General features: G+C 33.3%; 12 protein-coding genes and 7 long non-coding RNA genes across 25 annotated transcripts; 11 read left to right on the top strand and 8 right to left on the bottom strand.

Moving 5' to 3' along the window:
* Positions 1-496: 496 nt before the first annotated feature.
* Positions 497-9,787, top strand: LOC146942938 (uncharacterized). Of its 2 annotated transcripts, XR_015032899.1 has the most exons (13): positions 497-1,675; positions 2,089-2,178; positions 2,292-2,392; positions 2,467-2,580; positions 2,676-2,757; positions 2,873-2,940; positions 3,087-3,152; positions 3,246-3,370; positions 3,478-3,790; positions 4,890-7,667; positions 8,278-8,585; positions 8,899-9,274; positions 9,536-9,787. XR_015032899.1 is itself a non-coding variant. In XM_085757055.1 (12 exons), the coding sequence occupies exons 1-12, from the start codon at positions 1,468-1,470 to the stop codon at positions 9,215-9,217; spliced, it is 4,572 nt and encodes a 1,523-aa protein (XP_085613181.1). In that variant the 5' UTR covers positions 497-1,467; the 3' UTR covers positions 9,218-9,393. The 2 variants fall into 2 exon arrangements, 1 of the variants encoding a protein (XP_085613181.1); XM_085757055.1 differs by lacking the exon at positions 9,536-9,787 and having other exon boundaries at positions 8,899-9,393.
* A 4,547-nt stretch (positions 9,788-14,334) lies between these two features.
* On the top strand, positions 14,335-18,124 carry LOC146942939 (uncharacterized). The gene has a single exon (XM_085757044.1). It carries the CDS (start codon positions 14,531-14,533, stop codon positions 17,996-17,998), a length of 3,468 nt encoding a protein of 1,155 aa, XP_085613170.1. The 5' UTR covers positions 14,335-14,530; the 3' UTR covers positions 17,999-18,124.
* Positions 18,125-23,403: 5,279 nt separating this feature from the next.
* On the bottom strand, positions 23,404-27,493 carry LOC146942940 (putative 1-acylglycerol-3-phosphate O-acyltransferase). Its single transcript, XM_085757056.1, has 9 exons — positions 27,264-27,493; positions 26,945-27,181; positions 26,811-26,857; positions 26,603-26,721; positions 26,338-26,498; positions 25,060-25,169; positions 24,875-24,974; positions 23,784-23,907; positions 23,404-23,700 (listed from the first exon to the last, which is right to left on the bottom strand). The coding sequence occupies exons 1-9, from the start codon at positions 27,401-27,403 to the stop codon at positions 23,575-23,577; spliced, it is 1,164 nt and encodes a 387-aa protein (XP_085613182.1). The 5' UTR covers positions 27,404-27,493; the 3' UTR covers positions 23,404-23,574.
* Positions 27,494-31,153: 3,660 nt separating this feature from the next.
* Positions 31,154-40,497, bottom strand: LOC146942941 (lysine-specific histone demethylase 1 homolog 3-like). Its single transcript, XM_085757057.1, has 8 exons — positions 38,067-40,497; positions 37,344-37,485; positions 35,013-37,178; positions 34,772-34,865; positions 33,766-34,247; positions 32,241-32,957; positions 31,999-32,073; positions 31,154-31,872 (listed from the first exon to the last, which is right to left on the bottom strand). Exons 1-8 carry the CDS (start codon positions 40,115-40,117, stop codon positions 31,807-31,809), a joined length of 5,793 nt encoding a protein of 1,930 aa, XP_085613183.1. The 5' UTR covers positions 40,118-40,497; the 3' UTR covers positions 31,154-31,806.
* A 2,080-nt stretch (positions 40,498-42,577) lies between these two features.
* Positions 42,578-43,687, bottom strand: LOC146942942 (uncharacterized). The gene is made up of 3 exons (XR_015032900.1): positions 43,550-43,687; positions 43,383-43,428; positions 42,578-42,954 (listed from the first exon to the last, which is right to left on the bottom strand). It is a non-coding gene; the product is annotated as an uncharacterized LOC146942942 (long non-coding RNA).
* A 1,436-nt stretch (positions 43,688-45,123) lies between these two features.
* LOC146942943 (uncharacterized) lies at positions 45,124-47,270 on the bottom strand. 2 transcript variants are annotated; one of them, XR_015032902.1, is made up of 3 exons: positions 46,821-47,124; positions 46,480-46,567; positions 45,124-45,258 (listed from the first exon to the last, which is right to left on the bottom strand). It is a non-coding gene; the product is annotated as an uncharacterized LOC146942943 (long non-coding RNA). The 2 variants fall into 2 exon arrangements; XR_015032901.1 differs by lacking the exon at positions 45,124-45,258 and adding an exon at positions 45,445-45,644 and having other exon boundaries at positions 46,821-47,270.
* EMB2757 (Transducin/WD40 repeat-like superfamily protein) lies at positions 45,669-54,024 on the top strand. Its single transcript, XM_085757058.1, has 13 exons — positions 45,669-47,065; positions 47,153-47,215; positions 47,313-47,384; positions 47,482-47,538; positions 47,886-48,043; positions 48,767-48,807; positions 48,891-48,978; positions 49,353-49,419; positions 52,113-52,195; positions 52,278-52,369; positions 53,112-53,218; positions 53,583-53,646; positions 53,779-54,024. Exons 1-13 carry the CDS (start codon positions 46,962-46,964, stop codon positions 53,875-53,877), a joined length of 1,095 nt encoding a protein of 364 aa, XP_085613184.1. The 5' UTR covers positions 45,669-46,961; the 3' UTR covers positions 53,878-54,024.
* Positions 54,025-57,045: 3,021 nt separating this feature from the next.
* Positions 57,046-57,820, bottom strand: LOC146942945 (uncharacterized). Its single transcript, XM_085750070.1, has 2 exons — positions 57,758-57,820; positions 57,046-57,519 (listed from the first exon to the last, which is right to left on the bottom strand). The coding sequence occupies exons 1-2, from the start codon at positions 57,818-57,820 to the stop codon at positions 57,046-57,048; spliced, it is 537 nt and encodes a 178-aa protein (XP_085606196.1).
* Positions 57,821-72,304: 14,484 nt separating this feature from the next.
* Positions 72,305-74,499, top strand: LOC146942946 (aldehyde oxidase GLOX-like). Its single transcript, XM_085757045.1, has 2 exons — positions 72,305-72,897; positions 73,122-74,499. Exons 1-2 carry the CDS (start codon positions 72,413-72,415, stop codon positions 74,302-74,304), a joined length of 1,668 nt encoding a protein of 555 aa, XP_085613171.1. The 5' UTR covers positions 72,305-72,412; the 3' UTR covers positions 74,305-74,499.
* A 2,478-nt stretch (positions 74,500-76,977) lies between these two features.
* On the top strand, positions 76,978-79,484 carry LOC146942947 (uncharacterized). The gene is made up of 2 exons (XR_015032903.1): positions 76,978-77,129; positions 79,166-79,484. It is a non-coding gene; the product is annotated as an uncharacterized LOC146942947 (long non-coding RNA).
* Positions 79,485-84,131: 4,647 nt separating this feature from the next.
* LOC146942948 (Regulator of chromosome condensation (RCC1) family protein) lies at positions 84,132-91,372 on the top strand. Of its 2 annotated transcripts, none has more exons than XM_085757060.1 (16): positions 84,132-84,579; positions 84,720-84,781; positions 84,901-84,968; positions 85,151-85,272; positions 85,533-85,638; positions 85,763-85,814; positions 86,571-86,688; positions 86,766-86,796; positions 86,884-86,907; positions 87,041-87,165; positions 87,799-87,880; positions 88,006-88,128; positions 88,203-88,256; positions 88,887-88,956; positions 90,197-90,230; positions 90,695-91,372. In XM_085757060.1, exons 1-16 carry the CDS (start codon positions 84,384-84,386, stop codon positions 91,057-91,059), a joined length of 1,632 nt encoding a protein of 543 aa, XP_085613186.1. In that variant the 5' UTR covers positions 84,132-84,383; the 3' UTR covers positions 91,060-91,372. The 2 variants fall into 2 exon arrangements, with proteins under 2 accessions (XP_085613186.1, XP_085613187.1); XM_085757061.1 differs by lacking the exon at positions 90,695-91,372 and adding an exon at positions 90,361-90,466 and having other exon boundaries at positions 90,197-90,312.
* Positions 91,373-93,843: 2,471 nt separating this feature from the next.
* On the top strand, positions 93,844-97,561 carry LOC146942949 (uncharacterized). Of its 3 annotated transcripts, none has more exons than XM_085757063.1 (3): positions 93,862-94,342; positions 95,795-96,019; positions 97,261-97,561. In XM_085757063.1, the coding sequence occupies exons 1-2, from the start codon at positions 93,986-93,988 to the stop codon at positions 96,011-96,013; spliced, it is 576 nt and encodes a 191-aa protein (XP_085613189.1). In that variant the 5' UTR covers positions 93,862-93,985; the 3' UTR covers positions 96,014-96,019; positions 97,261-97,561. The 3 variants fall into 3 exon arrangements, with proteins under 3 accessions (XP_085613191.1, XP_085613189.1, XP_085613190.1); XM_085757064.1 differs by having other exon boundaries at positions 93,863-94,342; positions 95,801-96,019; XM_085757065.1 differs by lacking the exon at positions 95,795-96,019 and having other exon boundaries at positions 93,844-94,342.
* Positions 97,562-98,567: 1,006 nt separating this feature from the next.
* LOC146942950 (putative methyltransferase At1g29790) lies at positions 98,568-100,266 on the top strand. Its single transcript, XM_085757062.1, has one exon. The coding sequence runs from the start codon at positions 98,812-98,814 to the stop codon at positions 100,075-100,077; it is 1,266 nt and encodes a 421-aa protein (XP_085613188.1). The 5' UTR covers positions 98,568-98,811; the 3' UTR covers positions 100,078-100,266.
* A 14,342-nt stretch (positions 100,267-114,608) lies between these two features.
* LOC146942951 (uncharacterized) lies at positions 114,609-117,344 on the bottom strand. Its single transcript, XR_015032904.1, has 3 exons — positions 116,858-117,344; positions 115,203-115,284; positions 114,609-115,110 (listed from the first exon to the last, which is right to left on the bottom strand). It is a non-coding gene; the product is annotated as an uncharacterized LOC146942951 (long non-coding RNA).
* Positions 115,280-116,350, top strand: LOC146942952 (uncharacterized). Its single transcript, XR_015032905.1, has 2 exons — positions 115,280-115,645; positions 116,111-116,350. It is a non-coding gene; the product is annotated as an uncharacterized LOC146942952 (long non-coding RNA).
* A 51-nt stretch (positions 117,345-117,395) lies between the features above and the next one.
* On the top strand, positions 117,396-118,833 carry LOC146942953 (uncharacterized). Its single transcript, XR_015032907.1, has 4 exons — positions 117,396-117,532; positions 117,917-117,974; positions 118,056-118,128; positions 118,594-118,833. It is a non-coding gene; the product is annotated as an uncharacterized LOC146942953 (long non-coding RNA).
* On the bottom strand, positions 117,534-119,482 carry LOC146942954 (uncharacterized). The gene is made up of 3 exons (XR_015032906.1): positions 119,341-119,482; positions 117,686-117,767; positions 117,534-117,593 (listed from the first exon to the last, which is right to left on the bottom strand). It is a non-coding gene; the product is annotated as an uncharacterized LOC146942954 (long non-coding RNA).
* Positions 119,483-124,214: 4,732 nt separating this feature from the next.
* On the top strand, positions 124,215-129,503 carry LOC146942955 (filament-like plant protein 4). 2 transcript variants are annotated; one of them, XM_085757046.1, is made up of 6 exons: positions 124,215-124,438; positions 125,283-125,393; positions 125,599-125,881; positions 125,978-128,420; positions 128,639-128,681; positions 128,805-129,503. In XM_085757046.1, exons 2-6 carry the CDS (start codon positions 125,295-125,297, stop codon positions 129,234-129,236), a joined length of 3,300 nt encoding a protein of 1,099 aa, XP_085613172.1. In that variant the 5' UTR covers positions 124,215-124,438; positions 125,283-125,294; the 3' UTR covers positions 129,237-129,503. The 2 variants fall into 2 exon arrangements, with proteins under 2 accessions (XP_085613172.1, XP_085613173.1); XM_085757047.1 differs by lacking the exon at positions 124,215-124,438 and adding an exon at positions 124,859-125,040.
* A 5,901-nt stretch (positions 129,504-135,404) lies between these two features.
* LOC146942956 (protein SMALL AUXIN UP-REGULATED RNA 51-like) lies at positions 135,405-136,237 on the bottom strand. The gene has a single exon (XM_085757048.1). It carries the CDS (start codon positions 136,014-136,016, stop codon positions 135,696-135,698), a length of 321 nt encoding a protein of 106 aa, XP_085613174.1. The 5' UTR covers positions 136,017-136,237; the 3' UTR covers positions 135,405-135,695.
* Positions 136,238-142,694: the final 6,457 nt, after the last annotated feature.

The following is a 142,694-nucleotide window of genomic DNA, read 5'->3' on the forward strand; positions in this document are numbered from 1 at the left end:
TTACCTACACAAATTTTACTGTGAGGTCCTTTCGTAGTTCATGATAATATTGATATTTTTGTAGGATTGTTAAATCTTTATTTAAGTTCTGTTTTTTTATACATTTTGAAATACAACATCTTTTATTAAATTAGTGTCCTAGATTTTTTTTTTGACAAAAGTGTACTAGATCTTGTTTGGTATTACTTTTAAAATTAATAATAATAATAATAAAATCAACTGATTTAATCTTTCATAAGATAATATTAATTTTTTTATTTATTTTAAATTTAGAAATAATGACCAAGATATTTTTTATTAAATAAAAATTTATATTTTTAAAATCCCAAGACCATTGTCTTGGAGATTTTACCAGTAGGCCGGCCATGTATGAATTTGCAAGGCCAATATTATAAAGATTAATTATATTTTTTGCTTTAAAAATGTTAAAGGGCCATAGTAAGTGGGAGAGAAATTGATTATGAAAATCAAACTTTTTTACTCAAATGAGGGGGGTGGGGTGGGGGGAGGGGGTGTGTCAAGCTTTTTATACATGTTTTTTTTAAGGTTTTTCTTATACATGTCGAAGTTTAAGAGATCAATTATAACCATGATATATATTTTTAAATAATTTAGAATTTAAATTAAAATTGATCCCCTTAAGCTTCAATACACTTTTTTTTTTATTATATTACATTTTTAACTATAATAAAAATTAGATTTGTCCTTTCAAAAAAAAATATTAATTACATTTGTTTTTAAACATAAAAAAATAGATTTTTGATAATGCAATTCTAGATACTATTTCATCAAGAAAAAGATAATGCAAGACTAAGGTTGATATAATTTAGGATGAATTTGTTTATCAATGTTATATCAAACGATGAAATTCAACATGTATTGACAACGACATGACATATGAATATTGAACTTAATAATTGTGGAAAAACAATAAACAGAGTGGAATAAATGAAATTGTAAAAAAACTGAAAACTACCCTTCCCTAAAATAAAAAAAAATAAAAAAAAACTGAAAACAACTCATTGGAATTTTATGTAAAAATTATGTTAACTACAAGGGGCATTCTAGGGGGTAATTAGTAATAGTATGGGTGACAACGTGAAGAATAACTATAAAAGTTAGGGGTAAAATAGAGAATCAATTAAATATTAGTTTTAACGGGCGAAACGGTTTCGTATTTACGCGGTGGTTGCGGAATCTATAGGCTATACCCCATAACCCGCTTCATTTGATTTTCAACTCCGTTTTCTCCTTCTCCGGTCACCCACCGGCGGCCATATAGATAGAGACAACGGTATCGCCGATTATCCTTTTTAAGCAACACCGTTGCTTTGCTTTGTCAGAGAAATTATTTTGAGTAATGTGAAAAATAAGATAACGAAACGTTGAAGAAACGAAATGGATAAAAGAGGCGGTGTTGTTGCTGCAATGATTACGAAATTGGCATTCTAATTGTGATTCGTGAAGATGAGTGAGGAACAAGGAGGAAACAATGTTCCTCATTCAAATGGCAAAGAAGAGAGAATTTATGTTGCAATTAGAGTAAGGCCTTTGAATGAAAGAGAAAAAACGAGGCAGGATGTTTCAGAATGGGAATGTGTTTCTCATAACACGATCAAATTCAAGAACAATGGCCATGCAGAACAACGATCATCGCCGGATACATATACATTTGGTAGTAAGCTTGTTCATTATGTTGATTTGTTTGTTGTAGTTATAATTTATGAAACTTTTCAATACATAAATGTTGTTGTTTTTATTGTTGTTGTTGTTGTTGTTGTTGTTGTTGTTGTTGTTGTTGTTGTATATATTATTATTATTATTATTATTTGTGTTAACCCTCTAGTTCTCAAAGGTCAGCATCCATGTAATCCTGTGTTCGACGGATAGTAAGTAAAACATGACCGAATATTTTTCAACTCAAGAATCAAACTTCGAATCCATGAACAATTTCATTGTTTGGTGAATTTCATTAACTACTTGAGTCAAATCACATGGTTACATGAATATTAATATGATTGATAGATTTTGAAGCATTTTGTTTTTTGAATTCCTACTCATATTTTATCGATGATTTGTTGGAAGCAGATAGGGTATTTGGAGAAAAATGTCCCACTAAGCTGGTTTATGAGCAAGGGATTAAGGAAGTTGCCCTTTCAATAATTAGGGGTATCAACTGTGAGTAATATTCTTCCCGTTCTTGTTATATGCTTGGTGATTTCATTTATCTATTGTTATGGTGGCTTGTCGAAATTTCATTTTTGTTTTTCATCGATGAATTTTAATCTCAGCTAGCATTTTCGCGTATGGGCAAACAAGCAGTGGAAAGACATATACCATGACTGGAATTACTGAACTTGCAGTTAAGGATATCTATGAATACATAGAAAAGGTATAAAACAATTTGAATAGACAGTATTGTTTGATTTTTGGCAAAAAAAATGACATTTTTTTCTTGTGTCTCAGCATAAAGAAAGAGAGTTTATTGTGAAGTTCTCTGCCTTAGAAATATATAATGAAGCTGTTAGAGACCTTCTTAATTCAAATGCTACCACACTAAGACTCCTAGATGATCCAGAGGTAAACTTAATAGGATATTTTCCTTATTTTGTAATGGTCAAGACTTTCTGGCTTTAGTTCTTTTGAATGGTTGAGAATCTATGCCCCTTGAACAGAAAGGGACTGTTGTTGAGAAACTTACTGAGGAGACTCTGACAGAGAAGAGTCAATTGCAGCAACTTATTTCAAAATGTGCAGGTACTAGGTCCAGTTATTTTTCTAGAGATATAGCATTTGCTCTTTTCTTATAATGCTTTTGATATTTTCTGATGCTCCGTCTCAAGCCATATCATTATTTGTGTATATCTTGTAGCTGAAAGGACAACAGAAGAGACTGCCATGAATGAAACAAGCTCCAGATCTCATCAAATTCTTCGACTGGTATTCACTTTATCACTAAATTACATAGCAATTGAGATTAAAATATTGTATTTTACTCCTGAATTTTTCCAACATAGTAATTGAGATTAAAGTAACGTATTTTACTCCTGAATTTACCAAAATGATGAGTTTATGGTTTTATACAGACACTTGAAAGCAATCCTAGTGATTTTGTAGGCACTGCAAGATCTGGTGCACTTTTTGCCAGTGTGGTAAGATCCTTACCCCTTTCGTGTGTGTGTGTGTGAGTGTGTGTTTAAATTGTTTGGTTGATGAAATGAAGAAGAGTTAGTTTCTTTGCACAGAATTTTGTTGATCTAGCAGGAAGTGAGCGTGCTTCTCAAGCATTATCAGCAGGCACAAGATTGAGAGAAGGTAGTCACATAAATCGCAGTTTACTGACCCTCGGAACTGTAATCCGAAAACTAAGGTAGAACTTCCTTTTTCTTGTTTTTTTTTTTTTTTTGCTTCTTATTCTTCTTAAGCTTGCTTGTCAAGCAATATCAGAGACTAATAAATCACAATCATTGATTGCAGCAAGGAAAGAAATGGGCACATACCTTACAGAGACTCTAAGCTTACTCGCATTCTGCATAACTCCTTAGGAGGCAATGCCAGAACAGCCATCATTTGTACAATTAGTCCTGCACGCAGCCAGATTGAGCAATCAAAAAATACTCTATTTTTTGCTAGTTGCGCAAAGCAGGTGACTACTAATGCTCGGGTCAACGTCGTCATGTCAGACAAGGTTTTGGTAAAGCAGCTACAAAATGAATTGGCTAGAATGGAGAATGAGTTAAAGAGCTTAAGTACCATCATACTTAAGGAAAGGGAACATCAGATTGAACAGGTGAGGAAGACGCAATAAATTCAGTGTTTTGCAGGGTAATTATGCTATACAGTAATATCTGCATTGCATCAAATATTATGACAATTACTTTAAACAATCTTATACTCCCTCCGTCTCACAATAATTGTCTCTTTAGCATTTTATTTTTTCTCAAAATAATTGTCACGTTACAATACCAATGCAGTATTTTTTTTCATTATTATACCCTTATTTAATGAATTTCATTCAACTTAACTACTCCATTAACTACAATTAATGATGATATTTTAGTAAATGATATTAATTTTACCATTGAAATCAACACACATAATCATTTCCTTAATAATCGTGCACAAACCTTAAACGACTATAATAATTTAGAGACGGAGGGAGTCATTTTGGTTCACTTAAAAAAAATATTGCATAAATGATCAAAAATTATTAACTAACTGCTTCAAATGAAAATAATCGGCATTTATTCAATATGATGCTCATTTTTCCTTCAAACTAGTGAAGAAATATACGATTAGCAAGTTTCATACCCAAACAAGGTTAAGTTTGCTTCTAAAATATAATACAACCCATTACATTGTATGCCCTTTATTTATTTATTTATTTTCTTCTAATTTCCTCGGTACGAAGCTTAGGAACAATGGAACAGGAGGAAATTGTCTATTTTCTGTTTTCATAAAATGTTCTTATTCCTTGTGAACAATCACACTTTAGTTTCTTAAATCTCAAATGATGTTAAAAAATTAGTATAAATTTTAAAATTATTGTTTCCCTATTATAGTCTGTCCAAAGAGATATCCTTACTCTGACTTTTACAACCAAAATCAAATTCATTTAGTATATATGTTAAAATGGTAATCAGGTAATGCCATAATAAAATGTTGACTTGGTTGGTAGAGTTGAAATATGGACGGTAAATCTTGATGAGATTATTGAAGATCAACCATTTCTATAATTTGTTGCCAAAAATAAAATAAACACTCATATAACACAATTACAAAAAGAACATATTGAAAAGATACAAAATTTAGATGTGTTTTTATTTTCTTTATCTATTGATGGTTTTGATTCACTTAGTCGTTTTCCTCCTTAATTTGAAAATTCGCAGAAGGATAAGGAGATCAAAGAATTAACTCGACAACGTGATCTCTTTCAAAATTTACTCCAGTCAGTTGGGAAAGATCAAGTTTTAAAAGTAGATCAAGATTGGGACTCAGAATGGTCAGGTGTTTCTAATGATCCTAGTCCGGTTACAGACGTCATTCCTGAGAATCTTGACAGAACAACATCTGGTTCGTCTATTTCTAATGAGAACCTTTTCAAGCAACCTGAGTATTCTGAAGACAACTTTCTCTTGGATGGTTGTCCTCCCACATTTGTTGGGCCCGATCCTTGTCAAGGTTGGGAGGAGATGGCTAGCAGATCTGAATTTGAAGATAGCTTCAAGGAATTACCATGCGTTGAAATAAAAGAAGTGGAAAAAGAGCACAAAACAGATATTAATATGTTTATTCCTACTTTTGAAGAAAGTGAAAGAAATTCCACTCATGCTTTTGAAGAAAGTGAAGGAAATTCACCCATGATTCAATTTGTCGAAGTAGATGGTAAATCACCCATAGGGAGTGGGCATAGTGATCAAGATGCTCCTCACCAAAAAACTGAGGACATTAAAAGGACCAACAACCATCATGTAAACAAGACAGAGAAATTTAATGACTCATTTGAATCTGAAACCTGTTGTATGGCCATCATACCTCTTCCTCAGGTAGAATGTAAATCATCTATATGGAATGGGCATAGTGATCAAGATGCTCCTCAGAAAAAAATTGAGGACATTAAAAGAACCAACAACCATCTTGCAAACCATATAGAGAAATCTAATGACTCATTTGTATTTGAAACGTGTTGCATGGCTCCCATGTCTCCTCCTCAGGTAGAACGTAAATCATCTACAGAGAATGGGCATAGTGATGAAGATGCTCCTAAGCAAAAAATTGAGGACATTAAAAGGACCAACAATCATATTGTGAACCTCAAAGAGAAATCTAATGATTCATTTGAATCTAAACCATGTTGCATGGATGCAATGTCTCTTCCTCAGTTAGAATGTAAACCATCTATATGGAATGGGCATAGTGATCAAGATGCTCCTCAGAAAAAAATTGAGGACGTTAAAATTAACAACCGCCATCTTGTGAACATATCAGAGAAATCTAATGACTCATATGAATCAGTATCCTTTTGCATGACTGCCCTGTCTCATCCTCTGGTAGAATGTAAATCATCTAAAGGGGATGAGCATAATGATCAAGATGTTCCTCAACTAAAAATTGAGGAAATTAAAAGGACCAATGACCTTGTGAACATCACACATGAATATAATGATTCATTTGAGTCTGAACCCTGTTGCATAGTTGTCATGTCTCCTCCTCAGGCAGAACCTAAATCATCTACATGGAACGAGTGTGATGATCAAAATGCTCCTCGGCAAAAAATCGAGGACATTGAAAGGACCAACGACCGTCTTGTGAACCTCAAAGAGAAATCTAACGAATCGTTTCAATCTGAACCATGTTGCATGGCTGCCATGTCTCCGCAACATGTAGAACCTAACTCATCTATAACGAACGGGCATAGTGATCAAAATACTCCTCGACAAAAAATTGAAGACATTGAAATGACCAACGCCCATCTTGTGAACCTCACAGAGAAATCTAATGACTCATTTCAATATGAACCCTGTTACATGGCTGCCATGTCTCTTTCTCGATCAGAACCTAAATCATATAGAAGAAACGGAGATAGTGATCAAAATGCTCCTCACGAAAAAATTGAGGACATTGAAAGGACCAACGACCATCTTGTGAACCTCCCAAAGAAATCTAATGACCCATCAGAACATGAATCATGTTCCATGGTTGCCGTGTCTCCTTCTCGGGTAGATTGTAAATCATCTACAGGGAATGGACATAGTGATCAATATGTTCCTCAACAAAAAACTGAGGAAATTAAAAGGACCAACGACCATCTTGTGAACCTATCAGAGAAATCTATTGACTCATTTGAATCAGAACCCTGTTGCATGGCTGCCATATCTCTTCCTTTTGTAGATGGCAAGTCATTTATAGGGAATGGGCATAGTGATCAAGATACTCCTCAGCAAAAAACTGAGGATATTAAAAGGACCAAAGACCATCTTGTTAACATCTCAACTAAATTTAACGATTCATTAGAATCTGAACCCCGTTGCATGACGGCCATGTCTCTTCCTCAGGTAGATGGTAAATCTTCTATAGGGCATGGACATAGTGATCACGATGCTCCTCAGCGAAAAGTTGAGGACATTAAAAGGTCCAGTGACCATCTTGTGAACCTCTCAGAGAAATCTAATGACTCATTTAAATCCAAATCGCGTTGTATGGCTGCCATGTCTCCTCCTCAGGTAGATAAGGCGGATCAGGAAAATTCATCACATCCTCAGTTCCTTAAGTTGGAGCAGAATATGTCACCTTCTTCGTCCAATAAGCTAGACCAGGAACCCACATCACCTCATAAGTTTGATCAGGAAGACCTTAAAACTATATCACCTCCTCAACTTGATGATCTGGAACAAGTATCATTCAAAGCATCAGCTGGTGCTGAAAAGGAATACTTTACTAGTTTGGAATGCTTTCCTAAGAAGTTATCTGAACCGAAGTTACGTGCTAAAAGAAGAAAAACTTCAAAAAAATCTTCTATAATTCACAAGATGAATGATTCAGTGGAAGATGCAGAATCTGTTATGGATTCTGATACGGAGGAAACTTCCAGCGTCCTTAGTTTTGTTGTAAGAATGGATGAAAGTCTAAAACCAAAACCAGCGGTCAAAGACATTGATAATCTTATGGTAAGTAACTAAGCACAAACACAAATTCTGATGTTGTCCGTCTTTCTTGGGGTATACCTATTCATGATTATTTCATTTTAATTATTTGTTACATGGCTAGGCATAAACTTGAATAAAAAGAGACTATTGGTGCAAAGACCAAACTTGGGAAATAAAAATATAGTGCATGAACCTTATCGTTATGCTAAATATGATCTGAATAGTGTGTAAAATTATCGTATGAGATGCAATAAGCATATAAATTTTTCCATTTGGCTAGGAGTCATTCATGTTGTTTAACAATAGTGTAAGCACCAAGCAGCAGGCTCGGTTATATCAAGTCAGAATAATTACACAAACAAGAGCACCAAGTCAGAGTAGAAATTTTATAGCATGAATTCAAAGATAACATTTGGTGTTCTTGCATTTGTAATTACTCCGGTGCTCTTGTATATAACTTATATTTAAATAGAAAATAGGAAGTGTTGTCTAATAATATCTCTCACCCTTGGATCTTTTGTGATTATAACTTAAACTAAATGTCACGAGATTAAAAGTTCTATGCTCTTACCTAAGTTCATGAGTTCCTTCATGAAGACTTCACCAATATGTATGTTTTAATGTATGATAGGTACCTGTGAGAACACCTCCAGTCGATAAAAATGTGAACAGAGTAAGAGGTCTCAGTTTCCCCGGAGTTTGGGGGACTTTAATACCCTCTAAATTTGAGATGCAACAGAGAGATATAGTCGAACTTTGGGATGCATGCAATGTGCCACTCGTACATAGGTCCTATTTTTTCCTTCTCATCAAAGGTGAACTTTCAGATTCTGTGTACTTGGATGTAGAGCTAAGACGTTTGTCCTTTTTAAAGGACACTTTTTCTAGTGGAAATCAAATTACAGGAGTAGAAGGTCATGATGTCACACCCAATTCCAGGTAAAATATTTTGCTGCTTCTCGAGTAGATTTTGAAATGCAATTCACATTTACATTTGTAAACATGATCAACCATGTTGATTGATCTCTCAAAAAAAAAAAAAAAAAAAAAACCATGTTGATTGATTTTCACTGGACAAGTTAGTCCATTTTGTACGTGCCATATTTTTGTTATATATGATGCAAGACATAATGGCTAGCTGTTTCAATTATGAATACTTTTACATCAAACACTTGCATAAAGTCACAATTACGCTATTTTTATGTCATATATCAAGTTTTCACACTATTTTCATGTCACAATTACTGAACAGCCTGTTGTCTCTAACTCGTGAGAGGAAAATGCTCAGTAAGCAAGTGCATAAGAAGTTTTCGAGAAAGGGAAGAGAGGAACTATACCTGAAATGGGGTATTGATTTGAAGACAAAACACAGAAGTATACAATTGGCATGGCTCATATGGACGGATACAAGAGATTTGAACCACATAAGAGAAAGTGCTGCGCTTGTTGCGAAGTTGGTTGGTTTTATTAACACGGGCGAAACCTCAAAGAAAACTTTTGGATTTGGCTTCTTGACTCGACGTAAGAGCAAGAATTCGCTTAGTTGGAAGGACACAATGTCTACCCTTTAATAGAGCTAACTTGAGGGAAGAAAAAAAAAATGGGACATTTCAGCAGTTTAAATCCAGGTCGGTTGAATTAGTGTTGCAGTTTGCTTCTGCTTTTAACTTCTAGGTTCTGTTATGGTGTACATTGAAAATAAATGTAAGATGATAGTGATTAAATTAAATTAAATGCTTCCTACCTATATTCATCTTCATCATCTATTCATTTCTTCTAAAAAAATTCTTCATCGTTTATTCATGAACAAAAGATGTCATGATTAGTTGATTATTTGTTCTAACGTACTTGGTTATATTTTTTTAACAACTTGATAATTTTTGGTGCAGGCTTATTTTTTCTGCTTGCTGTGTCGTATGACAATGAGGAAAACCCTTTGTCGCACATCATGCTTGATACCCAAGCCAACATTAGTAATAAAACATTGGGCAAAACAAACAATAGAAAGAAAGAAAGAAAGAAAATTCTTCTGCAAATAAATCTGTTATGGAGTTGTTAATATTGTGTATTAAATTGTGATTTAGTTAAATTCTATATTTGGTCCCCTGAAGAATTTATGAATTTTGTTTTGGCCCCCCTAATTATTAAAAGTTTTAAGGCTTTATCCGTAGTTAATAAATGATATATGATCGGATCTCTGTTGATTTACACGTAGTTAATAAACCCATGATGCATCGCTTGGGTACGAATTCATACCGCAATTTATCGCTTTCGAGTTACACGTAGTTAATTTACCCCTGAAGATTATGTTTTGTTGGTGTTTTTGAGTTGATGAATTTGTAAACTAAAGATTAAGTAATTTAGAGATTTATGGGTTTTAGGAGAAGAAGAGATGAAGATTGAAAAATGAATTTCAGTTCTTAATTTTCTTTTTCTTGGGTTTGAATGTGTATAAAGATTGATGAAGGTGATGGTTTGAATGTGTATAAAGATTGATGAAGGTGATGAAGATGAAGAAGAAATAGAAGGAAGAAAACGAAGAAAAGAAAAGGAAAATCATGTGTTTGTGATTCGCTATTAAATTCAATGGTATTACATGATACAAGGGTCTATTTTGTTTCAAAATGATCGAAAGTTTAAATTTAAATAAATTAATAAGAACTGCGTAGTGTCGCCGACGCCTATAATTTTGATCAACTTTAGACATTTTGAGTTAAAATTAATATGGACTATATTGACTCACGAAAGCATATTTGAGAGACCAAAACGTAATTTTTAATAATTAGAAACTAAATTGAAACTCATAAATTATTTAGAGGAGGAAATGTGCAATTTAGCCTTACTATTTTAAGGATGCATGATCAGTGAGGTAAACTTTGATTTGTTCGTTGTTTTTATAGAAATTATAATGTTCTATTTATTTAAGGTCAATTATATGTTTGCCCAAATGAAAGAGTGTTTGCATTATGGATAAGTTAGCTGTTAGTATTGGATTAATAAATTCCCTAAGAAAAAGTATTGGAATAATAAATCTCATCATTAAATTAAATAATATACGATGTGATTTATTGATCTAATAGTGAAAAAGACATTTATGCATAATGCAAAACCATTTATTTATGTGTGTAAGACAATGTCTTATTTAATATAACAAATATATCTTCTGATCACTATTATAAATAAAAAAATCATTTTTTAGATTCATTCAATAAATAATATGAGGTGTGTAATATATATCACATACTAAAAAGTCAATTTTTGTTTATAATAGTTACCGGATGATATAATAGTTAAAATGAAGTGTACTCCTCTAACTACATGGGTCGGCTTAATGATGTTGGTTTAAGACCTGGAGTGTATTTTTTTTTTTTTTTTGAGAGAACTGGAGTGTATGTCTTCTATTTAAGGTTTCAATTCAATTATTGTAGATGTCAATTTGGTTAAAGCCAATTTAGCATCTTCATTAAAAAAATAGTTAGAGGAAGCGAAAACTTTGGGGTGTATTGGATTGAGATTTTGAAAGGCTGTTTTCATAGAAAAAATCTTGAAGATTTTAAAAGACTTTGTTGAATTGTAGTGATTTTGTGGGATTTTAAAAGATTTTTTACAATCAAGATTCCTGATACAAGATTTTAATGGATTTATAATAGCGTTAAATATGTTTTTGATTCCTATAAATATACCAACTTTTCGTTTTAGTCCCTCTAAAATTTTCCTTCAACTTTTAGTCCCTCCAAAATTTTCCATCTTCACTTTTGGTCCCTCCTTTAAAGTAAAATCATATGTAGAATTCATATTTTTGAATAAAATTTCGCAGAAAAATTCATAATATTATAAGAATCTCTCCCAAAAAAAACTAGAATTTTTAACGAAACATGAATTTAATATGAATTTTTAAATTTTTTTTGGTTAAAAATTCATATTAAATTTATGTTTTGTTAAAAAAAAAATTAATTTTTTTTGGGAAATATTTTATAATATTCTACACATTTCTGCTCAATTTCATTAAAAAAATACTAAAATTAACTTGAAAATAGGGACCAAAAGTAGTGATTGGAAATTTTATAGGGACTAAAAGTTGAAGGAAAATTTTAGAGGGACTAAAACGAAAAGTTGATATATTTATAGGGACCAAACACATATTTAACCCTTTATAATATGGATTTTTAAGATTTTAAAGGACTTTATGGATTTTCAAGGGGTCAATGAATTTAAAAATATAGTACATCATACTGTATAGTACTATTAGACATATACATCAAGGTGGGGTTTAGCATGGGAGAAGAAAATTTTTTCCCATCATGGAAAAGTTGAATCACAACCATAGATTTAATAATTTTGTATTTGGATGACTAAGATTTGTGACCTGTTAATGGTTGTAACGTATTGCTTGGTATTGTGAACCACATATGTGGACCCCACCGATTGATTAAAGACACAATTATTTTATAACTATTTTTCATTTACTTCAGCTGATTTTTTTTTGGGGAATTAGTCACTTTAGTCCCTGAATGGGGAACGATTCGTTAATTTAGTCCCTGAATGCAGATAAATTGCAAAATAGTCCCTGAATGTAGACTTTGTTAGTCAATTTAGTCCCTGAATGCAGACTCCGTTAGTCAATTTAGTCCCTGAATGTAGACTTCGTTAGTCACTTTAGTCCCTGAAATTGACCATGCAGGGACTGTTTTGCATATTATCTGCATTCAGGGACTAAATTGACGAATCGTTTCCCATTCAGGGACTAAAGTGACTAATTCCCCTTCAGCTGATTTTTTATTAAGCAACGATTATCTTAAAAAAAAAAAAACAATTACATTTTAATAAATAGTTATATCATCCCTACCAACATCATTTTCATCCTTCAAACCTTTATACTCAAACCCATATCCTTCAAACCTTCAACCCAAATCTTCTTCTAAACCCTTTATCGTCATCAATTCTTTCCAATTCCAAAACTAACTCAAACACCAAATCATTCATTCCTTTCCGATTGAAACCTATTTAGCATCTACAACCCAAAAAACTTGGATTAAACTAATTGAGTTTTAGATCTTTCAAGAGCATTTCAATATTTCACAGTAAATTACAGCCATATGTAAAATATTTTGCAAAATAATTTGATTTCATTTTCGTATTCCTCTTTTTGTTAATTCTGAAAGTGTAAAGCTTTTCAACAATTCACAAGAAGTTGATGATGGAATTTGATTTCACTGTTTTTATTAGTACCAATAACATACCTACTTTATTGAAGGAATTTGATTTCATTGTTTTCATTAGGATTATCAAGATGAAATTTGATTGCTGGGAACACCAGGAATCAAATTCTAAAACTCAACAAAAAAAAAAAAAAACAAGGGTCATGTTAACTTGTGTCCTAAGGCACAAGTTAAGGAGTTTAAAATAGAAATAAAAAATAAGTTTTATATTAAAAATATAATTTTTGAGATTTTTAAGACATTGAATGCACAATTTTCAAGCAAAAATATTTACATTTGGTTTCTTAACTTATGCCTCAAGGGCACAAGTTAACATTTCCAAAAAACAATTGTAAAAATAAAGTACACTGGTTATAAATCAATCAATGTCTGTCTTCTTCAATTGCCGGTTCTTTGTGTGTGGAACTATTGCTACCTCGTTATTTACTCAAAAACATGCCACACGTTCATTTCAGCAATTGAAGACTGTGAACCAAAAAACATTGAATCAATGAAGGTATTGACTATTAAAGGTATAGTGCTACTAGCAAGTTGACCGATTTTAAAAGTTCTGGGAATATGATTGATTATAATAATTTGATAGCTAATAAGTAGACAGATAAGCTCTGTTAAAAAAAAAAATGCAAGTTACATGTATGAAGATTTCGACGATCATGTTTGGCAAACAAGAAATAACATGGACCTGTCATGGCAGAACATAAAAGAGTTTGGGACAAGATTCAAAAAATAAATTAAAAAAAATAAAAGAGTTTGGGAGAGAGTATCACAAAATCTCAAGAGTTTGTGTAAGATTGTTTGATGAGTCTATTTTAACTAAATAGTTTCACATAATCCATTCCATGAATGAATCCATTAAAATCTCTATAATTTTCAATACCAAGAGACAATTTATAAGTTCCTTGAAATCTCAATTGAATACCAACGGATTTTGTTGTCTTAAAAAAAAGTCTTGATTGAATACCACAAAATTTATTTAGATTTTATAAAAGTTTTGATTGAATACAACCAAACTTTTTTATCATAAAAAAGTCTATTAAAATCCTTTGAAATCACAATCCAATACACCCTTATATTCCAAAAAAAAAATAAAAAATAGAATCACAATGGTATGGTATCACAACAAAAATACTTGTGAGAATATTTGAGTGATGTCAGCAAGAGCGACATGAAGAGAAAAAAAGGCCGCCAATGAGAAAGGTAACATCCATCTCCATTGCTTCTTCCATTATTGTGGGGTAAAACTGTAAAACCCGTATCCATTGGTAGATATCCAAATGATCCGATCCGTATGTAATGTAATGAATGGAGTCATTAATAATAATGTCCATGTTCTAAAAGTTGAGGCTTTTATCCGTATTTTCTTTCTTTTTTTAATACTACTATTATATTACTCTTCCACATCATCTACGCAACATAAAATAAGAAAGAGATCACACATACAAATACAACAACTGACTCTTGTTGTGGGGAACAGCAGCGTTTGCAGTGACCAAACCAAAGCAGCAGAGTTGAGCAAACGCTCCTGTGATTGTGAATAACTAGCTAGTACCAATAGCAAATACAAACAAACATCATTCCCAGAATCCACCCACCAAACCAAACATTATTATTACTATGTAGTACATCTCTTCTTCTTCTTCTTCTTCCTTCAACTCACAAACACAAATGGCAACAACGGCTATATTTCTCACCTTCATTGCATACTTCACCACCTTAACCTTAACACATGCAGCAGCACCAACACAAATCAACTCATCTCATTCCGAAATCCAAGCCTTAACAATCTTCAAACTAAACCTTCTTGACCCACTCAATGCCTTAACTACTTGGGATCCATCAACCCCTTCAGCACCATGTGACTGGCATGGCATTCTCTGTTACAACAACAACAACAACAACAGAGTTCACACAATACGCTTACCTCGTCTTCAACTCACTGGTTCAATATCTTCATCACTCTCTAATCTCTCACAGCTTCGTAAACTTAGTCTTCATTCCAACAACCTTAACTCATCAATACCTTCTTCTCTTTCTCATTGTCTCTTCCTACGTGCTGTTTATCTTCACAACAACTCTCTCTCTGGTTATCTCCCTCCTTCACTTCTCAGTCTCACTAACCTTCAAATTCTCAACCTTGCTCGCAACTTTCTCTCTGGGACAATACCAAATAATCTCTCCAACTCCCTAAGGTTCCTTGACTTGTCGTCTAACTCGTTCTCCGGTGACATTCCGGGGAACTTTTCCTCTAAATCTCAGCTTCAACTTATCAATCTTTCACATAATGACTTCACCGGTGGAATACCGGTTACTGTCGGAGCATTACAGCATTTGGAGTATCTGTGGTTAGACAACAACCATCTTCATGGAACGTTACCTTCTGCTGTTGCAAACTGTTCTTCTATGGTGCACCTTAGTGCTGAGGATAATTTCATTGGTGGGTTGGTTCCTTCCACGGTAGGGACTATGCCAAAGCTTCAAGTGCTGTCACTTTCAATGAATCAATTTTCTGGTTTTGTCCCCACAACACTGTTTTGCAATGAAGACAACAACAATAATAACAATGCTACTAATCTTCGTATTGTTCAGCTTGGGTTTAATAGGATCACGGGTATTTCAAACCCTCAAAATGGAAAATGTGTTGATTATTTTTTGGAGATTTTAGACCTTAAAGAGAATCACATTATTCACGCTTTGTTTCCTTCTTGGTTGACCAATGTGAAATCTTTGAAGGGTCTTGATCTCTCTGGAAACTCATTTTCAGGTTCTCTGCCTCAAGATATTGGAGATCTTTTTTTGTTAGAAGAGTTAAGGCTTTCCGATAATTTGTTATCCGGTGTTGTTCCAAGTAGCATTGTGAAATGTAGGTTGTTGAAGGTTCTTGATCTTCAAAGAAATCGATTATCAGGTCTCATTCCTTATTTTCTTGGAGAATTGAAAAGTTTGAAGGAGTTATCCCTTGGTGGTAACTTTTTTACCGGTTCAATTCCAAAGAGTTATGGAATGCTTAATGAGTTAGAGATTTTGGATTTAAGCAACAATAAATTGAATGGGATTTTGCCTTTGGAGATCATGCAGTTAGGTAACATGAGTGTTTTAAATCTCAGCAATAATAGATTCTCCGGTCAAGTTTCGTCTCAAATTGGAGACTTGATGGCTTTGCAGGTTCTTAATTTGAGTCACTGTGGTTTTTCTGGTAGTGTTCCAGCTACACTAGGGGATTTGATGAAACTGAGAGTGTTGGATTTAAGCAAACAAAATCTTTCAGGTGAGTTACCTGTCGAGGTTTTCGGATTACCAAGTTTGGAAGTTGTGGCACTTGATGAGAATCATTTGAGTGGTGCTGTTCCTGAGGGTTTCAGCAGCATTGTTAGTCTAAAGTATCTTAATCTCAGTTCCAATGATTTTGTTGGCAACATTCCAACAACCTATGGTTTTCTAAGTTCCTTAGTTGTTCTTTCGTTGTCTCACAATTTCATTTCTGGTTCAATACCTAATGAGATTGGTGGTTGTTCTCAACTTGAAGTGCTTGAGCTTCAGTCAAATCGTTTAGCAGGTAACATTGTTCCAAGTGTTATCTCTAAACTTTCACGTTTAAAGGAGCTAAATTTGGGATACAATGGATTCAAAGGTGAGATCCCAGATGAGATATCAAAGTGTTCTGCTTTGAATTCACTTGATTTGGATGATAATCACTTAACTGGTCACATACCACAATCCTTGTCCAAATTATCAAATTTGAAGACTTTGAACCTCTCTTCAAATCAATTGACAGGAGTCATTCCGGTTGGTCTTTCGCGCATTTCGGGTTTGAAGTATTTAAATGTTTCCAACAACAACCTCGATGGTGAGATTCCACCAATGCTGAGTTCTAGATTCAATGACCCGTCTGCATATGCAATGAACAAGAAGTTATGTGGGAAACCATTGCATAGAGAATGTGGAAAATCGAAAAGACGAAAGAGAAAAAGACTAATCATCATCATAGGTGTTGCAGCTGCAGGACTATGTCTTTTAGCATTGTGTTGTTGTGGCTATGTTTATAGTCTCTTAAGGTGGCGAAGAAAGCTTCGAGAAGGCGTAACAGGTGAGAAGAAACGCAGTCCAAGTGCAGGCTCAAATGGGGAAAGAAACAGTAGAGGAAGTGGTGAAAATGGAGGACCAAAACTCATAGTATTCAACAACAAAATCACATATGCTGAAACATTAGAAGCAACAAGAAACTTTGATGAAGAAAACGTTTTAAGCAGAGGAAAACATGGACTTGTTTTCAAAGCCTCATATCAAGACGGAATGGTTCTATCAATTCGTAGACTTCCAAACGGATCAACATTGATGGATGAAGCTACATTCCGCAAAGAAGCAGAATCATTAGGCAAAGTTAAGCATAGAAACTTAACAGTTGTACGTGGATATTATGCAGGACCACCACCTGATGTAAGACTATTAGTTTATGATTACATGCCAAACGGAAATTTAGGTACATTGCTTCAAGAAGCTTCACAACAAGATGGTCATGTTTTGAATTGGCCAATGCGTCATTTGATTGCATTAGGTATTGCTCGTGGCTTGGGTTATTTACACTCGGTGGAAATTGTTCATGGCGATGTTAAGCCACAAAATGTTCTTTTTGATGCTGATTTTGAAGCCCATTTATCTGAATTTGGGCTTGACCGGTTAACAATGGTTAATAGTCCAATAGAAGCAACTGCGTCGTCCTCAACAACGACGCCAGTTGGTTCTTTGGGGTACGTGGCACCGGAAGCAGTGTTATCAGGACAAGTAACAAAGGAAGGAGATATTTACAGTTTTGGGATAGTTTTATTGGAGATATTGACAGGGAGAAAGGCAGTGATGTTTACACAAGATGAAGATATAGTGAAGTGGGTGAAGAAGCAGTTACAAAGAGGTTTGATTTCGGAGTTGTTGGAACCTGGTTTGCTTGAGATTGATCAAGAATCATCAGAATGGGAAGAGTTTTTGTTAGGTGTTAAAGTTGCACTACTTTGCACAGCACATGATCCTCTTGATAGACCTTCAATTAATGATATTGTTTTCATGCTTGAAGGTTGTCGTGTTGGACCTGATATCCCTTCCTCTGCTGATCCCACCACACTACCTTCCCCTGCTTCTTGATTTTTCATTGGAAAATTTCATCCCTTCATGGCCATTATTGTTCAATTTTTGTTTCATGTATTGTAATGACAATTTGTTGTGTGATTAGTAGTTTTGAATCAAATTAAAATTGTCTGGGTTGCGTAATTGATCATTTAGTCTTGTACAAAGTGAAGCTACATGAAGTGACTATCATTTGCCAATTCAAATTTTGATTAGAATAATTGATAACTTAACTCATATTTCTAGAACTCTTTCACAGATAGAAAAGTAAAACTATAAAGTAAGTACAATAGAGGTGAAGTGGGATACCCCAAAATATGACAACCAATTAAATTAATTGAGCTCCACGTTCATATGTATCACTAATAAAGAAGCTAATAAGCAGAAGCAAGCACATATGGTCTCACTCTTTAGCTAAATGCAACCCTTCAGAGTTCAAAGCACCCTAAAGCTTTGACTATTGTAGTAGTAGTATAAATAAGACTCGTGATGATGATACGCACTATCAATTCACTCCTTCATTAATTCAGTGTTAATTGATCCTTAATTGCTGCGTGAAGACATTATTATGCTGCTAATGTAGTAGCTTTGACTAAACGGCGCCGTTTTCAAATGGTCAAACAAATTTCACTTCCGGAATTCCTTGCACGAAACAAGTTTGTTGACCGTGGTCATAGAAAAGGATGTGTCCACGTGTCAAGTTAGGAACATAAACAAAAGTAGCCGTTAAGGTATGATGACATGGAATGGAACCAGACAAGAACATCGAAAAGGGGCGAATGGGTTGTGCGCTCCATCGAAAGTTGTTGCTTTTCCTAATAGAAAACAAAACAAAAATGGTTAGTCGATAAAAAAGTTTGGGTTAATTAAGTTTTTAGTCCCTATAAATATTCACAGTTTTGTTTTTAGTCCCTACAAAATAAAATTACACTTTTTAGTCCCTGTGACATTTTCCTTAAGCATTTTAGGGACAAAACATGTTTATCGAATTTTTTTACAGGGACTAAAATGCTGATGGAAAAATTTTATAGGGACTAAAAATGTTGATGAAAAATTTTATAGGGACTAAAAAGTGCGATTTTATTTTGTAGGGACTAAAAACAAAATTCTGAATATTTATAGGGACCAAAAACTTAATTAACCCAAAAAGTTTTAGAGTATCATGTTACAACACCACGTGCTTCCATTTGTGATCATTTTATTTTATTTTCCTAAGTTTTTTAATTTATGCTAACCAGTACCACAAACAATTACAATAAGTAGCGGTGGACAACAGGCGGGTTCGGACGGGTTTCGGGCTCAAAACCCTCAACCAGGACAAACCGCGGGTGGTATAACTAGGCCCATTTCCGTCCATTGATTTTCTCGGTTTTTCGGTTTACGGGTTCGTCGGTTTACAGGTTCGCCGGTTCGGTTTCTCGGTTTTGAGTTTCTCAGAATAGTAGATCCAAACTGAATTCAACGAAATAAAAATAGATGGCAAGAAAAAGCTCAACAATGGTTGAGACTTGAGGCAATGGATATCTAATAAAAAAGATGATAGATCAAACAATATTTGATGGAAGATTTGTTGTGTGGATCTCGATTATGTGCTCAACTTTGGAAAATAGTTCATGGAAGTGTTGCTGAAGAATACACCACGAAATGATGATGAAGATTAACACACTGTAAAATGAGAGAGTGAGAACATTTGGTAGTAAGAGATAAGTGAGAGAGAAAGAGAAAACCAAAATAAAAAAGAATTGTAGTATTAGCTGTAAAGCATTCTAAATTGAGAGAGAAATAACAATTAATATATTAAATGAGTAACAAAAGTAACACCATCTAGTAGCTACTACATGATATTTTTTATTTTTCAAAAGGTTCAGCAGCAGTCTAGGCAATAACATGTGCGTTTTACCAATAAAGCAGTATCTGTGCGGACGGATACGGGTTTCGTTGGGCCTATCCACCCCATCCGAAACCGCCCACACTAAACCACACCAACCCATTTCTTTTGCCCCACCTTACCCGGTTGACCCGCTTAACCCGAACCGACGCATTTCGGACTCAACGGGCCGGGCGGTTTGGGTCGATATCCCAATTCTTGTCCAGCCCTAACAATAAGCATTTTCGATATTGGCCAAGTTTTATATACACACTACCTTTTCTTTCATAATCATATACACACACTAGTTCATAGTGCATCCATCAACGCATTATCTTTTTAAATTACTTTTTTTTTTTTTTTTGAGGGAAAAGGGTTGACGCAAGGATTCGAACAAAATGACTTTTAAATTACTTTTTTAATTTTCACTTTATTTCATTATTAATCATTTAATGTTTTTTTGTCAAATACTTTTTTGGTCAAGTAAGGTACTTTCTTTCTTTTTCAATGAGCAAAGATTATGCTCATTACAACTAAGATGTATGTTTGTGTGTGTCTGTTTTACCCCTTTGAAAAAAGGGTTAATTAAGTTTTTGGTCCTATAAATATCTGCAATTTTGTTTTTAATCCCTATAAAAATAAATCACACTTTTTAGTCCTTACAAAGTTTTCCGTTAGTGTTTTTAGTCCCTGTTAAATTAAAATTTGTTTAATTATGTTTAAAATTTTAAATTTTTTAATGATTTTTTACATACTTGTTTAAAACATTATAAAACATTACGCCGCAATAAGTAAGATCTTCCATTATAGTTAAGTTATTAGTTGGGTGATCGGTTATCTATTAACCGTTATAACTCTCAACTATTACTACTGCGCCAAACCAAGAATACTAGGGGCGTATGTACTGGGAATTTTGAGCAGAACCTGGACCCCAAGTGCGCTCGTGTGACGGACTCTTGTCACACACGCACTAATATGGTGGAGACATAGTTGCATAGTACGAAAATACTACTCGTATATAATATTATTATGTATTCATATCATAGGTCCCACCAGAGTTTTATTGACTGACGATATAAAAGAATCCAATTCTAGACACTGACAAAGTTGAGTTGGAAAAGACATGAAGAAGAAGTTGTATTATTATCATTGCTTGTGTTGTGTGTGATAAATTTAGTAGTAGTAGGCAAAGATGTAGGGGTGCATTGCATTGCATGGCCTAAAGTCTGAAACAAATAAAAGCCTGACCTGCGTTAATGTATTCCTGTGAATTTCGTTTTACAGTATTTGTGAATTGTGAGGAAATTTAATAATGGCCCCACAACGTGAAACCCGGAATTCAATTGCTCACGACAATTTGCAGACTCACTCACTCAATCAGCGTTTTTATGCAGAAATGATAGGTCGTTTTCCATTTTAACTTCAATGGAGAGAGAGATACAGTTGAAGATGCAAGAAAGCAAGGGTTGTCACTGTTTTTGACCTTTTTAATTGAACTCAGCTCATGCTTTTGATGTGAGTAAAAAACATACACACATTTGTTCAAAGTTCAAATCAAATATGGGGAGGGTTTTGAAGTGAATCTTCTAAATATGGTGGGAGTAGATTAGACTGCCCAACGTGGCTTATGATCTAATTTATTTAAACACCGTGTGCAACCTCACTCGTTTAGTGAACTCATACTCTTTTTAAAAGTCTCAACATAAAATAACTTTTAAACAAACTAATAAATCTCGACTAAAAAAATAAAACTAATAGATCAAACGGATTTTAAAAAGGTCGTGCCACACTTAAAATAATTTTTTTGACATGTGATAGGTCAGACTTAGGTTTAACCAGAATAAACCTATTTAAGCAAAGTATTGTCCGACTCAACCTATTCTCATCCGTACTTCTAAATAATTTTTGCCATAAACTTCTTAAATTTTACCATAAATCCACTTATTGAATGTTTCTAAAAAGTAATTCGATTCTTGTGATAAATGATAAAGACAACTTTTTTGTTGAACAAAAGTAATCGTTAGCAAATACAAAGAATAATTTTTTGAGACATCTATAATTTGTTTACATGATTGTTCCCAAACACATATTTTTCAATACGCACCCATAATATATAAACTCTAAACCAAAAAGTTAAGACTAAAAAATATAGTTAAGACTCAAATATCTATCACTATTGTCGTTCCATCTTAGTGACAAACAATTTTCACTCATCTAAAATTACATAAAAAAAAAAAGGCTTAAATATGTCTTTAGTCCCTGCACTTTCATCAGATTTTGGCGTTGGTCCCTGCACTTTTTTTTGTTTGGAATTGGTCCCTGCACTTTGTAAAAATATTGGTATTGGTCCCTCTGTTAACTTTCCGTTAAAAAAAAAACATAAAACTATTGGTATTGGTCCCTGCACTTTGTAAAAATATTGGTATTGGTCCCTGCACTTTGTAAAAATATTGGTATTGGTGCCACGTGGCATGAAATGATTGGGCCACGTGGCACTCCGTTAGTTTTATGTTTTTTTTTGGTTTAAATGTGTAATTGGTCCATGCACTTTCAACAGATTTTGGCATTGGTCCCTGCACTTTTTTTTGTTTGGCATTGGTCCCTGCACTTTGTAAAAATATTGGCATTGGTCCCTGTACTTTATTTTGTTTGGCATTGGTCCCTGCACTTTGTAAAAATATTGGTATTGGTCCCTGCACTTTGGAAAAATATTGGTATTGGTCCCAATCATTTCATGCCACGTGGCACCAATACCAATATTTTTTCAAAGTGCAGGGACCAATACCAATATTTTTACCAAGTGCAGGGACCAATGCCAAACAAAAAAAAGTACAGGGACCAATGCCAATATTTTTACAAAGTGCAGGGACCAATGCCAAACAAAAAAATGTGCAGGGACCAATGCCAAAATCTGTTAAAAGTGCAGGGACCAATTACACATTTAAACCTTTTTTTTTTAACTGAAAGTTAACAGAGGGACCAATGCCAATATTTTTACAAAGTGCAGGGACCAATGCCAAACAAAAAAAAGTGCAGGGACCAATGCCAAAATCTGATGCAAGTGCAGGGACCAATGACACATTTAAACCAAAAGAAAATTGTGCATGTTTGATATCATAGAGAATTTGTCATAACCTCGGCGAGACACCCGTAATTTTCTAAAAACTACAGATGAGGACTCTGTAATCTTAACAAATTCATGGTACTACCAAACATACACAAACAAATATCCATTCACCTGCCGTTGAACACAAGTGGCTACTTGTTTACCCCTTAAATCAATGGAGTAGTACACTCCTTTTTTAACTCCTCACTTTTTCTTCGTTCGAGCAAGTCTCCAAAGCAAACACAGCAGGGAGAATATTGGTAAAAAGCACCGGTAAGTAGTAACTTACTAACCAGGACAAATTCCGCAGGAGTTCTGATTGTGTAGGGCCTTACATAAATCAGTAGATCTCGTTCTCGTGAAAAATATTTGATCTTATGTTATAAATGACACTTTTGCATTTCACAGCATATGTTTGTATCATGTGCAACAAAATTGTACCAGAATATGTTTTTGTGCTGAAAGTTCCCCAACAAGTCAATATTATTGATATTACAATTACATATATTTCCAGTATATTCCACTTTACTGAGAAACAAGACACGGCTTCATTCAGTTATGAAGTAAAAAAAATAAATAATAACAATATTAATATACACGGGATTGATGCAAAATTATATCCTAAGCAGACGATAGCCCTTCGGGAAGAGATTCATTTTCCGAATTTGGGGTAAGAAACCTTCGACAAGCATAAAACACAGCTGAATGGAAGCCACTTGGGTTGTCAATGAACACAAAATGTCCGGCCTGCGATAGAAGTAATTAATTTTATTAGTTCTAATATTGCAAAAAATGTTTCATTGTTTTAGGTACTGATTAAAAAATTATACCTGAGGGACCCTGATAATTTCACATGGAACCTTCATATGCTTGCGAGCTTCTTGGGCACCTTCGTAATTCATCCAATCTTCGTAACCATATATGAATGTGGTGGGCACTTTCCACTCTGGAGCACTGCAAGAAAGTGATGTAGAGAGGTGAGGCCTTAACAAGACATTGGCTAAAAACCATGGGATATTAATCCTAATAATCAAGATATTTATCTAAAATTTGCAAACAAAAAAATGATTGATTCAGCTTTTCTCATGATTCCTGAATTTTTTTCCCCTTAAGTTCATGTTTTAATTTTCTTCCTGAATGCTTGGTTAGACATTTCCATTCTTACCCAAGAGGCACAGATATTCATCAGTCAGTAATATGCCACACCACAAATTCAAGGTCAACTCCCTGGCCAAGCTTTTTTCTTTTTTGATGATAAAAATATAGGGTGAAAGGATAATGCTCCACTGCAATGTAGGGAAGACCTTAGGGCTTAAAGAGCCCTTACAAATGATACAAGGCGCAACAGTTATCTTGATTGTGTTGGTAAAAAATTGGATATTTATTTGCTTCCTATTTACTGCTCCCTTTACTCCCCCTCCCCACAGTCCCCACCATTCCCCTCAGAAATCAGGATGCACATGTGCTCCTGGTGATACAGGATAGATATGTGCAAATCATCAGATGCTGAGTTTTGAATCACCATCAGCAGCTACTAACCTATTCTATTTTTCCCAAACATGTAGTTGCCTAGTCGGTATATGTTGTTCTTATCTAAAAGTTTTAAACTATGTCAATAGATTAGTATGTTACTACACCAAAACAAGAACAATTAAGTCAATAGGAGTGGGCAAGTGGTGCTACAATTTTTATAAGGTTATAGAGTTAAATCTCTAAACGATTGTTCATCCCAAAAATGAAAACAAAAAAGAATCGCATCTCAAAAAAGCAGGCTCGATTGACTTCGGATCAATAATAGTATATAATATCTCTATGTATGACATGATTGGAAAGTCTTCAAGACAATATTATTCATTCATCAGAAATCAGAATACATTTACTTAAAACAGCTAATCAGATGGGAAGAGAATGATTGCCAAACCTTTGAAGAAGGGGCATCCTAGCAAATGCTCCAAATGCAAAAATATATTTTAAACACAGCTCCCCACTAGCTTTGGCCGCCAATGTATGATAAACATAATCTTCAATAGGTAGAAAAACAAATTAGAATTAGAATATGTTACATTTAAATTTCAAACCATATATCAATTTAATATCTTGCCATACCAGTTAGCAGACTTGATTCCTCTTCAATCAGTTTTTGCCCGGTTGAATGTGTACCAAACCTAGCGCTTGTATATTTGCGGACCATGTTAGGACCCCAAGGACCTAAACCTCTGCCACAAATGCATCAGAAAAACTGTTAATAAAATCAACAAAATAATATAACAATGTTGGTATGCAGAATAGTGATTCCATTTTATACTTTATTCTATGGAGTGACTATTCTCATGTTTGTTGGCCAAAAAACATGTAAGGGTGATTCCTTTCCATGGCTAATTCCACAGAAACAGAAATGAAAATTCCTTCCCGATACCAGGGATTGGTGATTCCATGCTTCGTGGAATGATATTTAATTCCATTTTTTCTAGCTTTCCCTCATTTATTGAAACCTGATACTTAGAAGTAGCATAAAGAGAATGCAAACTTGTTCCTACAAGTAGAAGAATGACTCTGTCCCCTCTAATCCCATATTTGATTTGAGTAATAACAATAAAAAGTGATTGGCAACCCAGGAACAAGCTCCTTCTGCTTGTAACCATAATAAGAGAAAAAAAAAAAACACCGTGCTCATATACAATAAAGCTCTTGCCACGGAAGAATCCTTTCCCAGGCAGTCTTACCACTTGTGACCTCTTAGTCACATGAAGGCAACTCCAAGTCCTCAACCATTAATTAAGCCAAGGGTCATAAAAATTCATCCAAAATGATTACATCCATGACTTAAGAGTTAGTAATAATAACCCAACAGTGACAAAGAGAACCTAAGTCAATATGTCGGTCTACTTCAGTGATAACGAAATTACCAAATAGTTATTAAGTAGAACTCATTAGTAATCTTAAGTCAATATGCCGGTCAACTTCAGTTATAACAAAATTACAAATACATATTAAAGGAAGGGAGTCCAGCATTATTGACCTGAACTCGTGCGAAATGCATTACAATATCATGAAAACCAACACTTCATTTCAAAGACAACTTATTTTAAATTTTAAGATTAGGTGAGAATGAGCATCTACACAGTATCAACAATCTTTCAGATGAAATAATCAAACATTCTTTTAGAACCCTGATATATAGTAGAAGACTCTACAGTATCAACAAACTGAGGTGAGGCGCAACGTACCAGAACCAATATAATAACAGAAAATTGTATACACAAGCCTCTTCATAAATAAAAGTATACACAGGCATCACAAATCATCTTAAACTGTCAATTGATTAAAAAATGTGTGCTAACTTATCATAGGATGATAAAAATGGGACACAATAGTCCTTTTTACCTGACAATTTTTTGAGGTGTAAAATTAGATTCCCATAGATGGTTCAGAACGGCTCCCTTCCATGTTGCTCGAAACTTAGTAACAAACTCAGTCTTTGGATCTGTTTCTTCTGTAAACCCGGCAGGTCCCACCAAAATTAAGTGTTGTACATGCTCAGGGTGCTATATGAAAATGAATAAAATATGCATCAGGCCGTTTGGTAAAAGAAAGTTAAGAAGTCGGTATTATTTATCATTTTAATGCAATGCAGCAATGGAATACTGACCTTGAGCGCGTATTTGGAAGCAACATAACCACCAAAAGAATGTCCAAGCAGTATGAAATTGGTCAGATTTTTGGCTTTTCTCCATTCCTCAAAAGAATCAATGAACCATGCCTCAGTTTCTGCAAGATCAACAACGAAATTTAAATAAATAGGTAAACGGTGACCTTAAAGTCGAGCAACAAAGTATATCTCTTAATTTTGAACTAACCTTCAGTACTTCTACATGTGAAATCAGGTCTGCTTGATCCGCCCCAACTGTGAAAATATATAGAAATGAAAGATAAGAGCAGTTAAAGCAGATGATATTAGCAGCATATATTATATTATAACTCAGTAACTCACCCAAGTTGATCAACAGCAATGATTCTGAAACGAGAGGCAAGAGCATCAAAATTGCGAAAGAAGAAACCCTGAGAAGCAGCGTATCCATGAACCATAACAAGCGTAGGAGAATCAGGTTTACTGTCAAATGTAACAGTGTTGAGAAAACGTGGTTCATTACTGGTTGAACGGAACCATCTAACTTTAGAGCCAGGAGGACCAGAACCTATATTAACACGCTCTTGAACATACCCAGTCCTACCAAACAAATTGAAGTTTATTAATTAAAAGCGTAAATAAACGTAAAAGAAAGAATTGAAACGAAATTAGTACTACTTACTTGATAATGGAAAGAAGGCGTTTCTCAGCGGCGATGATATGATCGGTTGAAGTGGGAATCCAACGGAGTGAAGACCAGAAGCTTTTAGATTTCGATGATGATGAACCGACGTCGTCGTTTTGTCTAATTTCTTCCGCCATTTTTCAGATTCTCTAGATTGCGAACCACGCTATCCTATTCCTATGATCAAATTAATTATTAGTTTAATCAGTGCGTAGCTTTGAATTTCTGACTAAAATGTTACTCCATTCATTATATATATGTTTTGTTTTGAACAGGTAAAAGGAACTATGAGCGAAGCCAACCAACGCTGACAATCCAAACTGCTTGCGCAAGGAGTGACGCACACCAATATTATTATTATTTCATTATTATTCATCTTTTGAATTAATAATAATAATAATAATAATAATAATAATAATAATAATAATAATAATAATAATTCATTTTTTATTTTCTGCCCTTGCAAATAACGAAAAATATGTGTACATGAGTTAAAACAAGCATTTTGTTTTCGAGTTAACATGTTATGATATACTCCCTCCGTTTCAAAATGAGTGTCGCTTTAGCCAATTGCACACAGATTAAGGAATGGAATAAAGTAGTCAAATATCATAGCAATTTTACCAAATTATCCTAATCAACTATTAGTTTGTTTTTCATTAAAGAAAAAATAATACTTTATAAGTAGTGTAACATAGTATTAATTGAAGGGTACAATTGAAAAGAAAAAGTTATTATTGCATTTAAAACCGAAAACGACATTCATTTTGAAACAATTTTTTTTTGCTAAAGCGACACTCATTTTGAAACGGATGGAGTATGTTATAGGTAAGTAATTTCTACCAGCCTTTAGATTAATCGATCATTATGTCAAATATCTAGTTATCATAAAAAATAAATATAATGCATTTATCAATGATTAATCTTCGTCAAACAATATGTGTGACACACAAGATAGTCGAGAAACTGACTACTTGTTCAAGGAGTCAAGGTCCTTTATCACATGTATTTGTTGACGATAAAAATGATTTTTTATTACTTTGATAAGCGTTTGATTTTCTAATTAAATGTTTTTTTTTTGGTACAAAAGAGGGCAAAAGCCCTGATTTTCTAATTAAATGTTATACCTTACTCGCGCTATAGTCAAGGAAAGCTCAAACGTTATTTGTGTTGAGACATGATTATTGTTATAGGTTCCTTAAACAATGTACTTAAACATTTGTTACATGATGAGGGACCGATTTGATAGTTTACCCTAAGTAATTTATAGCTACTGCAGACAATTTTTTATGAGAAGACTTTCGACTCAAAAACACTTATAAATATATTTACATTCACTTTAAAGATACTAAAAACATTTTTAACCCAAAATATTTCAACTCTAAATAAAATATATTATCAAGACTCCTTTTCCTAAGAAATGAAGAGTTAACACAAAAAATAATAATTTGAATATACATTTTCTCATCATTTTCTAATATATTTTATAAGCACTAAAAATATAGTCAATCAAAAATATTATATATAGACTAAAAATAATTTAACTTTTAATAAACACAAATACCGATGGCTATATTATTAGAAAATAAAAAGAATGACATCTATAAAAAATGATTATTTGTTAAATTTATGTATGTGTGCCTAATCTTTTTATATTTTTAGTCATAATATAAAAATGATTAGGCACACATACATAAATTTAAAAAATTAAAAGAAAAAACAATTGAATGATGTGACTAAATTTTTTTCTCATTTATTTTTCTCCTTTTATGTTAGTGTTCCCAATCATTTTTCATTTGTATTTGTGTTTATGCAAGACTTGCTCCACAATTAAGACTTAAAGGTGGAAATGAATGGCTACTATTTATTTGTTGGATTCGCATGCTTTAGCATTTTTCATCTTATTATTATAGAATTTGGCAAACAAAACTCTTATTATAGGAATAATAATTATTATTTTTTGCCCGATCAATTTTTTTTTGAAGGAAAATAGTAGGATTTAATTGATATATAATATCAACATAAAATTAATATCTATCCATAAAAAAATTAATATATACACACATCCTGGTAACAAATAAATATACACATACATTCCTTAAAAAAATATACAATTACATGTCTACAACATTTTACACAAATAATTTATGCTACTAATAAAACTCGAAACAATAACAAAAAATTTGCTCGATCTTTGATATAACCCATTTTACGTTTGCATTTGTTTGTTTCAAATGAGTGAAGAGAGATTTTAATAGAGAAGGAATTTAAAATGTGTTTATTTAATTTCTCAAGGAAAAGATGAAAATTTTAACTAGGAGGATAATAAACTTACTTTTATATATATGTAATGCAAAATATTACATATAAGATTTTAACAATTAAGTCTTTATTCTAACAAGATATTACAGTACCGTATCTTTCTCTTTTTAAGGAATGTTACGGTGCCCTCTAAACCACCAATTTGGAAGGGAGCCAGAAAAAGTTGATAATAGTTAAAAAATTTAAACTTTATTTTATTTCTAAGATCATTTTTCAAAAAAAATTATGAAGTGTTCAAAACTTTATTCCTTCCTTCAAAAAAAAAAAAAAACTTTATGCCTTTTGCACAAAAAATAGTTACATATGATGTTCAAAATTGTAAAGAAATAAAAAATAGTATTAAAGTCATTCAATTCAAAGGCATTATTTATATTATACATGCCTTCAAAAAAATTATAATATACATGACCGTGATGTCATATTATCATATCACAATATAGATTGAGTTGTTCTTCCAATACCATTAAAATGTTTGACAAGCTTTATTGATAAAAACAAATAATTATTTGACACGCTTCATTTACGATTGAAGTGGCAAATTGCTGTATTTATCGAGTTCAACCACAACAAATAATAAAAGTAACTACTTTTATTATGGGAGACTCCATATTTATATTTCTATAAAGCACTTCACTGGCGTATCTATTCCATTAAAGAATAAAAAATTCCACAAGTTTTCCTCGCAATAATAATTACTAACACAGTGATATAGATACCACATCGAATCTATGACATGCACATACTTTGCCAGGTAACTAAATCATTACCTTTCCTATCATGCACATACACAACTGTGTCAAATGGTAAGAAGCATACCAGAAATGCATAAAAAAATATAGTTTGGGTGTAATTTTTTATCAAGATCAGCATGTAATTGGAAACAGCTACAATAAAAATAGAACATTGTCCTAGCAAATAAAAATTTAAATTGGATAACCATCATAAAGAATTTTCCAGCAATAAGTTTGACTAAATGGTTGAGAGAAAATAAATTGCTCGAGGACAAGAAAGTACTCACCCTAACCACATTAAGATCCTACTGGAATTTATTTTCACAGGTAGCACCATTTTTTTAGTACAAGATCACATTTGCTTTGTTATGAAAACAGTCTGCAAAAGAAACAAAAGCAATGGTATCATAACAAGGCCATCAGCCTCCGCGACAAGAGGCAATAAAATAAGGTGTAGCATAAAAATAAAAACAAATGAACCTGAAAACTAGTTGTGAAGGTAAGAGCTGCAATAAATATCAAATCAAAGGTAAAGGAGGGAATGCATCTATTACCTCCCATCGGTGATTGGCATATAATCTTTATCAGTCTACCAACAAACAGAGAGAGATATTAGTATAATCACAGAGAATGTTGGATTAAACACAATACGATCCAAAAGACAGGCATCTCGTGTTGCAATCCTTTAAACAGTAATTAGAGCTGAATTGATTTCATAGTTCTGTTAATGAGGCAATCACAATTCTACTATTCTAGATTTTTCATAGCACACTTGACATACAAACAAACACACACAAAAGAGAGGTCACGAAACTAAACAAACAAACAAAAAAATGGTAAATCAAAGATCTCATAGAGCTGGTATAGTTCTTTCCCCATTCTGGAGAATGAAATAAAGTTTGTAATTCATTTTGAACTCAAAAAATCTGAACAATACTGTGTTCTAACAGGCCACAGTGAAATGGATATGTATACTTGTCAGCGCTAAAACAACCCTAAGCTGTACAGATAGAGGGAATTCGTAAGGTCAATTAATGTCTTTGTCCATCAAAAGAAAACCCCTTCAAAAAAATGGGGTATTAGGTTTTCAACCTTCAAGAGCAGTCTTTACAAAAGATGAAGGTGAAAAGATGGGACTAATGGAGTCTATTGTCATCTTCAAACTTCCAGAAGCCTGGCATCCAAAGGATTCAACTAGCAATTGCATTGAGCTTTCACTATAAAATAGTAAAGCCGGTTTGCAGAGTACTCTGGTATTCTGTTGAACTGCAAGAATGCTGAGAGAAAGTTGCATTTTGCATAGAGCGCACTTGATTTGAGCTGAACAGAATGTATTATCTGTTTATCTACTAAAACCTCCTGTAGTGCATACATTGGAAGATTGAAGTGCTTATGTGAGAGCAAGCACGTGGCCACCAAAACCGTGAGTGCGGAGACCGTAAGAATAAACAGATTCCAAAAATCCTTCAACAGAGCTGCAAATAACACTAAGATTTCACATCTGGTTTCATTTCCATGTGTCTCTCAATCAATTTGTCCACAAAAGGTCGAATCTGCATGTTTTAAGCATCCAACCCAAACTCAGTGACAATGGAAAGAATTAATGGTCAAAAGCAAGAAGGGAATCATGCCAAAAATAGGATTAATGCACAAAATTACAGTAATTAAAGGCAAAGTACCTTATTCTTCCGCTTGAAATCTAGAAAATCGTGAACAGTCAAGGCTTTATCTGCATCTGTGGATTGCTCCATGACCTGAAACTTATTCCCAATAACATAAGAAATTGACAAAAGCTATACTCTATTGAGATTATATACCAGATCGGTTATTCCTCATAACTATCAATTATCAAGCCATAGAGTAGCATTTTTCAATTAAACAAATAAAAAGGAGAATCAAAGAATTGACGGGAAAAAATTACCTTGGCTGTACTTTTCTTCATTATAGCCTTGTATGCATCCCTGTCTAGTGTTCTTGCCTTATAAAGAGGCATAAGTAAAGACGCAACATAATCTGCTACAGCCTTTTTGATACAATCTGCTCCTCGAGAATGACTTTTTGAGTTCTCCTTATTCACAGTAACCTGTGAAATAGAGCTGTCATTTGCCACTCCATCATGGTTCCGGCTGGGTAACCTTGAACAGGCATTTGAACCCTCTTCATCTTTCAAATGTATGGCTGGATTGGAAAAATCAGAACCTGCTGCAGCTGCTTGAGATTGCCATCTCTCTATGGCCTGATAGTCTTTTATTCCCTCACCATCAGCTGAGTCAATCCAAGCTTTGGTGTATAAACTGCTTTCCACAGCAACACTTTCTCCTGAGTGCTCTCTGAAATTCAAATGGGTTGCAATCTCATTTGAATGACTCCGCTGCGAGAGATTATCAGCTGACATTCTGGAATTATCGAGGTTAACACAAGCAGCAGAGAAATCAGCAGACCAGTCCCTAACTCTGCAATTTCTAGAATCAATCTCTGAAATACAATCTTGCCTTCCCAAGACACCACCAGACCATTTTTTCCTACTATCACTCTCATCATTTTGTGAATAATGTTCCCGCCTCTTAAATTTGTGGAATGAGGGTATCTTTGGAAGCTGGAGTTGCGCATTGTTCCTAACTTCTGCAGAGGTGTATGCCTGCAATCAACAAAAACTACTGAATCTTTCGGGGAAATGTAGCACCTGTCAAGAGACAGTTAATGATCTTCGGATTCTTAATCAGTCCGTCATGCACTATAATGCATGGATACTAGTACTATCTGATATAATACAAAAATTTGATGAATTCAAAAGAAAAAACTAACAAATATAGACACAACAATATATATGACATAAAAGATTATATTTATATAATAAAAAATACAATTTACTGTGATTATTGAGTCTGAGTCCTATCCATTCTCCACCTTCCCTGTTTGCTATATGAAGGTGAAGGTTTGTTGTTTTCTGCGATGATTTTAAACTCTGAGAAGGGAAAGATCGCAAGAGTACGAATAACTTTTGAGGGAGGTGATTGGTGAGGAGGGAACAACTTCATATGACAAAGCCCCACACACCTAGCTCCACCTGATCTTAGAATAAGATTGTCCCATATCAAATTTGAGACTTGGGCCAAACTCTACCACACAAAACCAACTTCCAAGGTAAGGACTACCCAAGTCTTATAAGATCTACATAGACCGTATCTCTCGTCGATGAAGTACTCTCCCCACACCCTCTCACTCAAAAAAATGGACATTGAAAGTTTGGACTAAGGTAAGTGAAACAGGTTTAGGATTGGATTTATTACCATCTTAGAATCTTGTTTAGAGCCCAGCTCAATACCACAGTACTTTAGCACATGCCTCTTTAAGTATTAATTGACTTAAAGAAGCACCATATACATACCAACAGATTATTAGCATTAGAACTAAAGCACCATATACATAACATCAGAGAAGCAAACCTCAGCAGCAACAAGTGCTTTTGCACGAGCAGCTTCTGCAGCAGCAATAGCAGCCTTTTCTTCCTCAGACAGACAGTGGGTATCCTTCATCTCGATGTCTGTTTTTCCTGTTGAACCTTGGGATCTAGAAGAACTGACATCATGCCATAAGTCATTTGCCGCTTGCTGACTTCCTTGTTTGCTGTGGGATTTTTTCATTTGTGCAATGAAAGCTGAATCCATTGCAGGAGTTAAGATACCTCCTTTATTCTCAAAAGTACTATGATACGTACTCAGAGGCGGTTTTCCTGATGCTGGATCTTTAATACATTTTCTCTTTGATATATCTACGGCATTTGCATGTCTTGACAGCTTTCGTCCTCCATTAGATGTCTTTTCCTTGCGAAAGACTTCAAGCCATACACTAACCAACTGGCTTGCTATAGCACGAATATCACGGCTAGTATGTACACAAACTTTTTCCTTCACTGTTTTCCCAATGCCTACACCAATAATTGAAAAGATAAGCCAAAACAGTGGAGAAACTGTGGATAACATATTAACAAGGCGTTTGGAAGAGCTCATTTGGGTTTATCTTATGATATGAATAATTGTGTGAGTCTTTAGAATGTCTTAAAAATACTTCATATACCCATAAGGTGTATTCAACCAACTTTCATAAGTTTCCCAGCAGAGCTTACAGAGCTTATCCTCATTCTCTATTTAAATGTAAAAATAGTTTATACACAAGCCTTTATATGATAAGCGCTTACTGAATAAGCGCTTCATTAACTATTTATCCAACTCTTCCTAACACATATGACCCCTCAGAACAGAATAATCTACTGAAGCATAAACATATCTACCACTTGATAATTCACTATTTCACTTTGCTGATCACCAGACAGTAATGGATGGTCATAAGAAAGACACAAACAAAGCTGATGTCAATCTACAATTATTATTTTTTAAAACATGTACACATTTTCATGCAAATCATGTCCCCGAAAAAAACAAACATTGATACCTGATAAGCGCACAGCAAGCAAATCAGTTGAAACAAGCACAAGAAGACGCACACAATGTCGCAAGAGTTGGGTGCCATCCTTCCCCATTGAGTCCTGTTTCAAACATTATCAAGCACAAAATTTAAGAAATTATCTCAACATAAGATAAAGATGTTTTACTTTTTCATGACAAAGGAGGTAGTCATTATATATAGAAGGTTAACAAATTTGAAAATTATACAGCCAATGAGACAGCAGTACCAGTATCCATGAGTTGAGAATGCTTAGCCCCTTTTTACTCCCAGCAAAGGATTTCAAGTTTGCAACAGGAAGACTTAGCAACTGTTTGGCCACATGCAAGCGCCCAGCATTGGTTTTTGCATTAAGGAACAAGTCCCTTAATAAAGCTTCCCGGCTTAAGATTCGAGCACCGTCTAAAGACTTCTTGTACAATAAGTTGGAAAGCTCTGCTGCATCAAGTCTCTTTATAATATCCCTAACTTCATCTCTTTCTGTATCTGACTGTTTCTGTATAGCCTCCACTGCCTCCACCTCTGCCGTATAATCATTTCCAGTGTTCAATAAGTCAATTATGCGCACAGCCTCTCGGAGTCCACTCATCATTGCACCACCAACGGTATCAGGGTGCTCTTTGCAGGTTGCTTCACCAGCAAAAAACAAACACTTATCAACTGGCCTCCCTAATATATCATAGTCTTCTCCCGATGCTCCAATAGCAACATAGGAGTAAGCACCATAGCTAAAAGGATCCCTCCCCCAATCAGTCACAACATATGCAACAGGATCAGGTACTGAAGCCTCCCCAAAAAGTTTCCGAAGAACCAATAATGCATGGTTGACGTGATCAGAAGAGCTTAAATTCTGACCATCTATGGCCGCTTTCCCAACTACTAATGCTATGAGGACCGGAGCCCCCACTGTTTTCTTGACATTCCAGAACATAAAGCAGTGGCCTCTTCTGCTTGTCTCCTCAGCTGTTGCTCCGAAGTAGTCCACAGCATCATCCCAAAACACACTAGGAAATTCCAAGACCACTTTATTGAGAACTCCAAATCCAAGACGCTGAATAGAAGAATATTTCCACGGGGGCAAAGGTGGAGAGAATTTTATAGTTTCAGCCTTCAAGCAGCCCAATGGAACAGTAACCAGAACAGCATCTCCAAAGAACTCATTGCCATTTGATGTAGAAACTTTGACTTTATTACCCAGGCTTGATTCCTTGCCGTCATAAGACACGTTTGTTACAACATGGTTCAAATGGATGACAAGCCCTTTACCTAATGACTCAACAACAGTGCTGTAACCTCCTTTAATCATACAATGTGCTCCTCCATATCCTCCATACACATCATCTTGATTCCAGTAGGGAAGAGAAACCTCCTTAAGCAGAGCAGCACACCCATACTCCAAATTAGCAAAGTGCCAATCCATAATCCTTCTTTCTTGAGGACTCAAGACCTCTTCCATTTCTTTGCCACTTCTTTGTCCGTTACTTCTTCGAGAGCGTTCCAAACGGCGCCTCTTAAGGGCATACTCTAAACCATCTTCAAGGGACATTCGCATAGCCTGGTCACCCTTCTGGGCAACAAGCAATACCATGTCATCAAGAAGACTATTGTATTCAGCTTCCAGTGCTTCATCCATATCTACAGGAACTTTTTGTCCTGTCACTATGTCATATAGAGGACAGTCGCTGTTTAAAACGGTCAATTCAAGACCCAACTGAGCACAAACCAACGCGGAAGGATCTGGTCTTCGTTCAGTAGCCACATCAGCCTCAACACCAGTGATAATACTAGCACCAAGATCCACAGGGACAGAAAGAGATGAGCGATCTGTAAATACTCGACCCCCTATCCTACTCCTTGCCTCTAGTACAGTTACAGTAAATCCCAGACGTTGCAAGTGGCGAGCAGCAGTTAGACCAGCAGGACCGGCTCCAATGACAATCACTCTCTTTCTAATCTTTGAATCAAAATTCAGAACATCACCTATCAGATCACCTGAGGCAGATTTAAGACAGGTAGATTCATTGCTTTGCTCAGTCCCGTGTACAATTCCACTTAATCCATCCTGAATCCCAGCTTTTTCCTCGCAATCATAACACCTTCTTTTTTCATGTTGTGTAATGTTTGATATATCCATTGCCACCACATTAAAACTCATCCTGTCTTCTTTAGCTTCAGTTGTCAGGTCTTCATTACCTACTATAAGACTGCTCATAATTTCTACAGGGGCATCTGACTTTTTAGTCTGACCAACAATAAAGGAAACTCCATCTTCAGAATCAGCAACAGAGGCTGCATAACTTTCTTCATATCCTTTTTCTCCTATAAGTGTATAATTATGCCTTGCACTATTTTCAACATTGTCTTTTAGAGCGGCAATTCCAACATTTATATAACCCTGAAAAAAATTATGATACAAAGTTCCAGTGATATCAACAATGACACAATATGTTGTTCCCGAAAAGAAAATCATTATTCTATGTTAATAATGACAAAAGGTATACATTTAAATGAGCAAAGGAAATGACAATTGATAGCTGAATAATATGATGAACAGACTTACACATTGATCAAGAAATGTATAGACCTCCCTAATAAGAGAAGAGCGAGGAGGTTCATCCTCAGAAGGAGTATCACGAACCCCACAGTCAGCAAGAGGCAATATACGTGTGATATCGCAGCCCCAGAGAGCTAGGATCTGATTTCTGCAGTATATAAATTAAAAGATGAAGAATTTATTTTTTTGAATAATATCAATGTATACAACAACAACCAATCCTTCTCCCACGAAGTGGGGTTGGCTACATGGATCAAATTACGCCATAATTTATAACAAAAGCCTTTCCATCTTTTAGCAAAAATTTAATACAAAAAAAAAAAAAAAAAAAAAAAAGTTACTTGGTTGAGAACATCTACTATTGTATCATAATGACTGGCCATAAATTGTTTTGTAGGCCTAGAAAAGAACATTTACCTATCTATATAAGATTGCATTGTAGGCCATAAACTGGGAGAAAATTCACCTACTCCAAACTTACAAAAGCACGCCAAAAATGATGATAGATCTTGTCATTAATGTTAATTTCAATGTAATTTCAAGAAATTAAAATCTTTTTATGTTTAAGTAACCAAGACAAATAATAAATTCAATCAACATTCAAAAAGGATGTAAAACAGTTATGGGCTTTTGAAGCACAAGACACCGTGAAAACCAAAATACTGATGAATGTAATCTTTCTGTTGCAGAGGGGAAACTGCAACTTGTCTGAACACTAAATATACTGACCTGCAATCTAAATACTCCTGGAGACCCCCTTTCCGCTTTAAGATCTCCTGAAATCTGATTTTTTCAACTGGACCAGCTTCATGGGCTTTCAGCCCAGCTGATACTGCTACTGCATCACTTTCAGACTCTTCAACAACATTCAAAGAAGAATCAAGCTTCCCTCTTGGTTTAAGAATGCGCTCACCGTCAACAACACTTTGGCTTTCAAGAAAAGGTTGGTCGTTTATTAAAACCTCCCAATCAACATCCCCTTCATATGCCATGTCCCCTTGCCGACGCTTTTTACCCTTGCGGCGCATAACAGCTGATGTCTTATCATCAAAGTGGGCTACCTCAGACACAGAAGCAGCATATTCTGCAGAATTCTCAGTTTTCTCTGGAATTGAACTCTGAGGAGAGGCATCTTCAGTTTCTCTCTTGGCATAGAAACAATCACCATTTGCAAGAGAAGCCTTTTCAAATGTATTCTTGGAAGGTTGAGTCGGATCTAATACTGAACTGCATTTTGGAATATAGTCAACAGAGTCCTTTGGAATATTGTGTGTTTCTAAAGGTACTATCTCTAGGTGATTTAGCTGAGCAGCCAATTCAGATTTAACTGTTTCATCGGACACTGTAGGATATAAACAACCACCGGAAGCTGCATAATTTTTTTCAAGCAAATTACCAGAAACAAAAATCCTTGCTTCATCCTTTGTATCTAAAATTTTCTGATCGCAGAAATTTCTACCATAGACAAACTTACTTTCAGAATGCACACCTTCATCTAATTTTGGGTTGCATCCAGAGAATGCCATAGCTCCATTTCTTGAGGATCCCTGGAATACATTTTCAGAAACCAGGTGATTAATTTTATCCCGTATATTTTCAGATGATTTAGTCAGGGGCCCAGAATCACAAGGGGAGAACTTTTCTTTGTCCTTGGAAGTAAAATCACTGCATTTTAAAGGAATATTACACAGTTCTGCTTGGTCATCAGTCAAGTTATTCTTGAGCTCGCCCTCAATAATTGGAGACGCCCCCAATTTCGGGAGAGAGACGGTGTCAATGATTTCTTCAACATCATGCAATGTTGCAGAACACTTCTTTAAACCATCATTGAGAATTCTTTCTTCTAATGCATCCTTTGGGTCAGAAGGAGGACAAGTGTCTTCAGATTGTACACAAGACAATTGCTGGCTATCTCCATGGCTGACGTTGGCTAAAAAACAGGGATCGGCTAATGGTCCATCGTGAATGTTTGAATCATGTACACCCACAGCAGTTTTTCTGGCACTTTTGGAGTTAAGGCTCAACCCATCATTCACATTCTGGCTCCCACATTTCTGCTCTGAACTTACAGCAGCACAAGACTTACTAACAAAACTAGATTGTGCCGATCGTAAATTTCCTGACAAAGAATCTCCCATTGTTTCATCAGAAGAGTGTGGCAGACCAGCATCAAGCAAAACATCAACCCCTTTTTCATCTTTTGGAGTATTTCTAGATCCCTCTGCGACCAAACCCCCTTCAGACACATCAAGATCCTCAATTCCCTTCCGTGCCAAATCCACATTAGGCCCCTCTACATTCAATTGACAGCTACCCGCTGTCTTCATATCCATATCCAAATCAGATCCATTTTCTCCAGCACCCTGCCCTTCATAAGCACTGTCCTTATTCAACAAAGATTTTTCATCCAAACCTTCATATTGGCAAGAAACACCCAAAGACCCATCAGAAGACTCCACCGCAACATTCACATTAGAATCTTTCTCATTAGCACCTCTAGAACCCCGATCTCTCTTCGGACCCTTCAATCTCTTCCTAAAACAAGCTAGCGTATCATCCATACCCCCCAAATCCTCTTGTGCTACTACATCAACGAATTTCCCAACAGAGTCAACAGCATTCCCATCAGTCCCCTCTGACACCAAGCAAAGCTTCTTCTTAACACAGCGTGGCTTCCTTAGTTTAAATATAGGTTCATTATCATCACAATCCAAACCATTTTCTACCAGTTTAATCCTCTTATCATCATTTCCAGAAACCATATCTTCATTATTATCCATATTTTCTGTATAACCCTAGGTTTTCAACAAAACCTGAATCCCTATTTCAATGTTGCAATACGAAAATACCTAATGCAAGCCATAGTTTTCCACTTCACAATTGTGATAAAGTTGAAAAACGTGCTTCAATGGCGATTCTAATTGGAACATAATATATAAAAAAAAAAGTGTAGTGAATTCGTTAATGAATGTTGAAGAGTAAAACTTACACAACACAGTAGAGACTGTATTGCAGCGGTGAGTAGGTAGAAAGAAGGCGTGTACGTCGAAGCTTGAGTCTCCTCCTCCGGAGACGGTGGCGACGGTGGAGACTGATGGTTTTGATAGAATAGAAAAAAGGGGAAAGCCCGCTTTCTTATAAACTGCGCCGACCAGGAACTGGACTCTTGGGTGGGGAAATTAATTATAATAAAATTAAATTATCTACTAACAGTCTATGCAGTTGCGCGCGCAGAAGTATTTGATTCGCGCCAAAATTCGATCATGTATTTTTTACTTATCTTTATTTGATTTAGATGGAAATGGCACAAGATCTAGCATGTGAGTTGAATAATTAATTTATGTTTAGTAAAATTGATTTGATTTAAAGACGAATCTAATGTGAGATTATTTATGTTTAAAAATATATTTGTGTAAAGATAAGTTGCCTAATCCGTAAGGCTTAGCAGTGATACCAACATAGTTAGACCGGATAACTAAATTAATAATAAATTAAATTATCTTCTAATTGTCTTTGCAGTTGCACGCACATATATATGATTCGCGTCAAAATTCAATGGTGTATTTTATACCTATCTTTATTTGATTAGATGGGACAAAATCTAGCATGTGAATTGAATAATTAATTTATGTTTACTAAAATCAATTTGATTTAAAGGTGAATCTAATGTGATATTTATGTAAAGATAAGTTGCCTAATTCATAAAGCTTAGCACTAGTTTCAAGTTATATTCGTGGATTCCTGGGAATAAAAAGATAGAAATATGCATGCCTATGTTTGTTACAAGTTTACTAAATTTTATTCCCGGTATGAAACGTTCCTGGGAATAGAAAATTTTTCCCAAAGAAAAGCGTGGGAATAAAGTTCCCATGAAGATGAGAATAATTTCATATGTAATTACCTATTATAATCCCTATTTTTATGGTTCCCAAAAATATTATAATGTTAAACAAACATCTTTTTTCTATGGGTCATGTTAACCAGTGCCCCGGGGCACTGGTTAAGGAAGCTACAAGAAGAAATTATAAATAAAAAAAGACACTTTTTAGACTTTTAATGCAGTGATTACACAACTATCAATGCAAATAATACTATATTTGCTTCCTTAACCAGTGTCCCGGGGGCACTGGTTAACATTTCCCTTTTTTCTATATACCTTGGAATAAAATTCCCATCTTTATATTCTAAGGAAAGGTATTCCTAAAAATAAATTTGGTAAACTTGAAACAAACACACCCTAGGATTACCTTTGATTTTGAAGTCTAAAACTATGAATTTTAAGAATTTATTTCAAAGTGAGGCTTTGACATTTTTTATTTGTCAGGAGCGGCTTTCAACCAATGTAGCATTTGACTTCCTTATCTCTAAAACAGAAAGTCTAACCGTTTCATGTTTATTTGTTGGGATAGGCAAATTACCGGGATTTTATATTAAACGTCTTCTTTGCTCAAGGATTTAACACATTATAAATTGTAATTAATTGTTTCAACATTTTTCTTGACCTTCTTTAGAATGCAAACATTGGCTATGCAATGGCACACGTAATAAGCCAAACAAGAAGAGTAACTTTCTACATAAAATCACGCCTTCCTCTTCGATTGCATGTGAGATTTTTTTTTTTTTTTAGAAAAAAAATCTTGTGTTAAGTATTCAAGGGAGATTTCTTCAAAAAAAAAAAAAGTATTCAAGGGAGATATTTTTTAGAATACAAAGGACTTTAAATCTTCTAAAAGAAAACATCCTTCTTTGAAATGACGTGCAATTTACACAAGGCTATAAATTAATATTATGAAATTCCCTATAAACAAGAACCTAGAACTTAGATGTTTATCTTCAGTATTGATTATGTTAATCGTCATCTGAGTACTGCTGTAGAAGTAATTGCTCCAGCTCCTGTTCATATTCGTCAGTCTCTCCTAATCCTGTTTGTTTATAAAATGTTTGTTTATGGATTTGCCAATCATCAGAAATCTACTATCAATTCCTTGTCTTCTGATATGTGCTTTATGTTTTGGACATCCAATATACTGCTTCCTTCTTTAATTAAAAAAAAAAAAAAGACAAGGACCGCCAATTGATGTATCATGAACGGGACAAATTGTAACAACTAGACAGAACATTCAAAATACTCCTAGGCCTCAAAGAAAAGTTCAGGAGTTCTAAATCTAAGAGATTAACATTAACATATTGTCATTTATTAAAGAGAAAAAAATTGCACCAACTCGATTTGGAGAACCGCGAACCTCAATAAACATGACTTGCCAGTCTTCAAATAAAAAACAAGACGTTCAAAATACATATTCTTTCACTTACATTTAGTAGATAATTTATTTTTGTTCCATTGTTGTATAGGTTCATATTAGTTTAGTAAGTCAGAAAAATCAACATTAGTTTGGACTTGAACAAATTAAGAAAAACACTCATTTGCAGTGAATGACAGGGAAAACACAGACTGGGCTTCACAAAAAGCAAACACTTCCAAGATATAGAAAATGTTCCTTTTTCAAGTGCCTGTGATATAGTATACAAAAGGAATAAATACTTTAATAGCTACATTCTTTGCCTCGGCATATTCAGCTGACATTTTCTTCAGCAAACTGAGGTCTATTTCCATTACCTGGTATGTAAATAGGAGAAAGGAAGTTACGAGAAAATAAATCACAAACAAATATAAAGACAATTTATAGTATGAGATTAACGATATACATTTACCGGCTGATTGGTTTCTAAAAAGATAGATATCAAAATCTACCCAGACTGATTAGTATGCTAAAATCATGGACTTGAAACCCATCAAGCTCAGTTACCAACAAATAAACCTTCAACACCCCCTCAAGCTCTCATGATAAGTTCTTATTGAATAGTGCACAATTAAGTTGTTAATCTAAACACTCCTATTGAATAGTGCTCATAAATGGTAATATATATTACCGGACTTCTGTTTTTGTTCCATCCTCCTAATGTCAAGCTGACTGTATAATACCATAGTTGAAAATGACTTAACAAATAAATCATTTTGCAAGTCACAAAGAACCGGAAACTTACAAGGTCCATGCGGACATAGTTTTCAATTGGCGTGTGATCAAACAACCTGTCATCCAAATGGAACACGTTCAAACAAATAAGTTGTTGGCTTAAAATACTAACATGACAATACGACAAAGAAAGAAGGATATTGAATATAAGTTCAAAGGTTCAATATGGTGATGTACTTTTCATATGCCACTTGAATATAGGCCTTCTCTAATTGTTGGAGTTGCTTTACTGTTTCTGTGACAGAACTTTCAGCTAAGTCGACAGCACCAAAAAGGAATGTGTTTCTTTCCAGCATTCTTTTGACTAAAGCAGGCACCACTACAATATCATTTGCCTTTGCATCAATAACAAGGATACTAAGATTCTTTAACTCTCCTGTAGAAACATGCAAATTTCTTAATGATTAAAACTCACGAAATCATCTCATTCTCATAAAACCACATCATCTTTATGTTATGGCGCATTCAAAGTTTTCATATTAAATTAAATAATATTACCCCACTATTACCCTCCGATGGGAGGTACTCCCAATTGCAATCCTCATCACCCCATAAACTATAACATAAAGTTGGAGTAATCACCTTCATCTCTGTCTCTTGGATAGCCAAAAACTCCACCTTATGACGACGCATCATCTCCTTTTACTCCTTTCACCTTACTAACGTGACTACCAACAGTTAAATCATTTAAATGAGGAACCTGTGGGCCACCTACATCCTCCCGTTGACTCTCCCCTTCACCTGTCCCCAGCTGCTTATTTCTCTCCTCTGACCCCTCCACAGTCTCCACGTGCCCCTCCCCTATTTCAGACCCCTTCTCTGCTAAAGCCTCATCCTGATCCACTCTCCCAAACGTCACGTCATCCATTGTCCCCCCCCCCCCCCCCCTCTCTTCGCCACATGTCTTCTACCCATTAGATCATTTGAAAAACTTCCCCCCAATGGGGTCTCTATATTCTGACATTCTCCAAAAGCTTCACCTTGTATCTCCTTTTGTCTCTTCAGCATTAACTCCACCTCTAGCCTAGTATTACCACATGCCACCCCTAGCCGAATAGAGTCCACTCTAGGACTTTCGTCACCCCCATCCTCCGAAAACACCTTGTCATCTCGAAACATATCTCCACCGTGAGAAGAGGCCGACGACGCCTCTTCTCATCCCGGTCCCAACCAACGCCGTCGTTAAATTAATCTTCGGCGCCACCCCTTTCCTCCACCACCCATAGGCCAAAAACTGCCCCCGTCACATTTATTCTGAGAAATTCATTGATAATCCCCAACTTTGCCATGCGAACCAGCATCCTTGCGACATCCAGCCGCGCAACGTAACCGTATCCTCGTCAAAGTCCATAAACTCCCCAAAAAAAGATCCTATCTGCTTGAAGAAGCTTTCCTCCCCCACATGCATAGAAATCCCATACACTTTCAGCCAAACCCTTCTTCTACTGGCCACCAATCGTGGAGACCATCTCCTAATATCCTTAAGCACAACTGACCACCACTGCCCATGTTCCTTCCTATCTAGTTCGAAATGCACCGGATCCTCCACTTGCAGTAGCACCAGATTATCACCCATAGTTGTCACCTTAACATTCTTAATACCTTCCATCACTAAGCTATTTTGCACTGACTTTGCCTCCCTTTGACATGAAAGCTCAGCCACAAAGCACTTCTCCAGCACCTTCAATCTTGCTTCCGTCAGAACCACCTCCACACACCTTCAATCTTGCACTGACTTGTGATTATGATTCAAGATTTCAAAAATCCCATACCAAGGGATATATAGACCTTAAAAGGTGGTTTGAACGGTTGAGTCTCGTAAAGACAGTAGAGGCAATACAGGCCGCCCAATCTGTGTGATAAAGAGCCATTGCTAACAATATAATCTGCATAGGAATATAAAGGAGTTTCTACATTGAAGTAAAACCTCTACAATATGACAGAATTGTCGAATACTGCTGAACTTTCACCAATACATTGTGATTTTTTAATTTGTTTGTGTTAATGCCTTTTACTTTTACAAATGCTTTTCAGCACAAAATAAAGCAATTCAGGGGGGGGGGATTCAGAGCTCAAGCTTGCATTTACTATTTTTAGATATAAAAATAGTTAAGATCAGAACTGCATATCCCAGGTAAACATGTACCTATACAACGAGCATACAGAGATTGCATAAAGAAGGCCACTTTGGTAGAAGGCAAGCTTCATAAATGTAGGAAAACTTCTTACAAATCCATACTCTCTTCATATCAGCCAAAAAATTTGACTCATCCTATCATTAAGCAAAATTGAACAACAAAAATTGATTGTTAACAACCAAATAATAGGAAACAAGTAGGACTGGTTGAAAAATGGTTTTGAATCAAACCAAACCAAACTGGAACACCTAAAAGAACAGAAAGTTAATTATGTTACTGAAACAAGCTGTTTCCGTTTAACCAGTTTTTAAAATAGCTTTACCAAATCAACCAAACAGTTTCCTTTCAAACTTTCAAGATTAGAACCTTCTCTCACAAGCCCTAATGTTCTTTTACCCTTCTTTCGGATATAGTACAAAAGGATGAAGTATTATCTCTCGATCGTATACTTTTTGTGACGACTTCATAAATCCATGGTAACAAACAAGTTTAGTGGTTTTCAAAAAACAGTATTTTACTAACAAGTATCTGTATTATTACAGCCTCAGAATATTGAGAGGGAACAAGGGCACAGCTGGCCCACGAAGGCATTATGAGAATGGTGATCAAGGAATGAATTTCATAGTCCTTCTGATTGTAATATTTGAAATACAAGCTTTTCCCGGATTACTTTACCAGCAGGTATTGTTATTTTAGGCTATTTTGAGAGTTTAATGTGTGATGCTGTGAATAACATCTTGGCCAGAATGAGCATTCATATATTTTCAATGCAGATGTTGTTATTTTTGAATGAGTTTTTAACTCACGATAAATTAGTGAATAGTTTTGATTATTGTTATAGAACCCAATAATAATTATTACTTGGTAACTAATACAATGCAATCTAGGTAAACACGAAACAATGTCATTATATTCACACAAAAATGAACACAATGAGGAAAGCACACGGGTGATAAATTTGAACAATACCTGAGTGAATTGAGCTATGAGTTCGTCAATGTCCTTCTTGAAACAATCCATATTCATGGTGAAGAACCCAAACTTGCAGCAGAGAAATCTGTAGCAGCAAGTTGTCAAAAAGGTCAAAACTTGCATTATAATGAAAAGAAACAAACTACATACATAAACATTCATTTAATCAAACAGTTTATGTGCAACCGAAGAAGAAGGTGAAATTACTAGCAGTTAGGTGAGAATTGAGCGAAAAAATCATAGAATTTGAGGAAGAAAGAATATAAACAGAGAAGGCATATTAATGACGTGGCAGAATCTTAAAATTTGATTGGTTGGCAGTGTAATGTTTGACTTACACTGTCTGTCAGTGCGCTACGTTTAAAAGGACGAGGGAGCGAGTTACTATCAATTAACCCGCCACTCCGCTCTCTGTCCCTACCACCAATCGAACCACCGCTAGCAGATAAGCTGCAACATATACGGCGTCGGTGAGAAGAATGAGCAAAAGAGCGGCACCTGATCCAGTGGCAGTTCTTCGTGGCCACCGTGCTTCCGTCACCGATGTTTGTTTTCATCCCTCTAAGCCTATCTTATTCTCCGGGTGGGTTGGTATTTACTTCTTCTCAATTTTATTTTTTCAATCATCATAATACCTTCCTTGCTTCATGCTCTTCTTTTCTGCCTGCAGTTCAGCTGACGGTGAACTGCGAATTTGGGATACATTTCGCCGTCAAACTCTTTCATCAGCATGGTACTATTTACCACCTCTACTACTCTTACCCTTTCTTAATTCTATATACATACATACATAACATACATTAAGTATTGCTATTATATTTCAACTCAAGGTTACATAGTGCTGCACATGGGATTGTTGCTCTTGCCAGTAGTTCTTCACTTGGGACTAATAAATTTGTCAGGTACGTAATCTATTTTTTCTTCCTAATCTCCCTTCTTTCTTTCTGCATGAAATTTTAGCTCTATTCAAATTTAATTTTATCCTGTATGCATTTATAGCCAGGGTAGAGATGGAACCGTGAAAGTTTGGGATTTTGATGATACTGGTTTGTCCAGGTATGTCCCTGTATTTGTTTCTTCAACTTTATGAATATGGGCCCATTTCGATTGACTTGTTTTTGAGCTTATGAAAAATTGTTTATGCAAATAAATAAGCTTTTATGTTAATTCATCATAAATTCTCACTAACGAAAATTGTAACTTCAGAAGTTGTTTTTTCATAAATTTCCTTGACAAACTTATGAATAATACATAAAAGTTTGTTTATTTGCATTAGCTAAAAAATAAGCCCTAAATCTCATGCTCTTTTAGATTTAAAAGGACAGTGTATTCTGTGATACAACAAGCTACTGAGATATTAATTATCATCTTACTCTCTTCTGATCTACATCCGCCATTGCCAGGATTCCATCAGTTACAATCAAGACAAACAGTTATCACTTTTGTAAATTTTCCATGGCTAAGAATCAGAGTACGGGGTCAAAAGCAGGGGAGGCATCAAAAGATTGCCTTGAAACAGAAGAGGCTCATATTAATCAAAATTGTTCTGAAAGCTCTGAAGGTTTGTGAGTTCTAGTCAACAATTGGTGTTTTAAGAACTTGTGAAACTTGTCACGGTGGTTTTGCCATCCATGAACCTGATATTTGAATTCAGAGTTCCTGCTACTTTTTACCATATTAGAGTAACATGACATTCATTGAATTGTGAGGATTTCAGTACTAACATTAAAATAGCAAATTTGATAGCGTTGCATTGGCTGCAAAATTTGTGGAACAATAGAACTTTATGGTCTAATTAGTGTTCTTTTTACAATTCACAACCACAGTTGCTTTCTGAGTATAAGCATGTCTATTTCTTTAAAATTTATTGCTAAGAGTACCAGCAGTAAATCAGTAAATTTAAGGATTAGCTGTATTTGAGCTTGTAAGGAAGAATTTTGAACAATGCTGCCACTGTTGTCGTTTTTCTTTTACACATCAAAGAATATGGGTTGATATAATAACAAAATTTTTAGACTTGGTACACTTTTGCCAAGTCTGGATTGATATATGTTGATATTTTTTGTTTAATTTATTTTTGAACAAGACTCTCTCTGAGTCTTCTCGCTTATTTTTGGAGGCCCTGCTATTGCACTTTGGAGATGGTACCAAAATGGACCAAATTCCTAATCTTGCCTTTCTATGTTGCTTCCTTTTATATTCTTCAAATGTTTTTACATACTTTGTTTTACAAGAGATTTTGACAAAACCACCTTTTTTGTTAACAATATTATGTACAATTAAGGGCTATCATATGTGGCTTTGTCGGGGGAGAACTCTTCTGAGGTAGGTATGTTTTTTTATTGATACATTTTCTTCATCTTTGTAAACTGTGGACCCCAAGCTCACCAGTTCTATCATTGTTAAAGGTTGAAATTTGGGATCTCAAGTCAGCTGAAAGATTTACACGTCTCCCTTCAAATATTGGTAGTAACTCTTCAAGTGTTAGCAGCAAAGGTAGAGTCTTGTTTCTAAATGATTTGTTATTCAACTTTCTGCCATCATTTTTTTGAAATTCTCATTCCTCAGGTTCCACAGTGTTGTCACACTCCCATGTATGCATGTATGTATGCGCATGTGCATCTCTGTGTGCGAGAGATACTGACTCTATCTTTTAAGTTGACTGTCCATCTCACTTTAATTGTTGCTTGAGAAACTAACAGAACAACATCAAACCTTAAATTGATGTTTGCATTCTTTTTATGTTGCAGCACTTTTTACATCTTTTTTCTGCTTCTAAACATTATAATTAATAGCTAAACCTTGACTGGATTTCCCATTCTTTGGTTATATTTTCTCTCTATAAAACTAATGCAATCATTTTTTGTCAGGCATGTGCATGGCACTTCAATTGTGTGTACCATCTGAATCTCAAGGATTTTTAAATGTCATGGCTGGGTATAGTTTTGATCTCTCCATCTCTTTGTCACTCACCCGCAAATACACATTGAAGACGTGCTGCATTATGAGTGAGAGGAGTAAATCTTGATCATTGGGTTAAGTATGAAGTGTCAGTTTGTTTTCTGACACGTGTAAACTTCTAATGTAGATGATCCAAGTGATATAGATTGGTCAAGATATGTCTCCTCATCTCACATTTAGGCATACCAATATTGGAAGTTACTTAGGGGGTTGCATGATCGCTTAAAAAGTCCTAAACTCGGGTCAATATCCTCTCCATTTCTCAAAAGAAATGAAGGGCTCCATTGGAGATAGTGACACATATGATATTGGTGGGACCCATATTTGATACCCAGTCCCCAAACTCTCCTATATGGCTCCCTCTCCATTTCTTTCAAGATCCCAAAGCCCCAAACTCGGCATTCCAATCTTTAACATGATCTTGTGGCCGTCTCACTGTGTGTATTTGTGCGAGCGTGTGCGGTAGAGCAATATGGCGTCATTAAATTCATGTAGATTGGTGTTTTTATTGTTTATGTTATTTGTCCTGTTGTTAGGGAGTTGCGATTGTGCTAATAATACTAATATTTTACCTAGTTACCAAAATAAATAGAAGTATTGAGTTAGTGTAGTATATTAATTGATATTACATTTTCTTTTCTCATTTTTTCACCAGCTTGGACACTTGCTAAACACGGTTTGGTGTTTGGTCACTTAGTTTAAACTCAAATATGGCATGACACTTAAAATACACTATTCAATAAACAAAAACCATTGTATTTTATAACTTTCAGAAGAGTCAAATTAGAGCATAGAACAATGAATATTATTTAAAAATTGAAAATAGTGAGAGAAGTCTCGAACATACTTCATTTAGGAATGCTGCTATACATGTATATAGAGAGCTTTCAAAGTGAGAATATGGGAAGTGATAGAAGCTAATCATAACTACACGACCTTGTATGGATAGTCAAGATTCATGCCTCTCTTCGTCTCAACTTATACTCTCGCTCTCCATACCTACATATGTATTAGATTTATGTATGTCATGTCCTGGTGGTCTATGGTGTATTAGAATTTGATATACTGAAAAAGTGTGCAAACATGACAGAAAATGGAAGAAAACTGAACAGAGAACGTCACAGAATCTGGTGTTTGATACTGCTGAGTTTTGAAGAGTAGCCTTGGAACTGATTATTACATGACTCTGGTTATATATTGGGCAGGTTACAATTAAATTTGTAACTGCCAATTTAATACCATATTCGTCCCTAAATACAGAATTTCGTTGTCTAAATCACGAGAATTAAGAAAGTTGGCCATAGTATAAAATTTATTGAATATTGTTTTACAACTGCACTCTTCAAGAGATGATTGGTTTATGTTCCCATCATAGTATTTGTTACAGGTTGTAGAAAAATATGCATAGTTAGAGGTATGCAGGTAATGGAATAATTAGTGCAGTTAAAATTTTAAAAAGAATCTTATAAAAAGGGACAAGAAAAAATCTCAAGAGGGTCTTTATATATAGGGACGAAGTAGTAAGTAATAACTGTCGGATTCCATTAGTAACAAAATTTGAACCTACAGATGAAATACACTGCAGCTGCTATAAATCAAACTTTTGAAACAATAGGTCCAAGCCACATTCTGTCATTTTTTATTTCTTCTATTATAAACCTTCCAAATTCTGGGCCTGGTTTGGACCATTCATTAGTCAGCTAACTCTGAGCTTCCGCTGTAGCTTGTTTTCTCATAAAACTGAGCCTAAAATTGGATTTGAAAGGATAGTACGGTGTGTGGGCATTGCATTTCTAGTATTGTGCACTGTGAATTTGGTACTACGTTTGTGGGCTTTGGAAGATTAAGGCATTGATTTGGTCCATATGGATTATTTTGATGTGGTCTGTCTGGAAGTATCTACTGTGGGTGCTGAAAAAATTGGTTAGAGTTTGTGGTCTGAGTTACCCGTGGGCTGAAAATTTAGCATGTCTTTGTGACTTGGACTAGTAAGGTTTTGCTTAGCTTAAATATTTTTTATGGAAATCTGGGTCCTGTTTTGTGTTAATGGTACAGCATAAAGGTTTTTCCATTTCCAGGGAGTCTGAGGCTTCGGTGTGCTCTACTTTGGTGCATTCTATGGCCATGAGCTAATCATGGCTATTAAATATAGCGTTAAAGCTATTCTTCCCTCCTTTATTTCTATGACAATTGCCACGTTGTGGCTATCAATTCTGGTATTCAAGCTATTCGTCCATCCTTTCTTATTCATGTCAAAGGGTGTTATGGGCTGTGTTTGCTCATTCTTTCCTCCTCTTATATGCATAGTGATGGCTGTTTTGAACAAGTGTGTTTCTAGCAACTAGGAGTGCCATGGCCAACTAGAAAGGTGTAACCAAGGGTGTTGCAGGTCCAGGAAGCACGAGTCATTCTAGTTTCTCATGGTTTCAACAAGCCAGAAAGGTGTGACCTGTGATGTCGTGTCGCTGATTTGGGATCAAACACACTCCCACATTAAAAATATCTTTAAGTTATTTTAGATTATCTTTATTAATTAATGTTGTCAGGTAGGGTATTTGGTTCGAGCTTGTACTAATAATAGTAGCTCTTGACCTGATTTGTAATATAAATATGTGTATTAGATTGAATTATTGACTATCTTCTCATATCCTTTTTTCTAAGTGTTGTAGATATGAAGATGGTACCATGCTTTGGTGGGATGTACGGAATCCTGGAGTTCCAGTAAGTTCTGTGAAATTCCATTCTGAGCCAGGTATCGACATCAGTCATCATCATCCTTAGATTACTCATTATTTTCAAAATAATTATTTAGTGAATAGCTGATGATTTTGTAGTTCTGAGCATTGGTATTGACGGATCTTGCAAAGGGGGCATCTCGGGAGCTGCAGATGAGAGGATTGTGATGTACAGCTTGGATCATTCTTCGGTAACATCATTTATTCTTACTCTCTTCTTCTAATTGAACATCTGATCCTATAATTTTTATCTGTATTCCTTCTTAGAATAAAACTATGATGCTTCTAGTAATGGATAGAATCTTCGTTGTCCTTATTTCAATAGTCAAACTTAGTTTATCTATCTTTATATGACTCTCTCAGTCTCTCTTTCTCTCTCTGGTTATCTTATTTATATGGTATTTGATTCTTAGATGGATTAAAATGGTATACCTCTAAAAAGATAATATATTCATCAATATAAAATATATTGTGTAATTACAGTTGAAGGGTTGATGTAATTGGAGTCAAACCAACTGGTCGTTGACTTCACACTTGAGGTGAAAGCCATTAATCTGAATAGCAAAAGGAAGCTTTCACTGGAGTTTTTACCCATAATGATAACAGGCTGTTGGTTGTTTTCTCCGTTCAAATGTTCAAAATTTGGTAAATAAACAGAGATCAAGATTTATTAAGTAAACTAAGGTATTATAAACACATCTTGAATTATGTATTGATTTGCCATTGCAGTAGCGAGTTTGTATGTCTAATACCAGAGTAGCTACTAAGTGCCAGGTCGCGTAACAAGAAATGAAAGCTTGCTTAATTGTATCTTAGAGTCTTGATTATTTTCTAATTTATGATGATTTTTCAGTCTGCTACTCAATACTTGCTACGTTTTTTTAAACTGCTTATTTATACCTTTTTCATATCTGTGTATCTTTTTTACCTTAGGGTACATGTGTGGTCAATAAAGAAATCACATTGGAGCGACCTGGCATCTCAGGCATCTCAATTCGGCCTGATGGCAAAATTGCTGCAACTGCTGGCTGGGACCACAGGTTTTTAAACAATTTAACACTAACAGTTTAACCACCACCACCACATTTCTTGATGATCCATAATTAGTTGTTGTTAATGTTCTTGGCATGAACCTCAGTATTATTGACATGAATCATCCAATTTATGACAAACAACTAATGTATGAGCTGCTATCTTTTGAAGAACTTCCTTTAGTTTTAACTGCATTAGATACATTAAAAACGACTTTTCCATCCTCTGCCCCACTTCGCACAAGGCTGGATATACCCTTTTTTTTTCTCCTGCATTATGTAATATGTGTTTTATCTTTTAAATGCAATACCTTGATTATTTTCGTTGGTACAAATCCCGCTGTTTAATACCTGTCCGTCACCTTATTGGCAGAATAAGGATATATAATTACCGCAAAGGAAACGCCTTAGCTGTACTTAAGTATCATCATGCCACGGTAAGTCGATGTTTTCAATAATATCTGATGTAGTTTGAATGTTTGAAACAATACATCATTATTGGCATGAACTCGACATTCTTATCCGATAATTTATTAATTTAATTGATATGTTTTTTGTCTATCTTGTAGTGCAATGCAGTAACTTTTTCGTCTGATTGTAAACTTATGGCCTCTGCATCAGCCGACACAACGGTGGCGCTGTGGGAATTGTATCCTCCAAGAACATGATATTAGTATGATGTATTAGGGTGTGTATGTTTATTTACAAATTATTTGAAATCTAAGCACTTGTTTAAGTCTTTGAAATGGTTTATGAGTAAAATTTGACATGTTCATAAGTAACATTCTACTTATTTAATAAGCCCTCTTATTTCTTTTCTTTTTTTGGATAACAAGAGGGCCGAAGCCCGAAAGAGAGCAACTACCGCTTCACAAGACGCGGAGTTGAAATGCCAACAAAGTCTGCTAAATAAAGAGATCTAATCTGAGCGGGACATTGCTCATACAAAATCAAAGAAAAACCACTATCACAAGCCATATTCGCCATCGCATCTGCACAAGCGTTGGCTTCTCTAAATGAGTGACTAACTTGAACTTCCCAATCTTGGTCAATCAACCGTCGAATATTATGCAGAAGAGTCCGACCAACTACAGTACCATCTTGATCACGGGATATGGAAGAGAGCACACTCGAAGAATCTATGTGAAAGCTCCACTTTACGATAACCATGAGAACGAGCCAACTTCAAACCTTCAAACACACCCCACAACTCTGCCACATAAGCACTACAAGAGCCCAACCCTTTTGAAAACCCACAAATCCATTCTCCCTTATCACCTCTGAACACCCCTCCACAACCTGCATTTTGGCCACCTTTAGAAGCACCATCCGTATTAAGTCGAATCCAGCCAAAATCCGGAGGCCACCACCGAATTTCTTCCAAAACTCTACTACCTGTTAACATTGCGGCATTTATACTAGAATGAGCACTATAATTCAGGACTCTTTGATTAATCACCTGCCAAGGAGAAGCAGGCATCACAAATTCATCATCATGAACTAGCTTGTTCCTCCAATACCAAAGAGTGTGACACGCCGTCGCCTAAAATTCTGTCCACCTCTTCCGGTTCAGATTCTGCTCTATCCAATCTCTCAAATCTGTCGTATAGAAATTGGTACGGAATTGTAATCCAACATAATTTAACCACACCGCATCAGCCAAAGGACAATCCCTTAGGACGTGCAAGGTTGTCTCTATGGCATCCCCACAATGATGACAGTAAGGATTCCATATGTGCATATGGTTGAGCCTGCTGCATGTCATTAGCCTATCATGTTTGATAAGCCAAACGAAACTTCGAACTCTTTCCGAAACATGAAGCTTCCACGATCGATCCCAACGATCTACAGCGTCACTCGTGTCAAAATTACATAACACATTATAACCATGAGCAACAGAAAAGTCCCTTATATTCCCTCCTGTACAAGCACCATTATCATTCCCTTGCTCAACCTGAGGAGGAGGAATGGCACGAATTTTGTGTAGAATTTCCACTCGCATCCATGTTTGAAGATCACGAAAATTCCACTCTCCATAATCATCAGCAAGCTCTCCAACCTTGGCATTTCTCAAAGAAGGAGGAATGACAATATCCAAATCACTAATTTTCAACCCTGCCTCTATCCAACAATGATCCCACGCGTGGATAGCATCACCATTTCCTACTAACCATAACACCAAACTCTCGAGTTTGGGCCATAATTGAACCAAATTCTTCCACAAACTAGAATCATTCGGTTTAGACACCACCTCATCCATCTACAAATTAACCCGATCATATTTTCCTTTAAGAACACTACACCAAAGAGCATTATCACCACTCTTTAATTTCCAAACCAACTTTAACAAACAAGCCTGATTCATTTCTTCTAACCGTCTGATGCCGAGACCCCAAGATGTTTAGGTTTCGCTACATCATCCCACTTAACAGCATGAATATGTTTCCTAACCTCATTGTCCCCCCAAATAAAAGCCCGCTGCACTTTTTGGATCTCTTGCAAACAGGCTTTAGGAACAACACTATTCATCATTGGATAAATAGGTATGGCTTCAATGACGGATTTAGCTAGCGTCACTCTCCCTGCAAAAGATAATTGATTACTCTTCCATGCTATCAACTTGTTCCTCACTTGATTAACTAAATAATGAAAATCTTTTCTCCTTGGAGCTTTTCCTGTAAGCGGCACACCTAGATACTTACCCAACTCTGTAGTCTCTCTAAAACCAGATATATTTACTAGTAATCTTCTGGTAATTCTGTCAACATTTCTAGAGAAGAAAATGGTAGTCTTCTCAATACTTATAATTTGACCTGATAAATGACAAAATTTATTAAGAACTTCCATCACTCCTCTCATTTGACTGTCAGTTGCTTGAGCGAATAACAATAAGTCATCAGCAAACATCAAATGAGAAATCATAGGACCTGTTCTACCAGCTTTCAAAGCCAACCAATCACCTTTATCCACTGCCTCACTAATAAGATGGGACAATTTATCCATGCATATAACGAATAGATAAGGTGAAATAGGGTCACCTTGCCTCAAACCTTTCTTCGGAGAGAAAAAATCTGCACAGTTACCATTCCAACGAACATTCGTTCTCACTGTCGTCACAAAATGCATAATAACATTAATCATTTCCTTAGGGAGACCAACTTCAAGAAGCGTCATATGAATAAAATTCCAGCTTAAATTATCATAAGCTTTGGCGAGATCCACCTTAATAGCAAAATACCCCATTTTACTCTTCAAACGATTCATACAATTAATCATTTCCTGAGCAACAACTATATTCTCATGAATACTCCGTCCAGGAATAAAACCTGTCTGAAAAGGTGACACAATATGAGCAACAAAATTTTTAAGTCTATTGACAATCACTTTGCTCAAAACTTTATAAACCGTATTGCACAAAGAAATAGGTCTGAATTGATTGACAAATTGAGGGTCTTGCACTTTTGGTATCAAGCAAATATCTGTACTATTGATTTCTGCCAATTGCTCCGGACTACACCACAGCTTCTTGATAAAATCACAAGTATTTTTACCAATAATCGACCAAGATTTTTAATAAAAACCAGCCGGAAAACCATCTGGACCAGACGCTTTCCACGGTGTCATGCTAAAAACCGCACTACGAATTTCCTCGTCAGCAAGAGGATGATTCAATATTTCTAAAGTTTCCAAATCAAGCCGGGGAAAAGTAAGACTTGTTTGAAACCATTCACTGGTGTCAACATTAGTAGTAAAGAGTTCATAATAGTACTTATTAACCATAGCTTTCACCTCTTCAACACTCTCCACCCAATGACCATCAGCATTCCTAAGCATAATTATTTTGTTTCTTCTCCTTCGCTGCACCGTTTTCGCTGCACCGTTTTTAAATGATGATACCTAGTGTTCCTATCTCCATCCACCAACCACTTGGCTCTTGATCGTTGAAACCACATGAGTTCTTCTTGTTGTAGAATTCGAGACATTTCTTTTTGAAGCTTCCTCTCCAACCTCATCAATCCACTATGACCCCTTCCATTCTGAATTTGTTTCTGAATACCATTAAGTCTCGCCATTAGTTCCTTCTTTTTTTTCTTGACACTATCAATAGAGTGCAGTTTCCATAATGGCACATGACTGCAGAAATTATCAAGATTAGTCACCATATGCTCATTCGGATTCCACGCCTTGGATAACATCTCCTTATAAGAATCTTCAAGAATCCAAGCACTCTCAAATCTAAAATTTGTTTCCACCCTCCGGTCCACATCTCCATACGGCACAATGAGAATCGGATGATGATCAGAAAAAATCTAGACGTGGCAAAGTTTTAACGTAGGCATTAGGGAAAGCCAACCTCCATTGCTCATTACACAAAGCACGATCAAGTCTCTCAAAAATACGGCATCCTCCATGATACATAGGGGTAATTTGATCACATTTTATTGTAAAAATAGATTATACATAAATGCTTAATTAAACTATTTGCCCAAGTGATTAATTAAACTTCTCTATTTCTACCAAACAAAATATCTAAATAAAGCTACTCACTCTCCTCTCGTTCTTAAAATCTTCTCCTTTTCCTTTCCATCTCTTTGATTTACACACTGTCATAGTTAATGGGAAAGTATTGACTGTGACTTATTTATTTGATGACAAAAGAACTCATTTGTTGAAAAGCTTGATGTGAGATTAGCCTTTTAATTTATTTTATATTTCCATGACGTCAGAGATATTTTTAATTCTAAACTATATATCTTGGCAATTAATGCGCAAATACAGATTACCAATATAAAAATTTAGGACCACTACTTTATCCTGATAAAGACTACACTACTCACTGACTAATACCTCAATTTCGTCCTTGAATTATCAAAAATCGGTCAAATTCGTCCCTGAATTTTTCGAAATATCAATTTAGTCCCTGAATTTATAAAATGTCAATCAAATCAGTCCCTCCGTTAAGTTGGTCTGTTAACGGAGGTGACGTGTAACGTTAACCTCTTACAAGGCTTACCACGTCAGATGCCACGCAAGCAGGGACCAAATTGATTGATTTACAGAAAATTTCGAAGGACCAAATTGATGGATTTTCAGAAAATTGGCAACGACTCTTTCTCCTTGTACTCATTAGCGGCTCTTTCTCCTCTTTCAAATTAACGACTCTTTCTTCCCCAAATATATAAATTTGGAACCCTAATGTTATAATTTGTCAAAAACAACTACAACAGCCGGTCTTCATCTTCAAGCTCTATGTACAATGATGATGTGAGAGAGCTTCATTGTTGGTGTCCTAGAATTTGTGTTGTAAGAAAAGCAAACACTGTCAGTAACCCAGAAAGGTCTTTCTATGTCTGCCCTCTGCCTAAGGTTTGTTTAACAATGGTTATGTGATGTGTGATTGGTTTGTTTAAATAGTACTGATTTTGTTTTTTGATTGTATATGATGATGATGAAAAAATTTTGTGTGGGTTGATGAAGCTGAAGAACTAGGCTATTTTAAAAACAATGGTGCTGGTCATGGAAGAAATGTAAGGTTGATAGAGAAGCCAAATGATATGGGAAGAGAAGAGGTTTGGAAGGCAAGGTTGATGGATAAAGTTGATTGTGTTGGAAGTGAGCTTAGGTTGATTAAGATATTGATAGGAGTATTATGTTTGATTGAGTTGTTTAAAATGCTATTGTATTGTGCCAAGTCCATGTAATGTTGTAATGTTGTGATGAAAAGAGGTTGTCAATGAATGAATCAAACTCTTTTGTCAAAAAAATTCAATCAAATTGGTCCTTGAATTATATGCATATACATCATATCGATCCTCAAATTAGTGAAAATACAATCAAATAGGTCCTTGAATTTTCACAACAGATATCACTTTGAACCTTGGTGCATACATTTGCTGAACAAAGTAAAAAGTAATAGACAGACACTTTGATTATAAAAAGACAGACATTTGCATACCATCATAAGTCATATATTTGATGTTCATAAGTCATTACATAGCCAAAAAAATAACATTACATAGCCATCAAATCATCAAATCATTTGATGTTCTTAAGTGATTACATATCCAAAAAAGCATAAACTAAACAAGTCCAAAACGCAATAATTAAACTTGTCCAAAAGCATAATTTAAACAAGCATCAATGCTTTGGAAATCCTGGAGTTGGGATAAACTCCATGTATTGGGGTTGAGTAGAAGCGGATGACCCGTAATTTGGATTTAGAACTTTAATAACTCCAGGAGCAGTTGGATTTTGTGGAGCATGACCCCTTAGTGGTGTTTGTTTATGCCTGTCATTTGAAATCACTGGCCATCTCATGCCATATTTCCTTGTACTCATTCCCTGAAATAAAATCAATCAAATCAGACCTTAAATTATAACAATATCCATCAAATCAGTCCTTAAATTATCACAATAAGTATCAAATCGATCATTATCATAGAGGGGTATAATTGGAAACACAAAAAAAATGACACTGAAAAGTTAAATCTCGAATTTTTACCATTTCCATCAATTTAGTCCTTGTACACGTGGCTGCCTTGTTGACACGTGTACAGAACAGCACAGCATGCAAGAGGACATGTCATCACCACTAACGGAGCTTTTGGACGGAGGGACCATTTTGATGGACGTCTGTAAAATTCAGGGACTAATTTGATATTTCGAAAAATTCAAGGACAAATTTGACCGATTTTTGATAATTCAAGGACGAAATTGAGGTATTAGTCCTTCTCACTTGTTATTGTTGGGCTGTTCATTAATAAATTGTGCTTTGGTAAATTCATAGTTTTCACAGGAGAAAGAAGGGAGGGGGAGGGGACTGCGAGAGGTCATGAGGAAGGGTGGGGGAGGGTCTAATGGAGGTAGAGGTGCTTTACCGGTTTATACAACATGTGATTGTGAAGTGATGCGTGTCACACTGGTTAGTGGTGTAAAGTTGGTCTTTGATAGTCATCTTCAGGATACACTACAAACCTCGATTTTACGGTGGACGGCTTTAGACAACTAGATTAATTATAGGGTTTGGGTTAATTATGTTTTTGGTCCCTACAAAATTGCGACCTTGTAAGTTTAGTCCTTACTTAATTTTAATAGCATTTTTAATCCCTACAAAAAATTTCTGCACTCAATATTAGTCCTTACTCAATCCAAATTTGTTTAATTTATGCTTAAACTCTTAAGTTTTTCAACAATTTTTTACAGGCGTGTTACGAACATTATTAAAAGGTCCTCCGAAAAAAATATCGCAAAAATTTGATTTCTACGTCCATATTTTTGTTACTTATATCTTAAACTTTTGTCGTTTTAAAAAATTCATATTTAATTTATTTCATGTTAAAAAATTATAGATTTTAGTAAATGAACCTTTCATAGTGTTCTAAACTTGTATAAAAAGAATCGTTAAAAAATTTAAGAGTTTAATGATAATTAAACAAAATTTATTTTAGCAGGACTAAAATTATAAGTAAATTTTTTTTTGTAGGGATTAAAAATGCTATTAAAATTAAGTAAGGACTAAACTTACACGGTCGCAATTTTGTAGGGACCAAAAACATAATTAACCCTTAATTATATAAGAGATAAACTTTTTCTCTTAATCCAACGTTTTACAATTGACGCTAGCGTAAAAGGTTGTAGAAGATCTGAGTTTTGAGGGAAGATCAAGAGACACGAATTGGTATGAAATATTTTTACATGACTAAAATTGAAATTAATTATAGAATTTAAAATATTATATTTGTTCCCTAACCACACCAAATTATATAAAAGTATTACTCAAGCCTGATTGAAGAACACTTGGGTTTATTTTTTTAAAGCTCAAAACCAATCAAGTTTAGATGAAAATTTACATATATGTAGACATAAACTGTTGTTTTTGTACCCTGTAATTTCTAGGACAAAGGAGTGATGATGATTCCGAGTTCGACTGGAGTAATATTTGGTTAAAAATTGTTTCGGTCAAAATTCAAATTCTCAAAGAACATATATAAGACTAAGACATGCGTTTATGAGATCATAGCCAATGTTTGTTTTTAACAATGAGATCATAGCCAATGTTGTTGTTACATTTTATTTATTTATCATGCTTTTTTTTAAGGATTTATATTTATAATTTTATAAAAAGGATGTTTCTTTTTCTCTAAAAAAAATGTTTCCTTGTTTAGTTTTTAGTATCAGCATGTGTAATATTTGAAAGTTTACATTTCAATTAAGAAAGATTATAATGGATAATTACACTTGAAATGTTAGTTCGGTAGTAAAAGTATAACTTTCTACCTCAATTTACTGAATAAAATCACTATTATTGCCATTTTAATTAATTAAGAAAAACTCTTCTCTAAATTTTTTAACAAAATGGGTAATCATGAAATATATGGGATTATCATCTAGAAATGGCCTTACACCCTCTCAAAAAAATGGTCTTACTCCTAAAAAAATTTCTTGCTCAATGCAAAATTATGGGATTATCATCATTTGACGAAAACAGGTCCCTGTAAAAAAAATATATCCCTGTCGGTTGGAATACGTGTGCACTCTAAAATGGGAAGGAAACCTTGCTAAAACAAAAGAGAAGAAAATCATTCACAAATCGACCAAGAATGGGTAAATATAGAGCAATCAACAGAACATACAACAATGCTTTGTTTGTTAACGGTAGAAATATAAAGATGTTAGAAAACACAAAGGAAAATATTCGGTGAACACTTCATTGCGTATTTTTTCTAGAAGATGACGCCTTGTTATGTGTATATACTTTTTTTGGTGAAAGAAACAAGATAGTGTAATGTGAAAGATGTGAGAGAAATAGACAAATAGAGATAATAAGATATTGAATGAGTGTAAAAAAATATAAAATATAGTTGAAAAAAAAAATCAGCAAAACATCCATTGATTATATTTTGCTTCTCTTATTTATGTATTTGATTTGACATTACAAAAAAAATGATCTTAAGTAAAAAGTTATTTTAACATTAAATTAAAAATGAATTAGTTATAATTAATAAAAATTATTTTAACATATAGCTAAAGAAAAATGTTTTAATTAATTAAAATTGTTGCAACACACTATTATTTTGTTGTTTATAAGCTAAAAGTTATTTTTTTTATTGAATAAACAATCGATTTAGTCGTCGACTTATCAATCTATCAACAATTTAATCTCTAAATTATACAAATATAATAAATAATCCCTAAAATATATGAAATTCGTCAATTTAAATCCTAAATTACAAAACAATATTTGTCATTTAATGTCTATCAACTTAATAGTATGGTATGCATTGACGAATTTCATATATTTTAAGGACCATTTATTATATTTTACATAATTTAGGGATAATTTATGATCTAAATTGATTATTTATTTTAGATTATGCTAACAAGTGCTCTAAGGTTAAGGCAATTGTTAAGAAGACAAAAATAGAAATAAGTGATGAGTTTTATGAAATCCAAGCCAATTTTTAAAGTTTCAATGTAATGAATGTACAATTTTTAAGATAAAGTTTCCTCATTTAGACTTCTTAATTATCAAGTTTCATGGATGCTTGGATAAAAAGAAAAGAAATGCAACAATTACAAGTGGTAAAAATGACCAAAAAGTCGTGATGTTTTTGCGGGGAAGATTTTCGCGAAAAGTATCATTTCCATTACTTTTTATGAATTTCAACACATACAAAAGCGAAAGAGTGTGTTCATGTGCTAGTTCTTTTTTTGACAAACTCATGTGCTAGTTCTTAAAAACCAAGTTGGATCTAAATTCAACCCTTACAAAATTGACTTGTAAGATGATGATTGTCCTCACATTTTATTTTATCTAACGCAGGACTCCTAACACACCACTTTACAACGATGATTGGACATCTAGAGTGTGACTCAAGTGACCCAATAACATGTAGCCAAAGAGATCTTGAATATGCTCTAATAACATTTTAAAAGCAAAATTACTCCAAATGTCTTTTATCTTATTTATTTGTGACATTTGAGTCCTTTTTGTTTGTCCCGTTCAAATTCTTTTATCTCCTGAAATATTTGCATGTTAGTCCTTTATTCATTTTCATTAAAAAAAATGATGATGTGGCTTGCCACATATGATTATTAGGGTCGATTTTTTCTAGGTTTTGATTTGAGACACTAAGACTTGGTGTTTTGATTTGACTTTTACGAGTTTAATGAAAAAGACGACGACGAAGATTAAAGATGATGAACATATGAAGAAGTTGGATAATTGTTTTTTTTTCTAAATTTTTTAATGATAAAAATTATTTATAATTAAAACTATTACTAATAATCATGGCAAGCCACCTCAACGCTTTTTTAATAAATAAAAAATGAAGAAAGGACTAACTTGTACAAGTTTTACAAGATAAAGGATTTGAATGAGAAAAAAAAAAGATAAATGACCGAGTGTTACAAATGAATAAGATAAATGATTTGAATGGAACAAAAAAAAAATAAAGAACTCAAGTGTTACAAATAAATAAGATAAAAAGAACATTGGAGTTCAACTAAAAAAAAATATTTTAAAATCTAAGTTCAACTCAACTCTTTTAAAAGCGGTTTATAATGTGATGACCGCTCTTACTTATAAATACATCGTCGAACCTTTTTTAATTCAATTAGAAACTCCTAATACACACTCGTTACAATCAGGGCTAGACATATCGAACATGCTTGACAACATGAGGCAAAATAGATCTTAGACAACTCTAACATCATCTTAAAATTTAGATCAAATTTAACTAAATTCTTATTAAACCAACCTATAAGGTGATGACTATTCTCACTTATAAACTTTATGTTTATGTTTCTTCTCTTCTAATGAGGGATTAACACTCTATTTTAATTTTGTATAAAGATGATTTTGTTTCTAAAATCATTGAGCATATTGTTTGCACGTCTCACGTATCAAACATTCTGCATGTGGCCAGGCTGATATAGTTGCTGACGGTGAACTTGGCCAATGTATTTATGCAGGAAAGAACAATGCACATTATTATTTTTATAAATAAATTATTATATTGATTTGGATCCAAAAACATTTTTCGTTCCAAAGTCATATTATGTTGCACTACTACATTACATATCTGAGTGCGGCTGATTCCATAAAGAAATAATGAAAACTTCTGATTAACAAAAGAAATGCTTATTAAAATAAACAAAGACGAAATGCGTTTTCTTTTTCGGGAAAACGAGTAAGAAAAAAGCACATATCTAAAATAATATGCTCAACTACTTTGCTTTTCATGCATAAAAAAAAAAATAAGAGAGTCACATTTCATTTCAGACTGGTTGCATTCATATTCCGAAAATAAGATGCTTTGACCAAATTAGGGAAGAAAGCAGCGAGTTATTTTCCTTTATATTGTGGCTATCTTTGAAAGAGAGAGACCTAAGGCAGACTTTTGTAATGCCAAATGCACTTCACAAACACAAGAATATATGAGAGTGCATTTTTGATTACTTTATTTGTTAGACAACATTTATGTCTAAAAAAAACAAGCCTATCCGCTTCTGCTATCCTAAGCTTTCTGTCTATCTCGCCGTTTGCTGGCCCCTTATTACTTTAGTAAATGGATCCCTTTTTTGCTACTTATGAAAACACTTTGACTATAAAAAGGACTACTGGTAAGAGCATCCACAATGGAGACACCCATTTTTGGGTACTTAAATGGGTCCCACACGTACACATCACTCTTTTATTATTTTTTAATAGTAGTACCTAATAAGCACTCAATCCCTCCAACTCAGATCTCACACAAAGTTCTTAAATGGGACCCACTAATCAACTATCAATAACTTTATATCACTACATTTCAATTTTTTAATATTAAAAGCGTGCGAGTCCCGTTTAAAGTTGGGGGTCTTAAATAAGACCCCGGGTCTTAAGAGACCCCCAAAAAAAAATTCCCCAATGGGGGTACCTATTAGGTACGGTGTCTTAATTGGTAAGGTAAAGACACCACCATTGGGGATGGTCTAAGTACTCTAACCAAGCAGTAAAAAGAGGTTAAGAACTAAAAAGCTGTCCTATCCAATGCAATCTCATATCCGAAACAAACGAAAGGAGCCCGCTTTCCCTCTCTCCTTTCCCAGCTTCTGCCTCCTGCTTTACTTTCTGACTGCGCCGCTTTAATAGAATGCCAATGCTTTTCCCCTATTAGAGAAGGCCGGAGAAAGCCCTATGTTAAGAGAGTCTGGTATTCGTAAGTCAGCCGGCTACTAGTCAAGGTCTTCGTTTTTCAAGAGATTTGTCATTACAGCTAATATCATAAGAAAGATAAGAACTCAAATTGCATTGAATCCTTCGTGCGGGTCTTGAATGAGAGGAAAAGCGTTGATTTGGTCTCTCTATTTACAATGCCCAAACAAATAGGATCGTACCCCTTCACCGTACGGGGTGAACCTGAAACGAAAACTGTCGCTAGGTGCTCTTATTTCCACATAGGATAGGCACGTCGCTAGGTCAATTCATGCTTCGACGCACTCCCGCCTCGTGTTTTCGACAGAGTGTTGTGCCATACTTCGAGAATGACACGGTTCGGAGGAACTCTAACTCATTTGGGTGAAAACTCCAAATTAAAGTCATTCCAAAGTGTTAAGAGTGGAGGTGTTCAAAACCGAACTAATCCAACAGAAAAACCGCAAACCGAACCAGTCCAAATCGAAACCGCAAAAAACCGCATATGGTTCAGATGTATTCGGATCATTTTTTTACTCAACCGCATGGTTTGGTTCGGTTTGCGGTTTCGATTTTACCAACCAAACCAAACCAAACCAAACCAAACCAAACTGCAATATAAGAAAAACATTATTTAAATATAAATCACCTAGACCAATACTCATAGAAATTCAATGGAAACTTCAATAAAATGACATGTTTTTTCTCTTGTTAAGCTTCTTCTTTGCTTTTTCTATCAAAAATGTATTTATGTGCTACTTGAACTCTTGTATTTCTTACAAAATAGGATTACTTTTTTTTGCACGTTTTAATTTGGTCTACATAGTTCGGAACATTGTTGGATGAAATTTAAAACATTGCTGAAAATATGTTGTATTTTAGCTTTTTAATTTGATTTTAATGTTGGAAACAAAAATAAATTATTGTCTAAAAGAAACCGCACCAACCGATCCAATCCAAACCGCATTGGTTTGGTTTGGTTCGGATTTTATTTTAAAAGTCAACCGAACCAAACCAAACCGCATTTTTATTTATCTTGCGATTCGGATGACTTTTAACCTCAAAACCGAACCAAACCGCACCGCGAACACCCCTGGTTAAGAGTTAGCGCTTAACAATTCAAATTAAGATTATCATGACACAACTAACTATATTTCAATCCCACGTTTGCATGACCAGAGCCATCAATGAGTGAAAATTGCTCAACAAACACCTCAATTTTGTTTCCGATCAAATCATAACTTTCAATCGGTTGTTTTCGTAACTATTGATCATTTTTTTTAATCAAGTTAACAATTTTAAAACGTTTATTAAACAACAAATCTCAATGAGTTGTGACTTTTGAGCTAGCTCGATCCAAAACGGTTTGTAGATGAATTTGATTTGCAAAACATCACATCTCATCAAGACTCAATCATTGTCCCTTAAAAAAAAAAGACTCAATCATTGTGAACCTACCAACTTAAAACCCACATATTGATTTGGGATACCTTTGTTACAATTTGGTCAACCAATAATTAAATAGACAATACTATTATTTTCATGAATTATCTTAAGTTTTAGTTATGTACTGTATTTTTTTATTATTTATATATATTTTATTCTTCATTGCACAAACCATTTTTCAATTTGTTTATTTTATATCAAAAAAAATTAGTCACCTAATTTAACATTATTTAATTCTTTATTTGTATTTGTTTGTTCAATTTTATTTTATTTTTTGAGTTGAGACTTTGTCTAACTAAGTTGCCTACTTTATTTACTTCATAGTTTAGTTACTCTTTTATTTGTTTGGATGGAAGTCAGCTATGTCGCATACTTTATTTACTCCTTTCATGGTTTATCATGACTTCGTGTGGTTGATTTGGAAGTCGTGAAATGATGTTATTTTCTGTGATAAAGAAGTGGTTTTGGGATTGAATTAAGTTCTCTGTTCGTAGTTATTTTCTTTTATTTTCGTTTTCGAGATCCTAGTTTTCTTTTATTATTGTTTTTTTGTTATTTGTTTTTTTCTTTCTTATTTATCGTTTAACCTTTTAATGGATTGAATTACACTTGTACTCAATCTCTATCTATATAATAGACTTTCATTCAAAATAATATTAGGGTTACATGTTTCTTTATCCATGATGTCGATTCAGTGATAATCTATATTTATTTTTGTTAAGTAACTTAGTGGCCTATGATTCACCTTTTAAACTAAACAATTGGTCTACGTGGTTAACAAGCTCCACTAAAAACGAATTGTTCAGAAGAAATTTTTTTTTTATTGTTCAGAAGAATTTGAGTTTGATTCTTGAGTTGAACAATTTTTTTTTCAAGACTTTACTTACCTCTCGGTCGAACTCCATATTATCAGGACCCCTTTCCCTTGAGAATTCTAACTTCAAACTCCGATCTCTGCATATATAATGTAATGTTTATATGAACTAAGCTAAGCTAGACGTGATATTCTATTATTTTTACTACATAAACCTGAGTTCATGTGACTGAACTAGAAGCAGAGAGGGCTGATTAATAGATTTATTTTTCTCCATTTTTTTAAGGAGAATATTAACCAGTTCCCCGGGGCACTGGTTAAGCAACTAAAAGAGGTAAGATTTTATTAAAAAGTGGTGTAATAATTAGTTAGTCAAAAGTAACAGTTTATATTTGCAAGACAATTTTTCTACTTTTGGATTCTTTAACCAGTGCCCCGGGGGCACTTGTTAACAAGACATTTTTTTAAATGCACTTGTTTTCTTTTTGTTGTTAAATGTGCAACTAACAATTTTATAAATATATTCAAAAGATGTAACCAAAAGGAAATGGTGAGGCATTCTAACAAACAAAGCTATAATATATATCACGTTGTCAATCCTCGTTGCTTAAGTTTTCAAAAGGTTAACACGGACATAATAGTATATATCAAAGTTTGGGCTTGGATCTTTTCTTTCTTTTTAAACCTTTTGATGTCATGCCACTCTCAATACAGTAGGAAGATAACATTTCTCACAAGTAAAACTACTCAATGAATCAAAGCATACACGAGCACTCGTGAACTTCACAATTCTTACACTAGTGCTTTAGAATACGTTTCTATATGTCATAAATTATTTAAAAAGAACTCAAGTAATTAACATGATTTTATAGAGATAGATGAATGCGATCCACATATATCTTCGTTAATTAACTACTTTTTAATGGATTTGATAAAAACTTATATTTTCTAATGGCTCAGTAATTAAATATTATTGTTACTTCTGATTTTTTAAAATCTCTGAATTGAGTCAAAAAAAATGATGAGTACTGCAAAGTTTTTACTGAAGGTTCAGAAAAAATGCCTCAACTCAACCAAACCATTTATTCTCACACCTATCAACCAAGACCGTAATTTCAACATTAATGTCGGCTATCCCATGTCATTTGACCCGACAGTGATGAACAATCAAGCATGTTGAAATTGTATGAGTACCATTTTTTTTTTTCCTTTTTCAATGGGAACAACATGAAGGCAGAATGGACAAAGAAACACAACATTTGAAGTGAGAAAGTGAAGAAAGAAAAGAAAGAAAGGCAATTTCAACTATAATATGATTGAACTTTGTCTCTTCTCACGGCCATGTCTTTCATGCATGTGTTCTTGTCAAAACTATCGGGCCCACGCGCTGTTTTGGGTACATGGGACCAATCAAGTCCTTCACCCATGTGGAAGCAAAACTATCGGTATCGGGTAAACTTATGAAGATAATCTCAACCTATGTCAATTTGTAATTTCTAAGTTTAAAGTTTGATTTACCAAGCAACTGATAAAAATTTCTAAAAGTGGAGTCTAAAAGTGACAATTCATTCACAAAGTACTCGTATATAGACTGTTATTGCCATATCCAAGATGGAATGGGGAAAGCTACAAACATAAACTCATGCATGTGTGCTATGTAATGCTTGCTAAAGCTATTCCGGTAAGGCTTAATGATGTGTTTCGTCCTTGCAAGTAGGGGTCATTTAAAAATTGGTCCCTGTAATCGTTAATCCTGGCAAATTACCCTTGCATTGTTTAATCATTTAAAATTTCGTCCTTTGACCAACTTAATCACGGCCACGTCATCAAATTAACAAAAGGGCATGGGAATGGACAAAAATACCCTCGTCATTCATTCGTGAAATGACATTTTTATCCCTGTCTTCATCTTCTCCACTTCTTCCTCCTCACATAAACCTTCTTCATCTATTCAGTCCCATAACAACTTGAACAGCAACAAACACCACCACCAACATGAATAACAACAAAAACATAACTTTGGTGAATGTTCATCAATGCAAAACAACAACAACAACACAAACACAAAACAAAACATGTGGGGAGGCACATCCTATCTCCAATCACAGATTCCGGCGATTTCGGCGGCGGTGGATCTAGCTCAAAGGGAGTCGTTGCAGGTTGGGTGAATTCCGGCGATTACAGCGGCGGTGTTGAGCTATTCGCTGCTACGCGGATCTCACCGTCCACCATCCACAAATTATCGTCCAAAGCTTTCTGCTTTTTCAATCGGATCTGTGACACCCAAACATTATAATTTGTTGAAATTGTGAACATTGTAAGTTACTTGGATTTTTTGTTCTTTCTGGGTGTTGAAATTGTGAACAAAGTTTTGATTTTTATTGGTTGATGAACAATGGGTTCGTTTATAATTTGAAGCTTATAATGTTTTACTCATAGAAAATTCATGTTTGTTTATATTTAATCCTAGGTTATTAATTCATGGATGTTCAATGGAAAATACTTCCATGACATAGCTTGTGTGCCATTGGTGCCATTGGAAAAATCCTGGCCATTGATGTATGTGGATGTGTGTGGGGATGTGTGTGTGGTGGAGATGCAAGCTATGACACCAATGGCACACAAGTTATGGCACCAAAGTGGAGTCCATGTTGAATATGCTCATGGGAGAAGAAGAGTTGCAAATCAAACAACAGAAGGGGAAATGAACAATTGGATTGGAGGAAGAAGCATTCACATGGGACGAGGGTATTTTTGTCCATTCCCATGCCATTTTGCTAATTTGATGACGTGGCAGTGATTAAGTTGGTCAAAGGACGAAATTTTAAATGATTAAACAATGCAAGGGTAAATTGCTAGGATTAGCAATTACAGGGACTAATTTTTAAATGACGCCTAATTGCAAGGACGAAACACATCATTAAGCCTTCCGGTAATGTTATGGATGCATGCGTGTTTATAGTTAGAGAAATGATATTTTGACAACCACTTTTTGACAACTTTTGGACAACTTTCTCTCTCATACTCACATGATGTTGTTATCCTCTCTCTTCCTTTTTCTCTCTCCATTGTTTTTGACCAATAAGAAGTGAGAAAAACAAGGTTGTCAACAAAGTTGTCATCAAATGGATGTCAAAATATCATTACTCTTATAGTTAAGTAGGCCATTAATTCATACAATACTTTTTTTTGAAGTAATTCAAACAATACTTAAACGCACACTCTAGCTATTTAAATTAAATTTGAGTAGAAAAAGCCATTTCTTTTAAGTTGAAATTCTAAATTGATCTGGCATACATACTTATAAGTTTAATTTTTAGCCATATTGATGTAAAAGAAATTAACATTGGCATTCCATTACAACCAATTGTATGTGTGACTAGGAATTCATCTTTAATCTTTAAGATGAATAAGAGACGTGTCCGATGTTTGAACATCGTCCCTGCATATACTATACAATGTTTTATCAACTGAGTTAAGTTCATGGAAATTGTGTGGCTTTAAATATAATTTAAAAAATCAAACGTTTTTAATGAACAAATGGTTAATTATGATTAATTGATGGTGTAAAACATTTCATACCGTCGGTGCATTTGAATCAGATCATATGATTATTTTGATCGAAAATATGTCCCTCTTTAAATATAGTTTACGTATCTTGGAATTTTATTTAAAGCCTATTTTATAATAGTAAATAAGCAACATGGTAGCAACTAAGTCTTCCTGAATAAATTAAGGAGCAAATTTTTTTTAGGTATAAGGAATATGAGCTAAACATTTAATAAGTACGTACAAGTTCAAAATACTAGATAGAAACATTAACAAAATAATAGTAACAAGGAGAATATTAATTATATTATTTGTAGATATTAAAATATCTGGTATGATATATTCCAACATACAGTTGGTATATATCACCCGTAATAAAAAATGGGAGTTTGGATTAGAGACTTCCATTTGGAAGGTAGTTTAACTTTGTGTTGATAAGTTGAATCAATGTCTTGTTAACAAATGGAGGACTCATTCTAACTCTATAGCGGACAAAAGATTTAGGCTTTGGCCTTTGAGAATACTTTGATGTGTGTATTGGGTCTCCTTATTTAATAAATCTAGTAGTTTAGAAGAAACAATTTCTTCAATTAATCACATTATTTTAAGAAGTGTTTAAAACCCAAAAGAAACAACTAGTAAAATAAAGTAGAGGGATTGAGACAGCTTCAACAGCCTATAATATATTGAGATACTTACCCCTGAGCTTCACATCATCACAACGTGGAAATTGCATTAGTTTTTAAAACTTAAATAGTAGACTATTACTCCCTCCTTCCCTATATGTAACCACACATTTTCAAAAGGGTGTTTACATATAAGGACGGAGGGAGTATAAAGGGAAAAGAAAAAAAAAACTTAAACGTGTAGGGGAAAAAAACCAATTTAAAAACAAAAGAATAAGACTATAATACTATATACAAGCTGCTGCATCAACCAATCATTTGTCTGATTGTTTTCAAACAACAACAAAAACATCACCTTCTCTAAGAGGAGAAGATTGTCCAACGCGTGCATGCACTTGCGTGTGAGAGAAGTATTTCTCCGTCACCCAATAGATATCCTCACCTCACCTCACCTCACCTGTATTTAAAGCCTAGCTAGATGCACCCAACGCCATTTCACAGTTCTGTGACAAACTCATAAAGAAAAGAAGCAAATCCACACATAAAGGAAAGCTATACTTATTTGATTCCTAAACCCACCACCAAATTAAATGACTCATTCACTTTTCCCCATTCATCTTCTTATCCCTCTCATTATTATAATATCTACCACCGTGACGCTTCCATCTCCGGCTATAGCCGCTGGTGGACAATGGCAGCTCTTACAAAACAACATTGGCATTGTAGCCATGCATATGCAATTACTACACAACGACCGTGTCATCATTTTTGACCGTACAGATTTTGGATTCTCAAACTTATCCTTATCCAACGGTAGATGTCGTGTTAATCCACAAGAACAAGTTGTGAAAAATGATTGCACTGCTCACTCCCTTGAATATGACGTAGTTTCTAATACATTCCGACCACTCTTCATCCAAACCAACATATGGTGTTCCTCCGGTTCCGTCTCCCCCAACGGAACTCTTATCCAAACCGGTGGTTTCAACGACGGAGACCGTACCGTTAGGACCTTCAATCCATGTCCAAACTGTGATTGGCAAGAATTCAACGCCGGCCTCTCAGCCAGAAGATGGTAAGTGCATGTTTAGATTAACGGCCAGCTTTGAAAGAATCATTTCTTAGTATTTTTTTGGTACAATTTTATCAATTTTCTTTAATCAATTTTTACGCATTGTTCTTAGCTAAGCCCACGGGACTTATATTTCTTATTTTGAAATAATTACGAGTTACCTTAGTTTGATAGTAAATAATATTTCATTAGTAAGTTTTCTTATGAAGTAACTATATCTCTAATAGGTATGCGACCAATCACATGCTACCAGATGGAAGACAAATTATCATTGGAGGAAGAAGACAATTCAACTATGAATTTTATCCAAAGAAAGATGCTACAGCAAAGAACACATACAGTTTACCATTTCTTGTACAAACAAATGATGCAAGCGCTGAGAACAATCTTTACCCGTTTGTTTTTCTCAATGTAGATGGAAATCTTTTCATCTTTGCAAATAACCGTGCTATTTTGTTTGATTATAACAGCAACAAGGTTGTTAAAACATACCCTACAATACCAGGTGGAGATCCTAGAAGTTATCCTAGTTCAGGTTCTGCTGTTTTGCTTCCTCTGAGAAACTTACAAAAGCCTTTAGTTGAAGCTGAGGTAATGGTTTGTGGTGGAGCTCCAAAAGGTTCTTATGAAAAAACATTACAAGGTAGTTTTATCGGAGCTTTGAATACATGTGGTCGGATTAAAATAACCGACCAGAATCCGAGTTGGGTTATGGAAACTATGCCAGGTGGAAGAGTTATGAGTGACATGATTTTACTTCCTAACGGCGACGTTTTGTTGATTAATGGTGGAGCTGTGGGGTCCGCTGGTTGGGAATCAGGTCGTAATCCGGTTTTGAATCCGTTTCTTTATAAACCAAATAGTTTAGTTGGGTCAAGATTTCAGTTACAAAAACCTTCTAGTATTCCACGAATGTATCACTCAACTGCTGTTTTGCTAAGAGACGGTAGGGTCCTTGTTGCCGGTAGCAACCCTCATGTAAATTACAATTTTACCCGTTTGTTTCCAACGGAACTTCGGTTAGAAGCGTTTTCACCTTCATATTTAGAGATAGGATTCAATGATGTGCGTCCTATAATGGTGTTTCCTGCACCCCAATCACAAACGAAATTGAAATACGCTCAAAAATTGAAGGTTCGGTTTCAGGTGAAGGCAACATTGGTGAAAAACATGGTGTCCGTGACAATGTATGCACCGCCTTTTAACACACATTCTTTCTCAATGAATCAAAGGTTGTTGGTGCTTGATGAATTGAGTAGTAGTAAAAATGTTGTTGGAGAATCGACATCAACATACCAAGTTGAAGTGGCAATACCAAATTCACCCATTCTTGCACCTCCGGGGTATTATTTACTATTTGTGGTCCATCAAGGAGTTCCAAGTCAGGGTGTTTGGGTCCAACTACTCTAATTTTCAACTACATTATATATTATAGTTTATATCCTTGTTCTTCTTTCTCTAAAATATTTATTGGTGTAATTTAAATGTAAGTGAACATATTTCTATTGTAGATGAGCATTGAATTCAGTTGGAAAAATAAAACAATAATGCTACTTGTAGCGAAATAATACACCACGAGAGCCTCACGACGTGTATTCCATCAAATACTCACTGTTGACTTTCATCTTTTTTCAACCAACATACCATGAATTCCGCTAAACTATAGTTTTCCATTGGTTAATTTTTCTTTCGTGATCCTTTTGCTATATTTTCTTTCGCTTGATTTAGCATTGCTCAAAATAAAATTCAGGAAGTAATGTATAGGGTTTGTAATTTTACAAGAAGAGATTGATTACTACTATGGCACTTTTTTAATAAAACAAAATAATGTGGCTATTATTTGCTATTCAACAAATATACTCCATCATTCCTTTAAAAAAAACAAATATACTACATCATGTTATAATTATAAGAAGAAAAAAAATGTTTTGGTCGTTATTTTAAGCAAAACTTAACATATTTTGATATATTTAATGCCATCATTATTTTATTAATACACTCTTCTTTTAATTCAAAAACATTTCATGTAGATTGTAGATAGTTTTGAGTGGATTTTTCACTACATATCGAAAAGGACAATTTATAGTTGTGGGAGTAATTTTATTTTCTTATAACCGTGATTGGAGGTTACTTATACTTGTATTTTATTTTGGCAAATCTTATGTTATTTTATTCAATAAAAACTCTTATTATTGTTTTTCCACCGCTATTACTAACTTGTTGCCACATTATTTTAATTGTCTCTTCGTAGGCAAGTCATGATAGGCTTCAAATGAATGGGTGGAATTAATTTTTGTCATGAAGTGTCCCTTTCTTTGTGTGTAATGAGAAATTACCATGATCATACTCTTTAGTCTTTAATCATCGTCAGGTTTATAACTAATCTTGCTCAAATACTTGGACCACCTATTAAAGCTTTAAAACTTTCAATATTTCTTAGTCAAGAAAGTTATTACTAGAGGAAAAATCATAGGAATAATTTTTTAGGTGTTTTTCTTAAGGTTCTTAACTAAATTTGCCACGGTTTCCTTAAATCTATAATTTTTTCAAAGTTTGTGATATCTAAAAAATGTGTGTTTTTAATTAAGAATGATACAAAAAGCACCTAACGAAATATACCTAAGTTTTGTCCATTCCTCCTTAAAAAAAAAAAAAGTTTTGTCCATTCCTATAATCAAATGAGTCATCCATTTCGGATTAAGTTTTTTTAAGAAGTCAAAGCAGCGTTCCAGATTTTATTAAAAAAAAAAAAAACTAGCTTTTCTGATTAAGTATTCTTCATTATTTTTTTCAAAAAATCATTTTCATTATAAAAACTATTTGTTTGGACAAACAAACTGAATTTTTCCCTTTCAAACTCCTGGTTACTTGTTTGAAGTGATCAAGTCTCTTGTCATATAAATCAATTCATTGTTTGTTTCATTATAAAAAATATATCCAACAATTATGATACATTGACGTTTAAAATTATCTTATTGTTTTTTTAAAATTGCATTCTCTCTAAAAGTTTTTATATGTATTAACTTGAGACATTTTAGCTAAATATACTCTACAGACAACTTTGATTTCATCTTGTCTATTTAAAAATATATTGTCCGACACCATTATTTTTATTCAATCTTACAAAGAAGTCTCACGGGTAACGAATTTTTTTGTCAAGAATGTTTTATTATATAAGTTCAACCTTTTATTTGTGTATAAATTTTTAGTTTTTTATTTAGAAATTTGTATAAGAATAATACATGACAAGTTTATATGTCCCCGTGAGCTTAGCTCAGTTGAATGACAAGTTATATATATATATATATATATATATATATATATATATATATATATATATATATATATACACTTTCTAAAATATACACACACGTGTGCGCGCGCGTGTAAAAACTCGATTTGATCCTTCACAGTTTTTTTTTGGATCAAGTTTAGTTCCCGACAAAAAAACAAACTCAAACTAGTCCTAGCATTCTTATATTGAAGGCAAATCATTCCCTCTTTTATAAGTAATTGATGACTATTTTGTCCTCCTTATAAAAACGTCAGGGAATAATGTGATTTTTTACATGGAACTAACACTTAAAAAAAAAGGCGTTAATAACGACGACTAAATTTCGCTTGTTACGACGGTTTTAACCGCCACTGTAACAGCCCGATTTTCGTTAGATTTATTTTTAATCATTTTTATGTGTGTTTCTATGTGCTCGTATGTGATTAATTGCCTCTGTATGTATTTTGGTTGGGACTATTAGAATTCGGTGTTAGAAGAGTATTTTAGTCATTTTGGACTCAGGGGTATTTTGGCCATTTTGTGAGTAAGGGTAATTTAGTAATTTTGGTGAGGATTATTTTAATGCTTAAATGAGAGCCATTATTATTTTATTAAGTTACTAATGGGTTGTAGTAATTTATTTTATAATCGGTAAGTGATCGTTATTATTATTTTACCGTTAAGTGAGTAGAAACATTTTGAGTTGGTTAATGAGTGAGTTGAGCCCATTAAAACTTTTAAGGGTTAAGCCCATTAGTGTGAACACTATTTAAGCTCTGGTCTTTGTAGAAAAATAGGGTTCACAATCATTTTGCAAAATTTGAGAGAGGTAGAGAGATAAGGTGCTAGAAGAGAAGAAAAGGGTTTTGAAGAGGGAAAAGCTAGGAGAGCTAGAGGAGGGTAGAGATTCAAGAGATTGGAGCTAAAGTGAAGCACTAGCTTAGATTTGTGAAGAATTAAGGTAAGGGGGTTAGATTTCATTCATAATCTATTAGTTGTAATCTCTTCTCTAATTCTATGCAAAAGTGCTTATTTGAAATAAGTGATTATTGTGATTTTAATTGGTGAAATTCGTGCTTATGTTTTGATGCAATGTTTGGGTATATGAATTTGATCATAATTAAGTTGTTGTTGATGAAATTACATGCTCAAGTTATATATATATATATATGTGTGTGTGTGTGTGTGTGTGTGCGCGCGCGCGCGCGCTTGTGTTTTTGCTCAAAATTGGTGGAAAATAATATTGTTGTTGATGGATTGTTGAAGATTTTGTGATTAATTGTTGTTGTTGTTGTTGTTGTTGTTATGAGATGTTGTTGTTGATGATTCATACCTTTTGGGTGTTCATGAATACGAATTTGTAGTATGAATTGGGTTGGTGTTGGAGGTTTTTGTAAAAACGGGTTGATTTTATGAATTGTGTTGAAATGATATTTGATTTCATGTTTGATGTGTTTTTGAAAGCCCTTTTGAGTGTATGAACCTGTAAACAACCTTTGGAAACAAATTTGGGTGTTGGGAGATCAAAATTTGGGTTTTTGGGTGAAAAATGGTTTGAACCCGTGAAAAATTGTGCAGAACTGATGCACGGTCGCTTAAGCGAGCTGTAAGCGACCAGTCACTGTAAGTTGGTCGCTTAAGCGAACAATCCTTCGCTTAAGCGAGCTGCTCTATGACAGCATCCCCTGCTTCGCGTTCTTGCGTCTGTTTCACACATTTCTGTTTTGAATTGGCCTTTGGTATAAACATGAAAGTTTTGGATAATTGTGTTAGCTTTCCAGTGGCTTTGGTTTGACTTGAAAATGATTTTTAGATTTTGAGTTATGATTAAAATACTCCAAGGAGGTCTCTGTAAAATTTTATGAAAATTTCGCATAATTATTTCTAAGTCAACCCAAAACTTATGGTTTGTTTCCAAACTTGAAAACTTGAGTATTAGGAGTTAAATTAAGGTGTTTAAGATTATTTAACCTGTGATGTGATGGATCTAACTTGGTTTTGTTTTGAAAGTGAATTGGTTTTTCAAAATGTTACCATGGGACAAACTTGGTGAATTTTATGATTCTATTGTATTTAACCGGTGAAACGCACGTGTATACTCTACTGCACTCCTATGTGGTCTAGGTGTATACATAGTTGAGGCATTGGATCTTGGTTGCTTGGTTTTGGTTGAATTGCTTCAATTGTTTTTTAAAGTTGTAAAATGATAGACGAACTTTGTCAAAAATAATCTTTAAGACCAAATACTTGGAAAATCTTTTGTGGATAGTTTGATATGATTATATGAGGATATGTGAATGATTGCTAGGTGTTGAATATGATATTTATCATAATGTGTTGTATTTTCCCCTTTACTTGAATTGTGAGAAATTGTATGAAGTTGTGGTGATGTTGGTTGATAGTTGTGATGATGATTATGTTAAATATAATGTGGCGATGACTCTTATTTGAATTGTGACTTGTTGATTGTGTGGACGTAAATACTTGATAATGCAATTGTTGTTGAAGTTGATCAATATAAATGGAGGCTATCATTTATATTGTTGTTGAATATATATATATATATGAGGTGATTTTGCATTGTCGAGTCTTTGCTTGTATGTCCATGCATCATAGTCATGTTGAGTCTTGATGTTGTAAAAGAGGGTTACTCTTTTACTTCGGTGATAATGTAAGACGGGTGTGAAATCTTACATATGATGTTTTTGTTGCATCATGGGTGACGACCTTGAGGTGATTTGGTACCACATGCATATATGTGTCGTGATTAGGTGCATAGCATAAGTGACATGAGTCTTAATTGTTGCATGTGAATGATGATTGTTGATGATAAGCGTGTTTGATGAATTCATCCTTGTGACATTTGGAATTGTCATATTAGAGTTAAATGCCCATGTTAATTAATTGAAACTTGATTTATTTGATTTATGTCCAAACTGTTTATGTTGATTATGATTGATGTGAAGCTAACCCCAAGTGGTTTTGACTGCCTACCAGTTTGTATGAATGGGTAGACGGAGTGCAGGAGTTGTTTGCTTGATGAGTGCTTGGATAGCGGGAGTTATCTCCGTTATCGTTTCTGTTGAGTCTTAGAGTAGGCTCTGATCTAGGATGTCTATCTGTATGATTATTCTAGATTGATTATTCTGGATTGTTTATGTTATTGAGATTTGCCCATATGTCGGATTTTGGTGATTTTTTTTTATGACGATGTATATTGATCTTATGACATGTATATTTTGGAGATGTATGACTTTTATTCGCTGCGACTCTTGAGAAATTTTATATATGCATGTTGTCTGAATTTTGATGTGAAGACGTAGCGTCTATTTCTTGAATATTATATTATTCGCGTGTATTATCGCTTTAATGGAAATAGGGCGTTACATCCACTATTAACGACAGTTTGACACAAACCACCATAAAAACTGTCATAATACGCGTTGTATAAAACAACGATTTCAACTGTCATAATGTACACCATTCTGATTCAACAAAACAAATTGTGCATAGTGGCAATTTCAATCGTCGTGAGGTTCATTTATTAAAAAATAAATTATGCATAGTGGCAATTTTAACCGCGGTAATGTTCCTCTTATTTAACAAAAATTTGAAAATTGCACCGAAATAACAATTACTAATACTGATATAAACTATTTTTCATACATACATGGTAATATTACACAATGTAACATACATAGCCCAACGAATTATACTAGCTAGTATGTGTTGTAAGTGATGCTACCCGCCCCTAGTTTTTGTGTTCATCAAGCCCTGTAACCTCACATAGAACTAAAATATTGCATAATCAGAAAAAATTAGCCCCCACCAAATATTATAACAAAGACAGAAAAAACGTATTATAAATAATCTCTTCTCTGACTCGCCAATTAGTTATTATCGCCATCTCTCCTTCTTCGGCTTGTATTTGTCCTTCAAGCCTCTCAACTTTGGCCTCCAATTTTTATATGTCAAATAACAGTCTATGGCATAAAAAAAACACAATTTATGACATCAAAATGACAACACTTGCAGTTCGACATATCAAAAATCATATTGCAGACAAACAATAACCTAATGTCATTCTAAACTTCAAATAGTTCACTTTTTGAATAATATGGGAGTTTGAGCTTTTGAGTAAGATGGTAATTTTTTTTTTTTTGTAAGTGTAAGATGGTATTTTGAAATAACACAAGAGTCTAACTCGTAAAAAATATACATATTCATATTTGACTATGGAAAAGAAAGTAAGGTTTCAATTAACATTTGGGGTTTATGGTTTCCTACTAAAATTAAAATAAAGACCAATCTAAGCAGTTTTAGAAACCAAAAAACAATCCAATTAGAGGCCAAAATATGATTATTTTTATAAAAAAAAAGGAAAAAAAAACAGAGTTTCAAAAAAATATGGGGTTTGTGAAATTTGAAGCACTACCGAACAATTTAAGAAAGAATGAGACTTTACCCTTGAAACTTAAGATGAACATTGTTGATGTATGATCTTCGGCATAGTGGATCTGTTCCTAATAGTGTCCATTTGGCGTACAGATTTGAAGTGGATGGATATTTTGATGACTTTATTGATGTTGTATTATTCATAAAATGGTGTAATATAATGATCCACGTTATTGATTGTTTTATGTTAGTTAAACTAAACTATGTAATTTCTCTTTGATTTTTGAATTGGATTTTAGTCAAGATAGACGATTCTTGTTGTTGGTTACTTGTTAATGTCTTGAAATTGAATTATGTAACGCCTTTACTGATTTTGAATTAATTTTTTAGTCAATTTTAATTTTATTCAGAATTTTACTGAATTATGGTGCATGAAGATGAAAAATTTGTAATATTAATTATCCTATTATCAACGTAACATTTCAAAACAATATTAAATTATTATTTTTGTATCGGAGTGTTAAGTAACGTGATAAGAATAAATACTAAAAGGATGGAATATGGCATTCAAAGTACCACTTTGAAAATAGATTTCAAAATTCTTTCCTTGGTGCATCAAATTGAGGTTTATGTTGCAACAATTATAGTAATTAATAATAATTTTTATGAATAAAATATGTTTTTAGTCTCTATAAATATACCGACTTTCAATTTAGCCCCTTCAATGTAGTCTATGTGATTTTACAAAATTATAAATTACATAAGTTACTATTTTAAATCTAAAGGAATGGCATCCCTTCAAGTGAATGGTTTGATCGTCGTTACAAAATATTGATCCCACAAGGACTTTTGAACCTCGATGTTGCCTTTTTCTCCTAATTATGCAATTGAAAAAACATTGTACTCAATCTTTAAGCTTGTCAAATGTAATCTATATTTAATATATGAATTGAATTTGATTACTTATTTAATAAGTCATATCCAAAGATACTCAGTTTAATTTGATTTATTTGTCCCTAATTTTGAGTTATAGCAGTAAGAATGCTTTAAAAGGTGTAGAGGAATGATAGAAAATGAAGTTTAATACAATAAATGTTTTGGTATGCTAAAATTTTGGGTTGTCAATATGTCAAAGTTATGTCCATAATTTTGAGTTACAACAATAGGCTTCTACATCACCCAGCGTGACATAATAGATTCAAACTCTTAAACCCATACCCATCGTGTTCCCATGACGTGTCTTTGCTATTATGGATCTCCATTAATTCGACTCCAACTATCATCACACAGTGCCCAACTTCAGTTGGTAGCGTATAGAATGTTGGTGGCTAAGAAAAAAAATAGTATAGTGAGGTGTTGAGAGAATGACCTAATAATAATGACATATTTGGATATACTTGCAGAAAAAATAGTTGTTCACAACTTTATACTTTTCCATCGTATCATCGTCACAGACAAATATACCAACGAGGCATCCCTGTCTTTTCATGACGATTTTGGTTTCCTCTGCATAACAAATTGTGAATTTCTCCAATATTTCATATTTAAAGCTTAGCATAAATTTATCAGTTGAAAAATAACATACATTTGATTTTAGTGATTGATAATTGGCGCACTTATCAGAAGAACACTCTGTCGTGTTGGAATCGTCCAGCATACGGGTATGCCTTCTCTGATGTGATACCTCTCTTTTCAATGAATTTCAGTAAAAATACGTTGATGACTTGTATAATTATTCATTTACAAATATACCACGCTTGCGCTTCCAACTGCTTTTCATGTCAGTTTCATCACGACAGTGATTAGCCAACCCATCAATTATAAACTAGGCCGACAGTATGGTCAATCATAAGAAAACATTTCATCCTTGCTTATTTGACATAATATGAAGCCAAAAGAGTGTTTTTTTTGTTTTGTTTTAGAAATATATAATAATTATTTTTGAAACCAAAAGAGTGTGTTATTTATTTATAAATGTACGCTTTTTTTACTCTCAAATGTATCAAATAAAGCACGAGAATAAAAATATCTCGTTATTTCTTTTCTTCGTATTTACAGTAAACCAAACAACTAAAAAATCATTTTATTTCTCATTTTTTTCTTCCATTTTACCTTATTTTGATCTTTCTTCCCCCCTTCTCTAAAAAACCAAATGGAGTTTTAGGGTTTATTTTCCATTAATGTTCATATCCTTCTCGCAAGCTTAATTACTAATACATTTTGTTTTGTCATTTACAATACAACTTGTTTTAATATACACAAGTTAGCTCAGTTATTTTCACCATTTGATAGACAAGTCCAAAAATCTATTAGCAAACCTATTACACCGTCTATTTTCCTATGTCACCCAGAACAATTTTTGTGCCTTTTCTACAACATATATCTCACACTTAACATGTCATTGTCTCGCTCTAAAACATAAGATTAAGAAAGTGTACATAAGACTTATCCAGAGCAATCATCCCCGTTATACTTCTTAAGCTAGTGAAGCAGTCTTGCCACCACCTCTGTGCCATCCTACACCAACACCCATCAACAACACACGATTTCCGCTTGCCATTGTATCACCCCATTTTGGTTTCCTTAGCTTGGGTTTAATGGGTTGTTGCTTATATTCCCTCCCTCTAGATGTTGGTGCATTAGTTTGCACGTCGTAGACACTTGATCACAATGAAAGTTGTTGTGGTGCTGTGATATTGGCTTGGAGCTCTTAAGTTGTAAATCTCTTCATAGTTATTATGCCAACCCCAAGAAAAATCTTACTCTTTACCAATTTTTCTTAGATATATGTTTGTTTGTTAACTTGTGATTTTGCCATTGACTAAACGTGTCAATGATTCAAATCACCTATTTTATAACTTGTTTGGGCGACACCAATTAAACATGAATGTCATGACAAGGTTGACCACCCTGCATAATGCGTAAAACAAAATGTGGATAAATAAACTCATTGAATCCTCTCCTTCATCTAAAACATGTACAACATTGCCATTATCAATAGAAGACCAATTTATTTGCGGTTCTTTGTTTGCATCCGACATATCAATTTTTAATCTACCATTTTTTTATTGGTTTACTTTAAAACAAGGATTATATCCAGAGACAAATTATTTTAAACATGATTTATATTTGCTTACAAAGATAATATAATATTATTCAAAAGCCATGAAAAAAATCCTAAAAAAAACTTGAAAAGAAAATCTCATGAAAAAGTTAGTGTGAGCATAACTTAGTTGATATGATAGTACGATATGCAAGAGTTGCAGGTCCAACCTTATATTTTCCGCTTAATCAATTAATTTTAGTCACTAAACTAGTAAAGAAAACTACCAAGTGCAGCCTTAATCCAAACTAAATTTGCCACTTGATAATTATTCGTTTTCATTTTAAATTTGTTCATTTTTATTGTTGATTATTTCATCTACAGTATGTGATGAAAATTATTTATTTAAATTTAAATTGATTGAATAATGAAAAGTAGAGTTGTTGCTAGTCTCGAAAATCAAAAGATAATCCACTTCTATTAGTTGTGCCTATATATCTACCACTCTTTATTATATTTGTATTTGTATTGTATTGAAGCAGTTAGAAAGAAAAATTGAATTAGGGTTTCATCTTCTTCACCGCACCTCACTGTAGTAGTATCTGCGCAAATCCAATCTCCTTCTCTCCTCTCATCTTTCCCGCCATTTCCTTAACACCCTCTTCACTTCATTTCTCATCTTTCCAATACCAGCCGTTAGATCCGTCATTTTCACATATTTTTTTCAATTTCCAAAATAACTTTCTGACCGTTACTCTCGCCGGAGTGAACGGTGAAATGTCTACATCAGAAGTTGAGAAGAAGGTCGAGGAAGAGAATCAAGCTCCCAAAGGAGGTGAACTCTTGTTTTGTGGTGCCACGTGCTGGGATATCGTTGGTCGTCGCAAAGGTCCTGCCGAGGGTAATTTGGTCTCTCCTTCCCGCCTCCGTCCTCTCGTCGGCATCAGCATTCGATACGTTGCATCGGGCTGCGGTAATAAGAATCAGTATAGTATTGTGATTAAAAAATAAAAATTTAGTATATATTTTTTTAGTATGTTATGCTGTGATCTGTGATTGTAATGTATGTAAATGCTGTTGTGTTGATTTTTTCCGTGGTTGCGATGAATGCAGCTTCGTGTCATTGCGTGGCATTGGACGTTGAAGGGCGTTGCTATACATGGGGGCGTAATGAGGTATATGACTGTGAGGTTTTATATATATATATATATATATATATATATATATATATATATATTTTTTTTAAATTATTTATTTATGATGTGTTTTTCTGATTCATGAAATTGTTGTGCAGAAAGGGCAACTGGGTCATGGAGATACCATTCAGCGTGATAGGCCAACTGTGGTTTCTGAACTTTCAAAGTGAGTTTGGATTTTCTGTTTTCTTACACGCAAGAATTTATGCTCATCAAATATTTATGTTTTCTACGATCCTTGCATACATGTTTATGTTTGTGTTTTCAATTTTATGGTTAACTTTGCTTCTTGTGCCTTTTGTTATTATTTCTTGTCACGCTAAATTGTTGTTGAATGCTGAATTATAGATACAAAATTGTTCAAGCTGGAGCTGGGAAGAGCCATACTGTAGTTGTTACAGAGGATGGAAATTCCCTAGCATTTGGATGGAACAAACATGGACAGCTAGGTTCCGGTTCTGCAAAAACTGGTATGTTTTACAGATTATTCTGTAAAATTAGGCTATGTTTCATTTTAATGGTAACTGTTGTTTGCTTAAGTTGATCCATGCATGCATATCTTAGGCTTGGTTTAGATGGTTACATGGTTGATGGTGGAGTGAATGGTAAATAGTGCAATGCAATGGAGTGAAATTACTACACTGCCATTTATATTGTTATTGTTTCTATTATTATTCAATATAACTTAAGTGTGAATAATTGATTTACATCTTTGCTTTGTTTTGTGCAGAAATTGAATCATCCCCTATTCGCTGTCTTGTGTCGGAAGTTACATATGCTACATGTGGTGGCGACTTTTCTGTGTGGCTATCTTCAGTCGAAGGATCTTCTATACTGTATGGTTTCTGAAAATTGTATTAAGGTTTCTTGATTCTCTATCCGTGATCATGGATATCTGTTCTTGTTTAAATGCAGTAGTTGTTAAGTTTCATTTTTTTTTTTTTAAATTATGATTGCTAGGACTGCTGGGCTTCCACAGTATGGGCAGCTTGGGCATGGAACAGATAACGAGGTATGATTGAGGAAGATGTTTGACTTTGATAGTATTTGTTGTCCCAAGGTGTGAGTGTCTTAACTTGCCGATTGATCAGATGCTAATTGGGGCTGGGACCATTGAATTACCATTGAGCTCATACTAGCTTTCAGGGTTTATCATTGATATACTTAGATACCCATGTTTGAATTTGAATAATGTTATCCATTGTTGAGGCAGGCTCATTTTTTTTTTTAATCATAGTTTGTAGCACATATTTCTATCCGTTGTTGTCAATGCATCAGTTTAGTCACACATGCTATTAAAATATACAGATATAGTTTTAGATATATATTATTGGACAAGGAGGACTGAGAGTCTGAAACGAATCAAAAATTACAAAACAATCAATTAGGTTCTGTCTGATTAATGTCACACTTGTATAGTTACCATCCTTTTCTCTTGCGTTTTTGGATCATTTGAGTGAAGTTCTTGCACCATAAAAAATATATGTTCATGCCTCATGAAATATGAGCATCAGACGAATATCAAGCGATCATGGGTCATTTTTTCCTTGTAGAATGAGTTTATTTCAGTATGATAATATGCTTAAATATAAAGGTGTTAATGTTCAAAGTTGACCTGGGCATTTTATTTTTTCTTTCTAATTTCTGTTCTGTTCACTTTACTTAGATGTGCTTCATAATATGATTGACTTTTCTTCCCATGATAATACATGTTTGTATGTGTGGTGCTGCAAGAAATATTTACATAACGTTGTATGTGCTTGTGCAGTATAATTCCAAAGACAGTTCTGTGAAATTAGTTTATGAAGCACAGCCACGTCCTCGAGCAATAGCTTCCCTTGCTGGGGAAACCATTGTCAAGGTGGCATGTGGAACAAATCATACAGGTGATTTTTATTTTCAGACATTGATTATCAGACCTTGTATATTACTATTCCTTATTATTTTTGTTTTCTATATGCAGTGGCGGTGGATAAGAATGGCTTTGTCTACACGTGAGTGATCCTTTAGTGTCTTAGCTCAATATCTTACTTCATTTTTGTATAAAGTAAGTTGTAATCTTGTGTTATTCATGTGTACAGGTGGGGTTATGGTGGTTATGGAAGGTTGGTTGGTAGTTTTCAGATTGGGTTGTCCATGTTTTGTGAACCTCAAATTTGGATTCTCAAATTCGGTCCCTATTCCTTTTGAGTGTAACTTTCCAACTACCTTTTTTTTTTATAAAATAAAATTCTGTAGGCTAGGACATCGGGAGCAGAAGGATGAATTCGCTCCACGCCGTGTTGATATTTTCACGAATAGAAACGTGTTGCCTCCTGATGCAATTATTTCAGCAGGTTCTGTGAATTCTGCTTGTACTGCAGGTATGCACTTGTGCATCTCTAACACACATTCTCTGGTCCTACTTTTCAAAAAATGTTCACTAATATGACGTGCCTCTTTCATGGCTGATGGCTGTATTCTATGTTAATTGTTTCCTTTCTGATAATGCATCTGTTATAAACACATGATATTGATATCATGATCCTATTTCATGGCTGTATTCTATGTTAATTGTTTCCTTTCTGATAATGCATCTGTTATTAACAAATGATACTGATATCATGAGGGTTGGCTACCAATGTTTCAAGCCCATAACTATTGAGGAATTATGCTCTTTTTAAAAAGAAAAATTGGGAAGGGAGAAATTTTTATTAATTTAAGTGGCACTAATGACCATTTTACAACCGACCACGAGGGAATTCAAACTCAGCACCTAGAGTTTCTAAGGCTAAGCTCTTCCCATTGAGCTAGCACCTTAAGTGTAGGAATTTGATGCTCTTATCTACATCAACAATGAATGCTTTTTAAGTACAGTGACATGATATGCAACTTTTGCTCCTTTTACATATAAATTTTTACCGACCATTTTTTTATATCCTTCAAGCTACGATATAATTTGTCATTTCAACTATCCCTATTCAGCACGCTATAATTTGGTTTATTTTTCATTTCAGCTGGAGGGCAGCTGTATATGTGGGGCAAAATAAAGAACACCGGTGATGACTGGATGTACCCTAAGCCTCTAATGGATTTAAGGTTATGCTTTATTCCATGGTTTGAATAATAATTCATGCTATATATAAAATACGTCAGGATTAGTTTTCTCCTTCATTTACTTCTTCATCCTGATTAAAGTATTATATATTTATTTTGGTAAACAGCGGTTGGAATATACGATGCATGGATTCAGGGGGTATGCACCATTTTGTTGGGGCTGATTCCTCGTGCATAAGTTGGGGTCATGCTCAGAATGGAGAGCTGGGATACGGGCCTAATGGACAGAAGTATGTGTATACAACCCTTTTTAGCAACACTATGATTTTATAATTTTCTAATCCTGTTTGCACTTGCCCTTTAGGTCTTCAGCTGTTCCCAAGAAGGTGGATATACTTGAGGGTATGCATGTAATGAGGTCAGTGACATATTCAGAAATTGCTTAGTAGTGGAGGATAAATTTTTAAACTGACTATCTAATTCCAAAAGTTCAACAGAAGAAAACTTTCAAGGATAACATTGTGCAAGACAAAATAACCTCAACTTATCAAATGTAGAAATTGAATCTATTGGGTTAATGCATACTACACCATTACAATTCAACTACTGAATTAATAAAACTTACAAATGATGTAAATTATATACACTCAAATATATTAGATAACCAATTTTATTAAGTGTATATAATATTTTTTTATATAACAATGGACTGGCATGATTTTGAAAATTTAGTGGGGCCAAATGGCCCATACATGCACACAGATTTGTCACACTTAATACCTCCATTTTTGAATGTTCACATTCTATTTTCCACTTAGTATCTTCAGTTTATAACTGGAACAAAAGTTGTTATTATCATCTCTGAATTAAGTGAAATAGTTACCATTTTTTCCCCAAGACTTTCTCAGTAAGCTGCCAAAAATAAACAACTACTTATCCAAAAGAAGCTATTTCAAAGCGTATGCAATACCTCTTGTTGAAAAAGAATCTTATCTACATGACCGACATAAATGAGAATTGATCTAAATATTTTGTTATTCTCAAACAGTGTTGCTTGTGGTTTGGGTCATTCCATGGTTGTGGTTGATAGAGCAAATATTGCTGATAGACTTGATCAGGTAACTCTTAAATCTTGCCTATCATCTCAGAATCACAAGCTCACAATCATTGCACTGAATTCACAAAGGGTTAAAACATTGTCTGATATTATGTTTTAGGTTACTGCTTGTTTCATCTGATTTAGTATGTTTTAGGCTATATTTGAGCTGCTTGTTCTGAATCTTTTTTCACAATGATGGTGCTATGAGCTAGTTGTGTTGATTATAATGAAATGAGTAGATTCTTTGTACTAATTTTTTTGATCTTTCTTCCTTCTCTCGTCAGTTTGTTCATATATCTGTTCGACACTTTGCACTGTCTTTAGAGAAGCTGTGTTTTACATTAATCATTCACTAGTTTGTACATTGATTAAAGTAAGTGTAGCGGAGATGTGGATGTTGCACTGGATGAGTGGTAAGACTAGACAGGATAGGATTAGGAATGACACCATTAGAGAGAGAGTGGGGGTAGCACCTATAGTAGAAAAGTTGGTAGAAAATAGGCTTAGATGGTTTGGACATGTAGAGAGAAGACCCTTAGATGCCTTTGTTAGAAGAGTAGATCAAATGGAGGAGAGTCAGGTTAAAAGAGGTAGAGGAAGACCTAAGAAAACCATTAGAGAAACCATTAGAAAGGATTTAGAGGTCAACGAGTTGGATCCAAATATGGTTTTTGATAGAACACTATGGCGTCATTTGATCCATGTAGCCGACCCAACTTAGTGGGATAAGGCTTGGTTGTTGTTGTTGTTGTTGTTTGTACATTGATTGTCTTGTTTTGTACGAAACTGACTGTCATTGGTCTCATGTCATCTACTATGCATGTCCCACATTGTAATAGCATGTAGCGTTGATTAGCTACTCCTATTGGATAAGAAATAATAGGGATTGCTATTGGGATGCAATGCTTCTACAAGCATTGTCTATCTCTTGAATAAATTTGGGTTTCATTGCTTGCTTTATTAAAAAGTTTGAAAAAAATGTTGTGCAAACAAATAATTATTGTTGAAATGTAATAATGAAAAGTTATTAGTGGGACTCATTTAATAATTTTCTAGAGTGACTGGGTTGGAGTGAATGAGTGCTTATTAGGCATTAACATTTAAAATGTAGAGTAAGTGATGTGACTCGTGGGGTCCAGTTAAGCTATCTCTTAGTAAGAGTACCATTGGAGAAGTTCTAAATGTATCTTTTGCATTATGTTTTATGATATGAAATGTGCAACTCCTAACTTATATATATCTTTTTTTTCTTTCTGCAGCTTGATACACATGATGGCAAAGCTGTTGGTGAAGGTATGCAACTTGTCATAGTTCAAATTATGTACAGTTTATTTAAAACTTCTCCAGTTAATAATAGTTGTCTCAAATGCATCAGGTTATTTAAAACTTCTCCAGTTAATAATAGTTGTCTCAAATGCATCAGGTTTTATTGTCCAATTGTAGATGAATTTTTCCGATCTTTTTGTTGGATGTTCAGAATTTTTTTAAGAGTATGTTTCAATGGAGGTTTTTAGAGGGGATGACTTATTTTTCTTTTACAAGTTAAGGTAGCTATAAAATGTTTCTAAAAATTAATTGAGATTCAACTATCATATAATCATCTATCGTGTTATTCTCCTGATTTTTTAAAATCTCGGATGTATATTAAAATATAGATTTAACCCTCCAAGACTCCCTTTCAAAACCCTCAAAAAACACAAATTAACAGTCTGGTCTGTGTCCAAACTGGTACTGATTTCGTTGTGTTCTTGCTGCAGGTAATGAGACCGTGAATAAAACTCAAGTGCCTAAAAAGGCGGCACCAAAAAAAGGTGCAACTGCAAAGAAAGCTGACAGCTCAAAGAAGAGGAAAAAAGCAAAAGATGCATCTAACTCAGAAGAAGAGCAAGAAGAGGCTGAAGAAAGTGACAATAGCGAGGATGAAGTTAATGGTGAGGCTGAGGTTAAAACATCACGTGGTGGAAAAAGTTCTGGCAAGGGCCGGGGTAAGGCATCCAAAGTGTCGGAGTCTGAGGGTAAAGGCTCTGGCCGAGGACGTGGTCGCGCTCCTGCAAATAACAGCAGTTCTAAATCTTCTCCAGTGAAGTCAACTGGTAAGAGAGGAAGACCCAGAAAGTCATGACTTAGTTTTTAGTTGGAAATTTTCGTAGCAACTCAAAATGCGGTCCAGCTAACTATTAATTGCAATTTTTTTCTTCAAAAAAGACATTTAAATTGTAACCCTTTTTTGGAATGTAGAGGCTTAAGTTTTTTGTGAAGGGAGGTATACGGTATACCTTCTTCAGTTTTCCATCAGCCTAATAGAACCTTAATCAGCGGCTGGTGACCTGGTGAGATGTTATTGATGAAACTTGAGGCCCATTCTGTTGTTTTAATTTTTTTAATCTGTGATGTATAATATTCTTATTTTTCGTTAATCTCAACTTAATTTTCAATTATTTCTTCAATTATTTATTTCCTTACTTAAATTAATGTGATTGCTTAATTAGTTTTTTTATTTGGCTGGCGTGGAAATTGTTCCGTCTCTGGGCTGCTTCCCAAATGAGTCTATTCGGTTACAAATGTGAAAATGGGTTAAATATGTTTTTGGTCCCTATAAATATACCAACTTTTCGTTTTAGTCCCTCTAAATTTTCCTTCAACTTTTAGTCCCTATAAAATTTTCAATCACTACTTTTGGTCCCTATTTTTAATTTAATTTTTGTATTTTTTTAATGAAATTGTGCAGCAATGTGTAAAATATTCTAAAAAAAAATTCCCAAAAAAAAATTAGAATTTTTCAACAAAAACACAAATTAAATATGAATTTTTAACATTAAAAAATACAAAAATTCATATTAAATTCATGTTTTGTTAAAAAATTCTAATTTTTTTAGGAGAGATTCTTATAATATTATGAATTTTTCTGCAAAATTTTATTTAAGATATGATTCAAAAATATGAATTTTACATATGATTTTACTTTAAAGAAGGGACCAAAAGTGAAGATTGAAAACTTTTTAAGGACTAAAAGTTGAAGAAATTTTTTAGAGGGACTAAAACGAAAAGTTGACATATTTATAGGGACCAAAAACATATTTAACCCTGTGAAAATGGTGTGGTGTCTATATATATATATAGGGGAATGCTACAACACACCCACTCACTTTTGTGAAGGTGTGTTTTAGCATGATGCACCTTTATGAAATGGACAAAAAAACCACTTTTTCTTTTTAAAAGTTGTTTTAAGTAGTGGGCAGTTTTGTAATTTGATATTAATTAATTAATTTATTTCTTTAAATCAAAATTATAATGAAGAAGAAGTTTCCTATGATTTATACATATCATACTATCATTTTAGTATGAAATCGACAAAAAAAATTGATGCCATGAAGAAAAAGCTTGATATGCATTTTCGTGTTCTAAGTTTTTCATGATTTTTAGCATAGAATCTTATATCTTTCATTGTACCCGCAAGTAACAAAAAATATGCAGCACCGATTTTGTTCATATCAAAAGCTTCCGATTGTTTAAGATTTGTTTCATAATCTATATATAACAAATCACTCTCGCAAATTTAGAGAGAGCTGGTGATCAAGGGGATGCAAGAATAATGGAGAGTAGAGAACAAGAAGGAAACGGGAAGAGATTGAAGAACAGTGGCCAAGAGACTAAGGAAAAGAATTTGGTGGACCCACGAATAGGGAATTTAGAAATAAAAAATAAACATTTAATGTCAATTACAATTGTGTCCCTTAATTTTGTCTTTTTCTAAAATAAACTAAAGGATCTATTTGTCTAAATGAAAAAGGTGTAACATGCTAAAACACACCTTCACAAAAATGAGTGGGTGTGTTGTAGCATTCCCCTATATGTATATATTTGTGTGTGTGTTTATTTGACACCAAATAAAATCGAACAAACTAAACCTATCACACAACCTACTTACCATTCTCGACAATCTTGCACAATTCATATGAAAACCAAATCATTCGAGTAAACTACCAACTTAGTCTTTGATTTTGTAGAACACTTTTTCAAAAAGATGCACAACTCTATTAATTAAACTATCAAGTTAGTCCTTACATTTTAACAAGTTACTGTCAATTCAGTCTCTCACGAAGATTTGACAGAGTTAGAGACCTTTTTGAAATATTCAGAAAATTAGGAACCTATATAAACACATCCTGCAAAAACAGAGACTTATTAGATTGTTTACTCTCAATTATTTTCACCTTGTGTGCACCATCTTGAATGTAGAGAAAATCCTTTCAGCATGCAAAAGTCCTACTCAAACACCCCCAGCCAAAATACGTCAACAATAATCCCTATCGATCTGTTTGCAACCACCAAAATTGTATACCCAATAAAGCAAAATTAAACTCATGTGATACAAACGACGAACACCTTACCACCTAACGAATAATAACTTACTCTACAAAAAAAACGTTGTTGAGTACTTCTAAATATATCAAATTAAATCATGTTTTGTCTGATCACATTTTAAATCTCTAAATTTAAAAATGTCATGGGATTAGCAATTATGTCCCTCTTTCTTTTTGCAAATAATTTTTTTTTGTAAGAATAAAATCAAGAAAGAAAATATGAACCGTCTAAAGAAGAGATAAACTTGCCACTTGAGTTACAAAGAGTTCAAGTAGGAATGTAGGATAAATTATTACTTGGTCAAACTTTGCAATTCAAGTGGTATAAACCTTCTTTTTAGTTGATTTGTATTTTCTCTCTTAGCTTGATTTAATTATTACGATTTTTTGATGTGAACCCGTATCCTTATTATTATTTTTTTTTTTTACTAAAAAAAAGTGCTCTTTTTTAAATTCCCTATTATTAGATACCAAATGTTTTACCATTTTTTAAAATTCTTAAATTCTACTATTTTTTTTAAAAAACTTTTAAATTCTTTTTTGAGAAAATCTTTTTAATCAACTCAATCACTTTTTTTTTTTTTTCTCTCTCACGGAAATGACGCATATATGGTTTGAGAGAAACAAAAAACAAAAGCTTAAACCCAAGTTCGTTTGTTGAAAGCAGAAGCTGGTGGCGTGAAGATGTTGAAGTTCCTATCAAAAGTGAAAATCGAGTTCAATGCATTGGATCCACGAACCGCATCGTGTATGGAGTTTCTCGCACAATGCAACTCACGAAAAGCCAAAGAATCAAACCCTGCCTGTGAAGTTGAGGTCAAGCGTAAAAACGTGGAGCACCCCCCGCAGATCACCGTCACGTTCGTCAACGGTGTGGAAGAAGCTTTCGATGCTACATCCACACCGGTTCACCGTATTACCAAGATGATTCTGGAAAAGGGTCAGTTACTCGAAACTGAACAGATGTTCCGTGAAGCTGGAGAACAATGGCCTGTTATCATACCTGATGAAGAACTTTCTCAGCATGCACCCGGCACTAAAGTGAGTTTTTTTCTCCTTCTTTATCTTATGTTATATTGATAATTTGAAAAAAAAAAAAAATGAAATAATTGAAAGTAACAACTTGTGTGTGTATGGTTTTGGTGTCGGATACTGACACATGTCGAACACTAGACACGTCTTCAATGTGAAGTGTTGGTGCTGCATAGATTAGGAAATGTGTGGGTATTGTTTTGGTGTCTGACATGTGTCGGCCACTAGACAAGCCTGCAATGTGAAGTGTTGGTGCTTCATAGATTAGGAGTTCTTTGTGGTCTGGATTATATTCTATTTGAAAGAGGAAAATTACTGGTTGGGGATGTTTGTGAGGACTGATTTGTTTGTGGTTGAGCGGATGGATTTTTCGTGGCAGGATATGATATGATATGAGGTGGTTCAAGAGATTGGGGAAAATTTGTGTTGGTTGGTAGGGAGGGAACTAGAATGTTTCCCTTACTAGTGTTGGAAGAAAGTGCTTAGAAAGGGAAATTTTCTCTCATGAAAGTTGACATGTCTTGAGAGAAAAATCTCTCTGGTTTTCAAATCAAACAACTAGTAACCTTTTGAGCCATTTAATATTTTCTACCCCTTGGTTTGAACTTTGTTCTGTGAGAGGTGATGGTAGATGCATAACATAGTGAGCCAAAACCCATGAGGGAGGCGATGTCTGGTTTTGTATTAAATAGTATGTAATATCTGGTGTCCTTGTCAGTTCTTCATAGGTCACAAACTTTTGATACAATGAGGTATAGTACAACTATGTTTATGCAAAGTAGAATAGCACCAATTTGAGGGATGGCCTATTCTAAGGGGCCAAATTTCATGGGGAGTGAACCACTTATGGGTGTGGATACAATGAGGATTTTTGGTAAAGGAATATGAATTTGAACGTTAGGAGTTATCACTGTATAATCCAGTATTTCCTTTGGCACTACCAATCATTTTCATGGATGGTATCTCCTAAAACATACAAATTATTAGTAAAGGTGAGTTGACAAGAAAGGGATTTGGTTAGCTTTGTAACATAAAGTACCGCTTTATGTGGCAGTAGCTACTTGACCATTTGGCGAAGAGACGGCAATTGGTTTTACCATTTTATAAGAAGATAAAATTGAGGGATAAAGTGATATGATCTGTGGCGCAGAATCAAAGATCCAGCAAGGTGAGGAATTGTCTGAGAGGTAAAGGTGTGTTAAATGAACTGACCAAATTGGGAGAAGAATGAGAAGTAGTAGTTGGTGCGTTATTTGGCAGTAAAGCAAGGAGGCTCTTAAACTGTTCAATTTAAACTTGAAAGTGTTGAACTTTGCTGGATGTTAGCATCACGAAAACAATTATATGCGATGCTGTGGACAGCTTTCTTATATCCATGTTTTAGAAAACAAGTATTTGTGGTATGATTTGGTTTGGAGGCACATGACTTGTTTGATTTCTCCTTGTTTTGGTTGCTGTTAGGTGCAGTTTGGACGGCAAGAACAGATGTTAGGAGTTACGTTGGGAGGTGTACAACCATGGAATACGTTGGGGATTGATGGCAGGGCTCCTTTAACAAGATCTGGGATTGGACTATGGACACAAGCAAAATTCTCATTCAGCCGTTGCAGGAACCACAGCACACATCATTACTTGGAATTTTTGAATGGTGTTGAACACATTGCAAAATCTAGAGGCTGATGAAGGGTAAGAAGGGACAGTTTGAAAGTTTCTTAGTTCATCCCAAAGGATTCTCATCTTATAAGTGTAATTGGTTGAAACGAATATATCTGCTTGCTTAACTAACCATATCACTTGGAGCTCTATAAAATTCACTATAGAGTCGCTTTGGGACCTGAGAAACCGCTGCAGTTTCAAACAGGCACTACCTAGTGAAAAATGCTCTTTAAAGGTCTGCCAGGCCAAATAACGCTTATAGTTATTTATGGTGAGATTGAGTGGCTTATCCAAGAAATCAGAATGGCATTGCATCTTTTTCATATCTGTTAGGTAGGATCTTGCTCAACAGGTGCAACAATAGTACCATTTGTGAACTCAAACTGGTTCTTCATGGTGAGACCAAAACTATAGTTGGCCTTTTGTTTGGATGAATGTCATAGGGGATTGATGAGTCTTGAGAAAGAGAGCTTGTGAACCGGGGGGGGGGGGGGGGGGGGGGGGGGGGGGTATTTCAGTTTTTATGACTCGGGAATTAACGGAGAAAAAAGAAATTTACGTTACTAGCCAACAGAAAATAACAAACACTTACTGTCGAAATTAATCATCTAACAATTGAAGATGGAATGAGTGAACAATTTATGACCATAAGTAATTTCGAGGAGCTTGTATAACAAAGCTGAAAACAGTTTATAGACATATCCAAAGCTGTTGCAAACACATGCACAAATTCTTGTCATAAGATAGGTCTAAATAAGCTCTTCCAAATGTCGAATTAAACTTATTCCATTCGCTACTTAGTAACCATCATATCTGCATTCCTTGCTGTAGCAAAATCTTAGTATGGTTGTTGTGGCTCAACAATTGTTTGCATTTTTCTGAAACAATAAAAATGCCAAATGAATTATTTTCATTATTTCATAAATGCATCATCCATAACGCTAGCATTTCACTTTTAGAGTCTCATTTTCATTTTCTAAAATATATGTTCAATTTAACTTGCTAATAAGAAGATGTGAGTCACATCTTCTTATTAGCAAGTTAAAATGAACTTATATTTTTAGAAAATGAAAATAGAAAATGTTTTTACAAAGCAAACAAACCCTAGGATTGTCTGTTATTTTACTTTTCCGTTTTCTCGTTCAGTGATATGGTTTTGTGTTCAGATGGCTATTTTTAACTTTCTTCAATGGCATGCTTTCTGTTTATGAATAAGGCCTTTAATTAAAACAGTTTTAATTAATTTCTATTTTATGTGTCCCTTCTTCCAGCCGAGAAAAGCAGAGGAGAAGAAGCAATAGGTAAAAAAATGTTGAGCGTATTAACTGCTGGGAATTGTCCTGTTTCTTTTTGGCCGGCGACATCTGATCACTTTATGTTGTCTGTCTTGCTGTATTCTGGGACTAAATTCTTAAGTCCATACTGCATATGATTTGCATAATAATTGATATCTTTGAATTGCAGAATTTTGAAATTGTAGACTTGTCATATTTAAATTTATCTGGTCAAGTTGATGCTCATAAAGTTCTGTGAATGTTGTAGCTTTTTTAATGTCATAATTTCTTGCTCAAAGTTGTCAAATGATATCATATTATTAGTTCAAAAGCACAATTCACGAGTGACCAATTTATAATCGTAGCATAAGCACAAGTAAAACTGGAAGTCCATAACTGCTGGGTTGGAGAAAATTGCGAAATCATCCCTCATGATATAACTATTTTTCTATTTTGAAAAGGTGATCTGCAAATTTATCGTGTATTCTATTATTTTTTTGGCACCGGGAGAATCGATTTTTTTTTTTTGACGTTCGAATCAAATTAAGACCTTGAGGAAGAGCAAACTTCAAAGACTCACGTCAAGACCCAAGTCAACATCATCAGACCAACTTAAGTGGGGGATAATACTTTGGTGACATAATGTCACCGTAACATTAAATCTGGGCCACACAAAGGGTTGTGTTGTGTGACCCAGATGTGTTGTATGGGTGACATTATGTCACCAAAGTGCCACCCCTTAAGTGGGTGATGTAACTTGATCATGATGTCCATTGTAGAGTTTAATACTTGCGAGAGAGATCAAGTGATCACAACAAACAAGTGTTCAATATTTTTCTCGTATGAAATTGTCAGATTTTTGGCTCCTTTGTCGAAATGGTACAAGAGGATGAGAATTGAATAATTTATTGTCACGTCATCAAAATCTCATGTTGGTTAAAGTTTTTAAAATGGAAACCAAAATTGTGCAATTAAAAAAAATTAAAGTTGTTATGTGAGTATAGCTCAATTGGTAGGACAGTGCATTATTATATGTAGGGGTTGGGGTTCGAACCCTGGACACCCCACTTATTCACCTTATAAGGTGAATTCTAGCCACTAGGTTACCTGACAAAAAAAAAAATCAAGTTGTTATTTTGTTAAAATAGAGGGATTAAAATTGTATTCAAGTTTTAAAAAAACAAAGATCAAAGTTTTTATTTTTTATATTTAAAATTGTAGTACTATTACAATAATTTCAAAGTCTATTCAACTTTTTTTTGCCTCGGAAAAACAGTGTAGTTAATTTGAGAAAACGTTTCTTGTATTTATTAAAAGTTGTTTGAATTTAATATCCAGGCAGAGTCAGTCAGTGAGCTAGAGGCAGAGTCACTATGGAATTTCAATGTCTTGAAAATGTGGAAATAACAACAAGACAAGTGAATTCACAAAACTCACGTGATAACAATCCAAAACCGACAACAATTAATGTTTCACTTCTCGTGATCTTTGTCACTTGAAACTCAATCTTTGTGTTCTTCTTCTTCTCTTCCTCATAAGAAAAAAAATATGGGTTCTGTTTCTTTGAAAATTGGTGATGGAACAGCAAGATTCAAAAAATCAACACTTTGTTCTTCAGCTGTTAACATTCTCATGATCTTATCCGTTATCACAACCAATCTTTTTGCTCTTTATGCTTTCACTTCTTCTCCAAAAAACAGCCAAACCGAACAACTTCACCAAGTACACAAAAACTTCTCTCTCATCTCAGAACAAGTTTCACTTATACTCAGAGAAATTGATCAATCTCAAAAGAAACTAGCCCAGATAGAAAAACAGCTTCTTGGCTATGAAAGTTTTGATCTTTCAAGACCCAACATTGCAAAAGAGCTTAAACTCTTTCTTAACCCTCATAAACTTCCTTTGGGTAAAGATTCCAAAACTGGAATCACTGAAATGGTTTCATCTGTGGGTCATTCTTGTGAGAAATCTTCTGATTTGTTGTCTCAGTATATGAATTACAAAGTGTTTGGAAATTGTCAGGATGATTGGAGTTATGCTCAGAAATTGATTTTGAAAGGGTGTGAGCCTTTACCTAGAAGAAGGTGTTTTGCTAAATCTGTTTCTTCTAAGGTAAATTATCTTCATCCTTTTCCAAATTCACTTTGGAAACCTGTTAGTAACAAGACTGTTAATTGGAGTGGTTTTAGTTGTAAGAATTTTGAGTGTTTGAATGGTAAGAAATTGAATAGAGGTTGCATGCATTGCTTTGATTTGGTGAATGGTTATGAGAATCAAAGGTTTGTTAAGTCTAGAAGTAAGAATGATTTTCTTGCTGATGATGTTTTGGCATTAGGAAATGGTGGAATTAGAATAGGATTTGATATTGGAATTGGTTCTGGATCTTTTGCTGCTGTAATGGCTGAAAGGAATGTTACAATTGTTACTAGTACTCTTAATATTGATGCTCCTTTCAATGAATTTATAGCTGCAAGAGGACTTTTTCCTCTTTTCTTAAGCTTGGATCATAGGTTTCCTTTTTATGATAATGTCTTTGATTTGGTTCGTGCTACAAATACCTTGGATGATGATGTTGGTAAGAAACAAGAGAAGTTGGAGTTTTTAATGTTCGACATCGATCGAATTTTGCGGGCTGGTGGTTTGTTTTGGATTGATAACTTCTATTGTGCTAATGATGAGAAGAAAATTTCATTGACAAGGTTGATTGAAAGGTTTGGATACAGAAAATTGAAATGGGTTGTGGGAGAAAAGGTTGATAGTGGTAAGTCTCAAGTTTTCTTATCTGCTGTTCTTCAGAAGCCTGTTAGGGTGTAAACAAGTGAAAATGTACTGATAATGCTTTTGCTTCTAATAATTCTCTCATTCACACACAATTTGTGTGAATGAATGGCTGTGTTTCAAGTACTAAAAAATGTTTTGTATATCTTCTTATGGTACTAGTGATTTTGTAGTTGATAGTTGTATTAGAAAACTAAAAGTAAATTACAATTTTTTTTTAAGTCAGAGTTAAGTCTTGAGTATAATTTTGGTATTAGAATCCTCTGGGAAATATTGTGCAAGATCTTAGCCATTGAAAAATATAAAGAGGGGATAATTTTGGAAAAAGAAATGAGATGGATTTGGATCCTCTCCTCCTCAATCCTTCACCCCTAAACATTTTGTCCTATTTTAGGCTCTCACACTATTTATTTATTATAAACTAGCAAGTAGCAACATACTGAAATGTAATACGGAGGCCTTCATGACTGCATCTGTTGAGTGTTTGTATCAAAATATTGGCTGCTCTAATTAAGAGGCATGCCCAGTCATGATTTTATATATTCCATGAAATTGCTTATGTCACTCACTATATTACGGTAGTTCTTTAAGTTTGACCATTTTTCTGAAATGGTTTTTTAATTTTTTTCCTTTTCGAATTGGTCATTTCCATTACCCTTTTTGGCACCATTAGTCTTTTTAACATGAGTAATGCTAGCAACACTACGCTCTCTCTAATACTCACTCTCTTATTGGTTTAAATCATTGTTGGTATATACTTTGAAAATTGAACCCCCGCAAAATGGTGGGACATCCATTGATTTCATCCAATAAATAAGTGAGTGCTAGAGAGAGTGTTCAAAGGTGAGTGTTGCTAGCATTCCTCTTTTAACATTTCCACTAAAAAAGAACCACACGCGTTATTTTATATTGAGTTAGCTCACGTAAACATGTCAATTATCCCACTCGTTCCATCTCTCTCTCTCTCTCTCTCTCTCTCTCTCTCTCTCTCTCTCTCTCTCATCAAAGAACCTAATTTTTCACAATAATATCTTTGTTCAAGAGTAATTGTTCGAATGCACCGATCGCGGAACAACGAGTCTTTCATCTCTGATGTGAAGCGTGATAAATGGGAACATAAGCATCGTTGTAGAATAAAAGTCGAGGTTCACACAATTAAGAAATGTAACATACGGGATAATGGTAAAAGATGATCATAACTTAAAGCTGGGTAAACAAAACGTAACATAATTTGTTAAAAAAAAGGAAAGAAAGAAGGAATGTAAGTTACTACACTAGCTTTAAGTTATGTAACAAAAATAAAAGGACCGATAAGTAGTTTTGCTTTTGCCAGGTTCCTTAAATTATCACCAAAGGTGGAGATTTCTCTTACTTGGGTTCAAACCTAGAAGACGAAATGGATGACTTTGCCAAGGCCAATCAATTTGTTGCTTCTGGGTGTATTTATTTATATTTTATAGGAGAATGTGGCTCCCTTCTGAATTTTTAGTGTGTTGCGTTCTATAGGCTATATGCAAATATCTTCATACGCATGTTATATCATGAAACCAAACAATTGATTTGAAGTGGTTAGCGAGCTTAATTAAAAAACGATTTGTTTAGGAAGATCTGACTCAATTTCCGGTTATGCAATAATTCTTAATCAGATTTTATTTGGATTCATGATGAGTTTGAGAAGATCCAATGAGTTAACATAATTTTATAAAAACTATATAGTTTCAACAAAATCACAATATATGGTAACTTTGTCAAAGTACAATGTAGTTCCAAACATTAACATACTGTACATGGATAATCCGTACTGAAGAATCCATGGTCCGATTGCCGGTTGGTAGAGAGTAGAGACCCAACAAAATCAAAGGTGAATGAATCGCAGCTTTCTGCTCTGATTTTGTAAGTTGGCGTATGTAGGGGTGGCAAAAAAATCCGTGCCCGCGGGTATCCGCGGATAAAATCCGTCATGGGCATGGGGCGGGTAGCTAAATGGGTACCCGCGGGTATAACAAACGGGTATTTAATTACCCGTTACTTTATGGACACGGACACGGATTTGATGATACCCGTACCCGCGGGTATCCGTACCCGTTAATAAATTAAGTAAACTACTAAAATATCCATGTGTATATATAAAATAGCTTGGAATGCATATGAATTTTTGGATGTTTATTTTGATTTTAGTCTTTTCTATCTTTTATTTGGAGGTTTTTATGCTTTATGGATGTTGGATGTTTTTATCCTTTTATTTTACTTCAAGAATTTGTATGGATTATATAAGAATCATATGCATTATGGTATGATGAATTTGCTTGGGATTATGTAATACTCATGATTTTTGTTAGATTATGATATGAATTATGAAATTTGAATGGAATATGTTAGGTATGGATCGTTAAAAGTTGAAGTTTGTCTATTAAAAAAAAAGTTGAAGTTTGTAGGAAATTTTAAAAGTATTTTTCTTTGTACAAAAAAAAAAAAATCAAATATCCATGGGTACCCGCAAATATCCGTGGGTATCTAAATACCCGTGGATTACCCGTATAAAGATACCCGCACGGGTACGGGGACGGGCACGGGTTCCATAATTATCCAACGGGGCGGGGACGGATATCATACTACCCGTACCCATGGATACCCATTGACATCCCTAGGCGTATGGTCCTTTTCAAAACTTGGAACTTAGCATCTTTAATTGAACGAAAATAAAAATTTGATTAACTTAAAGCAACTATAAAATTTAATAAACCATCTAAGTATTCTTTTAATTAAGTCGTTAGTTAATTAAATTAATTTTATAAAATAATAGCATTAGACCATTGAATAAATCAACTATTCAAAATTAAAAGAATTATGCTCTTTACCCAAATGGTTTTGCTCACTCCCAAAGTAAAAGTCCAAAATGCCCATACGCAACTTAACTTGCACTAGTGTATTCTGAGTTTATGTTAAGTCACGCCACATGACTTAACATGCGCTAGTGTATTATGAACAGAAATACACTAGCGCAAGTTAAGTTGCGCTGCGCAACTTAACTTGCGCTAGTGTATTCTGAGCTCTTGTTAAGTCACGCTACGTGACTTAACATGCGTTGGTGTATTATGAACGTGACTTAAGTCACGCACCACTTAGCACTAGCGCAAGTTAACTCGCGCTAGTTGAGTGAGTTAACTTGCGCTAGTTATAATAGAAACGTGACTTAAGTCACGTTGCATGACTTAATTCTGATCTAAATTAACTTCTTAACTTTAATCTAAATTATTTTATTAACATTATTCTGAAATTATTTTGTTTACATTAATCTAAATTATTTTCTTAAATTTATTCTAAATTATTTTATTAACATTATTCCGAAATTATTTTGTTTACATTAATCTAAATTATTGATTCGATATTATTCTTTAAATAAATACAAATATTAATAAAAGTAAATACAACATTATAAAATAAAAGCAAATATAAAATAAATGAATAAAATTGATGCATATAACAATATCTTATTTTATTAATAATTCATACATTACAACAATTGTCATAAAATAATTTTGAACTTATTCATTAAATCTAATTATTTTCTCCTTTTTGGGGTAAAAAGTAATCAATCTTCGTGGGGTAAAATAGTGAGCAGCCTTCTTGGGGAAAATACATCATCAACCCTTGGGCTAAATTTAAATCTGGTTTTTTTTACCACAAGAAGTTCTTTTTACCCACGGTAAAAAGTTTCTGCGGTTAAAAAAGCAGATTTAAAATTATCCCAAGGGTCGATTACTTCTCCAAGTCGGCTACTCACTATTTTACCCCGACGAATTTTGATCACTTTTTACCCCAAAGAGAATATTGAAAAAAAAACAAAGAAAGAAGAGAATTAGAGGGAGAGAGTGGGAGGAGATAATGTGAGGAATATAGGAAGTATGTGAGGGTATTTATAGGTAGAAATGAAAACTTAGGTTGTATCTAACATAAATTTGGTCAAAAAAAACGTGTGAAAGTGGTAAAAAACGTGTTTCTTTAATGTTGAAAAGCTGACCAAAGTTGGAAAAACGTTTGTTCTTCACCGGCCAACTAGCGTGAGTTAACTTGCGCTAGTGCTAAGTGGAGCGTGACTTAACTCACGTTCATAATACACTAACGCATGTTAAGTCACGTAGCGTGACTTAACATGAGCTCGGAATACACTAACGTAAGTTAAGTTGTGTAGGAGCATTTTAGACTTTTACTTTGGGAGTGAGCAAAACCATTTGGGTAAAGAGCATAATTCAAATTAAAATTCATAGCTGAATAAGTTTGTGTACCAACATCTAAAGATGTGGACGAGAAGCAACTTTTACTGGGAAATGCTAACGTAGAAACAATTTTTAGAGTCCACATGTGAACTTGGAAACATGCCTATGATTTGAGGATAGTGGTGGCACTACTAATAAAGTAGAAGTGGGTGTGCATGACCCCAACCTACTGTTTGCTGAAACAGATAGAGATGCTCACAAAATAGAATTCACATATTGCTACGAGATATTGATCTAAACTTTTATATGATCATTTGTAGATCTAACTGTCCTTGGACCCGAACAAATATGACGCATTAATTGATACTTAACAGGTTAAATTACCATTTGTAGGCTTTTGTATTTTAGTATTGTTTTATGCTATTAAAATGGAGGTTGTGAGTTTGTTTGCAATTTATTTTATCTTTTTTTAGCAAATTTATATTCTATTGTATTGACGTACTCTGTCAAATTAAATGAATAAATATCATTTAATTTTAGTAATTTTTTTTTTACCAATGAGTTTATTTGACGAGTAGTTGTGAGGGCAATTGAAACAATTTAATTTAGAGGAAATTGCACTCACCTCCCCTAAGTTCTATTAAATTGACACCGACACCCCCTCTAATTTTAAAATAAACACCAACCTCCCTTAAGTTTTCATCAAATAGGTAAACATCACCCTTCTTTATTAACACCGTTAAATTGACCCTTAAATTTTTTTTTATTAATAAACAAATCTTGCACGTGTAAATTTTCATATGCTAGGGTGCTGTCATCACGTCATATGTCTCTTTGCTGTACAACCACTTACTCCATTTCCCCTCTTTACCATGTTGCTTATTTCATTCGCAGGTTTACCTTTTCAAAATCTTTAGTGAATACTGTCATAATACTCTCATCAATTCTTTAGTGTATACATCAATTCTATATTTCACATAAAAACAAGAAAGAATCAAATACCTGTAATTAGATATTCGCCAAGCCATATTATAATTGTCCATATGATAACATACACATGTAATTTGCCAGATGATATACTCAATTTGACACGCAAAATATTTCTCCAAATTCACGTGACAATCAATGAAATTTGAGCAACTAAATTCTACAAAATACTAGTATTTAAATGGGCAAATTACACTCACCTCCCTTTAGGTATGTTAATATGTCACTTACACCCCCTCTATTTTCACAAATAACACTAACCTCCCTTTTAACTTAACAGTGTTAAACTGGCGTTATTAACAAATAAAAAGAAAAGCTCAAACTTGTTCTACTCTCTGTGTGCTTTGTTTGTGAAAGAGAGTGGTGCTGCCCACAAAAACGACATCACCAAAATCATAGAATCTGGGTAAAATCTGATAGCACAATTTCTTTGGGTGCTAAGTCACCCACTTTTATCATAGCATGTATTGTCATCGAAATTTACACCCAATTTCACGACAACGCCCATTTTTTTACATAACCCATTTGCGGTAGATTCCAGTCTTTGGGGTTTGTAGATAGGGCTGCATCTATCAACTTTAGCACCGTAGTTGTCCACAACCTAGAAAACACCCTTTTCCTTTTTTTTCCTTCTACCAGAAGCATAAACTCGATTAGGCAGGGAAACAACTTTGGTACATAAGGTATGTCAATCTTAATTTTATTGACGTCATTGGCCACAACTTTGAAGGGCATTGAAATTAAAGGGAAGGAAATCCTCCAACTGAAGACTTCTCAACCATGAAAGGGGTTGGCTTGACATTCACAGAGTCCATCACTAAAGACTTGTTTTTCTTGTTTAAAATCATAGAATCAGTATTATGAGGTTTGTTGTTTATATTGTTCAGAGGGGAGAATTTTTATCCCTTTTAGTTATAAAAATTAAAAACAAACGGTGTTAAGTAGCTGTTAAGTCCCAAAGGGAGGTGCTTATCTATTTTAAAAGAACTTAGGGGAGGTTTATGTCTATTATAAAACTAGAGGGGATGTTTGTGTTATTTAAAGAGACCTCGGGGGAGGTCTGTGTAATTTGCCCTATTTAAATTAACCGGTAGCTCCAAAATTATATTAGTCTCTGAAATTATAAGAATGATGAACGATGAGCATTAATGTTGTAATAACCGTTCTTGTTCAAAAAAAAAATGTTGTAATAACCGTTGAAAGCGACAAAGACATCAATAGAGAGAACGCACGTCGACAAGAACAATGGCTAGCGGTGATTAAGGTAGATAATCATAGATGGCAACGGACAAGAGATTGAAGATGAGTGACTATAGAGAGAAAACAAGAGGTTTCTAATAGAATAGCATGATTTTTGGCTGTGTTTTGAGAGAGAGGACACAAAGATTTTTGTATCGTAACGGAGAATTAACAGAATGTAACGGAGGGGAGGTATGTGATGATTTAGAAAATAGAGGGGAGGTTTGTTGTATTTAGCTAAAACTTAAGGGAGGTTATTATAATTTTCCCTTTAATTTATGACTATATACTTAGTTTTTCTGACGAGTAGTTGTGAGGGCAATTGAAACAATTTAATTTATGACTATATATTTTAACTAACAATCATTTTTTTTTTTTTAGTATTTTACCATGCTTCTTTTGTGTATTAGATTAGGATTTTAAAGGACAATTTTTATTTAAAAAAGTCTCAAAGATTTTAAAAGATTTTGTAGGATTTTAACGACTTTCATGATTTTAAAAGACTATCAGGATTTTCAATTTGGATTTCAATGGATTTACATCATAAGATTTTAAAGGATTTTAAAGGATTTTATGGATTTATAAGATTTCAGAAGATTTTATGAATTTTAAGGACTCATTGAAAAGAAATGATTACAACACACTCTCTATCATAATATTCTCAATACAGACTCTTATTTTTTATTTTATTTTATTTTTATGAGAGATAGAGAGAGGGAGAGAGAGGAGGGAGAGAAGGGAGAAAAGAGAGTGGAGAGAGAGAGAAGGGAGAAGATCAGAGAGAGAGAGAGAGAGAGAGAGAGAGAGAGAAGGGAGAAAAGAGAGGAGAGAGAGAAGGGAGAAGAGAGAAGGGATAAGAAAGAGATAGTAAACTTTTAAAAGAAAAACAATCCCAAGAAATCTCATGTCTTCATGAAAGACTTTTTCTTGTTAAAATTTCAATAGAAAATCTCACAAAATCCATCAAAATCCAATTTATTAAACAATCCTTCAAAATTTGAATGATTTTGAATACCATGAGACTTTTTTTAAGTGATGAAAAGTCTTGATTGAATACCTCAAGACTTTTTTAAAATGACAAAGAATCTTGATTCAATACCACAAGACTTTTTTTAATTTGCAAAGAGTCTTGATTGAATACCACAAGACTTTTTCATAATTAAAAAGTCTTTTAAAATCTCTTAGAATCTAAATCTCTTAGAATCGTTAACATTTCTCAAAAAAACTTTTTTTTTGTGGTAGTCGTGTGGTAGTCGGGGTTTGAACCCTAGACCTTGCATATTTGTCCATACCAGCTGAGCTAAGCTCACGAGGACGGTAGCGAGTACTCTAAAGACATTATTTATAGATTTTCTTATAAAAAAATATTTATTAAAAGAGTTAAATATTTCAATTTTCAATATATTAAATATATAAATCTACACATGAAATCTTACTATTTAAGGTTATTAAAGATCTTTTGTAAAAATAAAGTTATTAAAGATCTAAGAGTTCTTAGAAATTGTGTATGCAATACTTTAAAAATATATTTTTTCAAACCAATTTTTTTTTAATTCACTTTTTAACTCATAAAAAAACTCGTGTCCTATAGTATTTTTTGACTCCTTGGTTCATTATGGCACAAGTTAAAATGACCCTAAAAATTTATGGCAGGATAATATCATCACGTGGTAATTAATATTGTAAAGAACATGAATACGAAACTTAATTGTACTATTACTGCATAATTTTTGTTTTTTTAAATTCATTAAATAAGTAATATATCTAGAATATAATATAGTTTAGAAAATGAATCTGAAGAAACAAAAATTGCTTATAAATGTAATCAAATGGAGTACTTATTAATAATTTATCCAAAACCCAACACTCCATTATAATCGAATCCGAAGAAAACACTTGAAAAAGTTTGAAAGAAGAAGAAAAATGAACAGCTTTGGCATCATATAAAGTAGGAAATATTAAATAAAAAAGGGTTGTGTTAACCGGTGCCCCGGGGCATTGGTTAAGGTATCTAAAAAAGGAAATATTAAATAAAAAAAATACTTTTTTGACTTTTGAAGCCTTAATTACACAATTTTCAATGCAAAAGCTTCTATATTTGCTTTCTTAACCAATGCCCCGGGGGCACCGGTTAACATTTTCCTATAAAACTAGTAAAAATACCCGTGCTAACGCACGGGTACCTGTCGGGGTGGACGATTTTTACAGTTAAAACTTGAATATATGGTATTTTTTATAAATAATTTTGATAATGATAATTTAGATATTGAATATTTATTTATTTAAAAGCAAAATATATGATATTTGTATATAAATATTGTCTTTAATTTCAAAATATTTAATTGAATTATATTTAATTAATTTTATATATGATATTCAATTAAATATAATTCTTTTTCAAACTATTTTAGATAAATTGAATTGTTTTTTATATTTATCATTCAAATCTTGGTCCCGTGTTTTTTTATTTATTTATAAGTCACAAATTTTGGTCTCATGCTTTTTGTAAATGAATCATTTAGAAATTTTGGATCCGTTTTTGTTTTTATATTTATCATTCTCAAATTTTGGTATGTATATTTTATATTTATCATTCGTAAATCTTGGTTTTGTATTTTTATATTTATAATTCACAAATCTTTACCCCGTGTTTTTTATATTTACCATTCACAAATCTTAATCCCGTGTGTTTTTTATATTTATAAGCATGTGTTTGGTTTCAATTCTAGAGGGTCAAAAATGATTCTATAAGTTGTATAATTGATTTTATGATGTTTGGAGGATTTAAAGTAGAATTGATTTTGCTTGTACAATTGATTCTACTTGAAGCTACAATTTGTAGTTTTTGGCTTCTACAATTGATTTTACCCTTAAATTATTCAAAAATTTATATCAATAACAAAATAGCCCGAGTATTATAATTATTATAAACTTTGTATCAACGACAACATGTCCCATGTATCAGTATTAGTTTAGTCAGTAACAACTTAACCCGTGCATTTAAGTTAATTATGAAATAAGATCACTGAAAACTTTTCAAGTGCATGATAATTTAGTTTAATCAATGTCAACGTTTTAGTGCATTTTATTAATGACAGTTTGTCTCATGTATGATAGTTGTATTTAATTGATGCCAACTTCTCTCATGCATTTTAGTAATTTCTGAAACTTTAGTATATACACACCTTATCCCTTTCTTACATTGTGTAGAATTTTTTATATTGTATAGATTTTTAGCAACGACAATTTTTCAATTGTATAATTAATATCGACTTATATAATTTTATAACATGTTTGCTAAATTATCATGTGCATAATAATCATTTTAAAATTGATCAATGGCAAAATGTTCTATGTATAAGTGTTATTTTTAATTATTTATGATCAATAACTATTTAAGTTAATGTCCAATTTTTCCATGCATTTTAATTATTTACGAAATTTAGTCAATGTCCACTTCCGTTCATTTTAGTTGATGATAATTTAATATAATTTTTGAAATGCATCTCCCTTTTTAATTATGACTAAGTGATCACAACCATTGATTAAGAGTACAAATAATATTTAGAGTTTAATGGTGGTGACTTGATAGTCCAAAATAATTTTGCACATACAACCAATTAAAGTATTTTTTGTTTTGTTAAGATAACCTGTTAAAACATTTAAAATTGTCATATGAATTAATGTTTTTAATGTACGTGGCGATTCAAAATGTTTTAATTGATTGTGTGTGCAAAATTATTTTGAACAGTCAACCCACCATCATTAAACTCTAATATTTAACTTACTTCTAATTGTAAATACTCATATAATCAGTTTGTTAAAAGTTAGTTTAGTTAAAATACTCTATCATTCTTGATATTGGTAAAAGTTAGTTTAGTTATTGACGACTTATCTCATGCATTTGAGTTAATTCTGAAATTTTATTAGTGAAAATTTGTCAAGTACATGACAATTTAATTTAATCAATGTCAACTTCTCTTGAGCATTTTAGTCAATGTCCACTTAACCCATGCATTTTAGTCAATGAGGGTTCAATATTATTGTAGAATTGAAGTGATGTGATATTTTAAATAGTATAAACGTTTGATCGTGAACAATTTTTTATAAATAAAAACTTGTGTCGTGTATAAAAGTTAATTTAGTCATTGATAACTTATCCCGTGCATTTAAGTTACTCTTGAAATTTTAATCCTGTGCATTTTAGTTATTTACAATATTTTAGATATTGTCATTTATCTTGTGCATTAAGTTGATTAAGTTCAATATCATTGTAGAATTGAAGTGAAGTGATATTCTAAATAATATAAAAGTTTTATCAAGAACAATTTATTATAAATGACAACTTGTTTTGTGTATTAAAGTTAGTTTAATCGGTGGCAACTTATCAAGTACATTTGAATTAATTTTTTTTATAATATGTATTTTTTTCATTAGTAATATGGAATTATTTTTATCTAATTTTTTAGCGACGCATATTTTATAAGGGTAATGATATATATTCTACATAAAAGTTTTTTCTATTTATGTTACCGTGAAACGAATGGTTTATTTCCTTGTATTTGCATCGACGACACACATTGCAATTAAATTTTTTAATAAATTAATTAGGGATCAACATTTTTCAATGTTGGATCAGTTCAAAATATATAATTATGTGTTAGATTAGTTAAAAATAAATAATTAGTTTTTGAAATACATCTCACAATTTTATTTTGACCAACTGATCTCAACCGTTGATTAAAAGTACACGTAATATTTAATTGAGTTTAATGGTAGTTAGTTGACGGTTAAAAATAACTTTACACACAATCAAAACATTTCAAATTGTTTAATAAATAAAAAACATGAATTGTTGTGACAATTTTGAATGTTTTGATCGATTATACGTGTAAAATTGTTTTGGAATGTCAACCCACTCAACCCATCACCATTAAAATATATTTAGTTGGCATGTGATCACAATGTTATTTTTGAAGAGGAAAACAACTAAGTAATGGCAAACCAGTACTTAGATGACATCATAGTAGTCAAGTGATGTCATTTAGTTACAAATGTAAAATAATAGACCAGATTTACCCCTAAATTTGGGACTTTTACATTGAAAGGGATTAGGGCATTAAGACGTTTTCTTATGATATATGCCCCCGCAGGTAGAAATTATGTCATTGTCCATTTATCATGTGCATTTTAGTTGATGAGGGTTCAATATTATTGTAAAATTGAAGTTAAGCGATATTCTAAATTGTAGAAATATTTTAGCGGGAACAATTTTTTTGATCAATGACAAATTGTACAACTCTACTATCACCATTTCATCCAAATGACCTTCTTTACTTATATTATGAAGAGTTTTTACATATAGATAGATTTTTAACTAAAATAATAAGTATTTTAAATATTATATAGATAGATTATTCTTAAAAATCATATTTTGGAAGAAAAAAATTATTAACATTTCTTGTTAAACATACACACATATTGGTTTCTACTTTTTACAAATTATATTTCGAATATATATAAAACCATTTTTTTTAAGCTTAATTATACATATATGTATATATCAACGAATTTGTTTTTTTTTGAAGTAGTATAACTTACGTGATTTTGAAGTAGTATAACTTACGTGATGCTAGTTAAGACTCCATATTATTTTTTATGTATATAAAAATCCATATTTTTCCCTTCAATTTTTAAGCTCTTATATAATGTTATAACACAATGAAATAAATTCTTAAATTCAATTTTAAATTTGACTTTACAATTTATTAGTGACAAAAATTTTTCTAATTTTAATGTATTAGTGAAAAAATTTATCTATTTTTTATTTTATATCTATCAATGACAAATCTGTTAAAAACATTCCCTGAAAAATCTCCTTCTTTATATATTTTTTATTAGTGAAATATATTGTCCTTAGTTTTTATAGATTATTAAAAAAAAATTAAGTGCACCAATCAAAAAATGTATTTCATTTTATGAAATTGAAAAGAGATTTTACTCAAATCTTTTCTTCAAGAAATATTGTATTATTCATTGATTAATAGAAAACAAAAATTGAAGATATTTTATTATCATTTTACACCATGATTTTAAATACTTTCAAAAAATATGTTAATGGGCTCAAAAGCCAAACCAGAACCCAGCAACCCACAAAAGCCCAAACCAGTAACCCACATATAAAAACCAACAGCAACACACTTCCACTTCCTCTAACCCTAGCCGCCACCCTCCCATCTCTCTCTATCTCTGCCGTTTCTTTTTCTTTACCTCACAAACCACCAAAACCTTTCTTCTCTCTTCATATGTAACAAACTCCGGCCACCATAAATCTAAATGAAACCACCGTTTTTATCCGCATATTATCCTCTAGAAACAACACTTACTTATTTTTAGATCAAGGTAAATATGAATTTTGAGTCCAACTTCTCTCCTATTTTGCGGCCAACGTGACCTCGTCTTTGAGAAAACAAACTGATAATTTTCTTTCTTTGAAGATCCACAACAAAACCCACAAAAAATTACGGTTTTTGGAGACAACTGCCTCAGTTTCGTCATCAACACATGCAACAATAACAACAATCTAAAGACTTTTCTGTGCATGCAATAAGGTTTTTTACTCAAATTTGTGCATGCAATAAGGTTTTTTACCACAAAAATTATACATTTTTACTCAAATTTTAATCTTTTTTAGTTAAGACTTTTCTGTTCAGATCTAATACAAATAACATTCTATTGGATCTTTGTGCATGCAATAAGGTTTTTTACCACAAAAATTATACATTTTTACTCAAATTTTAATCTTTTTTAGTTAAGACTTTTCTGTTCAGATCTAATACAAATAACATTCTATTGGATCTTTGTGTATGCAAGAAGGTTTTTTTTACCACAAAAATTCTACATTTTTACTCGAATTTTAATTTTTTTAAGTTAAAATGGAGACTTTTCTGTGGAAGAACTAAAAGTTTTTTCTTCATTTTTACTCTAATTTTAATTTTTTTTAGTTAAAATGGAGACTATTCTGTTTAAGAACTAAAAGGTTTTTTTATTGGTGTTTGGAATTTTTCTATCCATAATTTTTTTTTTCAACATTCATTTTCTATTATTACTTATTGATTTAATAACAATTTGAAGTCAGATTTTATATTTTATATTTGTAGTAAAAAAATAAAGATTTACAAATACCAGATTCTTTTTTTTTTTTAAGGGTAATACCAGATTCATAAAAGTGTGATGTTCTTTTCATTTGATATATAAATCTTTGTTCTCTCTTCTAATATCATGAAATAATTTTTTTTAATATCATACAATAAATTGGTCAACACAAATTTATTGCCTATAACTTTTAAAAGTTTTTTAATGGTGATATTCCATTGAAAAAACCGTAGTTACTTTTCTTACCCAGATGACCATCACAAACATACAGACATTTTGTTCTTCTTTTGATATTCCAATAAAAAATAAGGGTACTTTTGATCTTTGTACTCATCTTCCTTTTCATAGTGATATGTGTCTTTATTTCTTCTTTATTTGTTCTGTTTGCAAAAACAAAGGAAAAACCAAGGAAAAACTTTGTAAGAACATAAGTATTTCAAGTAGATTGTGCATAATGTAAAACTTTAATAGATATGTAATAATCTATTTATTATAGTTTGGATTTGAATGTTTGGTATATTGTGCAGTAGAATTTGTGATGTACATGTACCTGAAAAAAAAAAAAAAAAAGTAAACTCAGGTGAAGATTATGTCATGAAGGACATGAAAAAGGAAAAATATTGCAAAGAAAAAATAAAGATGCTATTGTTACCTTACTCATCTTCTTTTTTTATTGTGTTCTTCATCTATAAAGAAAACATATATTTCGTAAGAAAATAAAATGAAGATTAGAAAGATGAGTGAGATGAAGAATGAGAAAAAGTGAGAGAAAGAGAAAACCAGATAGATGGGTACCGTGAGATTATTGAATCTCATATAAAAGAGTTTTGAAATTTAAATTTGAGAGTTTGCCCCTCAAAAATATTGGGAATATCAATGTTGAAAACAGTGAAAATAATGATATCTATTATATATATATATGAGAAAACAAATGCCTACCAAAATTTCACAACTGTCCCTGCCATTACATTTTCAACTGCACTAAATTTTCACTTTATCAAAGGGTAACATTGTAAAAAATTTTGAAATGGGAGAATTCTAGAATTTTTACCAATTTCGGACTAAGTTACCCTTCTCCTACATTCAACTTTCACTGCCTACCAAAGGGTAGACATGATATTTTGCCTCTCAATTTTAACTTCCCATATAACTTTTTCTACTCTCAACTTTTGGCTCTCAAATTTGAAATTCAAATTCAAATTTCACTTACTTCTATACAACACTAAATACTCCATTTCACTCCATTCACTTCATTTCAAATACTTCATAATATCTTCTTATCTTCATTTCACTTCATTTCTACTCTCAACTTTTTCTCCATTTTTCTAATCTCCATTTTCTTTTCTTATTTTCGCAGGAAATCACATTTTCATTGATTAAGAAGACTGATAAAGGAAGAACATGAGTAAGGTAGGTTGAATGACAACTATTTCCTTTGCAAAATTGTCTTCTTAATTTTTTGTTGTTCTTCCTGTCATCATATTAACAAAATAAGATTATTGTTCAAGAAGATGATGAAGAAAAAACATAGATCCAAAAACATCTTCAAGAAGAAAATCTTACACTTCTCTTGATATCTTCTGCAAACCTGGTATAGTTGGATGTTTTGATTTTTTTTATAGTTTTTGTGAATTCATAAAATCATCTGCATAAGAAACAATATACATATAAGAAAAAACAATTGATTAGAAAAATTGATGCTGTTTTTTGGTACTGTTATTATACTTTCTAAAATAAAAATAATAATCATGCTAAACTTATTTTCATAACACAACAATATGATTGTTTTTGCAGGTACAGAATCAATAACAAATAAGAAACAATTGATTGGAAAAATTTATCCTATTTTTTGGTACTGTTATTATACTTTCTAAAATAATAATAATCATGCTAAACTTTTTTAAATAACACAAAAATATGATTGTTATTGCAGGAAAGTTATTGCAGGAAAGTTGAATGAAGTTTTTGGCTATTCATCAATCTACAAACAAGGAAAAGAGAGACAAGTAAGTAAACGATGAGAATTACTAAATTACTAATTGGTTTAATACATAAATCCTCATCAAAATAAGATTATTGTTCTTTAAATTAAGAAGATGATGAAGAAGAAACATAGATCAAAAAACATTGGCAAGAAGAAAGTCTTACACTTTTCCTATTAAGTGTTTTTGTTCACTTTTTCCTTTTGTATGTTTTAGTAAGCTCCATTTCTGTTCTTCCACCTCTTTTTTGAAATAATGATTTATAAGTTGCTCTCCTACTGTGGAGAGGATGATCTGCAAAATAAAAATAATATGTTTTAATTTTTTTTCCAAACCAACAAAAAATGTCCACAAAATCTGGGTATACATACTTTTTACAGAGGAAAAAAAAAATTAACAGAATAATAATTTTTTCCTTTTGAGATGAATTATTAATTGAGTGGCGATAATTTTTTCCTTTTTTTCTTTTTGCTTTGTTTTTTTAAACAGAACAAATAAAGAAGAAATAAAGAGGCAGATACTGTGAAAAGGAAGATGAGTACAAGGATCAAAAGTAGAAGAGATAAATTTGTGATGGTCTGGGCAAGAAAACTTTTAAAGAACTTTGTGATGAGTTATTGGCAATAAATTTGTGTACACCAATTTATTGTATGATATTAAAATTTTATTTCTTTGTATTAGAAGAGATAACAAAAATTTATATATAAAATGAATCTGGTATTGTAAACATCTAACAATCTTACTTTTTTAAGTGTAAAAAAATAGTAAATGAAGCATGTCAATGGAAAAATAAGAAGAAAAAAATATGAGTTGTATAAGGTTAGTCAACTAATTTTATTTAGCAGCAACAACAAATTCTTGCTTCTTTCTACAAGTGTAAGTTCTTTTTCTACATTAAAACATAAATTGATGAAAACTACTACCAACACAAACAAACAAAAAAAAAATATTCTGCAAAGAAATTGTAGAAGAAAAAATAAGATTTACAATAATACAAACAGAAAAACTTAAAAAAAATTTCAAAAACAAATAACTTAAATTTACTGATGAAATTATATTTTTCAAAAAGAGAACCATTTATATAAACCAAAATCAATATACATGATACATCTATAACAAATAAAAATTAAATTGCTCCAGATCTATTATTAGTATTTCTTTTTACAAAACTACAGATCTAATTAAAAAAACATATGACCCAAAAAATATATACATATACTGAAGGAAAAAAAATACCAGAAGCATATCTTCATACATCTCTAATTTTGTTGTTGCATGTATGACAAGGGTGGAGAAGAACAAGATCTCTTAGGTTAGAGGCCGTATCATGAAAATAATAGACCCAAAAGAGATATAATATGGTGAATGTTATATATATGAGAAAACAAATGCCTACCAAAATTTCACAACTGTCCCTGCCATTACATTTTCAACTGCACTAAATTTTCACTTTATCAAAGGGTAACATTGTAAAAAATTTTGAAATGGGAGAATTCTAGAATTTTTACCAATTTCGGACTAAGTTACCCTTCTCCTACATTCAACTTTCACTGCCTACCAAAGGGTAGACATGATATTTTGCCTCTCAATTTTAACTTCCCATATAACTTTTTCTACTCTCAACTTTTGGCTCTCAAATTTGAAATTCAAATTCAAATTTCACTTACTTCTATACAACACTAAATACTCCATTTCACTCCATTCACTTCATTTCAAATACTTCATAATGCAACAAATGGAACAAATTACAAATGGAGAGGATCTTTACCCATATCTTCTTATCTTCATTTCACTTCATTTCTACTCTCAACTTTTTCTCCATTTTTCTAATCTCCATTTTCTTTTCTTATTTTCGCAGGAAATCACATTTTCATTGATTAAGAAGACTGATAAAGGAAGAACATGAGTAAGGTAGGTTGAATGACAACTATTTCCTTTGCAAAATTGTCTTCTTAATTTTTTGTTGTTCTTCCTGTCATCATATTAACAAAATAAGATTATTGTTCAAGAAGATGATGAAGAAAAAACATAGATCCAAAAACATCTTCAAGAAGAAAATCTTACACTTCTCTTGATATCTTCTGCAAACCTGGTATAGTTGGATGTTTTGATTTTTTTTATAGTTTTTGTGAATTCATAAAATCATCTGCATAAGAAACAATATACATATAAGAAAAAACAATTGATTAGAAAAATTGATGCTGTTTTTTGGTACTGTTATTATACTTTCTAAAATAAAAATAATAATCATGCTAAACTTATTTTCATAACACAACAATATGATTGTTTTTGCAGGTACAGAATCAATAACAAATAAGAAACAATTGATTGGAAAAATTTATCCTATTTTTTGGTACTGTTATTATACTTTCTAAAATAATAATAATCATGCTAAACTTTTTTAAATAACACAAAAATATGATTGTTATTGCAGGAAAGTTATTGCAGGAAAGTTGAATGAAGTTTTTGGCTATTCATCAATCTACAAACAAGGAAAAGAGAGACAAGTAAGTAAACGATGAGAATTACTAAATTACTAATTGGTTTAATACATAAATCCTCATCAAAATAAGATTATTGTTCTTTAAATTAAGAAGATGATGAAGAAGAAACATAGATCAAAAAACATTGGCAAGAAGAAAGTCTTACACTTTTCCTATTAAGTGTTTTTGTTCACTTTTTCCTTTTGTATGTTTTAGTAAGCTCCATTTCTGTTCTTCCACCTCTTTTTTGAAATAATGATTTATAAGTTGCTCTCCTACTGTGGAGAGGATGATCTGCAAAATAAAAATAATATGTTTTAATTTTTTTTCCAAACCAACAAAAAATGTCCACAAAATCTGGGTATACATACTTTTTACAGAGGAAAAAAAAAATTAACAGAATAATAATTTTTTCCTTTTGAGATGAATTATTAATTGAGTGGCGATAATTTTTTCCTTTTTTTCTTTTTGCTTTGTTTTTTTAAACAGAACAAATAAAGAAGAAATAAAGAGGCAGATACTGTGAAAAGGAAGATGAGTACAAGGATCAAAAGTAGAAGAGATAAATTTGTGATGGTCTGGGCAAGAAAACTTTTAAAGAACTTTGTGATGAGTTATTGGCAATAAATTTGTGTACACCAATTTATTGTATGATATTAAAATTTTATTTCTTTGTATTAGAAGAGATAACAAAAATTTATATATAAAATGAATCTGGTATTGTAAACATCTAACAATCTTACTTTTTTAAGTGTAAAAAAATAGTAAATGAAGCATGTCAATGGAAAAATAAGAAGAAAAAAATATGAGTTGTATAAGGTTAGTCAACTAATTTTATTTAGCAGCAACAACAAATTCTTGCTTCTTTCTACAAGTGTAAGTTCTTTTTCTACATTAAAACATAAATTGATGAAAACTACTACCAACACAAACAAACAAAAAAAAAATATTCTGCAAAGAAATTGTAGAAGAAAAAATAAGATTTACAATAATACAAACAGAAAAACTTAAAAAAAATTTCAAAAACAAATAACTTAAATTTACTGATGAAATTATATTTTTCAAAAAGAGAACCATTTATATAAACCAAAATCAATATACATGATACATCTATAACAAATAAAAATTAAATTGCTCCAGATCTATTATTAGTATTTCTTTTTACAAAACTACAGATCTAATTAAAAAAACATATGACCCAAAAAATATATACATATACTGAAGGAAAAAAAATACCAGAAGCATATCTTCATACATCTCTAATTTTGTTGTTGCATGTATGACAAGGGTGGAGAAGAACAAGATCTCTTAGGTTAGAGGCCGTATCATGAAAATAATAGACCCAAAAGAGATATAATATGGTGAATGTTATAGATCTGGTGTTAACCTCAATGGATGAGCTCTCAATCAATCAGAAATGGAGAATTTTGGATGAAAGCTCCGATGAGATCTAATTTCGGTTGGTGGAGGCGGTCACAAAGGGGTGGAGCGGCTAGGGTTGTTTGAGAGAGAAGATGATCTCTGTGATTCTCTTTCTCTATAAGTGATGAGAGAGAAAAAAATCAAATAATGAAGATTGTGTTTGTTTTGCTGTCAAATAATTACGCTATTGCTAAAAAGATGAGCTAAAATTTTCTCCCTCCGTTTCAAAATACATGTTCAAGTTTTACAATGTATACTATTCATTTGACTTATTTTGACCATACTTTTTAACTAACGTATAAATACAAATATTAGAATGTAAGGTGTTGTTTGATTTGTCTCGACAAATATTTTCAAAATATTAAATTTCTATAATTTTTTACTTTAGACAATTCAAGATATTAACAGTCAAAATTGTGCATTGTTATATGTGAAATGGTTGACTTGGACATTTATTTTGAAACGGATGGACTATAAAAATATTACTACTATATAGAAAAAACTCCATATAAAATTTAATTTCTATATTTATCAACTCTTCATACACGGGAGTGAATTTGAACACTAATCTAATATATAGTAGTATTTTTATAACTTTTATATGGTGTTCTAACATAGACCGTCAAAGCGACACTCATTTTGAAACAAATTTTTTTGGCTAAAGCGACACTCATTTTGAAACGGAGGGAGTATATGAGTATATGTTTGTTTTATGGGAACTATATATTGATAGAATACAAATGAGTATACATTAATTATGATTTTTCACTGGATGCTTATTAATATTTTTACAGTAGAACATATTAGTAAATAAAAACTATGATTATTTTTATTTATTAGGTTTTTAATATCGTCAATACTAAAATTTTATTAATTTCTAATTGTTTATTACTACCGATCAATATATACATTATTAATTGACATAATTTACATATTTTCACTATACCAAACACAGCCGAAACACGACACGCGGCGGAGCCGCGGCCATACAGCGCGGCGAAGCCGCGCTACCCGTGCTCAGCACGGGTATATCGACTAGTTTTTAATTGATGTTTCAGTTAAGTGATGTTATCATATTAGAGATTTAAGGAAAAAGACCAGATTTACCCCCAAATTAGAGACCTTTGCATTAAAAAGTGATAAGGGCATTAATAGGTTTTCCACAACATGTGAGGAAAAAGACCAGATTTACCCCAAAATTTGAGACTTTTGCATTAAAAAGGAATAAGGGCATTATCGTGTTTTCCACAACATAGGATTTTCTTATATTAATTAAAGGAGAAGTATGAGGAATCATTGAGAAGTAAAGGTTTATGGATGTGGGTGATGGGTCCGCATATCGTATTATCTGATGACATATCGTTCCTTTAAAAATTCTTTCGTACCAACAAAGCAAAGGTTGAAAATTACCACATCAAAAAGATAATTTAATTGAAGTTCTTTTTTATTTTTGAGAGAGAGAGAGTTTAATTGAAGTTCTTTGTTGGCCATCATTGTTCGTGATATGTATGCTCATGGGGATCTTAGTTTATACCTAGGTATAGGGGATATCAGGGCAAAATTTTCACTTGGATTCAATATTTTCTATTTTATTTTTTAACGATTAAGACTTAGGTTTATTAAAACTATATGCACACGTGTAAAATTAGAGAAAACCATCGACCTCTTCAATTATTAATGATAAGGCAGTTTCATATTTGTCCTCGAGTATTCAAAAGTGTCTGGATGAGATGAAATAATTCTCTTCTAACGTAACTAAGGTCTAAGGTCATGGTTCGAATTCAACTTTGAACATGTAGCAGCGTTAAAACTCTTAGGGAAAGCTTGTCGCTCATTTAGGTCCCACAATGCTCGAAAGATTAATCTTTGCAATTGCGCGCGGAGGATACCAGATTTACACCAAAAAAATATTTGTACTCGAGTTAAATGTAATGTAAATGTAAGTAGCGGATCATCTATCTTTATCATTCGTCGTTTTAGCTTTTGTATGATAAAGTGCATAAGCAGTGTATGTAACACCATATTACAAAATCAAAATAGTTAATAGACGTGCTTGTTGACCATAACAAGCACATTGACGAGTTTCTTTTTCATTCCCCTGTTGATTATCGAGCTTCTTTCTTCACTCACACTCGGAATAGTCGTTGTTCCTCCCTTCCTTGACGAGTTTCTTTTTCATTCCCCTGTTGATTATCGAGTTTCATCTTCATTCCTTCCCTATGTGAGAGACATCCTTCGCTAGCCTCCATTCGTCGATCGTTCCTAGTCGTGTTTCTTTGTTGTTCATTCCGCCACCTTCAAGTTATGTTGTGTCGCTCCTTGTCTTTTATGTCCTCGTTGGATCAATACTCTCTCGTTTATGGCAAGACAACCCTCTCTCTCTCTCTCTCTCTCTCTCTCTCTCTCTCTCTCTCTCTTTCAATTGGTCTATGCTCTTTATTTTGTTTGTATAAACATATGAAAGTGACGATGTTAGTGTTAATTATTTCCTAGCATCAATCACATACTTCTATTTCCACTCAAGTCGGCCAAACTCATACTTTGTTACTTAAGTGATTTAATTTGATAATTTGAGTGTTGTTTTAGTTTACATTTGGCAAAGTCCTGAAAATTAGACATGGCAATAGAATCCGCTCAGGTTGAGCCAACCCCACCTCAAATTTAATAGAGAAAAACTTATTTAACTAGGTGTGGGTGTGGGTGCAAGGAAAACCCGATTTTTTAGAATGGGGCCGGGGTATGCTTATACCCCGCCCCGCACCCACCCCGTCTCGTCCCCCTTATTGGAATCTATCTTAATATATTAAATAATCTTAAACCCATTAACTTAAAAATAGGTATCAAACTCTTTTAATATACTGTTACTCTTTAAAAATATATTTATTAGAGTTATTTTACTTTTTTGAATATAAACAAAATACATTCATTGAATAATTGATGTATCTTGTCTAGAATATAGACAAAATATATCATTTATACAATGAATAAAAAAAAGTCAAATATTTTTTATAAAAAACCAAGTATTTTCCCATAAGCAACCAACCACATTTCCCGTTCAAGTTCTGAATACATTCATTAAGAGATACTAGTAGTAATATGGAACTCCATGAATAGATTACTAACGGTTATGAATTTAGAAGCCGACAAGGAGTTAATTCCAATATTCCATGGCGTGGCAATGCAATTTAAAAGCCGCCAAGTCAACACATCATGCAGCAGCTAATTTGTGAGCTGTACTGTTGAGAGCCACTGACGGTGGTGGTGGTGGTCCAAACTCGTCTCTATCACACTTTCTCTGCCCTCAAATGCAAGTAAATAATAATTACAGTAAATCAAATCTAGTCTAGTTATATAAAAATTAAAATCAATAACTTTTTAAATTTACAGAGATTAAATAAAAAAAAAACTTACGGGACTAAAAAAAATATAACTACATTGACAAAAATCAATTTAAACATTTTATTGTTGGTCATATACTACCAGAGTAGTATTTATTATTCATTTATGAATGGAATCAAAAAGTAAAAAAGGGAGAAAAAGCAGTGGCACAACTAAAAGGGGCAGCACTTGGGTGCCATTAATGGCACCATGACATTGAATCCTGGCCACACAACACATCATGGGGAGTATCTTGGCCATACAACACACATTAATGTCACCTTTGTATGGCTAGGATTTAATGGTACCGTGACATTAATGTCACTGAAGTATTTCCCCAACTAAAAGACCATGTACAATGGTTACTCTCATTCAACACCATTCAACACCAACTTTTTCAATTTCCAACACTCCACATCATCTTCTCTCTCTTAATTCAACACCCATTCAATTTTTACTCTCCAATGGTTTTCATTCAACACCCTACCCCACCACTTTTTATTTCTTATTCTTATTTAATTTTTGTTTTTATAATTACATAAAATTATAATTATCGATTATAATTAAATTAAAGTAATAAAATTAACAATTTATTTTTTAGTTTAAAATGGAAAAACAAAATTTTGTAAAATAATTTATTTTTATTTTCTTAACTTAAAATGTAATACAACAAACTAAGCACGCGACACACAAATAATAAGATTAAGAGAGTGAAAAACTTGGTTTTTGTTTATGTATCCAAATGAAATGATCCAAGTCTCTATTTGTAGAGAAAAAAAAATTACGAATTTTAGTAAAAAAATAAAAAAATTATTTGCAACGAAATAATTGAGTCCAAAGCATTAAGAAGATTAAAAATTGAAACAGCCAATCATGTTGCACCACCTGTCCCTCCTTCCCACAGAATTCGTTTTCTCTCTCCGTCCTCTGCACACTCACGCTCCTTGTCGGCGCGTGTGCTACACGCGCCAGGTTTTGGCCAATGAAGCAGCGCCGCGTGGCATCCGGTGCAGGTTTCAATTGTGTTGAATGGGTTCATCATCTCTCTCATCCATGTCTTCATTCAACACACATTAAACACACCATTGCAATGCTTTTGCCTGTTGAATGTCAGATTCAACACAACCATTGCAAATGGTCTAATGGCCTAAAGACTTTTTTTCTTCCCAATATCGAATACAGCTCAGACACTCGCTTGCTTCTGACACAAACCATTCTATGCTATGCAAATGCAACTAAGGGTCAGTTTCGTCAAACTACACTCACAAATAAAAACATTTTACTAAATTAACGAAGAATGTTTCATTTGGCAAGAAGAACAAGAATGGAAGAAGAGTGTTTCATTTGCAGAAGAACAAAAAGACGAACAAAATTCACATGAACATTGTCTTTTGCACCTCCTCCTCCTCCAATAACCTCTCTTCTATACCTCCAACATAGTAAAAATATTCTTAATACTATCTTACAACAACCTAATCAAGCTCTTCCTCATTGCTCCTTCTTCAATCTCTTGCATTTTTTTTCTTCATAATCGGTAAGTTCATTATTTTTTATTTTTTTAGTCACATTTATTTTCATTCCTTTTTTTGTCGGTGACTTGAATTGAGGTACTGTGTACAAATTTTTTTCCTTTGATTAACTTTAGTGCTCTTAATCTTGACTGCTTTAAGATAAACACGTTGATTAAGTTGGATCTAATTTCAGCGAAAAAGACGGTTAATATAATAATAATAATAATAATAATAATAATAATAATTAAGAAAGCTCACCTTTATCCTTTTATATTTTTAATAGAAAAAGGAACATATAACCTTGCTTTGTTCTCAAGTATGTTTGTATGGGGAGTGTGTGAGAGTGAGAACAGTGAAAAGAAAAGAAAAGAATATATTTAATAATGTAAATTTGGTAAAGGGTTAATTATAGCATATATTGATGCTTACATAGAGATAGAGATGATGATGAGGAAATTGCAGTGGTTAGATCTGATTACAGAGATGGGGTTGGGAGGTGTCATCACATAAATAAAATTTTGCTATCATTGGCTGGCTCACTTGTGTTGTGTGTGTCACTGTACCACCCTGCTTCAATGCATTTCACCAATTTAGTAATCTCAGACACTTCATTTCAATAGCCTAGGTTTCACTCAACCCTCTTTCATAACCGACAATTACATTTACCAAACTCACTCTACATTACAATGCATGTGACAAATAATTAATTATGGATCATTTCTGCTAAATTCTGTTATGTATTCTTGTCATTCAAATCTAATTAACATTCAATTATCAGAATTGTGCATTGCTAACCACTGAAAACCTTACCTAACTGTTCAATTGTTGTTATATATTTAATTTAATTTTATTCTACATTTTCTTTAGAGTTTCTTTGCGATGGACAAACGGTGGCCTTGGAAGAAAAAATCGTCCGACAAGGTTGTGATTGAGAAAACACCTGCTTTGTTAGACTCCTCTGATGCTGCTTCCAATCAGGTATGACATTTTCACACAAGAAAAATGTTCTTCAATTTTTTTGTGATTTGATAATTTCCCATTCCTTGCATTCAAGTTAATTCAGTATATTAATGGTTACTAATCTTTAGTCTTAGCTTTGTTGATTCAACAACAATTTGATAAACTTAATGGTTTTTTCGTTTTTGTCTCTTACATTTCTGTGCTGATCCACTTGTTCAAACAGGACAACAACAAGAAACCAAATTATGTCAAAATCTCTGTTGAATCCTATTCACATCTGTCTGGTTTGGAGGATCAAGTGAAGACGTATGAGGAAAAAGTCAAGTCATATGACGAAAAAGTTCAGACATATGAGGAAAAAGTTCAGACATATGAGGAAAAAGTTCAGACACTTGAAGACGAGATCAAGGAAATGAATGAAAAGCTTTCAGCTGCAAACTCTGAGATTAATACCAAGGAAAGCATGGTAAAACAACATGCTAAAGTAGCTGAAGAAGCTGTCTCAGGTATAATATTTAATTTTTTTACCGCATTTAAGATTTCAGGCTTGAAGACTGCTTACTCAATGTTCTTGGAATTAAAGTTCTTTTGAAATTCTGCAGGATGGGAAAAGGCTGAAGCTGAGGCTTTGGCATTGAAGGACCATCTGGAATCTGTCACTCTTTCAAAACTCACTGCTGAGGACCGCGCATCACATTTAGATGGTGCTCTTAAAGAGTGTATGCGACAGATACGGAACCTTAAGGAAGAACATGAACAGAAAATACAGGAAGTTGCTCTGTCGAAAACCAAGCAATTAGACAAGATCAAGGGGGAGCTTGAGGCTAAGATAGCTAGCTTTGAACAGGATCTCCGGAGGTCTGCTGCTGAAAACGGGGCATTGTCAAGGTCCTTGCAAGAGCGCTCTAACATGCTAATCAAATTAAGCAATGAAAAAGCTTGTGCCGAGGCTGAAGTTGAGCATCTTAAGAGCACCATAGAATCATGTGAAAGAGAAATTAATTCACTTAAATATGAACTCCACGTTGCTTCCAAAGAGCTTGAAATTCGCAATGAAGAAAAAAACATGAGTATGAGGTCTGCAGAAGCTGCTAACAAGCAGCATATGGAGGGTGTAAAAAAGATTGCTAAGTTAGAAGCTGAGTGCCAAAGACTACGTGGACTAGTTCGGAAAAAGTTACCTGGTCCGGCTGCACTAGCACAAATGAAACTAGAAGTTGAAAATCTTGGCCGAGATTATGGAGAAAGTCGATTAAGGAAATCACCTGTGAAGCCTGCTACCCCTAATTCTTCCCCACTACCTGAGTTCTCCCTGGAGAATGCACAGAATTTCCAGAAGGAGAATGAATTTCTTACAGAGCGTTTATTGTCAATGGAAGAAGAAACAAAGATGCTGAAAGAAGCTTTGGCTAAACGTAACAGTGAATTGCAGGCCTCAAGGAGTACATGTGCTAAAACACTGAGCAAACTTCAAAGTTTAGAAGCACAACTTCATACAAATAACCAGCAGAACGGATCTCCAAAATCCAACATGCATGTAACCCATGAAAGCATTTATAGTCAAAATACAAGCATCGCACCAAGCTTGGTTTCCATGTCTGAAGATGGAAATGATGATGCAGCAAGTTGTGCCGAGTCTTGGTCCACAACAATAGCCTCTGGGCTATCCCAAGTTTCTAAAAGGTGTACTGAGGAATCAAGCAAATCCGAAGCCATTCAAAAGTTGGAACTAATGGATGACTTTCTGGAGGTGGAGAAGTTGGCTCGTTTGTCAAATGATTCCAACACAGATGCCACAGTTTCATTGTCTGCGAACATTAAGGCAACTGATGTTGCGAGCAATGATGTATCACAAGTCAGTACAGGGACAGTTGGTCTGTATGAAACAAATGGCGATTCCAATCCATTGCCGAATCAAGTGTCTTCCAGTGCTTTGATTAATGCACCTGATCCCCAATCTGATGTTGGTGGCTTGTTAACAGAGCTTAGATCAAGAATATTACTGGTTTTTGAGTCCATTGCTAAGGATGCCGATATAGGGAAGATCGTTGAGGATATTAAACATGTGCTAGAAGATTCATGTGATTCACGTGACATTGCCGTTCACAACTCTGTAGGTTTCATTTCCCAGGATGCACAACCTTGTGATGCCACATGTGATAGGCAGAATAATCCTGAAGATGCTGGCTTAAACCTTGAAAAGGAAAGCATTTCATCCCTGCAACCCAAAGAATATGTGCAGATAACTTCAGATTTAGAAGCTGCAATTTCTCATATTCATGACTTTGTATTGTTACTAGGCAAAGAAGCAAATTCATTTCATGACATATCTTCTGATGGAAATGAAATGAGCCAAAAAATTGAGGAGTTTTCTGTCACCTTCAGTAAAGCTTTATGCAGCAATGCTAGTCTGCTACAGTTCGTTCTTGACCTTTCTTATGTTTTGGCTAAAGCAAGTGAACTCAGATTTAGTGTCCTTGGCTACAAGAGTACAGAAACCGAAACTAACAGTCTCGATTGCATAGATAAGATTGCTTTGCCTGAAAATAAGTTAGTTCAAGACAATTCATCTGGAGAAAGATATCAAAATGGTTGTTCCCGCGTTCTTAATCCCTGTTCTGATCCCGAGGTTCCTGATGATGGAAATTTGGTTCTGGGCTATGGAGCGAATGTGGCATCACAAAAAATGTCATCCGAGGAATTTGAAGAATTGAAACTAGAGAAAGAGAAAGTAACAGCAGATCTGTCAATATGTACTGAGAATCTTGAAGTGGCCAAGTCTCAATTGCTAGAAACCGAGCAACTTCTAGCAGAAGTTAAATCACAGTTGGCTTCTTCTGAAAGATCAAATAGCTTGGCTGAGACACAGCTAAAATGTATGGCAGAGTCATATAAGTCACTTGAAACACGTGCCCAGGAGTTCGAAACTGAGCTGAACCATTTGCAAAGTAAGATAGAAACTCTGGAAAATGAGCTTCAAGATGAAAAGAGAGCTCATGAAGCTGCTTTGGTGAAGAGCAAGGAGCTAGAAGAGCAGTTACTAAGGTTAGACACCATCTAATAGTATCATAAGGGGTGCTAGTGCTGAAATTATGCAATGTTGACTTACTTGCTGACCATTGGTTACATATTTTAAACATTTGAGCTTTTATTGATCTAAATAGGATAAATGCTGGTTGAGAACAGAGTTTCATTTATTTAATTTTATGTAAATCTTTGTTGCTTGTTCTAGTTCTGATCTTTTTTGTTTCTCGTTCTGTTAGGATTGAGAGCTCAACTGCGGAAAATGACGCCAAGTATACACAGGTAAGGCTGTAATTCCATTGTGATTTGTGAATAAAAATAACCATGCCAGATTTATCATATTATATTTCCAAATATGTATAGATGGACTGAAAATCTAAGATTGATTTCATTTTGTTAATCCAGGAGAGAGATTTGGCAGCCGCTGCCGATAAGCTAGCCGAGTGTCAAGAAACCATATTCCTTCTGGGAAAGCAGTTAAATGCTCTACATCCTCAAAGTCAACCAATTGAGTCTCCTTACAACAACACAAGTCCAAATACTACTAGTAGCCCAAATCTTCAAGAAGTAGGTCAGTTGGAGATGGACAATGCCACTTCTTCTTTTGTGCAAAGACTGAGTTCGGATTCCCCCTTGCATTTTTCCAATGGTTTATTTGTCCCATCAGATAATGATACAAATGTTCCGGCCAGATCTCCGGCACCGCTTCCAAAATCAAAACCAAAACACAGACCTACCAAGTCAGCCTCTTCTTCAACTTCTTCCGCCACTACGCCAGAGAAGCATGGACGGGGATTTAGTAGATTCTTTTCATCAAAAGGGAAACCTGCTTATTGAGATTGCAGCTTGCAGATATATTATTAATATTAATGTTTGACAAAATTGAGTTTTTGGGGAGGTTTGTGTAGTTAGGAAAGGGATGCTATGAGTGTATGGTGATTCTTGTATGTAATGGTTGTGAAGTAACCATATGTTGTTTTCTTCTTTTCCTTTTCATTGGTTTTTGCTCCCCTTTGTTCTGTAATTGAATTAGCAAACTACAAACATTGACATAGTCTAAGAACCTTTACAGAATATGTTCAATATATTGATTTTATATAGTTATCCATACCCTTCATTATTCACGAGCAAGAATGTCTAGGGTACCTTTCAATATAAGATTGTTCAGGTGGTTACCAACAGTTACAAAGGGGACAATGCCCGAAATAGAAAAACTGCAAATAAACTAATCAGGGAGAACAAACGCCCATAATATAAGAAGCAGAAATTGACGAATTTGAGGCGGAGACTGGCCATAGATCACAATTCTTTGATCACGAAGACATCCCATAGTAGGAGAACATCAGCGCAACAATTGGCTTCTCTATAGATATAACTTACACGGACATCCCATATTTGTCACACTGCGGCAACAAAGACATCATTCCCCATTTTTGCCTATGGTTCTCTTTTCTCTCGTTATTCTCAGCTACCATGTTAGTTCCATCCTCTCGCTCATCAATTCTAGCACCATTTCAGGGTGTTATCATTCACTCGGTTCAAAACCTCAGATTTTTTTGAACCATAACATTTCCCAAACAGAATTGTACATCCAATTGAATTTTGGTAGGAGCTTCTAAGCTAAATTTTATGTTGAGTTTAGAGACACTAAATAAATTCAATATGCCTTCTAGTTTGATGAGATTATAGTACAAGATCTAGCCAATAGTTTTCCCTTTTCCTAACTAAGTACTCTGCATAAGAGTGAATATAACTTATCAATAGAAAATTTGTTAATAAAGCATTATTCGAAAGAATATGCAGTTGGTAGCTATCGAAGATCCAAGACGTTCAGATTCCAAATAACTACCACGGTAGAAATGTGTAAGAGAAGTTTGAAAGAGGCAGTTATGCTTGAGAAGACATCAAAGAGGCCAAAATTCGAAGAATAGAAAAACTTACAAAAGAACTTTTTAGTTACATAAGAAGACACATGATATCCATTTGTTTTAGGAGTTAATTTCTTTCTTTCTTTCTTCTATAAATATCAGAATTATTTTCCATGTAAGGAGTTCAATTTCGTTCTGCAAAACTTGCCTACTAGATTATACATCCGCCAACATAGGATAAAACATCTTCTAAAATATTATATTCGAATGATGTATGTAATTCAACCCTTTTTATGATAATTTAATTTCTTTTTAACTTTTATCTTTACTTTTATGAACTTTTGTGTTTACATTTTTGTATCTTCTTTACCTTTTTTTAGTATTCTTTTTCATTAGACGTTACTTGCACTGCAAACAAAGACTTGAGGCTTTAAACCTATCAACTAAGAACTCCTTAAAGATCTAACATAGGTCCTAGATTGATCATCAAGTTTATTTGTTAAAAGAATATTTTTCTCCGTCAACATGCATTTATATTAATTAATAGTTATTGTTTTAATTTTTTGCATATGATATCTCTAACACTTCTTTTTTGGGGTACAAATATCTCTGAGACTTGATCTATCTCTTTAAAACAATTCCAAATTGCAAATAGGAAGCACTTGTCTTTAAGTGTGTTTTAATTTGGACACAACATGGTCATTGTCGTGGTAAAAAAAAAAGATTTATTGGTGAACAGCTCTCATGATGAAACACGCTAAATATTCTGGCCAAGATTGATACACATATTGGGGACCCCTACTAAATAGAGAATGAAGATGGATCACATACACACAGATATGTTGAGATATAGAATAGAAGAAAGTGACATTAATATGTTAAATTTGGGATGAAAATAGTTATACTATTCGATGCAAACAATGAAGGTATGACGGTGTAATCATCTACTTGTGGTCCTCTACATTTATCGTATAGTTTCCGTGCTTCAATTCGGTACCTTCTGATTTCAGACAAAGACACTGAAACCCCGCATGCATATCATCGTGTTTAAATGCTCAAATTAATGCAACTCTCTTTGCAAGTAGTAGTATTTTCTCTCCTTTTAAAAGAGAAACAATATTAATGGTTGAGATTTTAATTACTTAGGTATTTTAGACAATATAAATTTATATTATACTATATTTTCTAATGTAGGCTCCTTGTTCATCAACAATGTATTGATGTTAACTGAACAAATAAACTGCTAGTTATAGCAAAGTTCCCTTCATCATAAGTTTCTTTGCTCGTGACCAAACATTCCGGTCGGAGTGTTTTCTGATTTGTAAAGTTTTAGTGTCTGCTGGTGTAGCCAAAAACAAAAAAAAAGTTTAGTGGCTACAAATGTGATGCGTATGTTATTATTAGCCTATTAGTGATATGCTGCTGCTGATCTTCTTGATATTATTGTTTTAATTAAAATTTATAGAGGAAGTGACAAATACTACAATATGAAACTCACACATGTAATTGCAAGATCTCGGGTTTGTATCTGGGTAATGATGTTTAACCTAGTAATCGGTATTGTCAGTTGAGTTATGCTCTTGTAGACTTACAGATCTTATATTTACCCTTGACAATTAAACTACTCATCAAATTTGTTGAAACCCAATAAAAGAAAAATAAAATAAAATAATAGAAATATTGATTTTGGATTTGAGTTTTGAGAGGTTTTTGTCCTTGAGAAAATCACTTTTCTTGTAGTCTTGATACAATAATGAGTGTACGATTCACTTTATACAATGTTCATAAGATAACAAATGTAATCAACTTCTAACTAATCATAAATAACTTGCAAACTATGACTAAATAATAGGTCAAATACCTCCCCGGGTCCTTTAAGTTTCATGTTTGTTTCAGATAGATCCTTTAAGTTTCTAGGGTTTCAGATATGTCCTTTAAGTTTCGAGTTTGTTTCGGATAGGTCCTTTAAGTTTTTAAGGTTTCAGATAGGTCCTTTAAGTTGAGAAAATGTATATGAAACCCAAAAAAAAGAAAATTAGGAATAAATTTGAATATAAGATTAATTTTGGGTCTTGCTTAAGAATTCTAAAGGAAATCAGCAATTAAATTCAAATGGTTAATAAATTCTACTAAAAGGCAAATTATTTGACAAAGTACGAGTGCAACAAAACAATTATTCATCAAACTATACTTACTTTACACTAAACTTTGAATTACCAATACCCTCTTTTCATGAGAATCGGGGGTTATAACACACTAAAACTAGAATTCTAATGTAAATAATTAAATATAAGGATTTTGTGATAAATATTACATATTATTTTTCACCAACGAGCAATTAGTCCAAAAAATTTATGTTTTTTTTTACTCCTCTTAATTATAGTAAAAAAAATCGTAATCAGTTTCATACTTTTTTTTTTGTTCGTTAATTCATATATTTAACTTTCAGTACACTACATCAAATTAATAAAATATCAATGAACATTTGAATAAGGGTGACATATCTTAATAAATTGTTGTGTTATTTGAACAACTATTTAGATTACAACTTTTATAACAATCATAATAAATTTATAAAGAAAATGAGGTATTAACACAAAAATCAAAGCAATAAAGAGATAGAGAAAGTACACACATAACGTGAGTATGAGAGAGAAAATTGTTATAAAAGTTGTCCAAAAATGGTTGTATATGTATCATTTCTCCTTAATAAAAAAGGGAGAACTTTGAATATAAACCATATAAACTTTTTTGGGTTAGACTAACAAGTGCCCTTGTTAAGGAAATTAAAAGTAGTATATCTGCACTAGATTCAACAATATTTTGATTTTTAAAAAGTTAAATTCATCACTTTTCACCTATGAAGCTTGAATACTCCAAAACGGAGACGTACCCGTATCGGATACGTATTAGATACCGGTACTTCACGGATACGTACCACGATTGTAAAATTTAGTAGAGATGTGTATGGTTTAATTTTGGATATGCATCATTAAAATTGTTTTTCGATAAACCACTTAATATACTTCTTGTGGATGAAGGTAATGGAGAGAGAAGTGATTCAATTAATCAACATTAGATAAAATTTGTGTTGAGTTCATTTAAGGATGTTTCTCTCGATATCTCAACATATGAAAATATAATATGATTTATAGGAAAACTTTACATTTTTTTTTTTATTTTGATCACATGTATTATTTTTTAAAAAATTGTGACTTTTATAATAATATAATAATAAAGAGTAATATAATAATAAAGAGTACCTCCATAACCAACGAACGATGTTGGAAAATGTTGTTTTCTTTCATATCTTTCTAATAAATTTTTGCCGTTTAAAAAAAGTTGAGAAATGCTAAAAGGTGTCCTTATGACATTCGTTAAAGGGATAATAATAGAAATATTATATTAGAAAATGGTGAAAAACTATGAAGCATGGGTACGGATACTGATGCAGTATGATACGAGTACACAGATACGCGACTTTTTTTAAATTTAGGACGGAGGGAGTACTAAAACTCATGTGTGGAAAATAAGAAAAGTAGTTTGGTGCTTTGGTTCATAGATCAAGAAAACCATAAATGTTGCCAAAATAGTTATTATCTCAATAGTGAGACGATATAAAAAGATACTCCCTCTGTTTCAAAATACATGTCCAAGTCAACCACTTCACATATGCCAATGCACAATTTTGACCGTTAATATCTTTAATTATCTAAAGTAAAAAATTATAAAAATTTAATATTTTGAAAATATTTGTCGAGACAAATCAAACAACATCCTACATGTTAATATTTGTATTTATACATTAGTAAAAAAGTATGGTCAAAGTAAGTCAAGTGAATAGTGCACATTGCAAAAATTGGACATGTATTTTGAAACGGAGGGAGTAATATTTTAACTTTAAAAAAAAAACTACTCCGTCCTCCGTTTCAGATTAATCGAGTCATTTGTTCATTTCACATCTATTAAAAAAATGAATAAAAGAAGAAAAGAGAAAAATGATTTTAATTGTTTTTGTTAAGTACTCCCTCCGGTCCTATTTACAAGAAACAATTTACTTTTTAGATACATTAAATAATTTATGTATTTGGTTTAAGTTCTTGACTAGATACATACATTATTCAATGTATCTAAAAAGTCAACTTTCTCTTGTAAATAAGACCGGATGGAGTATTTGTGTATTCTCCACTATCATAAATGCAAAGTGAAATATATTAAATTTGGAGTGATGAAAATAGTATTAATTAAAGTTATATTGAAGAAAAAGTAATTAATGTTATTGAAAAGTGAAATAAATCAATTTTTTGGGACGACATTTTTTTTTTTGGCAAATAACTCACCTACCATTAGAGGGAGAAAGTAATAAATAAAATTCCAAACCAGTACACCAAGTTTGCGGTGTCAAAAGTGATATTTTAATATTTCAAACTTTATTCTTTTGTCAGTTTTAGTGTTTTTTAATAGTTTTTTCATAATGGTAAATTCATAGTCGTGATATTTTAATATTTCAAACTTTATTCTTTTGTCAGTTTTAGTGTTTTTTAATAGTTTTTTCATAATGGTAAATTCATAGTCAGACGATAAAAAAAGAGGATAGTTGAACTTAAAAAAAAAAAAACTAGTAAACAAAATTCCAAACTAATTTTAAAATTTATTTTAAAAAATCTCAAAATGAAAAAAAAAACTATTTCTTTAATAGTGAGTTTTTGAATTTTAGCACAATTAATTAACCGTTTGATTAATGAATTTTTAGATTTTAGGAGAATTAACGTGTGAATATTGTGATACAATTCATTTTTCTTTTTAGATTTCTCTATTATGCTTATTCCAAACATGGCTGAGGAGGGGAAGCACTTGGGTGACATAATGTTACCGTGACATTAAATATGAGCCACACAACACACATTGTCACATAACATCTGGGCCACACAACACATACAACACATCTGGGCCACACAACACAACATCTTTGTGTGGCCCAGATTTAATGTCACGGTGACATTATGTCCCTCAAGTATTTTCCGGCTCAGTGGTATCAATGATGCAATGCAAAATAAGTAAAAGTAAAAGATCCGGTGTACGGTCAACTTATAAAGATAAACTGTCTATTGCATGATTTAACCAAAAGATAAAAAAGGAGGTAAAAATATATCCTTTTAGATTAGTTCTCCAACATGGTACAAACCTACATCTCTGGGGAAAAAATGGTGCTTAATTTCTACTAAACTAGATTTACAATCTAAACCCACAAAGATTCATTCCTGGGGAACTTTCTTGAGGTTGGAGTCTCTCTAAAAATATGAACCTCATACAAACAAACACTAATATTTTATATATAAGAAATAAAAGGAGATAGTGAGAGAAGCAGTGAAGCAGCTTCATCTTTTGGTGTTATCTCCCTCAAAAAAAAAAAAGAAGCTTTTTTCATCTATCTTAGCATTGAAGTAAGAGACTCAAAAACATCTTGGTTGCATGGAATGGTAAGACCCATGTCATGATCAAACCCAAACTCTTCTTCTGCTTGATGAAGAAGGTTTTGAAACTCTGGTCTACTTAGAAAAGCAATAGGAACAATGTACCTGCTTCTGTTCTCACCAACATATACAACAAAGTGACCTTTTGGAACATCCAAACGAAGACCATGATGATCAACGTACCCTTGTTGTTTCTTGCCTAGACTTGAACATCTTTTAAGGATTTGTTTGATGAGTGCTGTTTGAGGAAGTTTTGTTGATTTTCTTATAGCCATTGTTGTGGATTTGGTGTGACAAGAGAAAGAGAAGAGGGGATTGTGTTGTGTTGAAGATGGAGGTGTGTGAATGAGTATTTATCATGAGAATAGCTTAGGCAGGAGATAGAAAAAACGGAGTCATGTGGGGTTGTAAGGACTAATCACAGAGCCTAGGACTCTTTTTTAGTGCCTCTAGGAGCCAACCTATTTTCGTTTTACACCCCCCTCTTGTTGCTTTTCCAAACAACATCTTGGTCCCCCATCTCTCTCTCTCTCTCTCTCTCTCTCTCTCTCTCTCTCTCTCTCTCTCTCTCTCTCTCTCTCTCTCTCTCTCTCTCTCTCTCTCTCTCTCTCTCTCTCTCTCTCTCTCTCTCTCTGTTGAATTTTTGTTAGAAAACTTTTTTTAATTATAAAGGAATGGGGTTTTCTAACTTTTCTTTAACTATAACTTGTCAATATATCATATCATATATAACAATAAATTTCAGCTCTGTACGGACGAAATATCCTACAATTATATATATGTGCATGACGAAATATCCTACAATTAAGTTTAACAAAATTACAATAACATTTGGTATGTTTAAATACAAGCTTAAATTATGGATGTTGGATTTTGGTCAAATCACCAAATTATGCTGATTTTAGAGATGGAGCATTCTGAATGCATATAATTTAATTCCATACAAAACCTACTATTACCTAGAAGGCCCAAATACCTCCCTGGGTCCTTTAAGTTTCACGTTTGTAACAGATAGGTCCTTTAAGTTTCAAAGGTTACAGATAGGTCCTTTAAGTTTCTAAGGTTTCAGATAGGTCCTTAACGGAGGTTGATAGAAAGGATCTATCTGAAACAAACTCGAAACTTAAAGACCTATCTGAAACCTTAGAAACTTAAAAGACCTATCTGTAACCTTTGAAACTTAAAGGACCTATCTGTTACAAACGTGAAACTTAAAGGACCCAAGGAGGTATTTGGCCTACCTAGAACTAGAAGTGAAATTTGAAAATCATTTGCAAATTCAAATTTATGTTTGATTAAATCATAGTTATGTAGATGAATGATGTTTGGATGTATTGATTTTGTCCCTCGGCTTCAATTTGACTAAAATTGTCATAGTGAATGCATCATGATGAATTTGATAAAATTGCGGGGATCTTGCACCACTAGCTCAAGAGTCTCAAGAATGCAAAAAATTGAGATCTCTCTTATCAATCCAAAGTGAATGCATGAATTCACTCTTATTTAAGAAATCCGAGTTCAATTCTACCTAGACCAACTAATGATTGTTTTAGAAACAAATTATATTCAAAAAATCAATAAAATATATATTCACCATTCCTTAATGCCTTGCCATTCTTCCATTCCACCTTCACATGACATTTTACTTTCCACTTATGAATTGACTCATAGCTAGACGTACGGCTCTCCCAAGACGAAGCATCCAAGCAATTTCCAAAGTTCAGTTAAACCAGATTACCAGCTATTCTTTATAGGGAAGTCCATTTTTTGCAATAAGGATGAAAGTAAACGCGGTGAATCAATGTATACCAAACCAACCGAAGCAATTTAGGTAGCTCAAGAAAGCAACCCCACCCCTAAACTTTTTTTTCTAAAAGGAATGCAAAAGCTGTAATAATAATATTTTTAAAGTCAAGTATATAACCGTACGTGTCCCATTGCCTTTTTAACAACACAGTTTTCGTCCCCTTGATCAATTTGAAAGAGCAGATTTTGCCTTGTCTCCTACTATTCAGCCATTTTTCACAGTTTCCCGCTTTCTTGTTCAAACCATTGGGACTTGTGGTATACACATGACTAGCAGCTTTCACAGTTTCACAAGTTTCAATTATCTAATCATCAAATGTTCAATTTATTTAAGGCAAATGTTAACTTGTGCACTTGAGGGCACAATACATGTTAAGGTACTAATTATAGAAATATACGCATCAAAAGTTGTGTAGTTAATTTCTAAAAAGTTAAAATATCATGTTTTTCAATGCAAATTTGCATTTTTTAGATTCCTTAACATGTATCCTTAGAGCACAAATTAACATGACCCTTTATTTAATTATCTAATCATGATCAGCTACAAGCCTACAATGCATTTTAGGATAAAATAATGTCATAGCAGTATTTCACAGAGAAACTCAATTCTATGTAATTGATAATGTTACATGTATTTATATAAATGGTTGCACTAATAAGTATTTTAAGGGCATTGGTTAAAAATTCATTAGTAGAAACTTTAACTTGGAAATACAAATTTTTACTTTTGACTTAATAATAATAACACAACTTTTTGTTACAAAATTACTTATTTTAAAACTTTAACCAATATCCCAAAACATTCGTTAACATTCTCCTTATATAAAAATGGCTTGATTGAGCATTTTAGGTGAGAAAGGAAAATAACATGAAAGGTAATGAGGGAATGGCAAAAAAAAAAAATTAAGGGTTAAATATGTTTTAAGTCCTTACATTTTGCGCCCCTTTGAAGAACATTTCATTAAATGTTTTTAAAATCCTCTCCGTTATCAAAATTAGTCTGTGCTGTTAATTCTCTAACGGAATGCTGATGTGGCACTTAGTGGTCCCAATTATTTTAAGGTTAAATATGTTTTTGGTCCCTACATTTTGCATGACTTTGAAAAATAGTCCTTGCATTTCAATAAATGTTTTTAAAATCCTTAAAATAATAAGGACTATTCTTCAAAGTCACGCAAAATGTAGGAACCAAAAACATATTTAGCCCTAAAATAATTGGGACCCACTAACTGCCACATCACATTCCGTTAGAGAATTAACAACACAGACTAATTTTGATAACGGAGATAAAATGTGAAGATTTTAAAAACATTTAATGAAATGTAGTGACTATTCTTCAAAGGGGCGCAAAATGCAAGGACTGGAAACATATTTAACCAAAAAATTAAAAAGAGGAAAAATGAGTCTAAAGGTAGGGATTTATCCTCTTGAGAAAACATGAGAAAATAAAATTGGAGAGAATCTCCTCCCATTTCTAAGGGCCTTAGCCTTAAGAAATGTACAAAGGTCGTGACTCATGGCATATTTTATTGAGAAATAATGGCTTCAAAAGAAAAGAGAAAAAAAAAAAAAAATCAAATTTTAACACATTAGTCATAACCAAGGCTCAAAGCACATGGCTAAATGCGACTTTTTCACTTAATACATTTTTTTTTGAATAAATTTTTCACTTAATACATATCTTGTATGTTTTCGCAAATATAAACTCCCAAAAAAACACATTAGATAAAGTTCAATTTGGCAAGACCATTTTCGAGTTTTTAATTGGTAGTTTATTGTTTATAAGTTCATACAATTAAAATTAACTTGTACGGTAACAATACTTTCTCACTAGCTTTTTATGTTTTTTTACAAGTCACTTTTAATAGTTTTTGAGCTGAATAGTTTATTATATTTTTTTTTTCAATTTTACTTTTACTATCTTAATTGTAAAAATTTAATATTAATTTAAATATATTTTTATGTTAATTTATATTTGTCAACTAATTCACCGTCAATTATCTAACACTATAAATTTAATCTTTTAGCTTATCCCTTATATGTTCTAAATTTGCCGAAGTTCAAAATTATCGACAAGTTCGTCCTAAACACTCATGTCCGAACACAATTGTGCTCCACACTCAGCTGGACCTCTTTTGCCCAATACTCCCAGCGGTCACAAAACATGAGATCATTTATTTTGTCACGTCTCGAGGCTCATCAATGGCTCTCGACGGCCGTTGGTTTCATCTAAAGAAACACATCATTTGTAACATCCTCGACATCTATATCTTGAATTGTATAAATAGGGTATTAGATCAAAACACAAGGCGCACACACATATGTTTTTCAATACTCATCACTCTTTACTCTAATACTGACTTGAGTGTCCGAATATTTAGAGGTATCCACACAATTGACATCTCGATGGATTGCTGCTCGACAATACCACCAATTTTTATCACCCAATATCACCTTATCAGCGAACTTTTTTGTTATCCGATATAACTTATAACTTATAAGTTCATTCCTTATCAAAAAGTTGATAGGTCATTGTAAAAGATTTGGTTGCATATACCCTCAACAAAACAATCCAACTAGTTAAGTTATCATTATTACTACCTATTTTCTGTTTCTCTTCATTAAATTTCATTATAACTGTACTCTACTTAACAAATCAAATTTGTCTTGCTAAATTGTGCATATTTGGTAACAAACTTCTCGGAACAACGACTTCATTTCGTCTAACAAATTCTTTTTTGTACAATTAGTTGACAACATATAAAAAAATCGAACGGATGAAATTAGAAATATCAAAATTAAGTACCCCCAAGTGGCCTATAAATCCCAGCATGCAGAGAAGGTACAAGGAATTATTGAGTTGAGGCGTGAGTACATACACATGCAGCTCATCTTTATTAATTGTTGGGTTGTGACAGATGAATACAATATTTCACATGCACCATTCACCCTTTCCCACTACCATTTTTCTCACAAGGTACGGTTTCGGTCCTTCTTTAACATGCTCCAAAACAGGGGAGATAAATACATGGGGACAATAATGGTACTCATCATAGTTATATTCGTGTTCTTTGCACTTCATATTTTTCTTTTATATTAGAGCATCTCCATCATAAATTCTACAAGTCGATGAGCATGTATCTTAATTTTTCGGTTTATAGGAGAAAATTGATGTAGCAGAGTGACTAACATAAAAATTGTTGAAGTATCTTAAATAAAATACGGTATCATAAAATTAATACTTGAATTTGAGACAACATCGACTAGAAATAAAAAAAAAAAAATAGAAAAAAGTTGGTTGGATAATTATTTACCATTAAAGCGAAATGTGTATGAGTTACATAAGTATGATGTAACATTGTGAGACCATCTATTAGTAATTTTTTTCTTTTTTAAGGAATCTATTAGTAATTTATAAAACCCAAAATAAATTCCTTAAAAAAATAATCATAGGAGGATCCTCTTACAAATTACAATATATATTATGTGCCAGCTACCCAAAAGATCGCAGCAATCACAGAGAACTTAAATGGCCTTATTTGTTTTATTTGGTAAAAATGGATAACATATGCTTCATAGAAACATAACTGTATCAAACTTTGTGTATGGGCTCTCGTTGTTTCTTCCTTCTTGGGTTAATGCAGTAAAGCAGGATATATATTGTCTGTCGCAGGCATCGAGTCCCCCCCGATGGACCACCTTAGATTTTGTCAAGATTAAATTTAATCAAACTTTTTTTTTTTTTTTGAGAGGAAAATTTAATCTTAGTTGTTTTTTCCCTTTTTAATTAGGGGAAATGCGCCTCAAATACAAGAAAAGATAAAAGTTTAGTATGTTTATATAATAATATTTCTACTCATATAAATTTTTCTTATCGGATCCGTCTACATTACAATCAAACGGATCTTTAACCTGTTTATATAACCCACTTGTGTTGGCCTAGTGGTATTGGCTTGGAACCTAAGAGTGTGCTCCGAGGTCTAATATTTGATTCTCTCTGACGTCAATTTAAGTGGGCTAATTTAGTTTCTAAAAAAAACTTTTAGGAGAAAACTATTCTCATTTTGAAGTATACAATGTACATGAAGCTTTTATATACAACTATTTTTAATCTTTTACTAACATAAGAGAATACAGTTGGAATGAACTAACCTGCAACGAACTAATCAGAAGTTAAACTAACTTACAAAATTAATTAATATCTGGATGACTCACATATATGCACATGCAGTACTACTCCTCACCCCTCATTTAGAATGCATATTATAAGAGATAAGGGATTGGCTGCATACAATGTGGTCCTCGTTCTATCTACAATATATTATATAGATATAGCAGCAATGGAAAGCAATATGATAGTCATATTCAGATATAAATTTTGGTCGATAAAATATTAATGGTAGAGAATCATATTGACATGGAGGATTGGTATTTCTATCTGCAGAATTAACTACTAGCTAGTTAGACATTTTTGTGGTTCATTCCCATGTTCTAAGGTCAACATTAATCCCAAATATATACAATCTCATGTAGCTAATGCAACTCTTCAAAAAAAAAAAACAATGTAGCTAATGCAACCGCGTCTTGTTATTCTCTTCCTCTCATTGCATTTACTAGCATTAATTAATGAACCTTGATTTTCAATCACTAATTTATTACATACATATTTTCATATCTCATCAATCTCATGATCAACCAGTACCCTAGTTGTACGTACATGTACATGTGTGTATGTCTATGAAAAGGCATAGCATGTGATGATCTATCATACATTTGCATACCCCAATTTATACACGAGTCAATCTCACATTGGTAGCTTAGATTACACATCACAACACGGTCCCCTATTTATTAATTTTCCCCAATTTATTAAATTTTTTTGTGTGTCTAAATTACATATGATATGATATATGGTCGTTACAGTTTTCAAATGTGGAGCCAGGTTTGTGTACATGTTCAATAGCCACTAAAAAAAGTAAGTTGACCAAAACATAGTATTCAAAATTGTTGCTAATCTAGCTAATAATTCATTTCTTTGAGTAATTCTAGATGGAATCAAAGGTTTTATACACAACTGCAACGAAAGCAATATCAATTTTATACACAAAATTGATTTATAAGTTGTTGCAAATCACATATGAAAGAGA

Source organism: Medicago sativa, chromosome 3 (genome assembly GCF_051527215.1).
Source record: "Medicago sativa cultivar Bolivia chromosome 3, Bolivia_mono, whole genome shotgun sequence".
Taxonomy (NCBI): Eukaryota; Viridiplantae; Streptophyta; class Magnoliopsida; order Fabales; family Fabaceae; genus Medicago; species Medicago sativa.

What these genes read in the sequence shown, in the direction of transcription:
- LOC146942938 (XM_085757055.1), top strand. Translation starts at nt 1,468, where the DNA reads ATGAGTGAGGAACAAGGAGGAAACAATGTTCCTCATTCAAATGGCAAA. An exon ending in GACTCCTAGATGATCCAGAG is followed by an intron (nt 2,581 to 2,675) that starts GTAAACTTAATA and finishes CCCCTTGAACAG; the next exon opens with AAAGGGACTGTTGTTGAGAA. An exon ending in GGGAACATCAGATTGAACAG is followed by an intron (nt 3,791 to 4,889) that starts GTGAGGAAGACG and finishes GAAAATTCGCAG; the next exon opens with AAGGATAAGGAGATCAAAGA.
- LOC146942939 (XM_085757044.1), top strand. Translation starts at nt 14,531, where the DNA reads ATGGCAACAACGGCTATATTTCTCACCTTCATTGCATACTTCACCACC.
- LOC146942940 (XM_085757056.1), bottom strand. Translation starts at nt 27,403, where the DNA reads ATGGCGGAAGAAATTAGACAAAACGACGACGTCGGTTCATCATCATCG. An exon ending in GGAATCAAGTCTGCTAACTG is followed by an intron (nt 24,975 to 25,059) that starts GTATGGCAAGAT and finishes TACCTATTGAAG; the next exon opens with ATTATGTTTATCATACATTG. An exon ending in AAATTATCAGGGTCCCTCAG is followed by an intron (nt 23,701 to 23,783) that starts GTATAATTTTTT and finishes CTTCTATCGCAG; the next exon opens with GCCGGACATTTTGTGTTCAT.
- LOC146942941 (XM_085757057.1), bottom strand. Translation starts at nt 40,117, where the DNA reads ATGGATAATAATGAAGATATGGTTTCTGGAAATGATGATAAGAGGATT. An exon ending in CAGGAGTATTTAGATTGCAG is followed by an intron (nt 37,486 to 38,066) that starts GTCAGTATATTT and finishes TATATACTGCAG; the next exon opens with AAATCAGATCCTAGCTCTCT. An exon ending in AAGCACTTGTTGCTGCTGAG is followed by an intron (nt 32,958 to 33,765) that starts GTTTGCTTCTCT and finishes TGTTGATTGCAG; the next exon opens with GCATACACCTCTGCAGAAGT.
- EMB2757 (XM_085757058.1), top strand. Translation starts at nt 46,962, where the DNA reads ATGAGCAAAAGAGCGGCACCTGATCCAGTGGCAGTTCTTCGTGGCCAC. An exon ending in AAGCCTATCTTATTCTCCGG is followed by an intron (nt 47,066 to 47,152) that starts GTGGGTTGGTAT and finishes TTCTGCCTGCAG; the next exon opens with TTCAGCTGACGGTGAACTGC. An exon ending in CAAACTCTTTCATCAGCATG is followed by an intron (nt 47,216 to 47,312) that starts GTACTATTTACC and finishes TTTCAACTCAAG; the next exon opens with GTTACATAGTGCTGCACATG.
- LOC146942945 (XM_085750070.1), bottom strand. Translation starts at nt 57,820, where the DNA reads ATGACAGTGTGTAAATCAAAGAGATGGAAAGGAAAAGGAGAAGATTTT. An exon ending in ATTTTAAGAACGAGAGGAGA is followed by an intron (nt 57,520 to 57,757) that starts GTGAGTAGCTTT and finishes TGCCACGTCTAG; the next exon opens with ATTTTTTCTGATCATCATCC.
- LOC146942946 (XM_085757045.1), top strand. Translation starts at nt 72,413, where the DNA reads ATGACTCATTCACTTTTCCCCATTCATCTTCTTATCCCTCTCATTATT. An exon ending in GGCCTCTCAGCCAGAAGATG is followed by an intron (nt 72,898 to 73,121) that starts GTAAGTGCATGT and finishes TATCTCTAATAG; the next exon opens with GTATGCGACCAATCACATGC.
- LOC146942948 (XM_085757060.1), top strand. Translation starts at nt 84,384, where the DNA reads ATGTCTACATCAGAAGTTGAGAAGAAGGTCGAGGAAGAGAATCAAGCT. An exon ending in GGCATGGAACAGATAACGAG is followed by an intron (nt 85,815 to 86,570) that starts GTATGATTGAGG and finishes GTGCTTGTGCAG; the next exon opens with TATAATTCCAAAGACAGTTC. An exon ending in ATGTGGAACAAATCATACAG is followed by an intron (nt 86,689 to 86,765) that starts GTGATTTTTATT and finishes TTCTATATGCAG; the next exon opens with TGGCGGTGGATAAGAATGGC.
- LOC146942949 (XM_085757063.1), top strand. Translation starts at nt 93,986, where the DNA reads ATGTTGAAGTTCCTATCAAAAGTGAAAATCGAGTTCAATGCATTGGAT. An exon ending in AGCATGCACCCGGCACTAAA is followed by an intron (nt 94,343 to 95,794) that starts GTGAGTTTTTTT and finishes GGTTGCTGTTAG; the next exon opens with GTGCAGTTTGGACGGCAAGA.
- LOC146942950 (XM_085757062.1), top strand. Translation starts at nt 98,812, where the DNA reads ATGGGTTCTGTTTCTTTGAAAATTGGTGATGGAACAGCAAGATTCAAA.
- LOC146942955 (XM_085757046.1), top strand. Translation starts at nt 125,295, where the DNA reads ATGGACAAACGGTGGCCTTGGAAGAAAAAATCGTCCGACAAGGTTGTG. An exon ending in AGCTGAAGAAGCTGTCTCAG is followed by an intron (nt 125,882 to 125,977) that starts GTATAATATTTA and finishes GAAATTCTGCAG; the next exon opens with GATGGGAAAAGGCTGAAGCT. An exon ending in ATGACGCCAAGTATACACAG is followed by an intron (nt 128,682 to 128,804) that starts GTAAGGCTGTAA and finishes TTGTTAATCCAG; the next exon opens with GAGAGAGATTTGGCAGCCGC.
- LOC146942956 (XM_085757048.1), bottom strand. Translation starts at nt 136,016, where the DNA reads ATGGCTATAAGAAAATCAACAAAACTTCCTCAAACAGCACTCATCAAA.